Source organism: Neopelma chrysocephalum, unplaced genomic scaffold (assembly GCF_003984885.1).
Source record: "Neopelma chrysocephalum unplaced genomic scaffold, ASM398488v2 Primary Assembly neopelma1_64, whole genome shotgun sequence".
Classification (NCBI taxonomy): domain Eukaryota; kingdom Metazoa; phylum Chordata; class Aves; order Passeriformes; family Pipridae; genus Neopelma; species Neopelma chrysocephalum.
Genome location: NW_020897721.1, coordinates 1909515 through 2053693, shown reverse-complemented (window position 1 = coordinate 2053693; position 144179 = coordinate 1909515). Strand labels below are relative to the sequence as shown.

Here is a 144179-nt window from a genome sequence, read left to right as displayed (position 1 = left end):
ACTCTGTAGACTCTGCCATTCCCTCATTCTGTATTTTCTCTTGCTGTAAAGAGATTAAATTATAGGAGAATTGATTAGAAACAGGAGGGAACTTGGCTTTAATGATCTGTACTCTGCTCACAAAATAACTCACAAACCATTCACTGATACCTTTTGATTTGCAGACCTTCCTTCCAGGCTCTGAGTCAAATCAGTGATCCAGGAGAGCTCAAAAAGGAGACATTTTTCCCCACTCAAAACAGTGATATTGGAAAAAGATGTGGCCCTCTGCAGATGTCATGGCCTTTGATATCCAGCTACATGTTGTTTCCATATTGCATAGTGAACTGTGAGACCAGATGATCTCCATAAATAATGCAGTCTTGTGATTTCCTCAATTACCATTCCAACAGCAACTTCCAAAGGGTTAATGCACGTGGGGTCATTCATGAGCACATAGGGACACCCAAACTTTCAGAGTACTTGTGAGCATGAATGAGAGATGTCCCGTTGTGAGAGGCAATCTAGACACAAGCATCCAATCCTGCCCAGGGCTTTGACACTTGCAAATAAACCTAGAACAATTTTGCATGATGGAAGAGTCTACTCCTGGGCATGAGAGTTCTCGATGACTAGTGTTGTCAAGTTGGTTCTTTTTTTCTCACCCAATCTGTTTTACATGTAAGGTTTCATTCTCAACATGATAAATTGTGGATATTGACTGTGAAGATTCCTTTATTACCACCTCCTACAAATTCTTTCAGACCTCTTTCCAGAAAATTCCCATGTGGAGCTTTTTTCTATTGTGATGTCACTGCTGTTCTAACAGAAATTTGTTAGATATTTTTCCACTATGTGAGAAAGGCCCTAAGAAGTCCCTTTCCCAAAGATCACTCAATAAGAAATCTTCCTCCACCAAGATATTGACCACAGGAGTGAGAAGCACATATGACTTCCTATCGTCTTTAAACTAAATAAAATTAAATATAGTAAATTTCCCTTTCCCCATCACAAATTTACACCTTTGTGCTTCCTGTACCAGTGGCTGTAAATTAATTTCCAACAGGCAGACTTGTCTAGTCTCCAAATATTCCCTTTCCAATGAAAGACTACATAATCTCTAAGCAGAAGAGTAACTGAAGGCATCCTTGAAAGACTGAGCCTTCTGAAAGGACCTAACAGGGTGTAGTGAATGGTGATGTTTTTAGAGAAACAGCAGAGCAGGATGTTAAGGCAGACAGCACTGGCAGAGCTGAGCAGATGGGAAGGTGAGCTGAAACAGGTCAGTTATTCACTCAGACCCTGGCTGAAAGCTGATTATACGGAGAGGTGTGTGAAGTATTTATAGTCCAGCCTCAAAATTCAAAATCTTTTCCAAGTAAGATAGTTTACATAGTCAAATGAATTGCCATTAATTTAGTACTAAGATGCTTTGATTAGGTTTGAGGGGGACAGTTGCTTTTTGGTTTTCTTTGTTGTGTTTGTTCTTTTTTAAATCTGCTAATGACTCTCAAACAACATCATCCTCTGAAATGTTCTTACTGCAAGATAAAAGATATGAGAATTCCCACCTAACTGGGAACAGATTTATGTCTAAATTCAGCCCCTAGTCTTGCCTCCCACAGGCAGTTCCCAACAGAAGAAGTAGTTGGATTTCCTTCTTTCCATTTGTGAACCCGAGATACCACATGCACATGGGTTCTTGTTCATAGTTATGCCTTTAATCTGAGGCATGACATGAGAACATGTGGTACCATAAAACCCACTAAACACAGCAACTTGGCTGCAGAAATCACAGAGGGCCTGGAAAGCTCAGTGGTGACAATTGTGAGAACCTGTACGACATATCACTGAAGGGTAGGTGGGTCTTAGAACAAGACACAAATTCATGGACACCCTTTCTAACATTTCTGTGTACGTGCATGTGCCCAAAATAGACATTACATTCAAAATCATCTTTTGTAGCCTGGTATTACAACTGCATTAAAAGCAGCCTGGGAACATCATAAAAGAGTGACATGTCAGATCTCTTTGTCATACCCTTTCTGAAGAGTTTTCACACTGATGCTTTTCAGTCGTGTTTTGCCTGATGTGTGCATATATTCACACACTGAGGCATATCTGTGTGAGCACACAAATATTTCTTTAGAGAGGATATATTTCTTCTATATTTTGTTTCTTTCTAACACTCTGATTGCCAGGGTCCTGGTCCATACCTTCCCATGTTTGATTCTTCTATGCAGATAAACACATTGGAATAATTCCCCTAATTTCTTACTGCCTAGAGTCAAATTTATAATGGTTTAAAATGAGAGGACAGTGCCTTTTTCTTACTGTGGGTTTTGTTAAACTTTCAGGAAGAACTTTGCTGCCATGTGACCTGAGACAGAGAAAATGTTGATACCAATAAAATCTTAGCAGAACATGCCAAGAAAATCAGCATTTATTTTACCTAGCATATCCCAGAGGAAACATACAGTTAATACTGAAGTTTAAAATATCTTAGCCTTGGAATCTTAAAACTCCATCAGCACTGGAAGAGGGGGAAGAAAGAGTAACAAAAAATCCTGTAGCAACAAGGAGGTTAAGTACACACATATGCAAAATGTAGCACAACTCAATGGATCACTTTTAGCAGCTATGGATTTTGTCTGACATGAGTTTTGCTCTTGATCTCCTCACATTTGTAGCACACAAAAAAAATTAATAAAACCTTCCCCTTTCTGAGAGTACCTTATAATGAAAACAAGAATATTTTGAAAGGAAAAAATAGGAAATGTTGACTGGGGGGTCCTGCTGCTTTCTAAGTAGTCCAGCTCCCAAGATTTATGTCAAAAGCAACAGAAGGCTGGAAATGAAAGAATGCCCTTGAAGTTACGCTCTGTAACTCAGCCAAGCGAGATGGATTTTCATTTACCTTGTCGAAAACCCAACATGAAAAAAAAAAGTTGTAGATAAAAATCTTACACCATTACTCGAGATTTACAAACGATGTGACAAAATAAACATGTGTTCCACTCATGAGGAAAAGTGTTCCATTCAATGATCTGATGGCTCCTGGGCTCAAGATTGGTGGTTCTTAGTTTTGAATCTGCGGAGCATTGGCTTGAGTTGCTTAAGTTGTGCCCTTCTGGTCCCAAGTAATCCTCCTACACGGACTGTCAGTATGGATGGGGATCTGGCACAGTCCTGCAGGCCTACAGAGGCAACTGAGTTCTTCCTTTGCTGCCCCTGGTGCTCACAGATCTTACAGCATTATTTACCTGCTCCATGTTTGAATCCAACATCATCCTGAATGTGATCATCATTTTTGAATATGAGAGCAGGTAGTGGTAGGGTTGGTGCTGTGGGATTAAACAGCCAATAAGAGACAGCAATAGAAGTTAAGCAAGTAAAAGGTAACCAGGCAACTGTGGGAAGAGCTTGTTATTGCCTCAGAGAAGTCTCATTTGTACAAGGGGGGACACGTCTCCACTGCACATTTCAGATTTTGACACATGGTACCTTTAAATCAGTGGTATGAAAGGGCTCCCCTTGGCTTCAGCTGTTTTTGGATACAGCATTGGCTTTAGCTATGTTTTTTTCTTGACAACAGCAGGGTCCAAAAGTCATTGTGCTGAGGAGTTAATGATTTCTCTTTATCCAATTGGTTCAGCAAACCCACTAAAACCTGGAATCAGCTTTCTTTCCTTGGGAACTTGGGCCTCCAAGCCTTGATCAGGCACACAAGGCAGCCCACATTCCAGATGCAGCATGAGGCAGGTTGTGTTAATACCTGAAATAAGAAGAACATGGTCTTAATGGATCAATAGCTTGAAGTTGATTGTTGAGTGAAGGCTGTGCCACATGCACAAGATGGGCACTTACAGCAGGCTGAAATGTGCAGTGTGCAATTCAGCTGCCCATCTTCAAACTCATGATTATTTTTTCTCTTTCTTAAGATATCAGTTCCTCAGCCTACCCATGTATGGTAACAATACCTAGATAGGTAGTCACCAGAAAGGGCTGCCAGGATTGTAGACTTTTGCAGAGCACAGGTGAGGAAATGAAACACAATTTCCACCTTTAACTTCAGTTTGAGCTGTCCCATGCATGAGAGAACACTTTGTTCTCCAAGAAGTAACAACTGAACTGACTTAATGCATATGTAATTTACAGTGAAATATATATAGGTATTAATTCAGGACAATAGTCTATCTATTTTAGATACCTAGAACTTAGCATTTCAGCCATATCAAAAATCTCATCTTCTGTTTATAGTGTAATCCAAACCTTGAGAGTAGACACTTAAGGGTCTTCTGCCAGTGTAAAGTGGCAAATCCCTCTCTGCACCTGCAGAGATCCAGCTCCCTCCTTACAGGTTCTTTTACAGAAGAAGACCAACATGCTATAAAGACATATCTCCATTCAGGATGCATTTGTTAAGGCTTCTTTTCACAAAGATTCCTGATCAGGGCTGGTTCTTGTTAAAAAACAGAGTGGTAACAATCTTGTGGCCAGAACATTTGTCCCAGAGGATGGATACAGGTTCTAGGGTTACCTTCAGGAAATCTGAACTACCACTGCAGGGAAGTTCTTTAACCAATACACATCATCCTATTAAAATGAGTTTGTTGTGCTTAAGACTAATATTAATGGCTCATGAGTCTCTAAGGCTTTAGGTAGCTGTGTCTTTGTAGCTGCTGCCAGATCACAGCAGAGTTCTAGGTGGGAGATAGATACATTTCCATAGACAAAATACTTCTGAGTTGTGTTGTCACCTAACTCCAGACTCTGGAAAACTTTCAGGCCAATGAAGATGGTAATTAAGGGCTAGACACTAATGGATTTGCAATTTCTGAAGAGCAGATGAATTACCCAGTGGATTTTACTGTGTACATTTGACAGCCAAATCCCAATTTTAGAGAGTTGGAGGCAGAATGATTCTTAACTTCACATCTTTCTTCCCAGCTACCTGATTAGCATTTTGTTGTCTTCAATGTCACAGGATCTAAATACCTGTTACTTTAGATTCAATCAATGAAGCTGTTGTATGGGTTGTATGATTTCAGTGATTCCTATAAATAAAGAAATGAGAGGCTAAACAATGCCCTGAAAACACATCCAGCCATGTAAAAGGCAGAGAATAGATATGAATTCCAGTTTATTTCCTCACTTCTTCGTCTGTAATGGGTCAAGCCAAAAGCCTTCAATCCAAACAGCCCTGAACTGTGAGGAAGTTCAGATCCAAACTCTTACAAGCCAGGCCATTTCTAATTATTTTTATTGCCTCATTAAATTTATTGTGTTGAACCATTTCTAGTGACCTCATTAACTCTCTTTAAAGAGTTTGTCACGTACAATCCTTAACAGATGTCTGATTTCAGGCATTGCAAAGTCAGTCATCTGGCCTTTCCCCGGCATGCACAGACCCTTAGCTCTCCAATCCTGTGCTCTACTCTCTTTCAAGAAGGATTTCATTTTGACGATATTGCATTACTGGGAAATTTGCTGCAATCCTGCTTGGGCCAGTTTTTATGCCTTCATCCTCTAGCTATGTCCCATATATTTCTTCTCATCTGCCTTGTTTCCTTCTGCAGTGATCCAGATGGGTTTTATACCAGAACTGCACTCTCTCCTGTGGAGAATATCTTCTGGCTTCTTAAGTCAACCAGGGTTTGCAATGCCCCATTGGGGTTAGGCTGTAAAACCCCTCTATTATGTGTGCAGCTGGGCTCAGAGAGCAGATTTCACTTTGTTCTTTCTTCATCCATGATTTAAATGGCTTGGATAGCATGATAATTAAATGCTGGGGTTCTGGGCCACAGCCTTGAAGGATTGTCAAAAGGATTTTGAGTCACTCTGCAGCTGAGAGCAGGATGTGGGACTGACAGGATCAAGAAGGAAGGAAGGAAGGAAGCTACCCTGTGAACCTGAGACTCGGCCAGGTCTCCTACAACCGGCTTGCTGGATAGGCAACATGCAATGCCAGACATCTGGGGATGAACACAAGTCAAGAGTCTTTTTTGGAAAAACATGTGGATTCTGCAGTCATACCCGTTCCCAGATCAGGAGATGCAGACATTGCCCCAGCAGGCTCCATCCCATGTACTGACACAAGAACAACTGTGTGCAGGTGGGCCAATGGTCCATCCCTCTGTTCAGCCTACATCAAATGTCCAGGATAATGATCCAGGGAGCAGATTTACACAGAATACCCCTCAGGCTTTGGCATGGCATGGTTCAGGTGACTTCCTGTGCTGAAGCATTTAACATTTCTTGGTAGATTTGGGCTTCTTTCCCCAAAATCAGTTTTTGAGCTCTCGCAAACCTTTACTTTCCACAATCTCTTGTGACAAGGATTTCCACAGCTTAACTACATACATGCTCTTTGAAGAACCACTTTTCTCGTGGGTTTTTTGGCTTTTTTGGTTTATTTTTTGTTTGGTTTTTTTTTAACTATCTTCAGCTTTCCAGTTTGTTTTATTCCTTCCTGTTCTTATGTTGGAAGACTGTGAATAATTTTACACTTTTCATCTTCTGCAAATTAATCATGACTTTACAGACAACTATTTCTCCCCTTCTCAGTCATCTCTTTTCATGTTGCTTGTGTATCAGTTTCATATCTTACTTCTGGTAGGTTAAGAACTGTAACAGTCTGAGGATCAGCAAAAATTTTCTGTAGTATTGGAGAGAAGGAGAAACAGGAGTTGAGGAGGAACCTGTACAGCAGTGATTAGATTACAAGTATTGTTGTGAAGGTGCTGCAGCTTTTTCCTGAAAGAATAGCTATTTTTCTAACTTGGATTTGCTAAGTTTCAGAAGCTGTAAGCATATAAAAAGGGGAGGACAAGAACTTAAGCAAACCTTCAATTTCCACATAAAACTAAAGCCCATTTCTCCTCTTGCCTTTTATAAAAGTTGGTCTGTAATGTGGTGCTAACTTGAATTACTACAGGGATTAGAAGGTGAGATGGGTCCAGTTCTTAGTTCGTCTCGCTTCTTGGTTTTATAGAGGTGCAGCCCTCCTGGGTTTATATCTGATTTACACCAGGACAGATGGGAGGAAAGTCAGGCCTATTGTTTTTGCACTCTGCTTTTGACAGTGCTGAGAATCTTCATGCTATAAAAGTGTCTGCACTGTGCCGTCTTCCATCTGTATTGCATATATTGTATCTGTCATGCTGTTTGGGAAGAGCTGATATTTTTGGCAATCTTTCCTTCTTGTACAACTCCACATATAGCATCACAGCATAAAAAATAGCAATGGATGGGAAAAAAATATCTGACTCATGGGAAATTCACATACTTGTTTTATCCCATGTCAGAGCAGAAGAGGAGAGTACCAATGTTTCCCCCAGTAGAATAAAAGGGTGTTATCAGATTTCAGTTATTTCTCAAAATGTAAGGAGTATCCTGAGACACTGGGACACTTCAGGCATAGGAGGCTGAGATTAATTTCTTATAGCTGTAGTTGTCTAAAATGTCTTCCAAAATGAGAGGGATGAGCCAGTCTGGAGTGCAAGTCTTTTCATTCTGAACACCACAGCTCACATACAACAGATCACTGCGTGTTTGCAGGTACTTTGCTGACTGTACTGGCTACATAAGGAACCCAGACATGCCACTGACTAACTGCTTGCCCTTCAAAGTTTTGGGGGGTGATGGTATTCAGACAAGGAGAAGACAAGGTCATGACAAGCTCAGAACTGCATCTTCCGTGAGGAACACGTTGGCTGATACAGAGTGCAATACTGATGGGAAATATTTTATCTTCATTTTCCTGGCAAAAAAAAAAAAAGCCCTCTAAAAATCAAACATTTCCTAAGGAAGACTTCTGAATGCCTTTTCATGGGAAAATTTTTCACTCAAAAATTAAGAAACAGCTCCAGGATGTTAAAAAAAGAGTAGAAAGTTGTTTGCTAATGAAGCATACAAATGACAGCTGATAGATTGAAAGCCATAATATTCTTGGCTTCCACAGCCAAGATTTATGAGGGCCTTTGCTTTCACACTGGCAGTGACTTTACCCATGCAAAATTTAGACATCCAATCTAAGTAGTGTTTGATCTCCTTCCATGCTCAATATAGAGACACAGGCACCTATAGAGAAAGACTCATCTCATTGGTTTTATAAGTGTGTTAAAATTTGAGAAAATTGTATGGCTCTGAGTAAGGATGATGCATCTAACAATGTATTTGCACCATTTTAACTCCATCATCATTTTATAGAGATCCTATGAATGGATAAACTACTTAGCCCAAGATATGTTTCCCACCCTCAGAAGAGGCAGGGAACACAAATCCCCAAAGATTTTCCCAAAAGTTAAGAGGTCTAGGGAGAGGCAGAACGAGAGAGACTAAACAACTTCTTGATTAAATGCCCTAACTGCAGCTGATAGAAATGTCCTTAAATATGATTAATCAACATTGCTATGTTGAAAACCAGATTCTAGCTCCAGACATGGTGCAATCTTTAATTTCCTGAGATCAAATTTGGGTGGATTTTGATTGATTTTGCTTTTCATAGCAGCACTGATGCCAGCATCCTCATGGCTAGAGGTTGGAACAATGTCTAGAGGTTGGAACAATGCTTCTTGGTGGCTGCAGAGTTTCACTGCTCCTACAAACCATCCTCTGTGTCTAAAGCATCCTAGCATGAGGTAAAGGGAGGAGGCAGGGAGGGATGCTGCAAACTTGTCAACTCGTTTGTAATATGACAATGGAGAGAACAGCAGTGAGGTAGAAATTTGGGAAAATAAGCAGTAAGGCAGTCTGGCATTTGCCCCGAAACAGTGTGTCTGCTTCATGGTGTCAGAAGCAGAAACAGATAAAAGAGAGGCCCCCAGATCACTGCTGATCCCTAGAAGGGGTTGGTGTGTGCCACACTGTGTGCCCCCATTTATTAGCAGGCTGAGGGACATGAGGGAGCTTGTGTCCTTGCAAGATGAGTTTCCAGTAAACACTGATTGCTACCCTGAGATTGAGTTTTCACCCCCAGTGACCCATAAACACGTGCCCTGGGATCTTTCCCCAGAGTATTTCAAATGACTTTACCGACCAACTTAGGTAAAAAAGCAAAGAGGCCTTATGCCTTCAAAGCTGTGAGTATATTTTTCAGCCAAAGCAGAAAGTTCAGGCACTGTTTATCCTGTTCTTCCCAGGGCTTGCTCTTTTTGTTTTGCACTGAATTTCTTTCCTGCTAGACATTGTTCTCGAGCCGAAGTTTTCTTTGGAACGGCAAATAGGAAAGGACCACCTGGGTTATGAATTCCTGTCTTCTGGAATTGCAGGCTGTTGTGCCAGTTTCATCATTTTTTTCTGAGAAAAGAAAAATGTAGTGCTGGCTGGGAATGTGTAGAGATGCTCTTCTCTTTTGCTACTACTTGCGGATGGACACAGAGAATAACCTCCTTCTAAAATAGGATGTATCCTACTGTAATGACCAAGGTCTTCCTATGCCTACCAGTATCAGAAGGTGGTAATAAATACAGTAACAGTACATGCACATTGTCATGGAAAGGTTAGGAGGTAAGCTCTACCAAAGGCAACAGTCTGGTATTCAACTACAGCCCTCTGTAATTCCAAGGAAAGAAGGTAGGAATGAGGGAGGAGCAGGATTAGGCCTACAGCACTGTGTCATCCTGAGGACCACTCCTGCTGGGTGCATGGAGAAGGAGCAAGATGCCCATGTGAGCTGCCATGGTCATGCCTGTGTCCTGTCAGAGCCAAGGAGTGAGGCCACAGCACAGGCATGTCAAACACATTGTCAGAAGGCGCTGAAGTGGCTGGGTTTATTTTAATCTGGAAATGTGGCCCTTGCTGCCTTTTATGACGTGCCAGTCTAAGCTGCCTCTGGCAGCTGTGAGAATATTGGTTTTGGCAGACAGCTGCAAGGAGCAGCAGACTGGAAGGAGTCAGCAACAAATGTGATAAAAGGGGAAAGTTGCTGACGCCAGGAGGAAAAGCACAAGGTCCTGCTGATTACCAGGAACCCTTCAGGAGCTGTGAGGAAGAGGAGGTCTCCTCTGACATTGGGATGGATGAACAGATAATGACTAGTCCTCTCCCCTTGACTTCAGTTGATTTGCCCCACTCCACATGTGAAATGTCCCACTGCTGCAGAGGAAGGGTGCTCCAAAGGAAAAGGACAGAACTCATGGTGATGCCAGGGAAAGTTTTCTCTCTACCTGGCATTTGATTGAATTGATCCTCTGATAAAAAACACTGGGTACTGGCCACCAGTAAAACATAGGTATTTGGAGCTGAATATGTCCAAACTAAAGGCTAAAACTCTGTGTGTAACCCAATCAGTGCTATATTAACAGGTCCAGTATTTCCCAGCACTAATTTTATTGCAAAAAACCCCCAACCCTGTCTCTGTCTTACAATTCCAACCCTCCTTCCCTGTGGTTTCAGGGATGGGCTTTTTTGTTTGTTTGTTTTGCCAGCTAGATAACAAGCTCTGTGAGACCATGATTTTTTAATGTGTTCTGTGCTCACAAAGAGAGTGGGATCTGCGAAAGGTCCCAAGCCCTTGTTAATGTTAAACACTGATGATAGCAACATGAATGTCAGCGACATTCCCACAGTTCCTTTGCTAACCAGCTGGTTGTGTTGAGAAGGTTCATCAGAGATGATTTCTGAGAGTGGATCCCTGGAAGGAGGAACAGTTTAGATGTCAATTTGAGGGTATAATCTGTGTTTTATCATTGCTGTTTTCAGTTACATTCAGAAATGAAAGAAGCTGGTTTTTCAGTCATGATACAGCTCAGATCACCTCAGGACAGGAGGTTTTGATGCAGCAGGTACAGTGCACAAGGCTACCATCAGAAAAGGGATATTCCCAGGCAGCATTGCCAGTGATGCAATGAGAGGGAACACAACATCCATGAGGCAAGACAGGATTCTTCTGAAAACAAACTTAAAGGGCTGGGTTGGTTTGTTTGCCTTTTTCCCAAGGCCCGAGATGTCCTTTTTCCAACAGTATTTATTTTTAGTGTAAACATGGAAAACTTCATTTTAAGAGCCATACCCAGCAAAGCAAGATGCTAAGGCAAAGGACTGATTACTCTGTGACTGCCTGCGTTGTGCTGCAGTGCCCAATGTCTGGATGAACACAACCATGGGTTGCAACTGCCCACAGCCTGCCCTGAGCACACCAGTGCTCTGGACTTTTTGAAACTACAGTAGTTGGTGGAAAAGGTGAACTGGTCAATATTTTAGCATTATTAAAAAATAAACAAAGAACAGAATCTCCTTTGCTTTCAGCATGTCCCACAGAGGGGCAGGGAAATGCAGAGATTGTCACAGTGACCCTGCTGTGTGTGATATCCTACACAACTCAGCTTAAACCAAGTTTCTCCTGGACCCCAGTCACTTGGGTTTCAGTAAAGAAGGTCCATTGGGATAATTTGCCCATAACTCCATGTGTTCCCTTTTAATATCCAGTGGCTCAATTTTGCTTTCTCTTGCATTTCCTGTGTTTAAACAGGGCCAGTGAAAGACAGTGCTGGAGGAATAATCTCAAACACTGTTCTTCTAATTTCAGTGCAAGGAAAAGTAGAAAAAAAATCAGGTATAGAAGCTCTTTGTCAAGATACTTGTAGCTCACTTTTGCAAATTGAAGACCTTTAGGGGAGACAGATAAGTCTCTGAAGCTTTTATACCTTATCTGAAACAAAAGCACACTCTGAACCTATCTGAGATAGAGATATGCCTGTGACTAGCTTTCAGAGAGGAATTTACAGCCTGGAACATTTTACAGAGACAGCTTTCCAAGAAATAAGTATGGGAATAAATATTTACCTCCTTTCTCCAAATCTCCGTACTAAGACTTGTGCTGAAATAATTATCTTCCCTTTTAAGTTGTATTTATTCAAAGATCTCTATGGCACGAAAAACAGCCCAGATTTATGTAATAGACACCTTGTGTTCTGGTGTACAAGGGAACACCATAAATGTTAGTCACCTCTGGCGTGTTAGATCTGTCACTTCGTGGTGATTCTGGGGAGTATTTTTAGGAATAGAATAGATGTGATAAAGTTTGTTGCTCTAGATACTAGATCAGAGTAGTTTGCTGAAATGTTTGCTAGTGACACAGATGGAAATAGCATGCATACCACAACTTAAAGACCTGGTCGGTGGTTTTCATATACTTAGGCATACTTGCCAGGCATTCTTTTTTTCCCCAGCAATTTCAGATTTTCAAACAGTTGATTTTAATAAAATGAAAATCCCTATTTTGACCTGAAAAGAAAACTATGCCTCCCAATATTTTCAAAGGCAACCAACTTCCTGAGAAGTTTTGCTTATAGACCTCATTCTAACACTTTTTCATTAGAATTCTTCTTTGAAAATAAAGAAAAAAAGAGAAGAAAGAGAAAACCAAAGCAGAGAAAAGCAAAGAAGCCTTTCATGCCACTGAGCAGTTTGAGCTCACTATTGGTATTTAATCTCTCCATATTTCCACGTAGAGCCCTGATGTCTATGGCTGAGTTGATGCCATATCAGTAACTTCTGGGAATGTGGTTTGTGACATGCTGCTGTTATTTACTGGGGCATAACAGCAATGCCACACCATGGCAAGTTTGAATTATGCCAAGTGGTACATGTGCACCTGGAGAAAAATCATTCCCACTGCAAAGATAAAACCAAGAAGGGGGCAAAAAGAGGATGGTGGCTACAAAAACAGAGAAACCAGCGGAAAATGATAAAGAAGATGAGAAGGACTGAAAATAGAACTTCTGTGAAAAAGATTGACAGAACTTGGATTGTTTAGTCTAGGAAAAAGACAACTGTGAGACAGTCATGATAACAGTCTTCAAATATGTTAAAGACTGCTGCGAAGAGGGAGGTAATGAACTCTTCTCTGTATCCACTGGGGATAAGGCAAGAAATAATGGGCTTAAATTGCAGTAGCAGTGGTTTGGGTTAGACAGGAGGAAAACCTCGTTAAGGGGATGGAAAAAACACCACAGGGATAGATTGCCTGGGAAGGGTTTGGAGTCTCTGCCACTGTAGATCCTTAAAAGCAGGATGGAGGGAGATTTGGTTGGTAACATCTCTCAAGGTCTTTAGGATTTTCCCGGTAGAGAATGTAAGCACAGAACATGGAAGGGACCTGCTGACAGCACAATGGGTAACACAGAGCAGGAGTAGAAATCAAATACCTCGGGTTTATTGGCTTACTGAGCAAAAAAGTAACACTCTTAGGGAATAATATTAAAAATAATTAATTAACCAACAGTGTGATAGCAAATAGAAAACAGAATAGAGCCAAATGTTTACGTCTTACGTAGATGTTTTGCTCATATGTCCTTTTAATTAGAAACTTACCAAACCACCAAAATTTCCAGTCTGCAAAGGATTCCAATATTTCGAAATGTCTTTATTCAGAATCAACTTCGAGATAATGCGTTCCATTCGATGCTGAAACATAATGTTAAGTATGGAAGGATGCACACATTAATGTACTGTAATGACTGATGTATATTCGTGTTCAAACAGCAAATCAGAACACTATCACTGGCACATATATTTTAGCATCTGAAGAACAAAAGGAAAGAAATCAAAATGATTAATTGTAGTTTCTCTCATGCCAAAAATGTAGTTGTTACAATCAGGATGCTTTACTGAGCCAGGATGGATCCAAATTTGTCTATTTCAAACACGAAACTATGCACTGATGTTTTTTGAGCAGCTCTGTCAATGTATTTTTCATTGTTACAGTTTCTCTCTCTGCTAGAACAAATTCAGAATGGCCAGGAAAAAAAACACACAAGGAAAAGGTCCTCTAAGTGGAAGCTGTGTTACCTGATATAACCCCGAAGGACCTGCTCTTTTCACATTTCCAATCAGCGAAATTACTGATTTGCCATCTGTTTATTTTTGTATCACCATGTTCAATACAATGGAGTCAGCTTCCCTCACTGAAAAGGCAAAGAACTGTGCTGGTATCCACTTAACATTCACTTTTTAGAACACGTGCAGGAAACACGATAAGATGAGCAGACATGTCTGTGTGTGGATGGCTCTCTCATATCGGGGTGGGTGTCCTGCTGCCCGTGTCTGTGGTGTCATGTCCTTCACTGACAACCACAGAAAAGCTGATGCACTGTAGGAGTAGCATTTTATCTCAATGCCTTTTATCTGTCCACCTCTTTCAACTAGATGTGACAGTTGGCCTTTAAAAGCCCGATTTAAGAGAGATGCTTTGAGTCATGTACCGAGGAGTGATAAATGCTGGGGTCAGTAAAAAAGATCCAGAGCTTCCCAGTGTGTGCAGAGCCAAGCACTCCAGCAGAGAGGATAAGAGTGGGAGACCCTGAGGACCAAAACTAGAGAGTTCCTGCCTGAATTGAGACTGAGGAACTCCTTCACTGACTTTGCTTGTGCAGTAGCTATTTTTCAGAATAATTGAATTGCTCAACTGGCACCTTCCCCAGCCGTTAAATTCCACTTGGGAATGGTCCCACTGGAGACATGTACCACACATGTGGCACAAAATGTACAACACGTACGAGTCTGATGTTGCTATTATTGCTCTGAGGGTCTGACTGGCATATTGTCAAACATTTTACAATCTAACTAGTTGCCAAATACCTTCTAATTAAACAAACCGTTCCTTGCATAATGCCAAACAATTAAACAGGTTTATAGTTTTTAATCTAAACCTGCATCTGGTTTAAAGGTCTGTTTTAAATATCAAAGTCTTCTGATCATCCAATGGCAGCTGACAGCTGATGATGGGGCATTTCATCCTTCCATATGGCAGTATCTGGAGAATTCATGTTTCTACTACCTTTTTCCTCCCTCAGTGTTTTCATAAACATAAAAACCTTTTATTGATGTGGCTATGTTTGGGGAAGCACCTCTGACACCCAAGATAGATTAGGGTTTGTCAAGTCACTAATTTGAACAAGAGCATGGACCCCTGGCCAGTTTAATGACCAGATCAGAGAGTCTGATAGCAACTAGGTAAGGTTTGAAAGGGCTTTCAGTGTACAAGGAGATCCACCTCAATGTCCAAGGTGGTCCATCTCATTCCCACACTCCACCACATCACTATTTGCAACACCTGGGCCAGACCCCATCAGAGAGTAAAAGAGGAGTTGCTGAAGCTCTCTGGAGAGCTGATGTGAGGAGGGAGAATCTGATCCTGGGTTAAAGCTGAAGATTATGGCTTGCAGCTGAACTATAAACAGAGATGTTCAACCAGAGGTCAGACACACAGTGGTCAGTAAAATTTGAAGCCTATTGACGCTGGAACAAAAATTTATAGTAAATTTCACAATAGACAGTGAAGGAACCCAAACAAGTTGTTTTTCACTTCTATGGCAACCAAAGGGTCATGTTTGGCAGCATATTAATTCAGTGAAACTTCTCTTTGCTGTGGTGTATAGCTCCAGCAAGGTCTTTACAGCATATTGTTACTTTCTATCGTTACTTGTCTATCTTTTCACAAAGGTACTCACTCAGGTAAGATGTTTAATTCACTGTGGAAGGCACGCCAGCACACCAAGCCATAAAGAAAACCATGGCTGGTATAACAGCTGGGCATGTAACTGGAAGAGACAATGCCTGCACAACCAGCCAGGCCCAGCTCTATTTATGCAGGTGTAAAACGGCTCCTGCCATTGGAAATAGTGTGCAGTCATTGTATTACACATTCTTTCCTCTGTCGGCATCCTGTTTAAACAGACTGAGTGCAAAGGGGTGTCTGCTATTCATTTGCGGATGCCTTGTGATGATATGAAACATAATTGTATAATTTATGCTGAATAAACCAAGAAATGGCTGCTGTTCAAGGGAACTAGCAAGCCCCCAAAGCACTTGAAATATTGGAGCAGGCAGAAAAGATAACAAAGCCTGATCTTTTTGCTGTTCCTCATGTTAGGGCTGCTTTTGTACAGGGGGAGAGGAAACGGTTAGCAGAAGAATGTGATTCAGATGTGCTTGGACACTGCTGGAAGTGAGAGAGGCACAATGGATCAGCAAACCTATTGAGTAACTCCACCAAAGCCAACGTACTTGCCTGGGAACAAATACTGGCCCCTGGACTCTTCTTTCTGTGCAGTGCAGCTCTTCAAATGTTTGTCAAAATGAATGTGCAATTGTTTGTTTGTTTATTTAGAGCCAACAATGTCAGGCTGCATGTTATAGCCCTGTTGCGTTTTTGGCTTGTTCGTGGCTTCTCTGCCTGAAATAATTTTATTTTTATGTAGCTGCAGCAGAGAGGAGGATGCTGGGGACTTTGTTTTATCTTGTAATACAGGATTCAAGCATTGAATGTTAAATTTGGGGCTTGGCTCAAAGGCAGGTCAAAAGAGAATAGCTTGGAATAAACTGCTGATGTAGAGCCTTGCTTTCTACGTAATGGCAGGATGTTTTCATGCTATGAAGCTATGAAAAAGTCCTCTAGAATTATTGCAATCTTACCCTCCAAAGAGATTTTCTGGCTTAAAACTAAGACCTCCTGATTTTGACTTCCTGAGCAGGAATGCTAGTGCTACATCAAGGTAATAAACTCCCAGGCTTTTCATGTCAGTATTCCAATTTGGTTTACAAGAAATTTTAAGCTGGCAGAAAATAGTGAGAAATTAACATGTGAAAAGCAAAGTGTTTCAAACTGCAGTTGATATGGTGCAGTTCTGTCCCTCTGGCTCAGTTTCTGTAAGACAAAACATAGTTTTTCTTATTGTTCAGAAGCTTCCTTTAGAAAATCTGACCCACACAAGTGTTTTCTGGTTAACTGATTTCAACATAATCAGTGTTCGATTCTTGTACCAAAACAATGTTTGTTCAAGAAGCAACCCTGAGCTGAGCAGGACACGAGGGGTTTAAGAAAGGTGCACCCAGCAACCCCATTAGAGAGGGGCAAAGAGAGAGGTGTGAAAATGCACCCAAACCCACCATTTCATCAGCTGTTTCACTACAGTTCCAGCGTGATCCTATCTTCTGCTTGAAGTGGGATTTGTTCAATGTGTGTGAAGGAGATTCTGAGGATATTCACTGGGTCAAAGTGAACCTTTACCTTAGTGTCCTGAAATTTGTGGGGTTTTTTGGTGGTTTGTTTTTTTTTTTTCAGGTGAAGATAAATGGCTGCTTTTTAAAGAGCTCCTTTGGTACTTTTCAGGAAATCTAAACCTCATGCCCTTGGCCCGGCCAGTCTCCCTTTTCCTGAATGTGCAGCTGTGTAGGTGTGCACTGTAGGGTTTGTTCTGATTTATGAACAAAAAAAAAACTTTTCTTTTTAATTCAGTATTTACATCCTCTAAGAGTTTAAGTATTTTTTTCTCTCTTTGACCCCAGTGGAGGCTGAAATCCAAATGTCAAAATAATGACATTTACTGCAGGAAGAGAGATGGCCTTTTCCAATCAGCTATATTAATGAATCTCGTCAGAATGTGGTGTTACTTGGCAAAATAAACCCCTATGTCCTTGCTCTGAGAAATATATACATGCTGAGACATAATCAAAAGCTGACATTTTCAGAAGACCATAGAAATGGCATTTGGACTGTTTTGCAATCGTAAGAAATACTGATGCTAAAAGTGCCCAAGTTTTCATTATGGAAATATAGTCACCCTAAATAATAATTTTCTTTTGGCTGTTGTCTCAGAAGGATCTCAAAACAGTCATTGCTCAGCATCTCAGAGATGTGGAAAAATGTCTTGCTAGGACAAAATCTGTTACATTATCAGCATTGCCAGATGTGCCTGCAGTTACACAGTGTATTGAGGATGCAGCCATAGACCAGACTGAACACTTTGGATCTGTCTGCCCCAACTGGTGGCATTTTGATCTGAACATTCTTTCTGTTTTTAAATTGGACAGTTCAGCTAAACCTAGGCTGAGTGAAGGATCTTTGTATGTTTGGTCAGAGCAGGGAACAAGACAGATCAGAATTATGTATTCCATAGATTGCCGTAGTGTAATTTAGGTTGGAAGGGAACTCTGGAGCTTCTGGTCCAAAACCCCTTTGAAAAGTCACTCAGGGTCCTGTTGAGTCAGGTGTCAAATAGCTCCAAGAATGGAGATTTCAAGGCCTCTTTGGCCCTCTTTCATTCTTTGACTACCCTCCTAATTACTTTTTCCTAATTCTTATCATACCAAAATTTCCTTTTCTCCACCTTGTGCCATTGGCCTCTCATCCTGTTGAGCACCTCTGAAAAGAGTCTGTCTCGTTCTTCCCTTTAGATCAATCAAAAGCTAGTGGAAGACAGGAATAAGATCCCCTAATTTCTTACTCTTCCTAAGACTGCACAAATCAATCTCCAAATTCTTCCGGGAAAATATCACTAAACCTTTGCCCCGTTTTTATTTCCCCTCCCATAAATTTAATGTCAGGTCTGCTGGGGAATGAATGACAGCCTTACCCACTATTGCATTTGTGTATCCTTAGGAAAGACATACATACCTTGACTGAAATCCCTAAGACCTTTCTGTGAGCCACAAGTTTGTGATTAAAAGTAAGCAAGAACATTTAACTTGTAGTGATTGTTTTAGGTGTTTAAAATTTCCTAATGTTTGAAAGTCAGTGAAGTGCAGAAGCTTGTAGTATCAGGTGTTTTGCAGATCGAATTGCTCTGACATCTGCAAAGTGATTTGCCTCTCAGTGTCTGTTTCAAATTCAATAAAATTTACAGTAGCCATATCTGACCACAAAGTGCTCCTATCAACTGCTGTGCTCTCCTGAAGTAAAAACCATGGCTCCCTGTTTTTACTTTCTCAGAAAAGCATTCAGCACATGACACAAGGTTATGGAACAGTATTGTAAGATGTCAGAAAACAAATGCAACTGAAAGAGAGAGAGAAATCATGGCATGCCTTTTCTGTTACCAACTTCTTGCATTCTGCAGGTGAGATAAGGGTTGGAAAGAGGGCTTCATTACAGCAGCTCTGTAGATATTCTGGAGGGGATTTGCTTGGTGCAGCACTACACTTTGCTTGAAAAACTGAAACATGAGTCTTGCAAGGTGTCTGCCTGTTCAACGGATTAAACAGCAGCAGGGAACTTCTTCGCTTCAATCAGCCAAGCCCTCTCCCTCTATCTCCCTCTCCTCTCTTTTTGATCAAATAGGAAATTCCAGCCAGACAACACTGACTAAAATAAACAAACAGAAGTACCTGTAAAAAGGATGTATTTGTGTAGTAAACTCCAGAGCATTTCAGCCTGATTTTTGTAGAGTTAGGCTGGTTTCTGGCATGTTCATTTCCACAAAGCTCTTGTCATGAAACACTAGGAAAACTCTTCAGATTTGGGATTTGACCTTTCACATTCAAAGATGAGCAGATCACTGAGGTAGCCGGAAGAAGGAGAGCAAGAGGAGGTGGTTACAGGATGAGTTGCTTGATCACGTTGTCTGACAGTCAAAGTTGGGTCTGCTTCTGGAAAACATTTTGGCACAGAGCAATTTGCAGCACTGTTATAAAATATCATGTACCATTTTTACCTTGTCATCCATGTATATATGTATGCAGGCTTAAGAGGCATTTATTGTCAGGTAGCATTTCTTCTGAGCTGCTTCTTCAGGCCTCAAGAGATCTGGCTGTATGCCACTGGTTTATTGGGTGATGTTGGGCAAGTCCCTGCCTTTCCTTGTCCTTCATTTTTCCCCCTCTGTAAAAAAAGACCCTGATTTTCTTTGAGACGTACAGAGAGGAATTACTGCTTATCAGGCTGATGGTTATTATTAGCAGCCAGAAATAAGAAATGATAGCAGCAAGTGAAACAGGGAAAGGGCAAATGTCCCAAATAATTTCCACCGACTGCTCCCACTAAGCCTGGAGAGAAGCTGTTGCTCTGCAGCGTTTCTCCATTACACCAACACCAGCAGGTGCTTTCTGTGGAATCAGCCCTGAAATGGAAGGAGGAAAGTTATTGTTGTTCCCTTCATAATGAGGTGTATCACATTCAGAGCAACGACTCCTGCCAATAGCAGGAAAGGTTTGATCAAAGGTGTCAACCTTTGTGGCTTCACCTCCAAACCTCTCAGTATTCAGGCAGGAAACCGGAGAACATGTTATTGCAGTTGAATTTCAGCCTGATCACCAAACAGCCCAGCAATTTTGTGAAAATTGCCCAGCCCTCCCACATGAAAAATATATCCTCTCTCAGCATTAACGACTGTAAAGGGTCAGCAATTTTTAATATCCGGTAGTTCCTTTTCTCTCTGCACTCTTCTCTCTCCACCATGCATCTCCTGCACATTGCAGTGCTGGACTGGAGCAGGGATGACTGCTGAGGACACTTGACACCATATAATTCACCCAGAACAAAAGGGAGGGACAGCAAGGGAAGGTCAGGAGTTGAAGAAAAGCCCTTTGTAAGAAAATGCTCAAGCACTTACAAGTGTCTTCTCTTGAGGGAGGGGAAAGTGGGGAAGGGAAAAGGAAAATCCTTCTCAATTCTGGACTCTCACACGTGAATTTTGTGTCAGAGATGAACAGAAAGCAGGTGAAGCAATAGATGTAGTGAGAACAGAAAGCATATGGGTAAGGAAAGCTCAGCACCTTTCTCACAAATCTTTTTCCCAGGGGAATGAGCTGCTGCTGATTTTGGCTGTCAGCAGTGTTGGGATTTACAAGGTGCTGCTGGGCTTTCTCGTCCTAAGTCAAAGTGCAGGAGGCAACAGCATGCCATCATCCTTGTCATGGCCTAATGAAAGGGCTGGCTAATTGCCTGATGTGGGTATTGGTGAAAAAGTGTTTGTTGCCTTTATGGTTTGTATTCTTTCAAGACACAAAATGCTCACCTGACTTAGGTGGTGGTGGAGAACGGAGAAACTTGCATTAAATCTTTTCTCTTTAGGGAAAAAAAAAAAAAGCTAGACAGCAATTCGGCCAGACTTGGCTTACTGGGGTTTCCCTCCACTTCTTTCTCAGCTTAATTCAGCTGTGATATTTCTATTCCTCTCAGATCCGACTCGTTAGCAAAATGCCTGCAGTGTTATTTTCACTGGCGAAGAAGTGGATGCTGTGTGTGTTTATTTATGAAGAATGACCATATTGCTGTGTTTTCCCAAGCACAGCTGAAAACAAGAAGATGAAAACCAGCAGCAGAAGATGGTTTCTTTGCACATGGTGCTAAACCCCTTCTGCCTGCAAAGCCTCTGCTTTTTCTCCCCTTAGTATGATGCTACTAACTCTCCCCTGGCAGTCTCTGGTGCTTTTCTCATGTCTCCTCTGAGAGTTCCTGGGGCTGTTCTGCCACTTCACTCTCAGATCCACCCCCTGCCCTTGTAGCACATCACCTTCCTTTGGAAATGCCTCCTGCTGCTCCGTGCCCCAGCCTCCGTGCAGCTGCATGCTTGGAAGGTGGTTTTCCCTTGTCTCAGTTATCCCTAAGCACAGATACAGATTTAAGATTGATTACTTTTAGCTAGGATGGAAGGTGGCTTTCATGTCCTGCAGCCTCACTCAGGCGATAGGCAGCAGGGAGCAGACTGATGGGGTTCATCTCTGTTAAGAGATTTTCGGAGCCAAAAATGGGGAGTGGTCTGCTGATCAAGCTCAGAGGAGACATCAGTGAAAGGAGACATTAGAGAGGGTGTGCTGCAAGGAAAGACAAAGTAGTTCAAAGGTGCTGAGATGCCATGGAGAGGAGACAGTAGGAGGTGACACACCAGACTTGGGCAGCAGAAAGGCTGGAAAGTGTTTTGAGTGCATTGAAGCAGAAATGATATGCCAGTTGTTTTCAGTTCCCCAGATGTGAGAGGCTTCATGAATTGATTCAGAGAACATACAAGTAAAAGACATGACTGTACTCTTGTGCTGTTGAGCAAATTGTGCCCCTTCTCTCTCCCTGCCTTTGTTCAGCTGAGCATGTTGGGTTGGGACTGATTTTCAGTATGTGGATACCCTCTACCTCACACCCCAGGATCCTCCTCAAAGTGCTGGTGAGAGAAATAACAGCTTGTGTGGAAGGGGAAATGGTCTGGGGAATGGCTGGGGCACAGCTGAAGGGGTAGCTGTGATGTCCAGTGAGGGTGCAACAATATGCACCAACTCTTTCAATGCCTCCCCTTTGAAAAGGAGAGGAGAAAAAAGCCCCCCCAAAACCCATGAGGCACAAACATGTTATTTTTCCTTTCTTGAAAACAAACGGTCTTTTCAATTAGACTGATTTGTCCCTGAAACAATCAATCTGAGGTTTATAAAAGCAAACACTCGAGTAATTAGTTCTATCCGGGAAGAATATTAACTCTGTTTGTCTTTGTGTAATTAATCACTGACCCTGCCAGCCCTACAAAGCCTCCTTTGCACAGATGGGGCAGTGAAGGAGGCGAGCAGAGGGCAGGGGCGAGGTGAGTAACATGAGATATACAAGGAGAGGGTGTCAGGATTCTGTAACATACATCTCCCCCCACACACCTAAACAAGTGCCCATGTAAATTCTGTGAAACCATATCCCACAGCCATGGGGCTCTGAAGGGCTGCTACTTGAAGAAACAATAAATAACATTTTAAAATACAGTTATTTATATTAACCTTTTAACTGTGGGGACACTCAGCTCTCTGTGGTTCATGTGCCTAATTGATAAAGCATTTGCAGTGTTTTCCATGCAGCACTGCTGTAACCAGGGCCCCAGCCACCAGCAGGTGAATTGGCACTGAAATGCCTTCAGCCAGAGGAATCACAGCCGCTGGTCTGGCTGGATTGAACATTGCCAAGTGCCACCCCAGAGCTGGCTCGGTGTCAGTGGCTGGTGTTCCAAGTGAGCTGTGGTTTACTCTGATCTCAAGTCTGCAGGGAATGAAGCAACTTCAAGTCTCTTCCTCCATCCCTGACCTCCAGTTTAACTTTGAGGAAATGTTTGGATTTATTCAAGTGTTTTTCAACAGCTTGAAGTAAGGTCAAGGTTTGTTTCCTTCTTCGCTTACGCCTGGTATGACTGCACAGACCATGTCTCTTATGCTGCATCAGGAAGATTTTTCTGTTGATTTCACAGTAGCAGCTGAAAACACTGGAATGAAATAAAAGGTGCCAAATATGAAACACTCTGTGAACATGTAACTGAGGAAAGTCAGGCAAATACAGCAGGCACGTGCAGCATGCAGATGGGAAGAGAAGCAATAAGATGAACGGAACTGATGGGCATCTTGCCTTGACTGAGGTTAGAGAAAAGCAGACTCCTGAGTGTAAAGAACAGTCTCAATTTCTGCCCAAAGTCCCTTAACACTTCTGTGTGTCCTGGATATAAGATGGGAAGATGAGATGCAGCTCTCCAGACCCTTGACAGAGCCCAGGGGGATGGGGGACTTGATTTGTGTGTGAAGGCCTTGGTGAAGCTGCTCATGGCCACTGCCGTGGCCGATCACATGCGTGTAAAATGGACATGCAAGGCTGGCTGGGGGGAGTGAGTGGGTTTTGCTCCTCCACACCTCCAAAATGCTTCCACCTGTGAAAACAGAGGACATTTTTGCACTCATCCCAGTGCTTCTCCTGGTAGTATTTTGCTCTGACATGCAAAACAGAGTGATTTGCATGGAGCTCATTGCTGCTGCTGGCAGCTGGTGAAAAACCCCAGGATAAGCTTTTCCATTAAGGAAATAAAAAAGGGTCTCCTCCTTTTCTCACCCCTTTATGCTGAGCTACCTTGCTATCTCAGCCACTCTTGGTTGCATCCAAAGAAGTTGAACTCCAGGTCAGAGGAAATCTGATCATCCTCTCCCACCTCCTACCCCGAGTTGCTGTTCATTAAGGTGAGGTATAGCTTTACCTTCACAGGACACTCCTTTTGCTCTTTATCAGCCCTGCTGAATGTTAAGCAGGTCACATATGGCCTCTGTCAGCTACACTGCAAATCTTTTGTATCTTTTAATGAAAACATTGCCAGTGTTTTCCTTCTGTCGCTGTTGGAACCCAGCCGCATCTTGGTGATAAATGGTGCCTATTGATGAAGGAACGCTTCAGCCAGAGCCACAGCTCTGCAAGGACACTCTGCTGATCCCAAACTGCAGCCAGAGGTTGTCTCCACCAGCCCTGGAGTTTCAGTCCCTCCCTGCAGGTGGGGCAATTAAAACCTCTGCCTATTTCTTTTTTCCACCAAGCATCATGAAGGCTGAATTTCTGTATTGAATCATATTGTTGTGATAGCTACTAAATTATGAGATTGTCCATCATCAGCTTCAAAACACAAGCTGAACAGGGTTTTTTTACAAAAATATCCCAATTTCCAAATGCCAGAGAGCTTGTTTCAGTTTGATAATGGGCTGTACTTGAAAGACTCAGTGGAAGAGTGAGGGTTTATGGCAATCCAGGGAATGGCTCTGCATCTGTGTCACATAAAACCAGACACCAAGAAGTGAAAGCAAGGGATGAGAAAGAGATCTATGGGAACCCAAGGGCCAGCTTCTGTGTGTTCATCCACATGAACCAACTGCTGCTCTAAGGAGACAGATCTGAGCTCCTTCTGCTGCTCCTTCTGAGCTCCTATCTGGATCAGGTGGGTGGGTGATGAGTGCCATTCCTTGGTTTGGTAGTTCTGTACCATGCAGATAATGACCTGATTTGAGGCTCACAGATCTCCAGTGCTTTTCCATGGTCCATTCCTGAGACCCATGAGGAAATAATGGTTCTTCCACAGTTCACCAAGTTCACCTTGCTGATGCCAGTGCAGGCATTTACTCCTGTGACCTTCCTGTGGTGACAACCACATAACCTTCCAGTTATGGAAGACTCAGTCCTCTTCTTTGATCCAGCTTTCAGCCACCCTAACAAGAAGACATTTGCAATTTTGGATTTTTCTTTTTAGACAGATCACCAAACAGACTGAACTCCCCATGCAGCTCTGTGGAGCTGGACCACATGGTCAAGAGCTGGAGAAAGGTGAGTGCTTGTGGCTTAGTCACTTCAGAGCAGCCATTAATTCTCTCCCTTTAAAGAGTTGTGATTTCAGTGTTGGATAATCTCAGGTCAAGTCCAAGTGGCTGTCAAGGTGGGTGGTCATCTCAATAAAATATAGGATATCGTGATGCAACTCAATTTAGCAAGTAATCTGCCAAAGTCAGTGACCCCGTAATTAATGTCTTAAGGGAAGGAAAAGAAAATCTTTTCTTACAGGAAGGGAAAGACATTTTAATGTCTTCTGGGGGTTACACAACAGAGCAGTGCTGTCTAAGAATGGTAGCTGGGGAAAGGAATCGCTCTCAATTTCCAATTTCAATACTTCACTCACAGATGCAGGAGATTTGAGAAGTCAAGCAGGCCTAACGATCATGGGTTCAAGCACATTTTTTTCTATTCAGTCTGAATGGGCTTCTCTGACCTTATGGGGAATTTGTCACAAGAGATCACACAGAGACGCATCACCAGCCCTTGATATTTTTCGTTTCTGTTTCTCTCTTTTGTTTCAAAAATACGATGACTTTTCCAAAGCCACGGTGACTGCAAATCAAAATTCCACTCGCACACTGCCTTGGACACCCAACACTTCAGTGCTTGTGTCTGCAGCCTTCGCTGTAAAGTGTTTCTGGGAGACTCAGGAAGAAGGGTGAAATAATGCATCTGTGTTTTTCTTCAAAGCAAGGCAGCTGAATAGGGGACAGATGAACCAGATAGTCACGTTTCTGCCTTTGGTTTAAAACAGCTCTTGCACTGCTTGGGGCACACTCAGCAGGCTTCTGCCCTGGGACACCCTCCGTGTCGTGAAAGTGTTCTTGAACGTGTCCTGCACAGCTGGTTCCACACTCTTCCGTGAAATAGGCAGAGCTGCATGGCAGTGATCCGTGGATGAGTGCCAGGCCCAAGGGGAGAAGAGGAGGTGGCAGGAGCAGGATGAGAGGGCGAGTGGTAAAGAGAAGCGGAGGGAGGCCATTTCTGTAGAAGAATCTGTTTTTCCCTTGCTCAGCTACAAAAAGAGTTTCCTCATACCTGATACCACTGACAGGGCAGAGCAAGGAGCTTGTGCAACCTACTCATTTCTCACTTGTGTCCATCAGATGCAAACCACCACTTTTGGAGGCGTCTGCCCTTTAAAGTTCTTCACTAGACTAGGGAGGAACTTTCATGGTTCTTTGACCTCTTCTGCACACAACTGATGCAGGGCTAGCAACATCACCTGCCCAGCATGTAATATCTGCAAATTATGGCAAGACTTACCAGAACTTTGGCTGTCCTGGCAAGACACAATTGCAATAACAGAAAAAAAATCCATGAGCAGCACTGGGTGTTCCGAGCTGGCCTTTGAGGCCACAATGACATTGTGCAAAGAGATGAGCTATTTCTCTTTGCTAGCGAATTTTGGAAGGTGAATAAAAAGGGGATTTATCAAGTGGTTTAAGGAAATTTTGAGGGGGCTGGGAAAGAAGAGCATGCCTGTGTGAGGAGTCATGGCTGTTCCCACAGAACAGAGGAGAAAACCGCTTCTGCCCCCAGTCTGCTGCCCCATTACCCGACTGCCTGTGCACGGGCTGCTGTGTGACTGAGACAAATCTGACCTTCAGAAAGAAGCAGCAAAATGTTACTTTTTATTCTACACACAGCCTTTGGGTAAATGCCTTGGTGGTCTGATACACACTGGCACAAAGGAGCCATTAATGGCGCAGGGAGTCTCAAGGAAGCAGCCGTGCCACCTAGGAAGGCACTGCGGTCATAATTCTCCCAGAGGCCCTTTGCTTTCTTTCCCACCTGCCCCAGATCAAAGGCATCAAGGAAAATGGATTTCAGGAGGTGGAGGGGTTAGCTGTTGTGAGCGTTTGCTTGTGTGTTTTACTGCCATATCCCAGTGGTTGTGCAGCCCCGGTGAAAACCGGAGCTCTATTATTAATTCTCTTGTATCAGTAGAAAGGAGCAGGGCAGAGGGGTCAAGGGAACTGAAAGAGGCCTTGCAAGGCAAGCAAAAGAAAGCATTGAGGGGAAAGTAGCACTATCAACTCTTGTGATGTGATAGCAACTTTCACCATCCTTGACCTCTTTCTGAAAAACTGTGCCTATCAGAGGTAAATGACTGTGCTGGGAAAGCTTAGAAATTGGACTGGAGAGCAATTCAGAAGGTTTTTTAAAAGCACTGGGGGAAAAAAGAGTGACTACATGTTTTCTATAAAAAGTATAAGTTGATGATAGTGTTAGTTATGCTTTTCAAACAAGAAATTAAACCTCTGGTCATTAATGGTATTAAAATTAAATAATGCAAAGTAATCACAGCCTAAAATGGAACAGTCTAAGGATTTACAAAGATGATCAAAGCTGTTTGTGTACATATGCTATCATGAGAAAGTATATATTTTTTATATTTAACTATTGCCTGTAGACTTATTTAGGTTTTGTCTTAGGTATAACACTGTGTAATACAAGCTGAAGAGTAGTTTTTTGTAAAACACATTGTTTAAGGCCATTTCCCTGACTGTGAGACAGGTGAGTTCTGATGGCAGCTGAAGCTCACAGGTGGCAGCCAGTGTGAAGCTCTGCTGCCCGTGGTGTGGAGCTCCAGAATCAACAGAGATTCTGGGACACACCGCCTTGATTTCACTTTGAAATGCTAAAGAAAGAAGATAATGACTCAAAGTCACAATTGCAGTGGAGAAGAAGAAAGAAATGCACCAGAGCAGCCTTGCCTGGACCCACCACCCCTTGCCGTGTAAGCAACAGGCCTGTGGAAAGCAGCAAGGTGTTATTTATTTTCCTTTCTGCTTTGCTACAAAAAACCAAAACAACAACCAAAAAAAAACAAATCCAGAGAGAGCATAGTTTGGATGCTGGTTTACATCCAATGAGATTCCCACACCTTGGACTTACTTGCGCAGTCACTTGAGCAAACGCTGAAATCTTCATTACAGAAGGTCACCTGTGCAAGTATTTTCCAACTGTGAAATGTTTCATTCCCTGCACAGGTTTTTAGGATTACTGTTAGACTCGGTGCTTTCTCTGGGGGAGGAAGGGAGAGAGGAAGCGATCTGTTTATCCAGTTCTCTGTGAAATTGCTATTAACCTGTGACACAATGCAAGGCTTGCTGGCTCTACCTGCTGGCTGGAGGGGAAACCACACTCCTCTCGCTAGGATGTCCTTAAAACATTAACAAACCATTTCATGAGACAGTGGGTTTAGAGATAAGAGAAGAAATCAAAAAGCAGCTGCTACCTGATCATTTTCAAGCTGTCAGGTATGCCAGCAGAGAAAGACTGATGGTCTGGAGCAGAGGGAATTGATAACATTTCTCTGCTTTCTCTCAGGCTCTCAATAACTGAGAGATGAGAAACATCCGCCTGGAAACCAGTCCCACAGCAGCAGTTTCATCTGTGTGAAGATTGAAGCTCAGACCATCAGATGTCCTGCTGCAGTTTGGAGAACTGGGGATCGACTCCATTCCACTTCAATCTCATTCTGGTCTAGGGCACTGCAAAGCCATGGGCTGCAAGGAAGGTTTTCATTACCGAGTTTTAGCTCCGTGGTCTGAGGTCTGATGGAAAAAATGAACAGCTACAAAAGCAAAAAGGGGCTTGTCTGTGGTTTAGCTGATCCCTTTCTATTTGGTGTATCTGCAGGAATGAAGTGAATGGCCTCTTCTCTCAGCTTTTTCTCCAAAAAGTGATTGCCTCCAAACAGTGATTCTTACGCAACCAGCATTGCAATCTTGACATTGTAATCCTTTCCTGAACACATTTTCAAAGCCGAGAGTAAAGAATAGAGTGTTTTTTCCTTCCTAACTGCCATCCCAGCCTGGCTCTTCATGTCAGCTTGAGCTCTCCTGTTCATATCTTGTCACAGGCAATCCAAGGTATGCCTCTCCAGGAGCCTTAGGGAGCTTGCATGCCAAGCCCGGAGATGAAAATCAGTGGGTTTCCTGTGGAAAAAATGCTCAGAAATCTTATCAGCCCAATAATGTTCATTTCCAGACATGTCTAATCCTGAGGGACTTGCCACTGGATTTACATCTGGATTGTATAAGTTTCACTGAAACACCTGCATCAGGCTCCCTCTCCAGCCCGTGGAAAAGATCAGCGGGGTTGACAGAGTCCTCCTGGAGGGACTCAGCTGGGATGTAGGTTATAGCAGGAGCATGGGGTGATGAGTCTCCTCACACTTGGACACCACAACAAAGGACAGAAAGCAACAAGGATACACTGGAGCTGTAGCGAATAACTTTTTTTTTGAGTTATCAGACTGGAACACAGCTCCAGTCTTTCCAGAGCAAACCCTGCATAATCTGGTTTTATCCCTCAGAGGAGCAGCTGAACATCAGCACACAAAAGGCCTGTGGTCTCTGGAGAAAGAAGAGGTCACTTTTAAGGCAGAACTTCTCACCAAGAGAAGAATCTTCAGCAACCTCAGCCCCATATTTGCTAAACTTTGCTCCCCCTGGGGTCAGGACTCAGCAGTTAGACCACCCTAGGCGGCCTTTGAAAACCTCTGCTATTCAGGAGATGTACCTATGGGATTTGCCTAGCACAGATCACAAAGTTTTTCTTTTTGTCTCTCACTTAATCCCTCAAACTATTGTCCCACGCACATTGACAGTGACTTGAAGAGCTGATGTCCTCCCTGAGAGACGTGCTCTTCTCCCATAAGCAAGAAACTCAGAGTGGGAGTGCTCAGATGGGCTTTTATGGTCCCCTCTGGGTACAAACTGGATAGACATATTGCAGCTGTGCTGTCCAGCTACAAACAAATTGGAACCCAAATTCCTTGCCCAAAATTTACTACCACCACCAAGCACAGAAAGCAAGTACATCAAAACCTCACAGATCGAGAATGATCTGTCCACTGTTCTGGTGGAGATAAACCATAGTCCTTTTGCTGCTATGTAGGGTGAATTCTGAGCAATTTTCCACTGGGAGATGAAATCCATCTGTGAGATTTCTAAAAGGTGTTTTGAAGCTTAGCTTTTCAGCTTTGTGAAAGAGCAACAGAGATGACTAGGAATAGTTGCTGCCTTTTTAATACATGCCTGCCACACCGATTGCACACTATGTGGCCAGAAAATTGGCAAAACTCCCCTAAAAAACACCCCTCTGAAGAGCATGATTGTATGCATTACTTGCATTACCTTCCAAAAGCTGCTTTGGACAAAGTGATCTCAAAATGCCCTAAATAAATACTGTGTTCACAATGGTTCTATTAAGACAAGGATCCCCTTGTGCCTAGTACTGTCACAACACCAGCTAAGGTTACCCTTACCCCGAAGTATTTATGTTCTTAAGCTGAGAAAATAGGAAAATTCGTTTTGTTCACTTTACAGGTGGAAAAGAATAAGTGATTCACCCACGGTCACACAGGAAGTCTATAAAAGAGGCAGAAACACAACCCAGTTTTGCTGAGCCATATTCTGGAGCTGTAACCATAAGACCATCCCTCCTCTCCCAAAGCAGAAATTGGTTCTGGCTGTAACAGCTTCTCAAGGAGGGGATTTAACCATGGTTTGGGTCTCCGTCATGGGTGGGTGGAGCTGAGACAAGACCTCACCATCAAGCCGGTGATGGTGTTCACAGAACCGACCCTGTGGATGTCCCCAGTGCCCGGAAGAAATTCATTATGCAAATGACCCTCAAAAAATCAGCCCATCATTTCAAGCTGCTAATGGAAAACAACACTCCCTAAACTGCATATCCAAAACATTTCCTCCAAGCAGCAGACTTTAAAATGCATACATGCGCATATACATTTTTTATTTAATCGTTGGTGTAGTTCTCTGACAGATCGGTCCAGAATGCGGAGGGAAGGGAGAAGCCACTGGAATGTGGTCTAAATTAATAGTGAATTGTGACACAATCCAGAGCACTCATAATAATCAAGCTAGTATGTTTTACATTTTCTCTCAATGTGTTTTGCATTTTTGCTGCATTGGGAAGGAGGCTTTAGATATTGAAACAACATAATGTTAAACTTAAAAAATGACAATTCAAACATCGGCTGCTTTAAATAGTTTATACCTTGATAGTCTAATGCTCTGTGCAATGTACACATGGCTTTGTTAGGGACCCCTCAAATAAATATAGATTATTTATGGTTAATGGATGAATGCTATTATAGATTGAAAAAACTTGTGACTGCTGCCTGGCTGGCCATTCAGCAATGCTTTTTTCACACATGGGCAGCAACTAAACTGTGGTAAGGAAATGAATGAGCATTTGCTGAGATTGTTCCTGACCTCTACCTGAGACTTTTCCCAGGGCATGGAGGATATGTCCCCATGGTCCCTGCAATCCTATTTAGTGGTACCAAAGAGATAATGTTTCTGCCTTTCCCAGCACCACATCCCACTTCCTTCTGTTTTCTCTTCCCAGCTATGTTAAACATTACCCTACATTCATCCTATGACCTTGAGGAACAGCTGCCACAGGGGCTCAGGCAGCAGGGTTATTCAGTGGGTCTGTTTTAGGAGTCAGGTAATTTGACCTTTAATTCTGCAGTGAAAGGGTGAAATTTGTTTCCTTAACTTTGGTCTTTTAAACAACAGGTATCTCATTTAAGGTCATTGCACAATATCTCTTTCATTAATCTCAGCTATCTTGGACATGATAGATGAATCCCAGCTGAAGATGCCCATCACTCTCTGTTCCAGCAATGGGATTTTCCATTAATGGCGTAGTCCAGAAACCAAACTTTGACATGACTACAATTAGATGAAAGGAATCCTACCAGGAACTGTCCCATAATGAGAGAGTCACACCATAGGCATCATAGATAGCACAGCTGTGAAACTCAGCTCAGCAACAGGCAACTGAGGCTGACTGGGGTGGGAGATGAGGGTCCTTGGGCAGGAAGCAGAGAGCAGCTGCTGTGCTCCTGAAAGTAACAACCCACAGTGTAGGGTTAGCACATGACTCTAGGTCACTTGTCATCTCTTTGCTTTGAAAATTCTTGGTATTTGTCTTCTTTCATGTGCTCTGTTTGGACATCCTCCATGGCAGCAGGAGCCTCCTGCTCGGGGTTTATGTGGTTGCTTGGATCACAGAGTTGCTTGGACTTTAATAAGGGTGGTTTCTCCTGTAATAAAGTTCTCTCCTTAGTCCACGTTCAGTCAGGGAAATGTGGAACAGGAGACAGAACAACTTGCTTTCTACTCTGATTATGCATCCCAAGGTACATAATGTCTAATCAAGTCAGTTTGACTATTGATTGACCTAAACAAGCCTTGGGTAGCTGATACCTACTTTTACTCTCTTCTGTTTTTGTATTGTACCTCACAACAGCAGTGTCTCGAGAGCAACATGGCAATTATATGCATTTTTAGTTCATTTATGCAAAGCGGCATTTAAAAGACTTCTAAGGGAGTCTCATTTTTTGTGCCATTCTGTATTAAGTATTTTCCTTTCCAGGACAGATAAATAATAAGCAATTCCCACTGGCCTCATGATTAATTGTACATTTTAATGGTAATACCAAAAGGCAGTTTTTAGTGTTCTTCCTTGTATGTGTACTGCTGACTGGACATTCAGGTTAGACCTTCCTCATAATTTGAAATAGATATATTAATTATGTCTCAGATTATATTGATTTCTAAGTCAGAATTCAAGACCACATTGATTGTCTAAATGACAAATGACTTAGGTCAATAAATGGTTCTTGGAGAAAGGAAGAAAATTTAAATAAATTGTCACAGGAAAAAAAAGCTGTAATATGTGCATGACTTGGATTAAAAGAACTGAAAATCAGCTCATATGTGTCATCTTTACTTAATTTTTGAAAGACTATTTACACCCTGTGGTGATGGCTTTGGTGCCTAAATGAGATTCTCAGAACGAGAATGACACAGTTAAGCTGGTCCATTATGTACAATAAACAGTCTTAACTGTAAACTTGTTTTTTTGTACTAGACTTGTGTAGTTTGAGGGCCCCCCCACCACCATGCTGAGTGTTAGCCATGCCTACAGGCAGACTGAAATGTCAGTGCCAAAGATCTTCCAGCTAAACAGAGCAGGCTGGAAGGGTAAGGAGACCTACCCAGCATCACACAGCAAGTCTCTGGAGGAGAATAGAGCAGTTGGCACCTGATGATGGCCAAATACCCAAACCAACACCCAACCAAGTTCACACTCTAATTAATATCTAACTCAAAGAGACTTGAGAAGAATATTTAAGACAAACCTATTTTTCAATGTCCCTTGTCACATTACCCCAATTAATTCAAGACATTAACAGGAAGGAAATAAACCGTGAAAAATACAAGGTGACACAAGGTCTGACCATGATTCCCATGTCTTCTCTAGAGTGCCAAAAATAAATAAATAAACAAGACCAAGGAGGACTGATGCTGCTATTTTCTTGTTTAAGAAAGAAGTCACCATCTAAACATTTTCTAGTCATTCAGTGGGACATTAGAAGGTGTCTATTCCTAGGAACATCCTGAAGTCAGTTTTCCCAATAAAGAAAGAAGGACATCTCATTTATGCACCTAACCCACAGACCTGGGTTTTCCTGGACTCACTGTGCCCCTGCTCTTCACAAATCAGCTTTCTTAACAATTGACCAAAGACTGCTTGCTTTGGTCTGCCACAGATTAGCAAAAAGGGACATAATACAGGAATTGTCACAAACATGCAGTATTTTATAACTTGAGCTACTGCACACCTTCCAGATTCAGGTTTGCTTATCTATGATGCACACCAAACAAACTCAGCCTTCTTGAGTCCCTGTGAGCTGTTTTACAGTCTGGATTTACTTAATCCTTTTTAGTTTGATTTTGCAAGCAGTTCAGCATATACAAAATATTCGACTGTCCATAGCCTGGTAGAAGGTTATTACCAAGAACAAAAAGTTCTGGGTTATTGTGATGGGGAGAGAAATTGAAAAAAACCCCCACAATACCACACAGGGCATCTCCATTAGCTTTGCCACTCACAGAAATACTTCTTTATTATTGAATGCTCCCACAAAATCCTTTCTTACTCACATCTAGTCACCAAATACTAATTTTTAGCATTGTTTGTTACCTTCAATCTGCTCATACCAGGTATTCACTGATCTTTGCACATGACTGGTTATTTATTTTGTCCAGTATCCCTCTCTGTGTCCTTACTCAATTCCTAATGCTTTCTGACTTCATAATGGTATAATATGACTCATAAGAAGGAAATAATGAAGAGCAATTAACTATTGAAGTCCTAGCAGCACAGTCATTACCTACAGTCTGGGCTTCATGGTCCATCAATAAGTCTCCAGACACTTTCAGCAAGCAAGTAACATGATGCCAGTACTCAGAAAAATGTTTGCCACTTGTATTCACAAAACATTGTTCCCAAATCAAAATATTATGGTACAATGTTTTGGAACCTTCTTTTCAGCACTAAGAGTTCTGGTGAAATTGCTGGCTGATGGATTTGTTAGCAAAAGGGAGAGCTGCAGCTTTGTAGGTTGGTGCATGTGCTACTGGTGCTGCCCTAGGATGTGTGCCATTGTAAGACTGATCCAAATTGTTTTATGTGACAAATGGTTTCTCTCGTTTGATGTGAATCACTGAAGGTTGAGAAAAGATACTATTGACTGATGTAAACTAAAATAAAATTTTTGTCAGAAGGAAGTGGACCATATTATGAGAGTTATGTGTTCTGTGGTCAAAGAGCTCATGGAGACCCAAGGTAGAAACATATCTGGTGGTAAATATATGTGGGAAAGAAAAGCTATTTAAACTAAATGACAATGTTGGCATAGGGAAAAGGACATGAAGAACAGGATAAAATTTGTCTGTCTATATAAATTGGCCATGAATAAGTTCAGGCTGAAACCTGGGAAGAAGGGAAACGCAGTCTTGTAACACTCTGCAACAAGAGGAGGGAGTACAAAGAAATAAACAGCAGACTGTGGCAAGTTCCAAGGTGGAATTTAAAGAAGTTATGTTTTGGATGTAGGTCCAGGAGGTCCTTCCAGGCCTATATCATGTCTCAAAGGAGTCCTCCACCAGCATGAAAAAGAGTTCAATAATGTGAAAATAACCTTTAACTGGAGAAATTTGGGGAACATAGAAAGCCAATCCCAGTTTACGGTGTTGTGCTTCTGGTATCTGTCATTGTTACATTAAAATCACAGTCTACTTTCTGTTAGGGAATACGTATGGAAGTTATCCTGATGCAAAACCAGCCCCAGCAGCAGATCTCCACAGTGGCAAGTTACTCCTGTGTGTGTAAAATGTGGCTGGAAAACTGTACATACACTTTGTTACTTGTCACGGCAGTTTATTTCTTTTCTTTCTTCTTTAAATCAATCATTTGACTCCCCTCAAATATCAACCTTTAGACGCAGAAGGCATTTATGCAGGCAGGCTATTACTGTGTCCACCCAGACCTCCACGCTGATTGTGCAGATTATATAAACCTTTTGGTTACATTAGCACCTGAATATGATTTATGAGGGCAGGCGGGAGATGGTGATTGACCCGCTTTCATGAAAGCAGCCTGTTTGCTGTGAAATAGCTTCCAGCATAAATCATTTTAGACATGCTTTTACACCAGGACTAAATAAACACTCACTTACCCCTGGTACCTGCTAATATGTTAACAAGTAATGTCCTCAAACAGCCTCATTATTTGATTACATCCGAGATTGGGGACTTTGTGCTGTTGCTTTCTCCGCCTGCCGGGATCTCTCAAGCCCAGACACATTAACTCACTTGAATACAGAGAGAAAGTGGGAGTTTTATCAGCCTCCATTATCAACCCAGCATAACAAAATAGAGCACAAGGGCAGTTATGATCTCATGGCTGAGGTATTATAACGCAAATGTCTTAATCCCTGAAGTTCTCAACAGTGCTGTTGCCATGTCTTTGGGTCAATGACATGGTGCAGGGTTAATTAAGAAAGACAAATACAGTGGAACCAAGGGAAGCTGGGGGGGGGTGCCTGCATCCCATCCCTGACTGCACTTGTGACCAGTGGGTTCCTGGCCTGTGGAAGATGTGCCCTCCTGCTGCACTCTGTGCTACACACCCCTCTTCAGCCACACTTACCAAAGTGGACCGTGGCTGAACCTGTGTCCCTCAAGACAGAGGCATGCAATCACCTAACATGGAGGAGAAGCAAAGACACACTCACACATACAAGACAGTTTTTACCTCTGCTGAAGATTTCAGTTACTGGCTTTGCTGCTAAAGTAGTGCTGACCACCAGCTCAAGGTGAACTTACCCAAACCACTGCATCTCTGCAGGTAACCATCCGTGTGTGCATGAAAATGCAAAGCCAGGCAGTGAAGCTGAGCCTGCACAAACCACAGTTATCCTAAGTTATATCACTTTTCTCCTTTCGTGGCTCAAGAGTGTCAACAACGACAGCTGGACTCATTTATTCTATGCAATATCATTATTTTGATTTTTCTCTGACATGTTAACGGGCCTCACAAGCCACTTTGAGACCAGACCTTTTGTTAGCATGAGAGTATTTCCAGCATCACTGTTTCTAGGTGTTTTTCTGGGCACTGAAGGATGTTGTAGAAAGTGCAGGAGCTCAGCTTATACAGAACAGAAGGAGAGAAAAAAAGATCCATGAAATAAGAGAGGGAAACAGCATTCTGGGAGATACATAAGCTTTATGTCTAAAATATGGTGGTGACCACCTCTTGGTAGCATCAGCCACCAGAAGCACCTTCAGTGATTTCAACAATAAAAATGAAGATACTTTGTCAGTTCACTGCCACAGAAGCTGGGAGCTTACATGGAGTTATTCACTGCCCTTTCAGGGAAATAAATGCACTTTTTGTAGTTCATTAAATGGCACTTCTGGGCAGTTATCTTGGGCAAGTGAGAGTGTAGGTCTCCATATGGCTCATTTGGGTTCCCCCAGTGGAGGGGAGGGGATGATGGAGTGGGTGACTCCATCTCATTCAGGAGTTCAAGCGAGGGGCCAGGTTTCACCTCAAAGCTGAATCTCCTACTAATATAAACCTGAAGTTAACCTCGTGTAGAAAAATCCCACCCCCAGGCTTTGAGGACATCCTGGCATTATGGAACAGTCCCTCTTGAAAGAAAGGGCAGAATCCATCTTTATGTTAATATCTGGGCAGATATCAAGGAAAGTTAACTCAAAACTATTGACACAAAAGGATGCAAGTTGCTACAGGAAGAAAATCAGGCCTGTAATGCCAGGAAATTGTCCCCATTTTTAACATAGTTATCTGAGCTCAGAAGTTTAAGAAATCCCTTAAAGTTATCAGTAACAAAAGCTTTAAACTTTTGTTTCCTCAAACCTGATGGAGCTGTGCCGTATTTTACAACAACATGAAGTTATTCCTTGTGAAACCTACAGTAGATTTAACAGAGTTCAGACCCCAACTCAGGAAAGCTTCCCACCATAGGGAAATGTCAGAAGTACATATGAGTCCCATTGCAGTGAACAGAACAAAAACACATCATGGAACTCAAATGCAGGTTTGGATGTTTTGATGAATCAGGCCCTAAATACAACCTTCACAAGCACATTGAACTCCAGATACTCCTTTACCTAGGACTAAATTTTCCCCACATCTTTGCTAAGAAAGCTTAGCAAAACTGATAAAGGTGAACACTGAACAGAGACTATTTTTATTTTATTAGATTTACTTTGCACCTCACATTTATCGTGGCTGTCCTAGCAGTGATGCTGTCCTAGCCATGATGTAATCTGCAATTAACTAGTCTCCTTTTGTCAGCCTACATCATCAAAGCCTGTTTTTATGGAGTGTTAAGTCTAATATTTACAGTGTTAAATACTTGGACAATATTTAAATTGGTTTCATCACATACTATATTTAGTTGGAGTGATATTGTCTGGTTAACAGCAATGAAAACAATTCTGTTCTTTTGGGTTTTATATTTTGAGTGGGTATTAGGTAACTGGAAAATATGGTCATTATATTTGTCTAACATTTCTACAAGTTGTAACATGGCATTTCAATTTGGGCTTTAACTCATGAATTATCCGTAGGCAAAACTTTTGAGAAGTTTCCAGGTTCAACATCCAAACAAGCACAGAGTTCAGTGGCATGTCTGAAAGGAAGGCAGTTTAATATTTATACACATATACAGAAAAGTATGAAGACATTTTTCAGGACATTTTCTTTCCAGCAATGATGCTGTTACACAAAGCCTGCTCCAAAGGCATTTTTAATGTCAAACAAAAATCACAATTAATGTGTGATCTAATCCCAGTCTGACAGAGACAGACATCACTACATTTCTGGGTATTGCTCCTTGGAGTTTTTATTTGTCCATGTGATTCATGTTTGTCCCTGTTTGTAGCTTATATGGGCAATCTTGCCCATACTCTCTGAGTAATTTTGTCCTTTGAATCAAAAGCCTTGCAGCTGTGCTGACTTCTCATCTCCAGCAGCAAGAAATCCCGTCAAACGATGAAGCTGTCTCCATTCTTCAAAGTAGAGATCTTTTCAGGTTTTTTCTGATGTTCATGCATTACAGCAACTGCTGTAAGATTTTTTTTTTTTCAACTGAAGGGAATACCTTTTGCACTCTTTTATGTCTTTGGCTTCTCTTTCTTTTCCTAGTGTTGGTGTCAAGACATCTTCCCACCTCAGCTATGTGACTTCCAGCTATCTCACTGAGTTAGTCATTCCTCTCCTGGATGATCACAGCCACGGTTTCTGGACCAGAGCAATGCTTGTGCCATGTGTTGGCTCTTGTCCACCAGAAATTTCTGCTCCAGAATTGTCTATAGTTTCTATAGTTCTATGCAAGAGGCAGAACCATGAAGGAGAAGGATTTTCTCCAGATTCTTAGAAAGAATTCTGCTCGCAAAACCATGACTCTGACTCAGCTTTGTTGAGCTAGGTCTCCATGAAGAGGATCTTATTAACAAGAAAGAGCTGTAATGCCTTCAGACAGCCCTTTGAACTTCCCAGGAGCTCTTTGACAAATCCTGACACAACTTCTGAAACACTGGAAACTTTTAATCATCCATTTTAGTTGGTTTTAGCAGATAAAAGTAAGAGATTCTGAAGAAAACTACAATCAGGCTGCAGAAAAGTAATTTCGTTATCATACAAACTCTTTCTTCTTTTGGTAAGTCACAGGCTTCTGAGATTTGAAATCAGCATGTTGTTTAAAAATAGCTTGGGTGTCTCCAGCTTTCAGAGTGTTTCACTGAAAGGAAAGCTTTCTCATCCAATAAATGGATGAGCAAAACCATCAATAACCAAATACAGTATGTTTGAATTCACCATCCCTGGCAGATCACGTGGGTAAGGCTGCAGTCCCGGCTCCCTTGGGTTCCCTCACTATCTGTGTTCCTGAAGGAAGCATGTCAAACAGGCAGTCTTGTCTTTGGCTTGCCCATGCCAAGCTGTCCAGGGCCAACAGAGCACCTGCACAGCCACTTCCAGTGTGTGGAAAGCCTCAACAGTATTTATCTGTTTTCTTTTCTATGTGGTTGTGAACCATCCCCTCCTGCAGAGGTGGACACCTCAGTGAGACATTTCATTTTCTACAAAGGACGTGCTGAACACTTGTTCCTCAAAAACTGATCTTGTTGTTTAAAATGTGCTTCAGGCTCTTAATAAAGGTTTAATTGGCCAAAGTTGAAATTTTTTTTCTTGTCCTTCATTCTGTCGTTGCTTTTGTGGGTTGGACCTCAATATTCAGTGCCTGGCAAATGGATTCTTCAACTGAGGTGTGGAAATCCCTGGTGAAGAAGTCGCAGGATGCTGTAGTTATGGGAAGGATAAAGACCTTGGAACCAGTGTCTTTGTATCTTATTTCCTATTTTCCTCATGGTGTCATACCATTTTTGTATAAATTACTTTTTATAAATTATATGAAATGTAGCATTTTGCAGCATTCACTATGTAAGACTTCCGCATTTTCTCTTAGGGAAAACCTCCTTTCCCCAGTAATCTTCAGGACAATTTGCAAAACTTTCATACTATGGTTGTTTGTACAAAACCAGGGTTTATTTCAGGCTTTTCTAAAGCATTGGGCTGGTTTGGTAAAATGAAAGGGAAAGGGTTACTCATATTCCTTAATGAAACTGTGTTTTAATTTAAAGATGTCACAAAATTTTATGGCAGTCTTTATTTACTTTCACTTAGCCCCTAAAAAACAAGTATGACTTCCAGATTTGCTACAAAGTGAGTACAAAAGCAGCAAATGTAAACCAAACTGTGACTAAGAGCCTGATTCTGCTGATTAAAATCACTAGCCAAACACTCTCTGACTCCAGAGATCAGATCTGAACCTTTACTGCGCTGGACCTGCTCCAAAACCCACTAAAGTCAATAGGAGTTTTTCTTTTGAGCCCAGTCACTGGGTGTCTGTCTGCCTTTTTCTCTCTTGAATTATAAATCACCATGAGGAGTTTAATCTCACAGTTTTCAGTGCCAGTGTGACATTTATTTTAAGTTTGGCTGTTGACAAAGCACCCCGCATCCTGCATTTCCCTTCTGGCAATCACATGTCTATTCTAACTCACATGTAACGTTCTGTCAGGGAATTTATTTTATTTGTTCTCTGCTTATTGCCATCCGCTTCTCCAACCCTCCCTTTTCATCTGCCCATCACATTTGGCAGCAAGAAACATGGATCTATTTTGCAATACCAATTTCGGTGCCACTTGCCAGTCCAAATAAGGGTTGTGTATCTAACGCACCGTACAGGGGCTCAGTTTCTGGATTTTGTCACAAGAGCTGTATTTTCTCAGCAGCTTATTAACAGCGTGTGTTTGGGGTGAAAATTAAGCAAATGGAAAAAGGATGTCACAGCAAGGAGCTGTGTTGCAACACTTAGGTTATTATATTGCATTAAGTTAAACAAAGAGTGTTTAGCCATGTTATGACTATGATTCTCATTCATTCCAGTCCCTTAAGAAAATGTATTTGAAAAGAGGCAACTTTGCTCAGTCAATTTCCCCTTGGCCAAAATGCTCCCAGGTGCCACTCCTGTGAATTTGACAGGGGAAAAAAAAAGTGAACAGGGAGTAGAGCTCGGGAAGGGGGGCAAAGGGGGAGATTGCCATAACTCTGCTGATGCCAAAAATAAGAAGAATAATGGGAACCACTACAGATCGGAAACTTTCTTTTGGTCATTTATCAAGCCCATATTATTTTCTCATCTTTCACTGTCTTTGGAGCACATGTGTCAGGTGAACAAAAATGCTGCAGAAAATCTTGAATTGTACTCTGCTTTCCCCCAAAAATGTGCTGACCATCCAGTGTGTGCCTGAGGTAAACCATGAAGCTTTTAAACAGTCTCTAGATCCATAAATAGCCCTTGGATAAGGCTGCCAGTCAGCTGAGAAGGCTTTGAATTCCTCATTCAATAAAGGGGTGACAAAGCACCAACCCTTTGACTGGCTCTTTACCACATCTGGCCAATGACTTTGTTGCCTAAATGGGAGCTGAGCAATTCCGGAAATTGGACTCTAAGTAGAAAACATTCCCACTTCTGCTGCATCCCTCTTCTTGGTGGGGAAATAAAGCAGTGTGATGCTTTTACCATATGTGGATTTGAGAATAATTTCTAAATCCCCCATGCCTGAGCCATAGCTTGCCGAACAATCCCCATCAACTACTATTCCTGATAAGGGTAGAAATGATGCAGGTGGCTTTGATAAGATGAACTTCTTGAGTGACCTAATTTAAACACAGCTATTCTACCTTACCAAGGCCCAGCCACTTGGTGGGCTTTAGCCTGAAAGCTGTCAGTCCTCAGATGAAAGGAACAACTGTATCTTCTAGGTCAGTCTCACTGATCTCCAGAGAGAAATCAGTTCTCTCATGTGTGGCAACGATGGATGCTTTGTCCTTTCTCCCTGTAGGACTTCCCACTTTAAGGTCTTGCTTACAAGTCTGTGCATACAAATCACTTCTTCTTTTCCTATTCCCTCTCAAAAACTTTGTCCATAATGCAGACAGCACCATGTGACCTGTTAACAACCAGGCAGGTGAGGAGCTGTGCCTTGGCTCCTGAAACACAACCGTGCTTGTGGCCTACTGATAATTGCCCATCTGATCACAACAGTTATTTCAGACTCCATCCACCCATCCATTCTGATGTGTGAGCTGGATCCGGGGCTGATCTTGAGTGGCATCCAACAGAGAACACTCACCCAGCTTCAGGGCATGAAAAAATGGGCAACCCTAAACAATACGTGTTGTTAAGCTGTGAAACTGCTTGCCACAGGAAACCGTGGATACAAAGAGACTTAGAATTAGCTAGGTAAATTCCTGGAAGCAAAACTCACCAGGGGCTATTAAATACAAAGACACTATGTCTGGCTCCGGAAATCCCAGCACCACAAATCACTGGCCCTGAGCCATGATCTGCATGCCCTGTTTTGATATTGTGCCTCAAGTACCTACTACGGCTGACTGCCACAGACAGGAAATTGGGATGGATGGACCTCTGGTCCTGACCAGCTCAGCCATTCCTCTGTTTCTGCATTAATAGATGAACTGGGACCGAATATCACATTCGGCACTAATGTTTCTGCATTCACCCAGCAGCACTTCTATCAATAGCACTCTCCAAGCAGCTTCTGCCACGCCATCTGGACATCACGTAGCACCTGAATCACATTAAGCTTTTTCAGCAGGTAATAAACCCCTGGACAGTGCACGGCAGGCGAGCTCCAGTCTCTAAGTACCCATCACGGACATTGCTTTCTCCAGCAATTGCTGCAGCCTGGTTTAGATTAAATTGCTTCAGACCAGCAACTGCAGAAGGGCAAGGATGGAAAAGGAAGTCCCTTGTTTTGTTTGGGCTCTTATATTCCTGCTGATTGGTTGTTTGGGGCTTGTTTGTTTTTTGACAAATTATTTAAAGGACAAATATAAGGCCAGGCAGCTGAATGCATCGAGAAGGTCAGCCAATTTCTCAGGCTACAGGCTTTTTCCAGCTGTTCAAGACAAGAAAAAGGATCCTTTTTCTCATCCAGGCAGGGCTGGATCTCCCTGGTTGCTTTCCACAATGTCAAGTAGACTTCTTTGATATAAAGCAAGGGATTAGGGAGATTAGAGGATGCTGGGGTGGTGGTGCCACACAGGATACCAGCAAGACCCCTCTCTTTATTGGCCAACCACTCTTTTCAGAGCCATTCCCAGTGTCCTATGTCCTGACTACTGTCCATTAGAGTCCTGAAACAGCTGTGCTGTTCAGCTTTGAGTCTGGGACCAATATGAACTTAGAGCCACCCTTCAGCATCTGAATTCCCAAACTTCACATTATTATAGGGAGGTCTGGGCCACAGCAGTGGAAAACTCCTTGTGAGACATGGGCTGTGTCAGTCTGTCCCCTGCAGCCCTATCTCTGGAGGTACCTTGCACAGGTTGCCCAGTTCTACCAGTGTGTGGCCAGGTATATGAGAACAAATGCACCTGATCCCCATGAAGAGGGGATGGTGAAGCACAGCAACCTTTTTGCACATCAGATAGGGAGGACAGAGTTGGCCTCTGAGGGAAGAGACACCTCCAGTTCAGCTGGGTCTCCCAGAGATTTCCCTGGGAATCCTGTTGTCTGGAAGTAGGGCAGCTTAGCCTGGAAAGGGTTTCATCAAGCAACCTGATATATGAAGGAGAGAAGAGAGGAAGGGAAGTGAGAAGGGAAGGAATGAGGGTGGAAAGAAAGAAAGAAAGAAAGAAAGAGAAAAAAAGAAAGAAAGAAGGAAAGAAAAAAGAAAGAGAAAGAAGAAAATTAAAAGGAAATGGAAAAGGAAAAAATGAAGAAAATGAAAGAGAAAAGAGCAAGTATGCATTTCTGATGACAGCTGCACAAATGTGCCTTATTCTGGCAGATGTCTCAATTAAAATCAAGCCACCCTAATTTAAGGGGAAAATAAACACAGGCCTTATGTTATGTGCTTTGCTTTCAAAAGGAATCAGCCTGAGGAGAGGCAGCAGGGCTGGGGAGGTTGTAAGGGGGAGGCAGATCCTGCTGCCCCAGCTGCTCTCCCTGATGCTGAGCTGCAGTTGGGCAGCAGTTCAGGGGCTGGGGTAGAAGAGCCCCCACCCTGCAGTGGCTCTGGGGATGGGGGGAGATGGCTGTCTCAGGTAGGTCTGGGGCAGACAGCTCAGTGCAGTGACCCTGCTCCTTTTCAGCATGATCTGGATCAGCCAGAGGCCTCAAGGGAGAGGTTGGACAGTCTCTGCCCTGACACTGTCCCTTAGGGTGAAGAATTAGGAAGTTCAAGGCAGAACCATGTATTCTCATGTTTTTCTTCTCCCACACTTCCAACTACAAATGAGGACACTTCCTTTGCACATAGCTATTCTAAAACTACTGGAGAACAACATGAGCGGCTGCTTTTTGAGCAAGCAGGCTGAGTGCCATTCACATGGAATACACAGTTACTTCCATGCTCTGGCTCTACTGTAGTGCTTCTGCACTCTCCAGGATGGGAAAGATGAGTCCTCCCATAACTACATGATGGCTACTTCTCTACCTGGGAATAGCAAAACTTTCTGCAAAACCCCTGTTTGTCCTACTGCTGTTGTCTTTTTTCCTCTTCTCGCTGTATTCATGACGAAATAAAGAATCACCACCCACCTTTGGATAAATATAGCTGCAATCAAATGAGTTAACACACAGAATTGAGTTCCCACTGTGTCTCCCATGTTTGTCTGAGGAATTTATTTATGGAACAGTAGACACTCTCTGTGCCATGTAGGAATCAGATACCATGGCATAGGCAAACCTCTCTGAGTATTCCTGGGGCTCTTGCAGACCTCACCAAGCCAGGTCAGCCTGCACGTGGTAACTGCTGCTGTATTGGGATGGAAGAAATGAGAAACCAGCAGCACAGGGGTGCAAATGTCCAAGGGTCTGAGGAACTGTCAAAGGGTCACTTGCCCAGGCTGGACATCTAAAATGCTCATTTTCTGCGCAGAAGAAATCTGTGCAGGGGAGAAGCAAAGGAAGAATTTAAAGACTGTAACAAAAGGAAAAAAGTGGAAACTCTTCAGCATAAGCTATCATGGATTTGGGTCTGGTAGTAGAGGTTCAAGAGATCAAAGCAGTAGCAACCAGAAGGGGCAAACCAGAGGCAGCCCACAGATAAGAGAAGAGATGAAAGCCAAAGCAAGCTTGGACAGGAGGCTGACATTGGTAAATGAGGAACTGGGGCTGGATTAAATAGGTAGTGCTTGATGTGTTGTCCAGTTCCTTTTTTAGCTTCATTGGTTTCTGCAGAACTTAAGCTTTGAGGGTTGGGGGTGGGATGGGAAATAAAAAATACTTCTTGCATTTTTTGTCCTTGCCAAGAAAAGCTTCTGTGTGTGAGTAATCTCTGTGCTGCCTGTGCAAGGAGCTGGGACAAGAAGTTCTTTTACGCCCTCCTGGGCATAAAAACTGCTTAGGGGTTCAGTGGACCCCACACTGGGCTGTGGAATAGGCTGCCCAAAAGTCACCCTGGTGGGACACAGCTTTGTCCTACATGTTTGGGGGCCCAGATGATGCACAGTGCTTCCTTATAACTCAGGGCCAGATGTGGATCAGGCCCTTGGACAACGGGGAACCTTTTTAAGCTGATGGGGGTACCTTTGTTAATTTAGTATACTTTTAATATAAAGCATTCCTATTGCCTGGCCTGAAAGGGTAACCCAAGCAGGTGCATTAGCAGAGCCCATCATGGCCTCTTGACAAGGAATCAATTATTCAATCAATGTATCAGGGACTGGGTGGATCCTCTCACTTCTGCAGCTCCTCCAAGCCAGCTCCTCTGGGTGAGCAGGTGAGGATGGTTCCTTCCCACAGCTGTCTTCTGTGAGCTGGGGTTGCATCTCTCCTTTCTCTGAGACAGCCCACCTAGGCCTTCAGCTGGGAGGAGGAAGAAGAATAGAGTGAAGAAGAGCAAGAAGGACGTCTCAGGAGAGGCTGTGGAGCTGGAGCAGGAGTTGTGCATGGAGCAGTGAGCAAATCCTGTGGCAGGACCGACTGGGGTGGAGGGAGGGACTTTTCTGAGCAGTGGGACCTGAAAAGGAAAGGGAAAAGCAATAATAACAGACCAATGCTTGCTTCTGGGGGATTTCTGCAGCCCAGCAGTGTGATATGGAGGGAGAACAGGGGTTGCTCTGAGTTACTCTGCCTAAAATGCGTTTGAGGGCTGGCTGAGACCTGCATGAGCAAGTCGGGGGTGGGATCAGGTTGGAAAATGACATCTAAATGATTCTGTAGTTTGAGAGGTTGAGCTTGGGGTGGAGAGAGGAGAGATGTGACCTGTGAATTTGTAGTTTTCCCCCCTCTTCTACTTCCTATGTTGGAAAGGATAACCACGGTGTCTTTCCCAGCCTCTTCTCTCTGTCCTTGCTGGGGCTCCTGGTGTATCCCCCACCCTGCTTGGGGTGAAAAGCGGGAAGGTCACGTCCCCGCTGGGTGGTGAGGCCATGCCCGTGCCAAGGTCACCCAGGATTTACGGGCTGCACTTACAAGAACAGAGAACACCCAAATTTCCCTCCGCGATCTCCAGCTGCCATCTGCTGGTAACTGCGTCTGCAGAGCCGGGAGCCGGCGCATCACTGCTGGGCACCGTCCCGGGATGATGCCAGGTCTGGGTGGGCATCCCTGGGGACCGGGACCAACTTCCCGCACCAGCTGGGGCAAAGCAGGGCACAGGAGGTGGCAAAGAGCCGTCTGAGCTAAAGGGACCTCGCCTCAAGGTCTGCAGGGGTGAATCAATCCCATTCTAACAGAGCACTGAAGGACAAGAAGGGTTTAAGTGCTGCAGTAAACTTGATGATTTATGGGAGACTAATTTTTTTTTTCTGGAGAGATATTAAACCTACCTTATTAAACCTTGGGCACAGAAAGGCAAGTTAGCAAAAAGTGAAAGAGGTTTTCGAGAGCTTGTGTCTTTGACTAGTGGGGTGTGGGAGTTTTTTGTTTTGTTTGTTTTTAATTGAATTGAGCAACTTCAGAGCTGTTCTGCTGCATATTTGCCAAAAAAAGACACGAGTCAAACAGCTCCCATGAATACTGAGTGGGAGCTGTAGGTTCATAGTGCTGTTTGCACCCCTGGCTGGGTTGGAAACCCCCTCTCTTCCCCTGCCCACAGCCTGCACTGCCACTGCTCCTCTTCCCTGGGACCTTGTCAGGTCTGTCACGTAACACAGTGGCCAGGCCTCTTGTATGACCTGCCAGCAGTGATCTGTCCCCTCTGCAGACAGCCCAACATGTCGCCCCTTCTGCTTTGGGTTATAGCACGAGGCTAATAGGTGTGTACATGGCTCTGTGACACCATTCCTGCCTTCCCTGCATGCAGGACTCTTGTAGGTGGGAGGAGAAAAGCCACAGATACTGCCAGGAGTGATCTGAGGAATTTGTTTGCCTGGACTTGGAAGGGGAATTTCCTGGGGTGATCACAGGGAGGAGGTGGTGAGGGTGTGTTGGCCCTTGTGAGCATCACGTCCCACAGGGTGCATTGGTTGACTAAATTTGGTAGAGAACTAATAGCTGTGAATACGGAGTCTTTACAAGATTTATGAAGATAAATGATGGATCAGAAGAGAAAGAATCTATCAGTCCTACCAGAAAGGAAAAACTGAAGTATGAGGTTAACCCCCATAGTCAGTAGGGAATCCAGAGCAGCAGTGTGCTCTGACCCTCAGAATGGGTGTGTGAGACCTCACACCTTCCTCTGACACCGCAGCCTCCTACACCAGGATGTACATCTAAAAAAAAAAAAAAAAAAAGCTGTTTTCATCAGTTTAATTGCTCTCTGAAGAGCTTTTTTCTGGGGGCCCTCTTGGAAACCCGTCCTTGGAGCTGCAGCTTGGAAGGCTGCACATTTCAGAGCAGAGGCTGTGCCAGGAGAGTGTGGGAGTGTAAGAGTGGAGAGGGGCCTCAGCTGAGCACCAGCATTGGCAAATTCTCCTGTGCAACTGGTGAGGTTTATTGTTTTCCCTAAAGTCCCAGTTTCTGGAGCCATGGGACTGCAGTAAACTTCCCAAATTTCATGCAAATATGAGACTTGCTGTTAGAATTCATTATGGTGGAGAAGAGTATAAAAATGCATCCACTGGGAACAGAAACCAGAAAGAGCAAAAAGACTTCTCTGCTGAAAAAGAAGTCCTCATGATATCTAAGCCAATATCATTCAATTTTGGCCCCCAGCTCAAGAATTTTTAAGGCTTGGAACTGGCAGTAACAAAGCTTTGCTGATGCTTTGGCAAAGAACGAGGGCATTATTTCTTGTGTCCTGGCCAGTGTCCCAAACTGGATGATTCCCCTTCCATATACTCAAAGCCCTCCCTGGAAATCCAGCTCCACATGGGGGAGTCTTTATCTCATTTTGTCCTCAGCTTCTCCAGGGCATCACGAAACATCAGCATCCTCCCACGCTAAGTCTCATCACACTGTGTGAGTTGATGGTAGTAGTTTATCAAGCCTGATGTATTCCTCAGAATATGAGCTGCTCAACTACGGTATTGGAATGATATAAGTCATTGTTATTATTGTTATTATTATCACAGTGAAGATTAGCATTGGGGATGTTGCTGGAGAATGTCATAGTCTTTCTATCTCTTTATAATTTATTTTTTTTTTGGTAGTGCAGCTAGGTTTGAAACTGGACCAAAGAGGCTTTTTATTTTGGTTTTGTTTTAAGAAATCTCAGCCCTGGAGGGAGCTGTCATTTTGGGATGCTGATTACTTGTGCAAGTTGACAGGGAGCAAGGCGCCTCTCTGTGTAGTGATCCCAAGTCCTTTTGCCTAATCAAGCCAACACTGCAGGCTGTGTGTGGAGGATGTGTAACCCTATCTCACTGCCTGACAACTCCTTCAGTTCCAGACTTTGTTTCCTCAGTCCCCACAAACTGTAGCAAGCCATTAAGTTTGATTTTATTATTTTTTCCTGCTTCCCCCCCACCCCCCTTCCCCTTCTTTCTTTCTTTCTTTCAGTAACCATTTTGTCTCAGCCTTCCTTTCTGGTTCTTTTCCTTAGGGATAGTAACTCTGAAGACTGTACTCTCTTCATATATATCCTTGACCTTCAGAGCTTTTTGACACCCATTTTATTGACTAGTCAAAGAAAATTCAGCATCAATTCAAAAATTCTCTTTTCTACCAAAAAAAAGTATCTTATCTGTCCCGTTTGCTTTGAAATGTGTTTCAATTAGAAATGGATCAACAGGCTTTACAGCAAGCTCTTGCTGAAGCTAAAGAGAGGATCTTGCAGCTATAGGGTTTGACTCAAAGGCATGAACTTTTTTTCCACTCCCATGAGTCCATAACACAGCGACTACAGGGAAATGACAGTGAAATATAGTTGTCTTTCATTGAGCCTGGATGTGAAAAGACCACTCACTAGAGCAAGAGTAGCTGCTGCCCCAGACACTCAAGGCTGCATTCAAGGGAGGGTCAGCAGCTGAACTGTGCTGGCAGAGACACTTTCCTTGGCACCCTGATGCAGAGGTGGGAAACAGACACTGAATGAGGGAGCTGAACGTGAGGAGGGAAAAAAGGAGAACAGAAGATCGTGGGGGAAACCTTGTAACTTTAATAAAAGCTCTGCAGAGCTCTGGGACAAAGTTCCAGCTGGGAAGAATCCTTTCCTTCATTCTTCTATTGGACTTTATTATTTCTAGACGAGTGGCTTTGTACCAGACCTCACCTCCTGGTGAGGGCAACCTCCAAACCCCCAAACACTGACTGATCTGTCACAAGGGAGAATGCCCTTGTTCTGCCTCCTAACTCTAAAACTGATGGATCTAATTCTTACCTGCTGTTTTTCTCCTTACATGAAGGAGAAGGATTTTTTTAAATAGTCACCAAGCGGAGATGGATCAAGCTGCTGATACCTGTCTGAATTCACAGTTCCAAAACATCCAGGCTGTTGACATCTGTGTTTTAGTCATGGGGCATTTTCTCTTGAAATGGACCACATAGTGAAAATGTAAATGCCTTGGATCACTTTTTAGTTGTGTTTAGGGAGTGCTTTTTCAGTTTTTCACAAAGCACAGGTCAGAATCATTTAGCAAGAACTGTTTTCTTCCCCACTGCTTGATTTGTGAAAGGACTGTGCAAGGTCATACTGGGAAACAGAGACAGGCATTCTATTCCCTGCCCTGCAGGAGCTTTCCAGGTGATCATGCACCACCTCCAGTTTTACCAGTCTTGGTCTAAGTTCCATGTGATTCTCAGACAATGGATTGTATCAAGGGAATCCAGTTGTTCCTGTACTACCTACAAAACATGTGTTTTGCAGGGTCTGTGAAACATTACCATACCTGCCTTGCTTTGGAGCATCACTGTCCCAGGTAGCACGAGTTGCCTCCCCCTGCCCTCCCCCATGGCTGGCTGTCATCTTCAGAGGGACCCAGAGAGGATCAAACAAAGTGGACACGTTATTACTGCAGCTCCTCCATCTCTTCTGCTCTGTTCATTTGTTATTACTGAATCTCCATCTCTCTGGTGGTAGCTGATGGTCACAGCTCATAACACCTTTATTGTGGGGCATCACCAGGAACATGCTAATTTACAGCTCAGATGTGGATTTCACTTCCTTGCTGTTTCTCAGGCTCACTTCATTTGTACTCCAAACTCGAGACATCTTTCCAGAAAAGCAATACCCAGAGTCCTAATACAAACTACGACTACATCTCTTCGTGTCTTAAATTCGTTAAAAATGCTCTTACATAAAGATTTCTTTCCAGGGTTTTTACTCAGACTTCTGCATGGAGCTGGCAAAGACATTTTGTAATAGCTAAATCTTCATTAGTTATATCTGTTTGCTTTGTGCCTTCATGACAATGATGAAAGCTGTAAATAAGTATATTGTCCCATCTTAACAAGGATAGCGTATCCATCAATAAGGACACTTACTCTGCTGAGATCTTTGCAAGGCTGTACAGGGGAGTAAATTAAAGAGAGAACAACATTCTTCATCTAAAGTGTCCTTGTTCTGTCACTTAATGTTTTACCCTTGCTAATATTTTTCAAAGTCTGGCTGTTAGTCAAAAAAGTCACTCAGTAGATGTGACATATTTTATCCAGCCTAAGTCTACTTGGTCCTAGAATGATTTTTCTAGGCAGCCATGGCTGGAAGTGTGACCTGAAACTCCTTCTGTGACTTCTCACCTTAATTTCCCAGCAGTCAGAGAAGTTTCCCAGTGAGATGTGTGGGGATGGAAGGGGCAACCAGAAGAGGTTGCTTAGCTGAACAGGGAGGCACAAGCCCTTGTTCGGGGCAGGAAATGAGTTGTCTGGACAAAGGCAGCTGGGATGAGGCTCCACTCTCAGTAATGTTCACTTCAGCCAAGAGTGACTGGTTGGTAACACCTCTCCTCTCACTAAACTCCCTTAACTGTCCTAATTAGGTGAAGCAAAAGCTGTGTGGTAACTTGGAACTGTCCTGTGTGTCAAGGCTGTCCTTAGTTTACGTGCAGATGACAGGGTTATGGGTTCACAGTGCTCAGGGAGCAGCTACAGGAGGTCTTTGGGAGGGAGTGAGGAGGGGGCAAGTGATGGTCAGTGCCACTTGCTGGGAGAGGTCCATGCTTGCAGCTCCCTGACCAGAGGAAAGGCCAAATGAAGCACCTCCCATGTGAGCCCACCTGACTCTGCACCAGCACTGCATGGCTGAAACTGAGCACAAACATCCTGCACAGGGACCTCTCCCTGTCCCCAGGAATGGGACAGCAGCAGTTTCCAGCCCATGGAGGTGGGAGCTTTCCCCTGGTGTGATGGGGCACAAAGCATCCTGACCAGGTACCGAGGTTCCCACTGAAACCAGCACATTCCCTCACTCCTCTGCATGGCATTTTATCACTGCCTCAGCACAGGAATCCCTGACTCACCCAGGTTAAACAAACAAAAATAATACAGGGAGTCTTGAAGTCATGGTCTTGCTCCAGGTTTATGGGACGATCCAGGAGTGAAAATCAGAGTGTGGCCTGCAGAGGGAAGAAAAGAGCTGTGGTAGCACCACTGCACTTCCCGGGGGTCTGCTCTGCTTCCTGCTGCTCCTCTGGCACCGGCTCCGAGCTGAATAGCTGCCTTTAAACGTTAAATACATTCAAAGCCCATTCATATCAAACCAAAATTAAACTGCTGGATTTCATTCAAGAGTCATTCCCTCTGAGAAAGGGCTGAGAAGAAAATAACAGTTAGCTGAATGCCTCACCCATCCAGCACGCAGGAAACCCCCCCTAGGAGGCAAGGTGGGAAGCGAGGCTGGGCTATCGCCTCACCTCATTGCATCGGTATCTGTGTGTAAGCCAGTTTCTCAATCCATTTAGAAATTTGCTAATTGTCATTGGAGCTATTTGCTGACGACTGTGAAGTAGCCTGATAATGAAGAGGAAGTCCATTTATTCGTTAGCATTTGCGAAAATAATTGCCTGTCACTTCACCGAGCATCCTTTGCCCTAAAAACACTTGCTCTTCAGCACCTTTTTATTTTTTTGTTTGAGCTGCACACTTTGAAACGCCACTTACAATTTCCAGTCCCTGAAGGGCTCATTCTCAGCCGCTGTGACAGGAGTGAGGGCTCACACTCCACAAGAGGACACTAAACGTCCTGTCACTTCTGCTGCAAGGAGAGGAGAGCGTATTAACAGTGCTGCAGGCTGACTGCAGCTCCCAGGTACTGCTTAAACTGTGGGGCTTACAGGGCTCTGCAACCTGCCCCACACCTCTGCCAGGCATCATGGCACGGCTGGGAGAAGCTGTGGATGCAGGGCTCAGTGCCAAGAAGACAAGGTAGCCCCAGCCCCACCATCTGAGCTTCAGGGGCTGCCTTCTGCCCCCTGATTGCTATACCTGCTCTCAGCCCCCACAAAGACAACAAAAAGACTGCATGAAGCCAGGTATGCACCAGGAAGTGAGTCCTGAAGGGAGGAGGAAAGGTTCTTTGGAAGTTAGAAGAGTGATGTCTCAGAAGGGGGAAGGGGAGAAGAGGGAGATCTGTGTTCCTAAGCTCAACCCTCTATGCCAGTTACCCCCTTGAGTACAGCCAACACTTCTACCAGTGCCTGTTCCTGCCATGGGTGACACCCCACAACATCTTTGTGCCCTGTGCTCACTGGCTCACCCCTCTCCATTATGCCTGGTACTTCCTCTGCCGCCACCACCTCTCCCACCAACATGGGCAACATAAACCAAATTGTCCTTTTGCTTTGGACAAGAAAAACGCAGCCTTGCCTACAAGACCAAGGGGCTCTGAGCCCTCTGCCTTCTGAGGAAGGTGGGTTTGCCATGGCAGGTAACCACATTCCAGGTGCCTCACCAGGCCCCTGGAGATAAGTGGGAGAGACAGTGTGTGCCACCCTCTGAATCAACAGAGATCTACCTGCTTGCACCCGCTGGGTTTATGCTGCTGTCTTATCTCTCACTCCGAGGGCCGCTTGTTTGTCAGCTGTGCTGAATTTTTATTGTTTCCTGGGTTTGCGAATTCCCACATCTCCTGGAGGTGGATGGCCACCAGTGTTGACTTAGCAGTGCATGGAGCGGGAGATAAACACTGTCCTGCCGCCGGGACCCTACGGAGCCGTGCACCCTGCCCTGTGCTCTGTGCTTCTTGCCCGGGGCTCCTGCGGCAGGGCCAGGAGCCAGGGTGAGTGTCACACAACACTGGAATGTGTCATCCCCTTGGATGTGGGCAGGGACTCAGTCACAGCCCCACAGAAAACCCCGAAAGGAGCACACCTCTGCAGCTCATCCCAGGAGCGGGGAGCGGAGCAGCTCCTGCCTGGACAGGACCAAGGAGCTGCGAAGGAGGGGACAGCCACAGGAGCACTCAAGGTACCGTCTGCGCTCAAGGTGCAGCCCCTGCAATCCCACCCAGTTGCACCAGCAGTGGGGTTGGCCACTAAGGTTTGGGATGATCCAGTCAGTGAAGCAACATCCTGCCACCACAAGCCAGTGCCATGCTACTGGGTCCAATGGACTCATGATAGCTCACAGCTGTCGGGAATGGCTTGTTAGATGCATTTACTGCTCAGGGTGCAAGCTTGCAAGTGTTTGCGAGGGTTAGTTGGTGCTGGTATAGCACCTTGGGAAGGTGGGGTGAAGGGCTGGGTCAGGCAGGTGCTGTGAGTTGGGCTTGCCATGTGGAGGAGGATTCCTGGTTTGGGCAGACTGGAGATACTGGCTGTGTTTGCTTCTTGAGCAGGTATTTGATGCATTTCAGGATTAGGCAACTGTCTTTTTCAGGTGCTGTGGTGTTAAGAGGGAGAAGTGTGTGGGTGAGTGTAAATCAGCTCTGTGCAGGGAGAGCTGCCTGTTTACACCTGGGGATTTAGGCTTCCAGATATTTAATTTCTGGTAACTGTACTTCAGCTTGTTGAAACATTTCAGTCTTGAAAAGCCTCTTGTGGATAATGAGACTATGGGGAGGCACCGCTCCCAGGGAGCCTGAGACTGGGGAGCAGGGGTGGATGTGGGCCTCATGTTAGCAGTGCAATTAATGAGCAAGTAGGTAGCCAGCATTTGCGAGAAAACTCTAGGAGAGAGGGGGATAAAGCAAAATGAGAGAAAGGTTTTGTTGCCTCCCTTGAAACCAAGAACAAGCAAAGCTCACTGAAGTTTAAAATGTCCTCTGTGGTATGTCATGTGGTGAGGGACCGTGGGGGAGGTAGGAGATGGTTCTGCTTTGAGATCTGGGGTCTGCCTGGAGAAGGCTGTGTCCCACAGCCAGCTCTGGAATGACTCTGCCAGCCGGGTGATCCTCCCCAAGCTGTCCCAACAAAGGACAGAGGGGCTGTGTGACCCACATCCTGTGTCCTGGTTCAGGGGGGTCCTCCCGCCTTGTCTCAAACCAGACAGAGAAATGTCTCTGCTGCACTGGGAGCTGGTGGGACAGTGAGAACGACCTGTGGTTCACACTTTGTTCTGTGACAGGGGCCAACCCCCTCATACCTGCCCATGCCCCAGGATAGCTGCTGCTCCTGCTGCCACTGCAGCTTCCCCGACTCATGTAGGTGACCCGGCTTGGGCTCTGCTTGTCACACAATCTGTTTAACTCCTTCTCTGCTGGCCACGTGCACGCTGGAGAGCCTTCCAAGGAAACTCAGCTGCCTCCTACCTGCACTTCCCCTGTTGCTCTCTGTCTGCTGTCTGCCCACTGTGGCTGCAGGTCTCTGCAGCACAGACCATCCCTGAGCTGCAGCACAGGATGGGGAATGAGGCAGCACATGGAGTGAAGAAAGGGGACACCAGTGCACTCACCTGCAGCTGGTCCTGTCCCTGGGATGTGGGTGCTGGTGCTGACCCAGCCTGCAGAGAACAACATCCTTACCACCCCCACTAGGAAGAAAGACCAACTCCCTTCTAGGCAGCTCCTCTTAGGAGGAACTTTCCCCTATAGGATGCTGCAGGGAGAGTGATGTGAAACTGGGGTGGGGCAATGTGACCTTTGCCTGTTTGCTATCTCAGTGGATGTCACCAATGAGGAATCCTCACACCACAGATCCTCACTGATGAACCATGGAGACCAAGCCCTTGCTGGAAAATGTTAGCCACAGCCCTGCCTGGCTCCCACTCCCACCTTCTTCACCTTGTTAATTATTACAGGGGAAATGATGAAGGCCAGTGTGCAGCAAAGTCCAGTCTGAGGGAGAAGATCAGCAGTTTGCTCAGAGCCATGACCCAGCCGATCCCAGCCAGCACGGAGCCGCCGGCACTGCCAGGGCACACGGCAGCAGCCTTTGGAGTGGCAGACATCACCGTCCTGGTTCTGTACTTTGTCTTCGTCCTCGCCGTCGGGATATGGGTGAGTCCCCAAGGGGACTGGGTTTGGGTCTACCTGAGGCAGAGACACTTAGATCCTCCCTGGACCCCTCCTGGGTACAAAGATGTTTGTACCCAATGGCATCCTCTGCCCTCACTGTTATCCCAGAGCCTGTTGAGCAAGTTTGGGGGTGACAGTGACCCTCCTGTGAGCCCTCACTCCCAGCCCACATGGGGACAACCAAGGGATCATTCCCAGGAGATCATTCTGGGAGTGATGCTTACCTCCTGTGCTGCAGAGCAATCTAATATCAGGGTGTGGGTGGGCAGGAGGCAAAAGAAAAGCCAGGGTTGGGGTGGAGAAGATTGAAATGGGACTTCAAAATCTTTGGAAAGATTGTTGCTAAATATTGTTCATGTTGTTTGGTGAAGGCCTGGTAAAGGTCACAGAGACCTACAGTGTTCTAGCTGGCTGAACTGCTTTTTCTTTCCCAATTGGTACATTCAAGGAGAAGTTATTAAACAGGTATTAAGCAGCTTCTTTCCAAAGAAGTTTGACTATGAGAAACCTGGACAAGGATCAGTGGAAGCAGTGGGCAAAACCTTGTGTATTTAACAGATCCACAAAGAAACTTTTGGAGCTGATGCTGACACCAAGCATTAAGGATTCTCCTGGCTTGGTCTGACTCGAGGGTGGGTGAATGGGGAAAAACACTTTTCTTTTTCCTGTGCTTCCAGTCATCGATACGAGCAAGCCGGGGGACCATTGGAGGCTATTTCCTAGCTGGACGATCCATGACTTGGTGGCCTGTGAGTGAAACACATCCCTCTGTTTCTCATGGTTTGAAAGCAATTCCAGATGCAAGGAGGGCAGGTCTGGTGAGGAGACCCAGTCCTTACATGTTTTGACTGTATTCTTGAGTTGAAGAGGACAAATGAAGGATCCGTCAGGGATCATCCTATTCAGCTTTGCTAATGGGCTGCCAGGCTGAAAGGGTAGCTCAGCATCTTCACATTTTTCCAACTCTCAATTTCTCTGCTAAAGACACCAATGAAATTGTCCCCACTGATGGAAGTGAGGGACTGCTGACAGTCTAGTTGGGTTTGAAACTCTTCAGCCCCAACTCACCCCAGATAGTTGTACCCAAGTCAAGAGAGCATTAGGTAATCTAGGAATGTGCTATCCAGTAAAAAAGCATTTAGAGACTGAAGAAAAAATGATCCCAAAGCCCAGGACTTTCTGAGCCCTTGCTCTTTAGAGCAAAGTTGAGTTTATCGACTAACAATGTAGGGGATATAAACTTCAAACCACTGAAGTATAAATCTTCACTATGAAGAAAAAAATAATAGATTGAAGGCACCTCTTCTTGGGAGTGAAAGGTACATACAAAGATAATTTAAAGTTTGAAAGGAATAAAAACACCACAGGAATAAAGATTCTTCTCAGCCAACGCCAGACTCTGTATAACCCATATATCTCTCCAGTGAGTCGTGGGTAACAGGATGCACTTCTCAACCAAAACACTGGTTTATTTTCTTTTTTTTAACTTTGGCTGTGCATTGCCCATAAATTCACTAGGCTAGATTTTCAGCCTGCTCCATCAGAGACACATGCACCTCTCTAAAATCTGTCATTTCTTAAATGTTCTTTATACTACTGTTTCGGCCAAGTGACATTTAATTGAAAATACTTAGCTTGATGGTTTTCTCTAATTAGGAGGGGGAAAATTAAAAGATACTAAAATGAAACATTTTTTCCTCAATTTTGTTCTTTTTTCTTCTTTCCCCCCCCCCTTCTATTAAAAAAGCCCCAAAACAAACCCAAAAACATTCTTACTGCTTTTGGCTCCAGGCACAGGTGGCCACAGAGACTGTTGGGTACAGGTCAGTTCTTGGCTCTTTGCAACCATTTTAGGTTCAAAGCAACCTCTAATGCTGTTCCCTTTCCAGTTTTGTTTGTCAGAGCTGATTCTACCTCTGCAGCACTCCTGCAGGCTCAGCTCCTTGTGGCCTCCACCTTGAGTTCAAGGCTGGCTTACATGTATTTTATTACTTTTTTTTATGGGAGGGACAGGTTTCAGCTATGAATTAAACAACCTCAACTAAACCCTGATATTAAATTGCTGCTCCTCTGCAATGTATCTTCTCTATTTCTGTGTGTGATCTGCATATCAGGAAAACTGGTTGCATTTCTTGAGAGCACCAGTTGCTAATTCATGTTGCAGCAACCAGCTCTCTAATCAAGAGTTTTCCTAGACAAGGAGGCAGAGCTGTCAGCAGGAGTCAGTGTGGGTGTTGATGTCATATTAATGTTTTACCTTGCTCAAAGGTGAGAAGCAGATCAACTTCTATCATCCCTTATTTCACATGTAGCAATACTAAGGAGAGAAAAGCTCCTCGTTGGCGATGTGCCTAAAAGCAAACTTTAGGACAAAAGGTCTTGGCTTGTCCTTTTGGTAACTCATTTGACCCTGAGAGAGACTTGATGCTGGCATAAAGAAAGGAGGTGAGGCTTTGTGCCAATTAAAATAGTAGTTTAGTCAGATAGCCTTTGCCCTGTTTAAGGAGCCTTAGAGCTGGCATTCTCCCAATTAGGGTGTCAATGAGCCATGGTAGGGACAGCCTGCCGTGCCCACAGCCTGCAGTTGAAGTTAACCTGAGGCCATTAGCATTTTCCAGCCTGCTGCAGAGCTGGATCGCTTCAAACACACACGCTGAACACAAATAACCTGCATGTTTCTAACACTGTCCGTGCCACGGTTCAGGGATCTCCTCCCTTAGGAGGAGCTTCAAGGAAGTGCTCTTGTCACTGTCTCTGTGTGAACCACCACCACCCATGTTCAGTGCAAAACTTAAAAAGGGGCTGTCAGCAAGACAGGGGGAGGTAGAGCAAGGGTCAGCAAGGTCGGAGCAGGCATGTTGCTGTCTGACTAACAAGGGAATGGGGAAATCCATCACATTTCATGGACACTGAGGTATCTCTGGCTGACACCAGACCTCCCTCACCCTGCTGTTCTCCCCACAAGGAGCCTGTGTCTCAGGAGAACCACTGACAAAGTGAACCCTGATTCTGAGGTTAAGCTTTGCATTGGGGTGGGGGCAGTGGAAGGGAGGAGGCACACATACTTTAAGATACAAAAAGGTAGAGTATTTTTTAGAAGGTGAAAGAAAACTCAACTGTCCATCAACATCCAGCTACCTAACTACAAGGAGATGAAGTCCTGGGAAAAGGGCAAAATGCTTGGGCTGATATAGAAGTTCCTCAGGGTGACTTTGTGGGCTTTGTCTCTGTGCCATGTGTTTCAGATTGGGGCATCCCTGATGTCAAGCAACGTGGGCAGTGGTTTATTCATCGGCCTGGCAGGCACTGGAGCAGCTGGGGGCCTTGCTGTTGGGGCCTTTGAGTGGAACGTAAGTCAGTTTTGCTGTCAACTAAGATGTCGCTGTTTACAAATGGACTGTGGGTTTGCTTCCAAAATCAGGTGCTTAACAGTATCAGCAGCAACAAGTGCTCAAGCCTCATGAGAGAAGCCTCCAGGTATTCCGAGAGCCTTGAAAACACGAGATCTTTGTTTTAGTTTAAGTGGAATCCATTAGAGTTATTAGCTCTTTGACCTTCTCAGAAGCACGTGGCCATAATTTTAAGCTTTAGTCTGCACTCATGAAGATTAAAATAAAAGATAACGAATGCTGGAAAGGTACTTGGATAATCACAGGATTCTGGGTACAGGGAGTTTAAAAAAAAAAGCACCATGTTCTCCTAAATTCAGTGTAAATCCATGAGAATCAGCAACACTGCCTTCACCTGTCAGCTGCCAACATGTGGCATCTCTGGGGAGAACATCTGGGTGTGAAGGCAGGTCTGATTCTGCCCTGTGGAGGTGGCCTGGAAAATTGCCACTGACACCGCACAAAGCATGAAAACCGGGCCCTTTGTGTGCGATGCTAATGAAATTTCTCAGCTGCAGTGATGAAGAGTGAGATTAGTGCCAGCCTCACAATAAACATAACTCATCTAACTCTGAATCTCTTGTCTACATCAGCAGAGAGTGCTAATGGTGCTGGGTACTTGCCACAGCACAGGCAGGGCCCACCGAGAGCTCTTTCCTGGGATATCTATTCACTGGACTGGGTTTTTTTCTGGACCATTAAGATCACCTTTAAGTCCTTTGTGAAGAAACCAGAGACTGTGTTCAGCCTGGTACACATAGGACATACCAATATTGCTGTAATTTAGGAAATCTATTCAAGTCACTTTAGAAGCCCATGAAGACAAGATTGTATGTCAGGGCAAATCTAACTTCATGAGTTTAGATTAATTTCTTTCAGAGTGGAAAGGCACCTTAGATATGCCATTATTCTCTCCCTTTATCGTGGGACATCACTCAGCCAGAGGGATCATATGAGCATCTTTCACCTCAGCCAGTCTCTGTCACTGCAGGAGCCATGGCTGTTCTCCTCAATCAGTCACAATCTCTGCTCACAGGGATCAGTTTCTTTTCTGAAAACTTAAATAACTGATTGAAATAAAATCTGGACTAATGTAAGGTACTTGGATGAAAGGTAATGGCCCAAGACAGCCAGGGGGTGAGGTTTGATAATCCAATGGCTTTTTTTTACCTTCAAGTTCTCCTGTGTGGGCTTTTGCTGGGAATCAGAGAAGAAATACATGGTAGGAGATGCCCTTACACCTTCCAAAAGACTCTTCACCTGTGGCAGAGCAACTGAACTGCCCCTTTATCTACCAGTGACAGAAGCACATCTGTGTCAGCCTGCAAGGAGAATATCCCAGCAGAGTCTTGCTGTTGCTTATTTTTATGCTCCACAGGGACAGTCTGCTGCCTCAGCCTCATCACTTGCTAATCAAGCAATAAACAGATGCTCCCATCCTGCTCTGAATCACTTAACTCTTCACTGCCACAGCATCAGTGGCCTCAAAGGCCACCAAATACAGCATCATCTTTCAGAGAGCCACAGCAAACAGACACACCACCTTGACCGAAAGATCAGGAGATGGAACAGGATGTGCCACCCGTGACAGAGAGACACAGGGCTTAGGAGAAGAACTTCAGAAGCTTCTAACTGAATTGTAATAATTCCTCCAGTGGTTGTCTCATCTTCTGAGCAGGAAGAAAAAGTTGGACTGCTTCTCCAATACATTGCATGGCACTGTACCTTTCTGCTTTCTTAGGGAAAAGCTGTTCCCATGTGTTGAATCATGTGCCTTTATGTTCTGTCTCTTTAACAGGCCACCTGGGCACTTCTGGCCCTCGGCTGGATCTTTGTGCCTGTTTACATCGCAGCAGGAGTAGTCACCATGCCCGAGTACCTGCAGAAGAGATTTGGAGGGCAGAGGATACAAATCTACATGTCCATACTGTCCCTGATTCTCTACATATTCACCAAGATATCCGTATGTATCCAGTTGAACACAAACCCTTGTGTCTAGGGCGGGGGTAGGTCATCCTGGTACAACTCAGGGCTGCTCATGGAGAACTCAGATGTCCTTGAAAGGACCAGCTCAGCTCCCAGAAACAATAGCAGTGTGTTTGTGCTGCTCTGCTCAGGCAAACACTTGCCTCTGTATTGATCACGGAGACCTATCCTAAGAGAGAGAGCCCTCATTAAACAGCAACACACAGTGAGAACTTTACAGGGATGTGCAGCTAATTACTAAACAGTATAAGTACCACGAGCTGTCTGCCTGCTTTTCCTCTTCTATCAGATCAAACCTTAGGCAACAGAGACAGAGGAAGGGCAGCATTACCCCATCTGAGAATCTGGCTGGCTGCATCTTGTAGAGGTGAAATTCTATTAAATTATCATAAACCTGCTGCTGTTCTTGTAGCTGAGTTTTCAGCATTAGGTACGTTATGGCTATTTCTTTCTCTTTCTATCACTTATGTTGTACGAAAAGGGTACAGTGAAAGGGAGGTATGTTCTGGCTTAAGACAAAGCTCAGCATCTTTTCTGGATTGCTTGTAGCATTGTACCCTGCCGGTAACCAAAAAGCAGTGTAAGCTGCAGAGTATTTCCCCTTTTAAATGCCATTCATACAGAAGCAGAATTTATGCTCAGATACTAAGAACTACCTATGCCCTTGGAGGGAGAGGATGGTATTTCAGAGTTTATTATAGGAATTATTAAGGATGTCAGTCCTTTGTCTCCAGCTCATTGTCCCAAGGCCAGTACAAGTCAGTTTTCACTAGACCCTACTGCAGTATTTAGTTGCCAAATTGCCTTGGGAAGCAGTGACTGGAGATTTGCAGCTGGTTTCAGAGTCCTTCTCCCAGGCTTATCATGTCTCAGGTCCTGGGAGGGACATGAAGGGGAGTTCCAGGCGGGAAGGGTGGGATAGATTTGCTCCTCTAACGGGCAGCTCTTGGTCACGTCACCCATTGCTGTCACCACTGCCACCAGGAGCTTTGCTCTGTGGGTCTGGAGCATTGCCCTGGGTGAAGTCTTGCCAAGAGGCATTTGAAGCCTCCTTACCCATCAGGGGGTGAATGGAAGACCTCTCCTGCCACAGCCCACAGTGTGCACAGCCACACAGCCGTGTGGCAAAAAACAGAGCTGCCTTTCAGAATGACCTTCAGCAGAGCAGAATTTGCCAGTGCTTTTCAGAGCAGGACCCTGGCCCCCGTCAGTGCTGTTTCATCTCAGTGGTTTCTCCTCCGTGCAGCCAATTCACTCGTGGCTGATGGATGTGGCTGGTGGAGTTTATGGGCATGACAGGTGCTTTCTATTAAGGGGTGCTATTGTTTGTGCAGAGCTCATTTAGCGGCTGGCTGGACAGCAGGCAGTTGGTTACAAGAAGGATTTTTCTCCCTGTGCTTTCTGCCCAAACATAGGTTAACAACTAGGGCATTGCAGAGTCTTCTTGGCTCGCAAAGAAAACAGAGATCTCAATAAGCAATGTTGTCAGAGAACTGATCCTGCATGGCTACAGAGGTGTTTGTGTTTCCTGCTGGGAAGTGAAACCCCAGAAGGCACCGTGATTCCTGTGGTGTACTGACTGTGCTAGTCCTGTCTCAGGTTTGCAGAGGGCAGGGGTTGCACTGGTCCTTGATTTTAAGGTGCTAATTTCAGGCACAGTAAATGGAATTCTTGCCCCATCCCTCCTGTCTCCCTTGGCAAATGTCTCTTCACCTGTATCTCACTCCATTCCAGATTTACAGGTGTCCTTCCAACTGATTTCCCAACACAAACATCTCCCATATCACCTTCTGCAATTTTGAATGATGTTATCTGTGTAATTCTGGGTTTCACCCAGTTTCTGGTGCCACTCTCTCTGCCAAAAGGTCCAAACAAAACACAGCCAATGGGGGTTTCTGTATTCCTAGTGAGCTCCTCAGCAGGTAAAACCTGTTTTTTTGGAGTCATTCTGGTAGGATGAACTGCATGACCAGAAAAGCAAGCTGTTGACCTTTTCAGATAAATAAATCATGGTGTAAGACACCAGTAATTCTGTAGGGGTGTCTCCTGGGCACTAGCCCACCAAGAGGTAGTCCTGGGAAGAATGTGGTCTCTGCTTTCTATCCTATGTCTGCCTGTGGATACATGGGCTCTACTGCCCATGAATGTCTTCACAGTCAGCAAAAGGAGTGACAATTTCCACCAGTGCTTGTCTGTCCCACTGAGGATTCTGTGACATGAAGATCATCTCTATTTTGATGATATTTTAGTCCCTTGGCATAGGACCTTGATTTTTACCCTCATGCTCCCCCCAGCTCCCAGATCCCGAGAGCTCTGAGCTAAAGGAAAGTTTTTCCTTTTATTCAGAACAAGGTTCACAGCCAACAGCCCCAAAAGTTCTGTCCTCCTCTTCACCTTCGTGGTGTCCTCCCTCGTCAACGCTTTCAGCCGCAGAGGGCTGCAAGCTGCTTTATTAGATTTCACTCGCACGAAGTACTACTAATGCCAGACTGCCCTTGGGTTTTTTTATTCCAGACAGACATTTTTTCTGGAGCATTGTTCATCCAAATCTCTTTGGGCTGGAACCTCTACTTGTCCACTGTGGTCTTGCTAGCAGTGACTGCTGTCTACACCATAGCTGGTAAATAGCTGATTTTTAAAGGAAACTTTATAAACTGGAGCCTCGGATATAAGTTTTTCATTTCCTACAGAGGGGAAAGTATTCAGGTCCTGGTCTGAGGGAGAGATTGCCCTGGTTGCTGGTAGTACCTGCCCTATCACTCCCAGCTGTTGGAGACCTCTGGCTATTCCCTTCTCCCCTCCTGGCCCAAGGGAAACTGGAATGGGGGAAACATCGCTGTTTTCTAGAGGATTTCCTAACACTTCACAAGGCTCTCAGATCCCACTGCCCGTATTCACCATTTTTTTCTCGTTCTGCAAAATTACCACCTTTAGGTATTAGGATGCTAACGTGCCTCTGAGTTCTCTCATAAATGTGGAAAAGCCCTTCAGGCTATTCCTCCTGGGAGGGTTTCTGACAGCTGTGGGCTCCTGGGGACCAGCTCAGTGCCAGCTTCTCCCAGTGGGTCTGTCCTGAAATCACAGAGTTGGGGCCGAGGACAACATTTTCCAGGTGAAGTACCTGTTTCCCTGTACGTGGTGACACACTCTGCCTGTTGTCTCTGGTTCTCCTGACAGGTGGTTTAACAGCTGTGATTTACACGGACGTGCTGCAGACCGTGATCATGGTGCTGGGAGCTTTGGTCCTCATGTTCATAGGTAAGGGTTTAATGGTCCCAAGGCCATCAGACCTTAGCAGGGTGCCTCACCCTTTCATGTGTGGTGCAGAAATGAGTTTTAACCACGCACAGAAGTGGTGCCAGCACAGCTCTTATCCTCCGAGTCATCAGGCTTGCTTCATCCTTTGCACTAACGGTATGGAGGTGAGGCTCTGGATAACTTCACCTCACTGGAGTTGCCAAAGAGCTTTGAAACATCACATTCTCAGAGCCAAATTCAGCTCTCATTAAGCTCATGTCAGTTCAGAGTAATCCTGCTGACTTTCACTGTTGACTTTGGGAGTTACTGTGGATTCATGTGGGCGTAACTGAGCACTGTAAAAAAATAAAGAGCAACAAGGGACTGACCATCATCAGTCTTTGCTTTAAACCTCCTTGGCAATCAGAAACATAGGTATATCTTTTTTCATGTCATACCTTGCTGCTCTAGCTCTTAGACGGTGTCTGAGTGCAGACTAGATGCTGAGAACATTGTGAGGATTAGGATCATGGAGATTTTCCAGCATTGATCCTCTTCCAGGATGCACTATTTAAACCACAAGGACTCTGGGCAAAATCCAACTGACTTCTGTAGAAACCTTGACTGCCAAAAGCAAGGGTGGAATGAAAAGAAAGGAGATAAGAGGAAGATAAGAGAAAAGTAATCACGAGACTCAGATAAGATAATAACTTTGCAGGATGTACCAGCCCTTAAATCACTGGCATTTTCTTTTCAGGATTTGAGAAAGTTGGCTGGTATGAAGGACTTCAGGAGAAATACAGCACAGCAATACCAAAGATCACAGTCCCAAACACGACCTGTCACCTCCCACGTGCAGATGCCTTTCATTTGTTCAGGGATCCCATCACAGGAGACATTCCTTGGCCAGGCCTTATATTTGGTCTCTCTGTGCTGGCTCTTTGGTGCTGGTGCACTGACCAGGTAAGGAAAGTCTTTCCCTTAGCAGATGAACCACCATGCTGTTACTGTCAGCCCAGTCCTCAGTTTGTGGATCTGTGAGCTGAAAAATTACCTGTGTCTCATTGAGCAGGAGTTAGTACCATTTTACTGGTCTAGACCAGAATACCTCCCTCCTTCCGCCTTCTCAGCAAGCTGCTAACTTTGTGCACTTCTTAATGCAGTGAGAACAGGTTATTTTCTCCTGTCTTTATCCCACTGTGGTCTGGTGAGTACTGGGAGTCTTCATGCAGTTAGCATGACAAGGGTATAAAAATGTGGGTCTGGAACTGGCTCTGCAGTGACCTTGTGTAGACCTCCAGACAAGCCATTCATATTCCCAGATGTCTCATGTCTCTTATTCCTTTTCAAGCCACAAACAAGGAAATCTGTACGTGTTTCTCAAGACACACTGCTTCTGTACTTCAGGATGGGATAATTATGAAACCCCACCACTGAGCTTTCACCAAATCACCTACAGTCTGCTTCATTCCGTGTCTCTTGCTGCTATACAGCTGCTGTCTCCAGCCCTCAAGGTGGCTTCATTTCAGTCAAGGGCAAAATTATTCCTGTAAAGGAAATTTCCACGCTGCCCTCTCCTGTAGCCTGTGCTCTGAGCTTGGAGCAGTGGCAGCAGGCTGCAGTCAACTGAGGTGGGAAAGTTGCCATTGGCATGCGAAACATCCTGGGATCCTGTCGGATGAAAGTCATCCATGAGAAGGAGAGACGGAGAGAGGATGGATCCTGCTCTCTCTCTGTTGTGCTTCCTTTTTACTCTCTGTTCCATTTCTGCACTGATTGCAGGTGATAGTCCAGAGGTCTCTCTCTGCCAAGAACCTTTCCCATGCCAAAGGTGGATCGGTGTTGGGAGGATATCTGAAAATCTTCCCTATGTTCTTCCTTGTCATGCCAGGAATGATCAGCAGAGCTCTTTACCCAGGTAAGTCTTCCCGTGTTCCTTGCCACAGGGGTTCATATCTACCAGGACCACTAATCCCACACAGGTCTGCCAGCACTTTTACATCTTAGGAACTGCTGTCCTGCAGATGTGCTCATATAGATTCCTGTTGTACCCTAGTGTTCCCACGCCCTTCCTCCGCCTCCAGTTCTCCCACAGTGGCAGAAGTCTTTGGGAGTATCCATATGGGGCATATTTTCCATTGGGGCCATATAGCTCCATCCCTGTGGACCTTGCATCCATCTGTCTGAGGAAATCAGTGAAATGAAATGAAATACATGGAGCACTGAGGGCTGTCCTTCAGGTCCTATGGAAATACATTCATTAGGTATTTTGGAGAGTTTTAACAATCTACCACACAGATTCATTCAATTCCTTGTGGATTATACAAAAGAGTGCTCTTGTCTCCCAAGGAACTCTCATTGCTGGTTTCTCCAGAGCATGCCTATTCCCAGGAAGAATACCTTGGTTAGGAGGACCAGTCTTGGAGGAAAGTGCTTATCTCCCAGGTTTCCTGAATAGGATTTAGTCAGCCTGCAACATCCCTGGGAACCCAGCTGACAGGTTCATGGAAACAATCCAGTTCCCACAAATGACAAATCATGAAGGATTACAATTATGCAACATCCAGGAGAGTTTTATCTGTGCCCTGAACAGAATTGCAAAATGTCATCTCAAAGCTTTGCCTTTATTATAGGATGTAAAATATTGTTCAGCTCCCCTCATTGTAGCTGCATTCCAGCTGCACTTCTGAATTTATATGAAACCATTCAAAGCATTTAGATTTGTTCCCTTTAACTAAACAACCTGTAGCTCAGTGGGGTTTACACTGACTTCTTGTTGTTTCCCTGTCTTCTACAGATGAAGTGGGCTGCGTGGACCCAGACATCTGTAAAAGGGTTTGTGGAGCTGCAGTGGGTTGTTCCAACATTGCCTACCCCAAACTGGTGATTGAACTCATGCCTGATGGTAAGAAACACACCTGGGGAGGTGGCCATGAGCTTTGCACGAGGGGACCAGACTGCCCTTATCAATCCCAAGGATGTGGAAATCTTACTGCAGTTGCCAGACATTGGGATGAAAAAACCAGTGCTCAGGGGCCCACGGTCTAGTGCTGATTTTCCTTCCCTCGTTTGCTCCCCCAGGGCTCCGAGGTTTGATGATTGCAGTGATGATGGCAGCCTTGATGAGTTCCCTCACCTCCATTTTCAACAGCAGCAGCACTCTCTTCGTTATAGACATCTGGCAGCGGATCCGCAGACAGGCTTCAGAGCAGGAGCTGATGATTGTGGGCAGGTCCTTACATTTATTTATGTCTCGTTCCTCTCATCATCTGTTTTGAGTGCAGCATTTAAATTCTTCAGGCTGGACTCACTGAGAAAAATCTGGTGCCTATAATACAGAGCGGGAACACAGCTTGGGAAAGAGCGTTATGCTTTCCAGGTTCATCTTGGATAGACCTGGTCAGAGAGAAACACTGAGTGTATCACTGAGCTGGGTAGACCATTAGCTCTGTCTTCTCTAAACTTATTATAAATACTGCTTTAAATGTAGCTTTTAGAAAAGCCAAAGGTGCTCTGGGGTCATTAACACCAGACGTCTTTAATAGCATACTATTTTTGCATCAGACAGGAGTGATACATTGCAATTACTCCTGTTTTGTTTTGGGTTTTTTTTCAGGGAAAAGTGCAAAGCTGATTCTCCCAGCTCTATCTCTTGTTCAGCAATATGGATAAACCTCTGTAACATACAGTGCAAAGGTGAAAGTGTTATAATATGCACCTGAGACCCAAACCCAATTTTAATAACAAGAGACTGAGCATATTAACTGCTTGGAAAGGTGGCAGAAAGATTGTTTCCACAAGCTTCCAGCTCCTTATCTCTGTCTCATCCAAGAGCGAGGTCACTGAAGATCATTTCTCACTCTAGCACACACCAGGCTGAAGGTCTGGTTGTGGATCCACTGCTGTTGTGGATCTCTCCTGCATGTCGACTGGCAGGTCTTAGCACAGCTCACTCTCAAGACTGTGAAGTTACCTTTGGGAATGAGTTGAATTACTTTCTAGAAGAGAACAATTTTCTCTTTTCCTGTGTACACAAGGAAAGGTTCCTGAGAGTGACCTTTGGGTTTTTTCTTAGGAAATCCTGAGAATAACTGGGAGTCTGTTTTGCTGCAAAACTTCATTTTCAGGTGGACTCCACCACCTGCAGAGCTAACACAGTTTTATCATCATCTTTCAGAGTGTTTATCCTCATTCTTGTGGTCATCAGTATTCTCTGGATCCCAATCATTCAATCAGCCAACAGTGGAAAGCTCTTTGACTACATTCAGTCCATAACCAGCTATCTGGCCCCACCCATCACAGCTCTCTTCATCCTGGCAATCTTCTGCAAGAGGATTAATGAGCCTGTAAGTGAAATGTCAACAACCAATTGATATGTGTATTTAATTTGATAAAATAAGTAAATATCTCTCCTCTCAGCACTTAGCCTTTGAGACTCTTTAAACTCAGAGCCAGTCCTGCTAAAGTGTGACAATGAGGCAGCCTTTCCCTGGCTGGTGTGTTAGTGAATCTTAGCCCAGACTCTAGTGTGTGTGTGTTTGCTTCCAAGAAGTCACTGCAAGTGGCACTTCTTGGCAGTCTCATTTGAAAGCATGAAAAAGAGGTTGTTCTGCAATTTAGGGATGATGTGTTAAAGTCTAGTTAGAGAAATAGTTAGGAGGAGATTCTTGCACTGTTCGTGCTCTATCTGTCCCACATTCAAACACAGAGAGAGAAAATGAGGATTTTTAACTGAAAAAAAATCCCCCTTTGCTGCATGTCAGTGTGGATTTCCACCAGGCATGAAAAATCTTAGGAGAGGAGAAGGAAAACTACAACCAAAGGTAACATGCAGTGACTTTTTCTTTGTGCTTGCTTTTCTCAGGGTGCTTTCTGGGGCCTCATGGTTGGGCTGGCTGTTGGTCTGGTTCGGATGATCATCGAGTTTATTTATAGCACACCGTCCTGTGGTGAGGAGGACAGAAGACCAGCTGTGCTAAAGGACTTGCACTACCTCTACTTTGCCCTCATCCTCTGTGTCCTCTCTGCGATTGTCATCGTCCTTATTAGTGTCTGCACCCCACCGATCCCTGAAGAAAAGGTAAGTGACTTGCAGTGACACCCTTTTCTCAGAGCCCCCCTTTGGTTACCAAAAATCTCTGAAATCTGCCCTTTTCTTTTCCTCCCATGGTTAAGAAATGGTGTGTAATGCATATGCTGCCAAGAAGCCCTTGCTCCTCAGCTTTCTATTCCCCAGGTCGCATAGTGTTAATGCTTCTGGGGCACTGAGTGCTTCAAATTGAGTGTGAGTTCCCATGCTGTGCCTGGAGCTGGGCAGACACCACAGCCCATCATAACTGGAATAGAAAGAAAAGAAGAAAGGGAAGGAGATGAAATTATATTACAGAGCACTGCTGAGGAGGAATTAAATATATCTAATTGTAGCATCTAGCCTGTTTCAGCAGAGCCAGCATCAATCATGCAGGCAAACAAGATTAATATCTTTTGCAACATGGGCATTTAGGAAAATAACATTTTGTCCCAATGTGATCTCAATTAAATTTAATAACTTTGAGTGAAGCATAACTTTCTTTTACTTAGCACATTAAAATGGTGCAGAGTTGGGAGGTTTTATATAATAAGACCTTAAAGCAACTCTTTCCAGTCCCAAGTTTTAAAGCAGCTGCCAATATAACAAAACTGCCATCCACTTCTAAGCAAAGGTTACTGGATCGATTTAAAAGACCTATTTTTTCCTGTCTAACTGCATGCATTTTCTATCTGTTGCTTCCTCATAACCTGTAAAGCATTAACCAGTTCCATCAATGTTTGATGGGAATGTTAGTGGTGTCAAAGACACCCCTCTCCTAAAGATTACATGAAAGCAGGTGCTCAGATAGAGGAGACGAGGGGAGAGAGAGAGTCTTTGTGTCTGCTTCGAGATAAACTCTCAGCTTTTATTAGCTATCAGAGGATCCACATGGGAGAGAGAAATACTGGCAAGGAGGCAGCATTAGTTCTGCCGCTTATGTTGTTCACTACTGCTCAGGGGTGGCCAGATGGTTGCCAGCAATTAATTACTGTGGTTTAATGAGTTCCCACTCATCATCTGACCTGTGATAACTAAACATGTGCAGTGCTCCCTGCCCACAGCAATAGCAAGATAAGATGCATTAACACAGCACTGGCGAATAGGGAGCATCACACTGACAGTCTGGGAAATGAAGAAACTGGCCACAGCACCTACAGGATTTTTGCTGTGACCTCAGAGGTATGAAAACATTTACAGCATCTTTCAGGAGGGGCAGTTCAGGATGAAGGCCTACTATAATAGAATTAGGGAAAGAGAGGTTATGATCATAAGAGATTCCTCGGCAGATGTTTTCAGTGGTATTTCTACTGAAATGTGAGTTTACAGGTGCTGGATATGAGGCACCTTATTTGAAATATCCTTCAAAGAATCAAAAAGGTCAGGGAGGACAGGATTTTGTCTGAAATGGCTGTGTGCAGCCATCCCAGAGGAACAAAGGATGAGAGGGGTGGTGGCTGGCCTCCCAGGCACATCTGGAGAGCCAGGGGGAGAGGAGAGCTTGCTAAAGAGAACAGTCAAAGTGAAGGTGTGGGGTTTAAGCTGAGGTAGGAGACAGTGTTACTGCCTGTCTGGCAGGAATCTGAGTGGCTAGCACTAAGATCAGCTTTTTTTATTTTTCTCAGTCAGACTCACCCCAGACATGAGTGCAGGTGTAGGTTTGGACTGTCACTACTGGTGGGGTGGTTTCTCATGGTGCCCTGCAAGCAGGGCTTGTCTCCTCATCTCCAGTGAGTCTGTGGCTGTGCTGAGGTGGCTCAAGGACAGAAGGAAAGGCAGGAGGTAGAAATCAGAGTGGACGTGTCCAGCTCCAACTCTCTGGATAGAAACTGTCACTGGCCTTCGTGTTTGGCCATTATTTTCCTCGAGTTGCTGGGGTTTGGCATGGAAGTGGGCAATCCTTTGGGGAAGAGCCTGTATGTCCCCCTGATGGGCTGGTAGTGGGTGTCCTGGGTGAGGATATCTGAAGTGCCAGTGCTTCCCAGTCCCCTGTGTTAGCCAGTTCCCTTTGTGAGCCTCGGATATTTCTCCCATAAGGATCGCACAGGGCTAGTCCTGCTAGTTCTTAACCGCAGTGCTTTGAGATGGAATGATGGAAGACATGGTATAGGAGCTAGGAATTGTGTCATTTGTTTTGTCAAGCAAAAAGAAAAGAAAAACAAGCCAAAAAGACAAAGCCAAGGAAATACAGTGATAGATCATACCTCAGCAGATGTAAATCAGCACAGCTCCATTGCCTTCAAAGAACGGGAACAGCTGTTGAGCACAGTTATGTCGCTTTACACCGGCTGAGGATCTACACTGGACAACTTTAAATATTGAATCTCAATGCTTTTGAGATGGTAAATGGGCAAAAGGAGAAAAGAGATTTGTATCTGATGTTTTAGTGGTACAGCTAATGTTCCTGGCTTTAAATGAATTACAATCTGAGAACTGCAAGCTGTAGCATTTTCTCCTGCTGTTTTGGACGTTCTCCCATCCCTGTGGTGATTGATACTGTGCTGGAAAACAAGTATGCAAGGAATTTGTTTGGTATGCTCCAGAGTTCATATGTCTTCATTGTAGGTAGTCCATATTGTGTCACGCTGTCCTTGAAAACCCTGCAAAAGAGCTTACAATTAAATTTGAGACTGTGAAGCTGAAACACAACTGTCAGGTGCCAGATGGCATTTTGGAACAGAAGGATTTATTCTAGTTTACAAACAACAAAAGAAAAACTTTGCTGAGTTCTTGCAAACTCCTTTATCCAAGGAGACTGTGAGGGTGAAAAGGAACAGCCCACAAAGCACAAATGCCAGACCAGCAGGTCAACTCCCCAGGTGTCAGGGCTCACCCAGACAGGCTGATGGATTGGCAATTCCACCTGATGTACTCTGGGGTTGGATTGTTTTCCCTGTGTCTTGAGGTCTGGCTTCAGTAGCTCCTTTTGGTGCATAGCTGAGGAGGAGCACCAAGCCCCCTTTGGCTGGCTTGACCTCACCCTGTGCACTCTGAGGTGCTGCAGCTGAAGCTCCCACAGCATCATTTAGTGCCACTGAGAGCCAAACTCACTCAGCTCCTGTGGGAACCAGGTACTCACAGAGCAGCAAACTAAGGAGGGGACACAGGGCTTCCCAGGCAGTGTCCACACAAGGCTCTGCAGTTGGGAGCAGAGCCACAGGGCTCCCCAGGACCCACCAAGCTGCTCCTTCCCACTCCCCTGCCCTTGGGCATGGTGGCCTCAGGCAGCATTTCCAAGGTCCAAGCCAGTTATGCTGACACAGCTCCCCTCTCAGCAATTCTTACTTATGCTTTTGCTTGCTTTCTTCAGGCACGCAAAACACCATCATCTGACTCCCCCATCCCATCCCTTTGGAAGTCTGTGCCAGGGAAGCACAGCCAGCCCTGTGGAGGCCTCCATGGCCACACAGACCTGCTGCTCTGCCCTGCACGTGTCCTTCTAGCAGTGGCAAAGAGGAGAAAGAGGGATCTCAAGGAATATCAGTCAGCCAAAACCCACCACAAGGGAGCTTAAAGCTGGAGTGTTGATGAGGTGCTTCACCAGGGAGCTCTCTAAGGTGGTGGTTTGCTTTGTTTGGCCATAATCGATGCACCAGCTCCTGGGTGGGTCAGTGGGATGATGTGTCATGAGGTTACCTGTGTGCCTATGCTGATTTCCCTTAAGAATTGCTTCCATCTGGTGGAGTCTGAGCCCCAAGTACACCCCAGCCCTGCCAGATTTTGCTGCAGTGTAAAGGGAGAGCAATTCAGTGATGTGAGGGAAGAGAAGAGAAAAGAAAAAGTTTTGGAAATCCTTTAGTACCCTGAAACTTTGCAATGTTCCAGTGACATTTCCCAAGTGATTAAAAAAAAAAAATCCCTGAGAAAGATGAGGATCATCAAATCAAAGCAATTTAGCACATCATGACAAGAAAGATTAGCCCTGCCCAGTGCTCATCTTGGTTGAAAATGATTTAAATAAAGCTATAAATCTTCTGGAAATTATGCAACATTTTGTGTCAGCTGGAAACTCCTGCCTAGATCTGTGTGTGTAAAATTCAAAGATTAAACTCACGCTGCTTTGGAAGTGACCCATTTGAGACGTTCATTTCCATGTGGGCAGGGCAGGGAGGCAGCTGCTGCTCAGGCACACGTGTGACTTTGCCTGACCCGTTGTCACCACTGCCCCAGTGCCATCCTGCACCTCTCTGCCAGGCAGCTGTGGGTGGAACAGGAGGACAGGCCCGTGGGCAGCTGTGTTTGAGAGGGATTGATGAGCGTGGTCCTTACTGCCTGGCCTGGCCAGAGCAGGCAGGGGTTGGGAAGTGCTGATGCCCCCAACCTCCTTGGTGTGCTGTGGTGAGCCAAAGCAGCCACAGGCCTGGCTTAAATCCAAAGTCCTGAGCCCCTGGGGCGGGTAACTCCACCCCACAGCTGCTAGAGGACCAGTGAGAGGTTTGCAAAATTGATGCCTCCTGTGCACTCCCTGCGTGCACTCCTGGGGAGGAGAATACTTTCAGACTTGCTCTGGGATGAGAGTTTCAGACCTTTTTGCATTTGTAAAGCAGAGGAGGTTGCAGCCACAGCAGCCTGCCCAGGACTGATTGTCCTCTGTGGCTTTGGATGGTTCTTTCACTGAAAGACTTCAGAGAGAGGTAATATCTTGTATTGGCCCAATTCTAGAAGTCTAGAATTGAAAACAAAATCTTCTAATGGTACAACTGCTGTCTGTGACTGTTACCAGAGAGATATCTTGGCTTATTTTTTTAATTGTTATTTGATTGATTTTTACCCCTTCCCACTGGAGGGCTGCCATTCAGGATGCAGATCATCATTATTTCATGTCAATCATGTGAGACTAATAAAGAGGAAGCTGCTTCTTCAATGTCTACTAAAAGGTTACTCCTGATAGAGACAGGGATGGAACAGGTTATTTAAAAAAATAGAAGGAAAGAAACTAGATTAATTCACACTTTTCCTCGGCTTTTTCATTCTGTTTGGATGGCACCACCTGTGCAGAAGGGAGGTGAGGGACAGTGGGAGATCACCCCAAACAGTTCTCTCAGCACCATCTTGGACCTGTGCTCCCCAAAGAGGGAGGTGACTGTCGTGACACTTTGGGACTGACAGGCAATAACTTGTTTGTTCTCTGTCCCACTTTGCAGCTCTCATGCCTGACCTGGTGGACCAGACACAGAAAAGCACCTGCCATTGACCTGAAAAACTGCAAGAGTGAGGCAGCACAGATCAATTCAGCCAATGGAGAGAGCGACTTGGTCGACAGTGCAGAGTCAGGCAACAAGGAGGAGACAGGTAGGGTGATTGTCTGTGAACAGACACGCTCATGTGCATGTGAGGGCACAGCCAGGACCTCATGCAAGTCCCTAAAGCTCATGAGAGGCCACCTGTTGCATTTACTGGAGTCTGGGCTTGTATTTACAGGTACACCAGTTATAAGAATGTGACAAATGAAAATGTTGTGGTTCTTGGTCCTCCCAACATCACTTTGTGTTACAATTCTCTAAATGGTTCAGAAGAGCTGCCGAAAAAAAAAAAAGAAAACCCACCACTCAGTGAAGTGCTTTCCCTCCTCCTCCCTAGAACAAATGCAAACTACCCTGGTCCAGTTCTGCCCAAGTCACAGGCTGATTTTAGCACTTCAGGCCTGGACACTCAGTTGTTTGCTGGACTCCTTAGATGAGTTTAATGGGCACTTGGGAACATCCCTTGGGAGGGTGGAGGTCTGTGCTGCAGGGACGCTGCCCCTCAGCCCACTGACACTGGGGCTTTGTGCCATGACACTGCATCAATTTGTGTGCTTCACCAAGATGCCCCTGAGCTCCACAGCACCACTGCAGCCTTAGCCAAAGCAAGCAGCTGCCACCAGCGCTATGGAAGTCGTGGCAGGCTCTGTAATTGCAACTTTCAGCATGTGAAAGTGGCATCCCTTCCTGTCCTCGTCATTGCTAGGACCAAACTTACCCAGTGATGCTGCCACAAACTGTGTCAAAATAACACAGGGGACTGTGAGACCCAGGGAGCAGACCTGTGCACTTTGTGGACGTTTACAAGCCTCAGTTCTCTCTTTTACATAATGCCAACAGTATCTTTCATCTTCTTTTAGGATATGAGGCATGGTTAAAACTCAGAGCTTAAATAGCTGTGTGTCCTGCCAAGGGTATCTAATAAAAAAGAAAGTGAAGGGTCAAATGAACTTAAGGAGTTGTCAGGAGATAGAACAGTAGCAGCAGATGCTACATAGGCAAGTTCTTTTCAGAGTGGACAGAGCTTTATTCTGTGAATCTATTAAAAAATGCAGCTTTCTGGTTTTCAGCTTAACCTTCAAAGGTTACAGAGCAGAAACCTCAGAATAAAGGCACACACGAGATTTCTTCACTCCTTCCTTTTGCTGGTCAGTCCAAAGGACACTGGTACCAATTACAGTCAAGCCAAACAGAAGAGTACAACTAAAGAAATCTCTTAATTTTTTTTTTTTACCAGTAGAATAAGTTTTGAGTTGACTGCAGTCATTCAGCATTATTTATTAGTTCTTATCAATTCCTATTTCACTTAACTAGCTCAGATTTTTATAAACAAGTGTCTTGGTATTTTGGTAATTAGTAATGATGGGGAAGGAAATGCGAAATACAGCAGTTGACAGTTTAATGAGTTTTTTTTCAGGGTAACACCTTTTTTCAAGGCCCTATGACATCCTGCATTTCAAAAAAAGGTTATATTTGGAAAGAACAGCCACTGAAATACACACAGCACCGGGCTGACAATTAAAACACACACTTCACTTGGCATGCCATGTGTAATAAACAAGCCAGGATATCTCTAAATGGACCATCATGCTGTCAGGAATTTTTGAAAGTGGATGGAAGCTGGGCTGGGGAGGAGGGGGAAGAAGTCTCTTAATTAACTAATGAGTGATTGGTGTTGCAATCAACTGACTGTAATCAGGCTGTGCTGTACATGGTTGAGGGATAAGTTTCCCTTTCCCTTTCCCATTCCCATCATGATATTACATGTCCTACCCCAGGTGCCTCTCAAACCCCACCGCAGATTGGCTAATGCACCTCCAAACTAGTGGGAAAAGGGAGGGAAAGTTCCAGTAGGTTCTAACACCCATTTTTTGGTCTATCTCTCGCAGCAGCCAAGCCTCCCTGCTGGAAAATGTTGTATTTGTGGTTCTGTGGTCTGTCCACCAGCCCCACGCCCACCCTGTCCCAGGAGGAGAGAGCTGCCCTGGAGCAGAGACTCACCAGCATTGAGGAAAAGCCCCTGTGGAAGACTGTTTGCAATGCCAATGCTGTTCTCCTGCTGGCCATTAATGTCTTCCTGTGGGCATATTTTGGCTGAGGTGGGGTCAGGAAACATGTGGCTTTGGTTTCTCTCACCTCCCTGTCTAAGCTGGAAGCATCAGATGACAGAGTCCCTGGTGATGGTCCCTGGAGGCACCCACTGGCACTCTTTGCCTTCCCTGGAGGCACTGCTTGGTGGGAATGACTGCGGGGCTCAGTTTTCCCATAGGGTGAGACAAAGACTCAACATCAGTCACGTCTGGGATGTGGGCCAAGTCTGGAGGTCTGGGGTCAAGTTGAAAGGTGCAAAGTCAAGCCCAGCAAGGAGCAAAGGCTTTGGAAAGCCCAGCTATGGCTGGGTTCTCTCTCAGGGCTGACTTTGCACCGATGCATTTAGGGGAAGGACTTCTGGTTTACCCTGGTGTGCAGAAGGAGACTTAAACACACTCTGCAGCTTTTTTATATGGGTAAAATTCAAATAGGGTCAGTGGGGACCACTGGATTAGCTCAGCAGTGTCAACCTTGGCTCCCCAGCCACCCCAGGATCTGTGTTGGACCCCTTCCACCCCACCCCTCCTGCCTTGCTGGCATCAGCAGTGGGAACAGGGAGCTTCTTCCTGCTTCCCGAGCCCCCTATCCTCCCCACTCTGCTGTGTGACAGTGGGTCTCACAACAGCCCCAGCCTGTTTGCTCATCAGGCTGATGCTGCCCCTTGACAGCATTACCAGCAATAAAGGTGCCTTAGTAACCAAGCCAATCCTGACTTTGGGTTATTGTGGTGATCTGTCCTGCACTGACACACAAAGGGCTCCCTGGGACCGCGGTGACCCGGCTGTCTCAGGGAAAAGAAATATCCTTCCCTGGGACCTGATCCAGGGCCTCGCTTTCTTGAGCAAGTCCAGGCTTCTGTGACCCATCCTGGTGCCACACGTGGCATGTGGCACAGCCATAATCTTTTAAACCATGGAGAGACAGCAATAACCCCTGTTAATATCTGTGCCTGGTAGTTAGGGTGCTCACCTGGAGAAGGCTAAAAATGCCCACAGGCATGTGATCCTGCAATCCAGCATCCGAGGGACACATCCAGGTCACCAGGCATGGGCTGTGCAGGGAGGAGAAAATGAGTCATGATTCATCAAGGAGAGAAGAAAGAAGGCTCTGTTTCCACCTGGCTCAGGAAGCCCAGGTCATGGTTCCACGGCTTGTCCTCAGTTTGGATGGAGGAGACTGAACTGGCCATGCAGGATGAGGTCTGTGCTGGCTTTATGCAGGTCAGTATAAGCATTTGCTCATTCTAAGAGGAAAAAGTAGATTTCCCTTGAACAAGGGAGATCTCAGCCCCATCGGTTGCCCACCCATCCCTGGGTAAGAGGAATACAACACAGAATTTGTTCTGCCTTTCCATTCTTCGGTTTCAAGCAGGTAGTGCCCGGATCAGAGGGGGCCTCAAAACATTTAGAGGAAATCAAGTTACCAGCTGTGATTAAGAGCTGGTAAATGTCTAATAATAACAGGTACGTTTTTAGTGCATTTAGAAATATCGGGGCTCTCCCCTCCTTGCCTAGAGCCACGAGGTGCCGAGTGCTCCTGAGCCACAGAGACCCTCAGTAGCACTTGGCTCCATGGCCTTATTGGCTTTTTTTGGCCACACATCTGCTAAAGCCATGGGGAAAGCAATGCAGGACAGGATGAGCAAAACTGGGGCATTTTTTTTAAACACTTGAGATTATTTTTTTTCCCCCAAGTTCAGTTTTGCAGAGAATAGAACTGAATTTGACTAAGTTTTTTGGGGTTTTTTGGTGTGGGTTTTTTTTTTAATGGCACAAACATTTTTGATCTTTGGTTATATGATGTTGATTTCTTCCCTTCCCCATCTCACCTCCTGGGCCCTGGAAGATGAAGTTTCCTTTAAAATGCTGATGTCTATGTCAGTTAAAGTAATGTTGCCTGAGAGCTGTGACTGCATCTCTGAGCTTGGCCCTGAGAAGGAATGGAGACATCCGCACTGCCAGATGCAGCCAGCTGTGCACCCCACAGGAGGAACACATTTCATTGGTAAGTTTATTTGACTTACTGCTCTGCTTTGAACCACTGAAGTGAAACAAAAGGAAAAAGAATGATTGGGGAGGGGGAGTCTGAAATGTTTCACTGAAATAAACCAAAGCTGTCTCAAAAACGTCCTGACCTTTCCTTGTATTTTCAAGGAAAACAACGTAATTAGCTGAAAAAAAAATTTAAAACGAAATAAAAAAGGCCTATAAAAGAAAAAAATATTTTTCCTCCTGGTTGAATATTGAGGATGGGATGAGTTTCCTTCTCGTGTTATTCTTCATTTCAGCCTCTCTGCTCTTCCAGAGCCGGGGCTTCGGCGATGGCGGGCTCATCCGACGGCGGATGCGGCGTCGGCATTGGGATCCCAGTGAGGCTTTCCTGGGGAGCAGGCTGTCATCGCCCCGGGAGCACCGAGCAGCTCCTCACAGCACGGGATGAATTGCAGCAGCCTAACAAGAACACATCGCTCTCAGGGCTGCAACCAATATACGAGTCCATTGGCAGCAGATGTTATTAATGACGCCAATACATATTTTCTTATTAATCTTCCATACTAGGCTCGTGTCTATCTGCAAATGATTATCATTCATTTTCCTGACAAATCTATCAAGATCATTTATTACTGTTCGGCAAAGGATCTTCTTTTAAACAAAGATTAATAACATTGCACTTTATCTGGCTGGCTGAGCCAAAGGAAATGAAATTAACAATGAACCCTACAAACATGTCATCACTTTAATTTACCGGAAAATATTTTAAAATGTTATTTAAAACAATATACGCTGTGGTAGGCACAGTTTATTACAAAGGAAAGAAGTGAAACCACATGCATTTTAGCAGGGTGGAGAGTAAACAAACAGGGCACTATGTTTTCTCTGGTTCCTCGCACTCGAGTTCTGGGCCAAGGAAGGAGCAGCACCCACAGGCTTCCTGCCATGCACAGATGGGCACCTGCCCGGGTGAATTGCAGCTGGAAGTCACTGTTTCTTGGCTAAAGTGGCTCCTAACCAGGATCACAAGCTCTCATCCCTGCAGGGAGCACTGCCCTCCCTGCGTTCCTAAAAAGGGGAACTTCATCAGGGTAAAGCTGGTGGGGAGAGGAGGGCACATGTGGGCTGACAGAGTACCAGCACCCTTCTGCATTTTTGGTCCCTTAGGAGGAAAAGAAACAAACTCATTAAATTTACATGTTTTAGTTACCTTTCTTCTTCACTCTCTTCTTACTGTCCCTTCCCTTCATTTGAGCATAGTAGTAGTAATAATAATAATAATAATAATAATAATAATACCAAAGAACCTATCAGAATCCCTTTCCTAGTTTTACTGCAAATAGTAATGCAAAAAGTTAATATCAGCTTTGCTTTTGCATTACTTTATTTATACCCATGAAGTTATATTCTGAGCCCTATTTTTGTGCAGATACTCACCACTGTCTCTCCACAGGCCTTTTCCCATATGCCTGGCTCTGGGCTGTGTCACCTCTGGCAATGGGAAATTACTGCTCTTCCCTGCCATGGGAGAAGGAGAAGGTTGCTTAAAACTATTTTGAATTACGTAGCCAAGAAGCATTTCTCCTAGAGGTGAAAAAGTCAACTTCCTACCTTCATTGGACTCATTTTATCTTACCCAGATACCAGGTTGGGAGCAGTGTTTCTAAACCCCAGACAAAGAAAAATAACCCTGCTAACCTCACACTGGAGAAGTTTCAAAATGCTGATATATCAGCAAGGGGATTTCCAAGTGTGCATTTGTGTATTTCTGCAGAGCAGCAAAACCACATGTACTAAACTGGCTGGTTTAACCACATATTTCATTGCTACATAACAAAGTATCCTGGATTTCTTTTGTAATTAAAAAGTCATCAGTGTAGCACAGGTCTTGAAAAATTTATGACAAATAAGACAAACCTGAATATACCCCAAAGCAGGGTTTGGCTTCTCTGCAGATTAAAAGGAAATGAGTTAATAAGAGAAGAGGGATGCCCCTCTGTTAAAACTGGAGCTGTATCTCCAGTGACTTTGGGGACACTCTGTAGTTTGATTTGAGAGATCAGGCTGCACATGTCCAGGCCATACATACCAAAGCAGAACCAGACTCCAAACTTCTAAAAGGTCTAATCTGCTACTTTTACCTGGCATTTACTGGTAGAATTCGTGATGTTTGACTGAGCTATAACTACAGTGCACGTGGCAGAACATCTCTGCCTCTTTCTTTATTAAGTTACCAGTTCAGCCACCTCCTTTTTAGCATCATTGTAAATCCTGGTACAAAGACTGCAAGCTAAGAAGAAATGAGTTTCTGGCTAAGGTGTCCTAAAAGCTAAATACTCATTACATGAAAGAAAAAAGGATCTGCACCTTACTTCTGCTGTGACTGCATTCTGCTCCAGCTTTCAGCTGCTGGATTTCATCAAGCCCCTTCTGTTCATGAAGCACTTGTCTGTTATGAACTTAACACCACATAAATAAAAATCACAGACAGTGCATGCAGAGAAATAGGGCTTTATAATCATGGAAAGGCAAAAAAGGGGATAAAGCCAAAAGGAAGTGGCAAAGGACAAAATGGAGTGAATGCAAAAACCAAATTCAAGCCTCTCCTCTCACAGTCCTCTACATACATTTAATGAGGTACATTTATTTTCCTCATTTCAGACTAATGCCAGCATAATGTGGGAGGTCCCATCCAACCTCCAGGATTCCCCAAAGTCAGGGGAACATTCTTTCTTTTATTTTCCTTGAAGAGTAAGAGCAATATACAGCGTGCTGTGAGGGCAACACAAGGAGCAAGAGATGAAAGTGATTTTTTTTCAGCACAGGTATAATGTTGGTATCACAGCAATTTGAGATTTCTGTACAACCTCCTCTGAAGCAGCTGAACATGAGAGAAGAGGCCAGTTGCTGAGCTCCTGCCCTGACACTGTGTTGGCACTGTGTTGGCACTGGGCACTCTTCGGAGTCTGGTCAGGTCTGAAGTCCTTCAAGGGGAGCAGGGAGGACTGTGGACATCCAATGGCTCTTTGATTCCTGACCTGGGATCCCATATCATTCCTGAAGCCACCTTCTCCCTTTGTCTCAAAAGCAATTTCCAACACCCCTGTGTGTCCATCTCCATCACAGCACAGGGGGGATGTGATTTAAGCACGTGCCATCTGGCCACAGGCAGGCATCGAGGTATCTGTGTGCCATTCCAGCACAGCCCAAGATTCCATCAGCAAAAGCTGGAATACCATGCAGTGCAGTATTACAGATCAGCTGTCCAAGCAGGACCAGATGGCACCACCATGCCAAGGACAACAAACAGTTATTAAGTTGTCAGACTCTGAACCAAAGTCAGCCTGAGCTGCCGAGTTCGTGCCATTTCTGTGCACGATTCCCAGGAACAAGTTGTCCCAAAAGACACTGCAGAAAGGCTCCTGGAGAGGACACTTGAACAACTCTCTGTGGGCCACAGGGTGTCCCTCGAGGAGCCCCAGCGCCACAGGAGCTGGGCTGACAGCACTTGGGATTTTATACTGGGATGGGGATCACCAGGGACAATTCCCCTGCCACTCTGATTTAGAGGAACCCAGGAGGCTTTATTGCTGAGTGTGTGTGGGAAGGACCAGCGTAACCATTTTAAGAAACCTGTAATTATTGCTGCATTTGTTCAAAACAGGAATGTTGTTCAGAACATTCAGCTGTGACTCGCTCCTGTAGTTCCACAAATGCAGCATTCAGTTTAATATGTGAGACTCATAACCAGCTCACACAGTGCAATAGTTCACTTCGGTTTGAAGAAAAAAAAATTCTGCTGGAAGCACAGGCAAGTAGCAGTGTCAATTTTTCATTAACCTACAGCCACTGTCTCTGTAGACTTACAGCTATAAGTAAGATTACTGTTATAAATTCTTCTGGTCCCTAAGGGGGGAGACAAAAAACTTCTCAAAACTTTTAAGGTCATTAAAAAAAATCCACCTTTAAATTGGAGGTAGTTTCAGTTTACTTTCATATTTTAAAATCAAATCTTAGCTTCAGCCTCACATCAAAGCAGAAATGTCAGTCGCTTTGTTTCTACATCTCCTGTGAAAGAAGTTCCAGCTTATACATGAGCTGAATGCCAAGTAAATAGATTTTCCTTGGGAACAAAGGCACCTTTTTTTTTTTTTGGTTTGTTTTAAACATATGTAAATAGAGTCCCAGAAGCTGAGCTGCCTGTCACTTCAACCAGGTTTACACTCATGTCACTCCAGCTGGTTATTTCTGACTGCCCTTAGGTCAGGACTGCAGAAGTTTCCCTCCCCACTCCTCCACAGTCATCTCCAGCAGCCACTCATGCCCTTTCCTTCCAGTCTCACACCTCAGCAAAGGGGAAACAGATTAATATGGATCCCTTTTTTGCTAGTTCCTTATTCTTTCGGGTTTTTTTGTGGTTTTTTGGTTTCTGTTTTTAAGCTCCAGTTACAGAATCCCAGAAATGCTTTGGCCCTGTGAATACTTTGGGCCTCTGTCACAGACACTGAGATGGTTCTGAGATCTCTTGGCAGAGCAGAGCAGGTACCTGGATACCACCAGTGACCAGTCTGGGCTGTGCCTACACACCAGGCATTTATTAAAGACTGATGGCACCTATTGGTTCATGGTCAAGATTTTGGGGGCAGGGAAGAAACAGGAATGGATTGGTAGGAAAATGACTTTTCGTTGTTTTGGGGTTTTTTTTACAGGAGGGCACCATCAGCCTTGAGATTTCTCTTTTCAGTACTAGACATTTAAAGAGTACAGAGTTATTTTCCTCAAAGCCAGAGGACACCAAAGAGGAGTATGATCCCTTCACACGCCCTTCTAGTACTCTTTTTTCTTTTTTTAATTTAAACTAGCAGATCAATGCAAAATTGAGCACTTAGTGCTTGTCATTTCCAAATGGTTTGGGTTATATCTTTATCTTGAGCACTTGTTTTGGGTGTAATACTGGGTAGCACCAAGGGATGCATCACTTTATAGGCTCTGCATAAGCCGCAATTAAGGAAAATCCTCAAGCACACGAGAAACCTCAATTTTGATTGGCCACGTTCCCATAACTTATTGATAATTCAAATCACTCGAGTATTATTCAGTGTTTTCCTTCTCCCTGCTTTTTTTTATCTCTTGACAAGTTTACAAAGAGAAGAATGGAGCTGAGCTGAGCTGCATTACATCCAATATGCTGCCTACACAAATGCCAGAGAAGCTAAATGAACCCCAGAACATATGGCACTCTGCTGACAGAGCTCCGAAACTGGTTCTGCATGAGCAACAAGGAACATCTTGAAACGCACAAGACATATGTGTTTTAGGAAGAAGATTGAAGTGTTTCATAATAAAACAGGACAAAGTGAAATACAAGTGCTGTATAAAATTTTAATTAAAAACTGGTTTTACCCCTCAACGTGAATATACAATATGTTTCCCAGATGGATTTCATATTTAAGTATTATCCAAACCAAAAACATAAATGAGACAAATAAAGCCTTCAGAAATGGCACAGAGGCTAAAATGTATGTAAACACTAGATGACTGTGGTGAAAACAAGGCAGGCAGGGAAAGCAACCTATTAGCAAGTGTTTACTACTGGAGTACTGAATGAAACAGTTCCTACAACTATAGTCTTAGTACAACACAATTAGCTAAACATTCAAAAATTCAAGTCAGTGAAACAATACAAATACAAGCACTAGAATCCACCACCGTTCAGTGACGTAAATGGTGCTTTTGTTACTCATGAGTTTCACAGGTTATTTTCTACACTGATAATTCATGGTATAGAAATGCATAATTCATGGCATACCAAGCATCAAACACTCTCAGCATCTCCCCTGCTCTCAGCCTCCCACCCCACTCTGTGTGAAGCTCTGTTCACTCCATGGCATCAGCTCTACAGGGTTACCCAAACACCTTTCTGTGCTGTATCCTCAGGATCAGTAAATTCTTAGGAACCAAGAGGGGGGATGTTTTGCAATAGCAAACTTCTTTCCTTGAAGAGGTGAGAAGGTGGCTCAGATCACCACTTCTCTGCTAGGTCAGAAGCAATCACCCAGAATTGAAGGGAAATACACATGAAGAAATAGCACAATCTCCACATAGATCAAGCAAAGAGAAAGATTACAGTTCCTTTATGTTGCCATCCAGACAAATTATCACCACACTTCAGAGAATTTCTCACTGAAGACAAACTGGGAACAAACTGCATGTCTTTGGCAAGCCAACACTGATAAAAGGAGCTACAGCCACATCTTTTACGGGCTTTGGTTAATGTTGTTTTGAATTCCATGGGGAAAGCAGCAGAAACCAATGCAATCAAGGAGGCTTGTGCCTAATAGTTCACTGTGTAATAGAAACAGGAATATCAGGTGTTCTCAATCACTTCTCACAATGCTGGTTTATTTGTTGAAACTGAAAGGAACTGGGCAAAGACCAGTTCTCTGCTGCTACCAGACCATCATTTAAGCCAGACATCCCTCCTGTCAGTGAGGTAGCTCATCAAGATCAGCCACAGAAGTGCTGTTCTCTCTTAGCTTCAAGTGCTTTCACTGGAACCAAGAGGCTAAATTTCATTGATTCAAAAGTTTCCTCAAATTCCTTGATTACTAAACAAATCTCTTGAGATATTTTCAGCATCCTGATAATGAACATCCCCCAACCACTGAAGTAATAACACTGTGACCTTTCCTATGACCCAGAGATTCTACATCACCCAATTTATATAGTAAGTGACCATTGCTAAATGGCTGAGAATTTCGTTGCATAGTTCAGTGTTTCAGAAAACATTTCAAGCTTAAAAATTAGGAAGAGAAGAATTATATACTAAGTTATTCGTTGCACATGGACTGAAAAGGCAGAGATTCCTTCCAACTTACTTTCTCTGACAAACCTATAGCACAACACACAAAATTTTCCACTGACACGTTGCTCACACCATTGCATCCCTTGTTCCTGGGTAGAGGATGAGAACAAATCCTCATGTTAACAGAGAGATGTTAATAGTGCTGGTTAGTACACAAAGCAAACAGCACTAAGATATCAGGATGAGATAAATAATTTATAGTTAACCCCTCCTCCATACCATAAGAGCAATCAGTATGAGTATATGAACCCAGATCATGCAGGAGACAGAAGCTGAGCAAGATACCAACTGTAAAGATTAGCTCCTAAAAGCACAGGTAGTAAAGCAGTTCATTATCTTTTTCGGCCCTCTGATCAGGATAGAAATCTATTAAATCTGATTAAGACTTGTTTAATAATTGTCTGATTAAAACATAATAAACCTGGGAAAATTAAAATAAAGCCTTTTTAGTAACCTGGAGATGAGATGGGACTTCTCAGCCAGGCTTCCATAAAATAATTTCTTTAACATTCACCTCAGGATCCCAAAGCACTTCACAGTCATTTAATTAAGCTTCAACAGAGCACAAACTCCCTATTTTACAGCTGAGGTAACAATGAGAGGGAGTTTGGAAAAAGACTATTTAATACTGAGCAGAGCTAAATGTTCTGTTATTTTACCCCAAAAATAGATTCCCAACACCTACAGGTAGATTTCTTTCTCCTCCCACAGTTTTGTCAGCATCTGAAGTAATAGTAAAATTCAAACATGTGATGCACAATCTAAAGAACAGCCCTTGTCACTTCCCAAGCTGCTCAGCTTTGGAGTATACACACTGTTTCCCATCTATCTTACAAAGCTGTTCCCGCTACTCCAGCCATCCCTATGTCTCTTGTCCCCAGTGGACCAATTTAAGCTTCTCTTCTTTTAAGTTGAAAACTTAGATAAGGCAAATCACTAAAGTGTTTGACATTTCTGCCTTTAATCCACAACAGGTCAATGACTGAGTGATTTCCAAAGCAACTATTACTCAGCAAAGGATTTGCATTTCTACTGAATGCAGGCAAGTAGTTTCCCTAAAGCCACCCCAAGATCCTAAACTATACCAAGTCAGTCACAGGAGAGATGGAAGGGAACAAGTAGAAAGCAGGCTCTGACTTATTAAAATGACAGTGATAAAATTTTGCACTGGTTGCATCCTGCAAGCATCACTGTATGCTGAACAGCATTTGGTGAGAATGCTCATGGGTTATTATAACTTGGGGAGGGCAAGAGAAAGACACAGACTCTACAGAAAAACACTAATTCGCTCTTAATCTAGCCCATTATTTCTAGATTTGAGTAGGCAGCTTTCCTTTAGGAGGCAAAATGACAGGGGTGGAATTCTGCCATCCCACTGTCACTAACAACTTTGTGGATGGCAAAAGATAAGGAACGAGCATAGAAAATGCTATTTAAAGCTCCACTTAGGAACCTAGAAATTTGCATTTGATAGGAGGGATTTAAATTGTATTAGAAGGCAAGGTGCACTAAACAATTACAGTTTATTACTGTGTTGGTTCACTGCCTGAACCTTCACTTATCACATGCTGCAGTAGCACAGGAACAGCCGTGCTCGTGTGTGTATTAATGGCAGGGTTAGCTCAGCAAACAGGGAAGGGGCCAAGTGCTTCTGAAAACAAAGTGGCTTGCAGATTTTACGGACAGATTGGAGTAATTTGGGTCTTAAGTCACATTTCAGGGAAAAGTTTTCCATCAACCAAACTGGATTTCCAGCACAGCGCTTGGAAGAGAACACTCTTTGCTGTATCACGGCGTATAAGCTGTGGAATGACTCTGACCCAAGAGAGAAACATATCCTGCAGCAGCTGATTCAGAGAGACATTATACACACCATCTCCCCTCACAGCTGGACCAGGGCCAAACACAGAGTCTGTCTGCTTCATTTGTTGTTATGTTGCATAAGAAGGCTACCCTGAGAATATTCCTACTGGTCAAAATTCAATAGATGACACTATTTTCTCCCATCCAGTTTTCAACTTTGCTGAAAATGTTTTCATCTTTGATGAAAACTGAAAGTTGACATATTACCATATGCTTCCTTTTTTTAGTTAGGGGAATTAAACAGATACACCTCAGATATTCCTATGGACCCCTTGAGAACACTACTCTGCTTTTTCACAGTGGCCTCCAACTTTCCTCATCTCCTCCTTTTGTCTTGAATTGATGGCAACCTGTGTCTTTACTCATCCATACAAAAACCCCCAAAAACAAAGCTTCAGCATTCAGGTTTTCTCACACATCGAACAAACAGGGGCTAAAATCTGCTGGATTACTGGGGAGGGAAAAATCAAACAGGTTTTCTATGTCACAGAACCAGATTAGTCCAAAGGGGAGCAGCCAATCTTCAGAAGTAACTTCTACTTGACTGTGAGACTGGGAAGGGAATACACAGAAAATATTGAATGAAAACTGCAGGATACCATAAGAATAACACTGAGTATTATAGCTCAAACACAAACAGGAAACTGCAACAACCTTTAGATTTCAATAGATTACTTTTAAACCAAAAGCTTGGAAAGTATCTCTCAGAATCTGCACTAGCTGTTTAGGATCCATTTCAATATACCTTTCCTGAACAGCAAGAAAACTATTCCTTTATGGACCAATAGGGGATCACAGGAATAGGCCCATGAACACCAGGTACTGGTAGAACAACACTCCATGGCCACCAAGCCTTCAGGGGCACAGCTTGGGGAAGTTTTACTTTTCACTTCATGGAATGACTCCACACTTCTCCATAGCATAAGACTGTGCAACTAATGCCCTTTGAAAGCACTAATGTGCTAGGTGGCATCAGGGACAGGAAGTTATCAGTGTTAATCCACTTCAACTGCTTTAACAGTTACAAGGAATAGAAATGTCTATATGTGAGACACTTCCTCTGAGAGTCCCCTTTCCTGAAACAGAAGCACACAGCCTTTCAACGTGCTTTCCCACCAGCATAATTGCTCACCAACTGCTTTCTCAAATCAATTATGTTGTCTCAGCATTAAAGGATGGAAGGCAGAGTAGACCAACTTTTTGTTTATCTAGGCATGCTGGCAGGTTACAGTCATATGTTCTGCCATCTGTACTCCCAGCTCTATCCTTTATCCAATCAAACAGGTAAAATGGCATCGGTGTAACTGAATCTGTTCGCTCAGACAGGGAAGGAGCCAGAACAGGCATTTGTTTTTTCCCCCATTCTGAAAGGAAGCGGGAGATGGACACTCTTGCCCTTTTAAAACATTCTGCTTTTCAAGAGATGGGCAATTTGCCCTGGTCTGCTAATGTGGGATCTGCTCAACGCAAGGCTGAAAAGGTTCCATCCCCGGGGAGAGCATCGAACTGCTGATGAACATTTGGTGGCCTTTAGCAAAAACGAAGCGATTTCTGCCAACAGGATCCCAGCAGACTGGGAAGGACAGGCTCCAAATTAGGTGGGATTGTGATGCAGGAATTTCAGAAGGCCTGTGCAGAACACAAGTAGCTTGTTCACTAGCTCTAGTCTTTCCCCCTGCACACTGCTTTGTTATTCATAATTTTTAAAATTACAGGTAAATTGGCAAATGTCACGGCTGCATTCAGGAGAACCTGGAATCTTTCAAATGCAAAGGGTGTGTGAACATGACCTTTCATCTGATACAAAGACTGCTGGGTTGGGTGGGTTTCTTTTAAAATTTCACAGTATTAGAATATTTGTTGCTAAAGGTGCTTGAAACCACTTCAAAAACACGCCTATAGGTCCTACAGTACAAGCATTTCTGCCCTTCTCCAAAATAAACAATTCAAAGGCAATTTTCTAGAAAACAATTCCCTTTGTCCCACATGGGTCGCTTTTAAAACACCCCTCACATTCACCCTCCCCTTTAGACCCCCTCTCTGACCACTAGCATTGGTTGTTTCTTCAACCAATTCTGTTTATGTTACTAAATAGTTTTATTTATTTAATAAGAACTGGCTGCAGCTGAAACCTGAGTTGATGTCAGAGAGGAATGTCCAGCAGACCTATTAATCTTCAAATGACTCTATTTTCATAGTCTCAAAGGAACAATACCATCTTGCTTAACCATGGAGGGGCTTGATGTTGGGGATTTTTTGTTCCTTTGTTTTGGGGGGTGGATGTTTATGTCAACACAGTCCAAAACCCCATTTTTCCAAAACCTTGCCCAACCATAATGGCACCTTAAAAATAGAGTAAAAATATTCTTATATAAAAATAGGTTTAGTTACAAATATGAACACTGTGTACTGTGCATTTTCAGGTGAGTTGCTATCAGGAATGTGTTTTTTGGTCTGAAACAGTGCCAGCAACTTTTTGGTACATGTTTTTGTATATTTTTCCGAGGCTCTCTTCAAAGATCGCTCTGTGAGGCTTCTCTTTGTACACAGCTGCACGACTGGACCGATATTCACCATCATCCAAGGGAACAGGATCGTTCTGCTGCACTGGTGAACTGTCAAAGGAAAGAAGATAAGAAACAAGACATGGAAGAGGAATCAGAGGCACAAACCCAGCAGAAATACAAATGCAGAGCTGCTAAGCACATATTACCTTGTACAAACTGAAACAAAAACTGCACTGCAGCTACTTCTAAGAAATGGGAACCACAACTTATTCATTCACACAAATTCTCCCCCACTTACCTGACTACGCTTTATAAAGCCTCCCAAACAGAAAGAGAATTAATTTTCTGAGAACATGCAGTAATTTTGCTCTATTTTTGTAGGCTGTGTGACTAGGCAAGAGCAACACAGTAGGATTTTTGTGTCCTTTGAAGGTTAAATTGTAACCACAAGGAGCTATTTCAATATGAAGACAATCTATCAGGGGTATATTAAATTACTGTGGTTGCAGCTGTAAAGTGCTCTATCGGAAGCGTCTTGGAATAAGTATTCTACCAAATACATTATGATATAGTGGCAATCAAGTGTTCCTTCCACACCCCATCTTCTGTGTCACTGTTTTAATACTAAACACAAATACAGGCTCATCCTTCAGTTGCTTTGAGAAATTATTTCCTAGACCCATGAAGTGAAATTTATACTCTGAAAATCATTACAAAACACTGACAACTCTGAGGCGTTCATATCTAAACATCATGACTATTTGCCTCCTCTTGATACTTTCAAAACAAAGGACTGTGTCATATAATTAAATGAGCAATTTCCTTGTAATAAAGCATGAAACAAGTAGCTCAAAATTCATCAGCAAAAAATGACTACTGAGGTGACGTTTTTCATGTCTGCTCAGAGATTTAGGCACTGAAGACACTTAAAAATTGGGACTGAGTTATCTTCAGCCTTTTGCGAATGTTCTCAGTTTGGGAAATGAAATTGGAAGTGCGAAGCTTATAGTGACCATCTTCACTTAGGAAATGGATTACATTTTACAGGGAAGCTTTACAGTTTCTTATATACATATAATTTATTAATGATAGTGTCTTTTATGATCAAAGCAGTACTTAAAACTTCGTCCTCAAGTTAATATCAGCCAACATATAAAATTGAAAGAAACCTTATGCCAAAGGACCCATGAACACACTTGTACCTCACTGCATCAAAACACAAAGTTTTCACTTCAAGAATGGAAAACAGTGAGGGAAGAAGAGGAAAATATCAGATCAGTTTTCTAAATTCACATCCCTGACCTTCCACTGTCCCATGGAAAACAAAAGAAGGAACAGCTTTTGCTTTTAGATTTCTTACATTCAAATAGTAGGGTGATGCCAACCTACACCAATGAAAACAACAAGACCTGTGAGTAGTTCCAATATTAAAAAGGGAGAAAGGCCACTTTCACACTTATTCAAAAAAGCTCCAACATTTAAAGTCAGTCAATATCATGAAGCAAATTAAAACTGTTTATCATCCCGAGTGAACTGTGCTTCACAGTTTGGACACAAAGAAACCAACACACCAAACAGTAAAATCAATACAGAAGTTATACAGGCCTATGTGAAATGCAGACAAGTCAATACCCTGGGGACTCATCAACAACTGAAGTTTCACCTCCTCCTTTCTGCAGTTCATGGTACCTCACTTCTGATGGAGAATTCTGAGGCCAACCAGTGAGCACAGCACTAGGAGTGGCACTTGTAACTGTACAACAAACAGCTCTGACACTCTTTTCCTTGGAATCCATTTCCTGCGGGCAGCCTTGTGCTTGCCTTTTCTTCTCCTAAAAGCTGAATGTACCTAGAGACACTAAAACTCCAACCACTGCAGTAAAGGAAAGACTCAAAACCCAACAGTAACTTCCACAAGTTCCTTATTCTGGTACTGACAAAGACTTACAAGAAAACATAAACTTAATTTTCCCTTCTCTTTAGGGAGGGATGTGTTTGTATGTGTTTCCATTAGCCAGTCCCTGTGCATGAGATACCTGGCACTGGTGTGGACAAAGATACAGCCAAGCTAGGGAAGAGTCCTCCTGTCTCAGCTGGAAACCAGCTGACGACCTGAGCTAAGCAATCTGGGAATTACACTCACAAATCATATTAACAGCAGGATTTCTGCACGCAACTCCCTGCTCTGAAATACCTGTCATATGCTTTTGTTCCCTCATACATCTCCTTTAAGAGTCCCAGAAGTTCTTTTCTGAGTGAATCATATACTAAATATTTCACAAAACACAGACCTTTTCCTTACTCCCAGTGGTTTTCAATCATCCATCTACTTTACTGCCAAAATTTGGTCGACAGTACCATGTCCTTCCATGAACTCTGTCTCTGTCCTTGTATCCTGTTTATGAGCACTGTGGCAAAGACTCAGCAATCAGACTGTCCTCGAGGCCTTTTATGTCTCATCCCCAGTGCTGCCGGCCTCTAAACCCAAGGAGCAATCCTTTCCCAACTTGAGTGCCACATTTCATATCCCATCACTTCAGGATTCTGTAGTATTAGGGTTTGTTTTTCATTTTTTCATGGTCTGCAGTTTCAGCATCAATCTCAAAGTCCCAAAGCTGCCTCAAAACAAAAACTTGCACTTTCTCTCTCACAAACACATCCTACACAATTTAATTGCACCAGCTGTCAGGACAAAGGAAAAGGGAGCAAAAAGGCTACACGTAGAATACAGGAGTGAGCACAGGTACAGGGATACACAACTGCAGCAGCAGCTTCACGTGCATATGAAAATCTGAGTAACTAGATCCCTTGCACAGAGGTGATTACAAACCACAGGAACTGCTAAAACAGCCAGCAAGCTATAAATGAACTTTTTGGAGCTTACAAACTGCAAGCAGAAGTTCACTATGATGCCCATATTGAAATACCCTCCTTTCAGTGGTATTACAGTGATGGTTTGGGACGCCTTCATTACAAAACACCGTGTCACATTTAATTACCAAAATAAAACCTTTTCTTTCCTAATGGCAACACCTCTCAAATATAGCACCACAGTTCTAGGATTTCTCTCTTAATATAAAGAAAACCAGAAAAGCCATAGAAGCCCAGAAAAGATTTACATTACTTAGTATCTTTCCTCCAACAAGTACCCAAAACGTTGTACAAAATACTGTGTGCACGAGAACATCAATATTGATAACTTCTGCTACAGAAGTTGTCAAAATCAATTCAGCATTTTATAATATTGAAATGAAACCCTAGTCATGTATGTGAGGAGTACATATAGTAATTAACCTAAACAAACCAGGTTTTTAAGACCTCAGGTTTCCAAGACAGCTTCTGAAATAACATGCTGAATCACTAAACTATGAAATATAAATTTAATGTGTTTTTTGAAAACGCTTTTTTCCACATTTGAGTTTAAAAAAAAAAAAAAGGAACAAACCAATGCAACAGCCTCAAACCATATTAATAAATAAGTTTCAACTTCTTTTTGCACTTCTGTAGTTTAAAAAAAATAACCAAATAACCAGTTGATTATTTTAAAAGTGACATTTGCTCTCCGGTTGATAAAATCCCCAAACTACTGCCCAAGAATCACTTTTATTACCAAGTCCAGTTCCAAAATCAGTGTTTTATGAACACTATATTGGCTTAGGCACTTACAGTGCCAAAACAACATCAGAGGCATAATTATATTTAACTGCATTTTGCTTTTAGGTGAAAAAGCTTGGTATGACTAACTCCTACAGAAGCCTTTTCCTTGTGCAATATATGACAGACTAAAATGGGAAGAGAAATTTTTAGCTACATTTAAAGGGCAATATTGAGTATGACTGTTCTGTCTTGGTCAGAGAAAAACTCCATACCTGCTCTGCAGTTCACTCATGGATAAAGGCGCATTATGTGAAGATTCTCTTGTCTTAGTCACGTCTCCTTTTGATGAGTTACTCTCATCCTAAAAAAACAAACAAACCAAAAACATAAAAACCCAGAAATCAAATTCTCATTACCTTGGTTTCTGATTACAATGATCTCATTTCAAAAATACTTTCTTTCCATTTAGAAGACTATTAAAGTAACTTATATTTCTTGGGGGAGAAAGGGACAAAGTGTAATGAGCCAAATGCCATTTGTGAATGCTTTTAATTAAGTTCAGTACAATTCAGCCAATAATTTTAAGGTAATAAACTGGAAAGAATTTCTAGACAGTGTAGATCTAGAGTATTATGCAGACAGCACAAGCTTCAATAACCCCCAACAAACATGTTGATAAAATGTTATGAAACCTACTGCCCACTGCTTTACTTTCATTTCTTGCAGAAAAGGGGAAAAAGAACCTAAAACTTATTATGATTCATAATGATCTCTCATTATCCATTTCATGCATTTCACCAGACAGAAGCATTTTACACATCTGAATACTTTGATTCCATATAGAGGACTGAGTACACACCTATTCAACTTCAAAAAATATCTGATACCCTTAATGACCCTTCAGTGCTATTCTTAGGAGTTGTTAGAATGCAGTCTTACCTTCCAAATGATATCTAGATTAATTAACCCAGATTTGCCCTCTTAAGTAAGTAAGAAACAAAACACCTCACATGGAGGGAGCCAGCTGCTCACCCGAGATGGGATGGTAGAAATTCTGCCACACACAACCACGTTCACTCTACTCTGAAGAGCAAAGACCCTACTTAAGAGGTGATACCAAGTGATGCTTTCAGCAGAAGCCAATTGCTGTAAGGATTAGTAAACAAAGTCATCTTTCATGCTATAGGAGAAATAATTGGAAAAAAGACTGCACAGTAAAAATAATCACACTTGTTGGTAACACAGAACCGGGAGAAAAGACAATAAATATAGCGGTAGATGGCAATAAGATGCAGAATAAGCTGAACAGCAGGTGTATGGATGAGGAAAAACCTAAGAGAATTTATTGTGGTGAAATACAAGGTAATAAGTGTGTTTATAAACAGGAAAGTTCTCTTCCTTCAGCAGTCACAGACTACAAAGCACTGAAGAGGAAATGGGGTACAGTGGTAAATAAAACTCTGCAGCATTTGCCAGAGGCAAATTATGTTCAGGAAAGCAAAAAAAGATGGAAACATTACGATACTGTCAGAATGTCACAGCAGAAGGCTACAGTGGACACCCTAAGGAATCTGCAGCAGAGCTCTAGTCACACTATTTTTACAGAACACTATGAAAATGAAAGTTCGGAAGACACAGCTGGGTGCTTTTGGGGAATGGCGATTTAGCATTAGGATCTTTGGAATGAAACAGAATAAGAGATACTTTCTAACCTTCCAAAGTTTGGAAAAGGCTCTATATTGGAGCCAAACTCTGCTCACCACTTTGTGAGCACACTTGCTTTACTATTCCCTCACTTTAAAAATGACCCATTTACCTCATCCACCCACTGTGCACCAACACAGCCTAGATTTTGGGCCATCTGGGAAGTACAACCAATCCTGGTGTATTTTACAGTACTCACTGCAAGGAGAACTGATTTTTTTTTTCTATTTTTTTTAATCAGGTCAGCCGCTGTTAGCACAGCATTCACAAGTCAGCTGTACACAACTATCAAACACCACAAGACTTCTCTGTAGCATCCTTTTGCTCAGTGGAAGAAAATGGAGTGAGATAAACGGTCCTTTACCAGCATTGCTCTGACTAAATTGGTAATTAAAGACCCAATACCCTAACAGCTGGATTTTTAGGGCAGAAACCAACACAATGTTTGCAAAGTCGTGTGCATTTGTGCAGTACTGCAGTAACAAGTGAATTGCTGCATAAGTCACTCTAGAGTGGAACTTTTAAAGGATATAAGCAAAAAAAGTAAATAGGAAAAAATGATTGAATTCCTTTACCCATTATTATATTTCACAGTCTTTTTAAGTGTATGGAGAGACCGTGTAACCAACCATCCAACTCTCATAACAAACTAGTAAATCTTTTATCGTAAAGTCATGGTCTGCTGTTCAAGGGAAGTAGTCAAGGACCACTGGAGATAGTTCAGGCTGTGCAAACTTTCATTAAATGTAGGTGCTGCACTGTCATGAAATCCAATTTGTTATCTTAAGTTCATTGAAACATCAAAGAAGCATTTTACATGATTTGTACCTATTCTGAAATGTGATGGGCATCTTCTGTTTGAGAGGCAGCAGCTCACAAAATCACAACATTCATATACAAACTCAGGGAGGTACAGCAAGAACTAGATCAAAGTCTTAGTATGCATGAGAAAAGGTTTTTCTGAGTTTAAAACAAAACCCACAACTAAGCTAAAAATGAAGATTGGACAGAAATGAGAAAATAATCAGATTAGACAAAAATGAGGTGAGACAAGGAGCTGCCCAACATGGCTGAATCTGGGGACATGATAATTTCACCAGAGCTTCTAATCCTAATCTTACCTACCTCTCATTCTTACATCCTTTTCATCTTACCTTTCTTTTACCTCACCTCACACTGAAGACCCTAAATTCCCTGCAGATGAACAATGTTGTTACTCAGTTGGTACAATGCGTTGGCTTGTGCTGTGCCACAACCGTGCTTCTCAAAATCACAACAGGAAAAGTTTTTGTCTGTTTTAAACCACACTTCAAAATTTCATCAAGGGCAAAATATTCTGATCCCAGGCATAATCTCATTAGATAAAGAGCTCTGTTCATTGAAAGCCAGGTAATTAGGGAAAAAAACACACATCTGAAGAATAATATTAGCTCTATAAACAGCTGGATACAAGCAGCTGCTGATGTGCAGCTGCACAACATGTTTAACCTTGATGTTCTAGACATCAGTAACATATTTTTTGCTTAGATTGGAAGTGGAGAACCAGATATAAAAAAAATAAAACCAAATGTAATTGACCTCAATAATCCATGAGAGGTACCAGTTGCCCATAAAGGCTACACATAACGAGGCTACTGAAATCAGTGTGAAACAGTTCAGCTCACACACTGAATCCATATTTCTACAATCAAGGCTGTCTCAAAGGACAGCACTATAACAAATCCAAGACCGTAGGCACAGTTTTCTTCCTCAGCCATTTTGGAGAAAAGAAAGGATTGAGTTTGCAGTCTTACTTACAAATATTAGGCGCTGCCTAGCACTGTGTGTCCTTAAAATATTTTTCACTCTTTTATGGATCTCATCTCCATTTGCTGGTGAAGGCCAACCAGAGCTAAACCTGCAAGAAGAAAAACAAAGAGAAGAAATATTTTCTTGTTGAAAAGCTCAAACATGCTTTCAGCTCAGATTTCCTTTTTTTTTTTTGTAATTATGAAGCATGTATTACTTCCTTCTATTTGGAACATGCACAGTGTTTAGATTTGATTCTTTTTCTCCTCTGGGGTACAAGTAAAGAAACATTTCAAAGCATTGCATAAACAGTATGCAGCCACAACACCAACAGAAGATGCAAAACATGGAAAATGTTGATCATTTTGTAACTTGAGTATTGTCCCTACAGAATAGAAAAGCCATACTATTCCCAGTGATCAGGTTTCATTTTCCTCTCTTTAAAGGAAGTATTGCACACACGGAATTATTTTCACTGGAAAAAATCAACAGGAAGATAACCCCAGTGTGTGCAAATTGGAAAACACATGGAGTTAGAGCACTGCAAATTCAACGTCTTTTATTTCATAAGAGGGACTGCATTTTAAGTTGCTTTTTTACATTAAAAACCAGGTTGCTTGCTTGGTATGAGTAACTCGAAACTAATAGCTACTTTTAGATTTTACCCTTTTACGTTTTGGATCACATTTTTTTGCCATCTTACTAAAAAAAAACCCCTCATCCTTCTCAAGAAGTCCAGAAGCTGCCAGAAATTTCATATCAATAGTTATTCTCAGTCCGTTAAGGGAGGTAAATAAGATTTTAAGAACAGAATCATTTACACACCAATCACGTGTTAGTACATTAAAAAATGTATTTTTAAAAAAAAGGACATCAATATAAGGAAAGAATTATTGGGGAAAAGTTATTAAATGCTTACTTACTCAATCTCATCACAATGGATAGAAACTAGGTGCCAAATGAAGATTGTGCACCTTCATTTCAGTGTTTCCTCACTTAAATTTGCACCAAGAAAATAAAAACTCATGATATGGTATCATCACATGAACAGGGGTCACTGGGCAAGCTGTGAGCTGGCAAAGCCGTGCCACTGCAATCCCAGCTCATGGAACAGCAGCCAACAGCAGGGCAGAGCTGCCATACCCTGAGTGGATCAGGAGCACCAGGAACAGCAACAATACTTTGACAGCTGCCTTCACAAATTTACTGCAGTGGAGAAACATCATGACCCTGAACCCTGAGATTCCACAGTGGGCTCTGAGCAGGTTTGTGGGATTGGGACTGCAAGTCCTCCTGCCCTCTTCTCTCCAGTTTATCACATTCCCTGTGTTATCCAGTCTATCACTCTCAAATCCCCAGTCTGATCGTGCCTGGCTTAGTTCACCTTCACCAAACCTCCAGAAATTTCAACACAGCTAAAGAACTGTACAGCTCCTTCCAAAAAGAACAAACCAAGTATACACATAGAAAGATTCAATACAAAACAGTAGCCTTGCAGTGTTAAAATTAATGGAAGCAGGATCCTGAAAATGGGCAGTGCCAGGCTGCCTTGAAGGTTACAGGAAGGGCACAGAATTCTTTGCAATCCTTTGGATCAGCCCTTCTATTATGAGAGAGACAGATTGAAATATTAGTAGAAAGTGACCAGTTCTCTGCTTTTGAGTAACTTTCTTCTATTTTCTTTTATCTAATCAACTTATTTAGGTGCACTTTTTGTTGCTTATCTTTCCAAAATATCTCTCTTGGTTCTAAACAGCCCCAGTATTTTCAGCTTATCTATGAATTTCCTTAAATCAAATCATCTATTTGTGAATGTTGCTATTTTTCTTCAAGAATGGGTGCCAAGAAATGACACAATATTGAAAGGATAAAACATATAATCCATTGGGGGAGGTATTTCCATATTTCTAATGATTTTAACAGTTATCTTGGGACCATTACAGGCAAGAATCTTCACAAGACTGGCCATAACACTCGTATTGGCATCCTGAGCATTTACAATTAATTTCAAGCCCAGGAGTATGTATGGCAAATCCACACTGCACAGTTGTTTTGCACACTAGAATCCAGTGATTTGTTGCACTGAAAGACCTCACATAACTTCTTCTAAATGAAAGTAAAATGGTTTGTGGATTTTGTTAAGAGGAGAAAAGCATGGCCTTTAAAAAAACAGAAGTGTGAGTCCCTTAAGTAGGCAGGAACATTCATTTCCCCAATGCAGTCAAACCCAGTTTGATGTACTGCATTACAATGCATGTGCTCTATCACCACCTGTGCTTTGGTAAAAAAAAAACAACTTTCTTTTTCCTTTTTTTTTTTTTTAAAAGAACAGAGGTAAAGGAAAGGGGCAGGAGTGGTATTATCATCTTATGACTTCCCATTAGGATTTACAACATTTACTGATATTAAAGGACTTCTGAAATGCATGTTTAAAAATCTGCATCCTAGATGCAGTAAGAGTGAGTCATTTCCCATTTGACAAATAAAAGATAGACCCATGAAGTCATGGCATTTTCTCTTATTTATACAGCAGCTGCTCTTCTTCCAACATTCAGGTTGCTGGCTCTGAGAAGTTGGAATATATTGCCTTTGGGAAATAAATTTTATGAAATTCTTATGTAAGATTTCAGATCATTGTTATTAACCTTAAATTTACAAATATCCTTGGAGGTAAATGTATTTACCTGTAATGTAAAAGAAAACCCAGCTAGCTATTGTATTCACTTAGAAAATACATGGCCATGTCTGCAAGAAGAAGAAGATTTAAGTACTTAATTCATGAACTAATAAATTTCTTTCTCCAGGTGATTTTATTGATCAATCCACTAGTGTGCGCTGTGGTATAACAAACGCTGGCCACTCACACAGACCCCAAACTTCATTTACCAAAAAAAAAATAAAATCAAAAGCTTAAGTGTGATTAAAAACGGTATCAGCTCCTTTTTAATTAGCTTTTCTAGTATTTTTATTGTCTAATTTTAGTAACAACTATAGAGTCTAATCCACGTTTAAAGTATAATGTTAATATTTACACCAACCGAAACGCAAACTGAAATAAAATCATGCCTAAAATGTAACAACTATAATCTGAAGTGAACCCTTTTTATGATATTCTAACTCTCCTATTGGAAATACTTTATAAAACAGGCTTTATAGCACAGCTTCTTGGAGTATAAATAAAGGGATTCCATTTGCCCAAAATCACCAGTAACGACTCTTTAAAATGACTAGCTACTTATTTATGTGATTAAGGTGTCACTACCATATTGCAGTGCTGAAAGGAAAGTCATTTCATTTCAATGACTGTTTGTCCTGATAAACGAAATAAACTTCTACAGCTGTATTCTTTGTCATACTTTTAATTTTCCCTGGGACTTGCAAACATTCTGCAGTTACATCAGTTTAAATTGTTTATTGATTCCAATAGATTGTATAAACACTTTGGAAATATAGCTCAGTGACCTAGAAAAAGCCAGATCAATCAGAGAACTTTTCAAGATTAATTTCAAAGATGTTGTGTTGAATCTGATCAAGGAAACAGAACCATTTTCCCTTGTAATGTGACTAAAGGCATTTATTTTCTTTTATGAGATAAGGATTTTTTTTTTAAGGTCATACAGACAACATCTACCATGATGAAAAAAAGAAAAGAAACGAGGCAGACAGTGTAGATTTTGTGCTAAAGATTATTTTCATGTATAATTTTATCCATTAGGATGAAATACTCCATTAGAAATACAAACAGGATACATCCACCCATGTACTCTACTCAAACAGCAGCTTGCAAACTCGAGAGCTGTAATAAATAGGAACTTTTAAATGTCAGACAATCCAATCATCCACTTGCACACAGCAAAAACATTAATATCACATTTCAGCAGGAGATACTAATACATTTCATATCAGCAGAATTAATGCAAAATCCTGCTGCAGAATATTTGCAATGCCTGTCGTGACCCCTTCCCCCACCATGGCACCTCCTCGCCCTGTGAACAATTCGGTGCATGTGGCCTCCACGAAGAATTCATCAACTTCAAAGACACAGACTTCATGCTGAGCAAAACCACACACAAGGACAAACTATCAGAGGATGGAAATCAATGAAGTCCTGTAGTACCAGATTCACAAATGGAGAGAACGCTACTGTAATTGGGGGGAAGAGGGAGAAAGAGCTCTTAAAGCTCCTGAAAAAATCTGCAACAACTTATACATGGAACAGGAGAGAGTCTCAACAAAACCAAATATATTTAATTCTGAAATTAAAAAAAAAACCCTCTCCCAGATATTGTATCTATGCAGGTATTTATTCAGCATTCACAGTAAAGAAAGAAGTTGCTTTATTCTCATTTAAGAGGACATGAAGTGGTAATTCAGTATGATGGACTTAGTTTGCAGTGTATACTAGTCTGTATGGAGGCACAATAGAAAAGCTGGGCTACATTTAAAGAGTTTTTCTGGGCAGTTTAGTCAAGGACACAGTTTTGCTTTTTCTAAAAATGACCAATGGCTATAAAACTTAGTGCAGATGCAGCTCTGAAGTGTTTTAGAGACTATCTTGGTATATACCAGCCTGAACTGTAATGAAGTTATACCAACACAAACCCCCCCCCCCGACCTTCTCACAATATTTGCAGTGGAGGAGGGAGGCTGCTTTCACAAGGGCACAATACTACTATGGAGCAGAAACAACTACACACAGCCAAGGCCTTAAATCAAAGCACAGAAGCCTAAATATTTGGAAGCAGAAGCTGACAGCTTAGCTGTGTACCAATTTGCTCTCCCTCTTAAATAAGAAATGAAAAAAGGTAAAAATTTCCCATGTTTTCTATGTAGTTTTTCTTACTTTCAAAAGCCCTGTTTACAATTGGGCCTTGAAGCCTAGTGACACATTCAGTGCTGAGTTCTTAAATTAGTAAATGCTTTCTTTTCTCTCCTTTTCATATCCAGCCCTTATACATCATCCTCATGGAAAAAGTGAAACTTAAATGGCAGACAGCTTCCGAGATTTCAATGAAAGTCAATACTCCAGCTGAGCAGTTGCCCCCAAAAGGTTGAAGCCATTCAGGTACTAAATCATTAGCATGTCACAAATTGGCTGCACCTCCTTATGCTCTTTGGAAGCTTTTCCATTACCTTCTATCTTCTCTGAATTTATTAATTTATACACAAAATGGCTTTGACAGCAATCAATTTTAAATTTACTTACTGCTGCAGCAAAACCAACCAATGAAGATGACAAATAGTACAGATGTTGGTCAAAAATAAGAAACAAGGCTCAGGTACTGCTCAGTTTTGCAGAATATAGTATGAAATAACTTATTTTCAAGTGCTGATTCCAGAAGCTAACTTAAAGAATACAAAATAAGTAAACTTTCCCAAGAGGTGAGATTGATAAACCCAAACCATACAAGGACAACCTTCCTACCAAACTGAATTCCAAAAATCAGAAATAATTACTTTTAAATGGCTAGAAATAGACAGGAAGCCTAGTTTGCAGCCTCTCCCCAGAGCAAGCTTTTTTTCTAAAAAGTCTGCAATATTTTTCAGTGTTCTACTTTGTAGTAGAAAGTTCTCAGCAGTTAAAACATACACTCTCACAGAAGCAAACCCTGTCTTAGGATGCATGCCAGTCTATAAAGGTGAACTACCTGTGTCTAGATTTTGCTGTGCAACAAAACTAATCCCCAAGATCCTGGCCTGACACATTTCAAGATCACTGAACAAAAGATTCTGATAACTGGAATTTTCAAGGACTTCATGTAGGATCCAGTATTTCATTAATATCTATTATCTATCATTACATCTATCATTAGCAATATCTAACTTCATGCTGCTCTTTCCCTACTACTTGGAAAAAGATAATATAAAAATATGGTAGTTAAACAATAGAGGAATATTACAGAAGGGCATCTGATCCAGACAGTTAACCTCTCTCTCACTTCAAAGAGAACTTAGGTTTTTGTTAGATTTTATAGTAGGTAAGATCACATAGCAGCAGCATAACCAGGAGAACATGAAAAAAGACATCAAGCTGCACTTCACTCTGGAAACAAAAGCAAAAGCATGCTCTTTTCAGAGCAGGAAAAAGAATCCTTTGATCCCAAATGCATGAGAAGTAGCTTTGCCTCTCACATAACAGAAATAGTCAAATACTCCTATGATTGTTGTGGTCTCTTGAGAAAAGGACTTCTCTTGTGCCAGCACACAGCTCTGCTCAAAGGACTTCTTGACCTTACAGAATCCATCTCACTATTTCTCCTTTCCTTTATGAAAGGTACTTTGCTGCAGGTTTCAGTGCTGCAGGGAAGGCTTAGCTTGTAAGTCCCCAAGAAAAACATCATCTTCTAGGAGTGCATGTGGAGGGATGTGCACGACGAAAGCAACGACTGGACTCGAATGTTGCTCTTCTGAAGCAGCACTGAGATAACAGAGTACTAATGCTCTTTCCCAAGGCATTCAGGATGCTCACCTCTGCACAAGAGGCCACTGATCTCTGCACAACCAACCAGACTGGGGGGGCAAAGTCACCTGCCTTGACACGCTGCTGGTACACACCAAGGGCAGGAACTCCAGGGTGTGTATGTGCCACTGGTCTGCACAGGAGCTACAACCCAAAAATCACAGAATCACAGAATATTTGGGGTTGGAAAGGACCTCTGGTTGTATGGCCACATCATTCTGTTGAGTGTCAGCTTTCAGCATCAGCAAATGGTTTCCTTAAGTGATGTAAATAATGAAAAATGTAAAAATAAAGTATGAAAAATAAATATGCAAAAGTTTGCTGTCTTATTCAACAGTAAATCAGTTCTGCTTCCGTCTCAAACCCAGTGGGGAAAAGGGAAGAGGATTGATTTGTGGTGTCTCTGGCAGGCTCACAGAAAGGGACTGGAAACTGCCAGAAAGGATACAAAGGGGCTCAGGGGACCATATGGAAGACCACAATTTCTGTACCACGAAAAAGTATTGCAGTGGCTTAACAACTACACAGCAGGGCTCTGGGAAGTACTCCTAAGGCAGATATCGCTTCACACTACTTTTTAGAAAAAGAAAGGGGAAAGAGGGAACTAAAGGTCAAGGTGGGGAGTCAAGTTTCATATTGACTGTGGATTGACTAGCATTAAAAAAATAGCCTGGATATGCTAAGCAATTTGTCTTTGTAATTCAAAATAAAACTGAGGAAATAAACACCAAATGCTGTGAGATAAGGCTCCATATTCTTTCAATTACACTAACACTGATACACTTTCAGTACTGCTGATTTTTCCTGTATTTCTATGATCTGAACAGCAGTGTTTGCATGCATTTCCAAACATTGACCTTTGAACCATGTTTGTCATTCCAAGTATAACTCTCAATACACAACCAGCTAAAACCATTGTTATCTCAGCAGCATGAAACAGACATCAAAATTTTTAGACTATGCCCTTTATTTCTCATTTTGAATTTTTTTCTGATGACAGAAGTAAATGGTTACATCTTTTACATAAAGAGATGTTACAGCTCAGAAGAGCTGAGAACATTTGTTCTAATAAGAAGAAAAAACATAATTTCACAAGATCAGAAATCTCTTCCGGAGAGGGGCTCATAAAGAGAAAAAGCAAGAACATTCAGACAAGTTCAAGATTAACTTGCAGATGACTAAATTACTATGCATGTAACAGCAGCTCATAACGCACAAGGCTTTCCTGCTATCAACAGAAGGCACCCATCAGCTTTAAATAAAATGTGTATATAATTTAGCCCCAACCCCTCCAAAAGGAGTCCAGCTGAAAAAAAGGATAAAAAAGTCACCATGACAGTATCTCTTCCCCAGATATGGGTAACTAATGCACAAACATTGTCAGAAGAGAGTGGGGAGGCAGACAAGATGACAAAGGAACCTCCTCCAAACCCCAGATACATCCTAATCTCCGCAAAACACTTCTCAAGACACACTATTACACAGAACAACTAACAAACAAGTTTTCAAGCAGAGGAAGATGTTAAAACACCATCTTGATCTTTGTGAGTATTAAAAATTCAGTCCCCACCTGCCATCTGTCATTTTTCTTTTTAAAGAAAAAACTGAGACAGTTTTTCTATTTTGAAAACAAGCATTAGGCTGTGTGTAGGCTGTAAAATGCACCCTGCAAGCATTGGCTACCTGGGGTACCAACGGCAACAGGGATCAAACAGAGAATGAACCAGCCACCAAAGTACATCTTCAGCATTTAGGACAAGACATCAGTTTAATCTGTAGTTTCTCACAATTATTTTATGTATTTGCTTACTCAGGCCCAGCTTTGTACAAAGTTTTTCTGCTTCCACAAAGCAAAACCTGTAACTTACTCACTGAATGTACAAGAGAAGCACCAAGTACACCTTCTACTCAGCAGGAGGTAGGGAGTGCTCTCCTTGAAGGACTGGAGGGCTGAAGCATTAAACCATCTGTTGCTTTCTGATAATTCTTCCATTCCACCCTCATAGGACACTGAAGCTGTGAAGTGTGCCCAAAATATTAATCCAGGGATGGAAATCCACTGAACTAAGGGCTATTGGAAACTGTCTCCAACCCAACCCCATTGGGGTCAGTGGAGACTACTAAGAAAACTAATTTAAATATAGCAATTAATGTACACACAATTGCTGCAGAGGCCCACGCTTCAATTCAAACAAAACAAAATCTTAGGATGTCAATAAAGCAAAAAGATTGGAATATAATACACTGAGTAGATTAAAGCTGCCCAAGCATGCTATGCACACTAGTCACACTCTGAGTACAGCACAGCCACGAGCACGTGCTTACAAACACTAGTCCTAAGTCAGAAGGGAAAAAGGTTTCCAAGTACCTCCTGTAAAACCTACTTGACATGTATCTGTATTAACATTCCTGAGATTCTAATTGCCTCTGAAACACTGATAATTTGAGTATTCTCTGTTTCAGATGGACATTGGCAGCATGAAATCTGGGGTGTCATTGTTACAGAGATTTTCACTGCCACATTATTAGGATTGTAATCATTAGGCAGAGAGGTGATGGCAAACACAGCACCTGAGGAAAAGTCAAACAACATCATTATTGCAGATGATTTTTCAGTCCCTTCAGCCCACACACCTCCACACATGCAAACTATAGTCATGCAAGTACTGTTATCATCTGTTCACATTAATAATTCCAGAATTTCATAAACAAAACCAGATCATTACCTTTCCCTTAGAGAAGACCGATGCAGCACAGAACTCGGGGAATGCTCCTGAAATGCAGGAGGTGCTGAACGCTCTAATGAACCAGCAGAATGGGACTGTCTGTTGGGTGGGCCTGAGAGCTCATCCTCATTGCAAACAACACAACTGTCCAAGTCTTTTCTACGAGCAGATTTTGCCTGAAAAATACCCCACCAAGCTAAAATTTATTATGAATACCAAAATGTACGGTTTTTGTGTTTTTATTTCTCAACCCAAAAGGTTAAAGGTTGTACATACATTCAGGAATATCTGTCTGCTGGCGAAAGAACAAGGACCCTCATTTCGTACAAAGAGCCCTGGTCTAAAGTAATCAACAAGTGTCAGAGGAATCTGTTGGTAACTAACACACCGTCTTATGGCAAAGTCTACTGTAACAGCCCTTTTATCACCTTTTCTGACTGCAGAGTTTAAAGGCTTACCCTTCCCAGGAATCACAGCCTCAGAATAATGCCTGAGAGTCTGAACAACCCAAACCTTAGACTCTTTCTCACTCTGAGATCTCTCGTTCTTAAGACTTTTTTTTTCTCAGAATTTGCTGTTCCTGAAGGGAAGACTCAGGCCCATCTACTCATCTTCTACTCACTCTTCACTATACTAGTTAATCCTTTCATAGTTCCTCTTAACCTGAAACACATCACTAAAATGTTGCCACGGATTACCCCCCTTTTCCCTGGCATGGGGACTTTTACAGGAGCACTTTCCCAAAGCTGAGGAAAAAACCAAAACCAGACAATAATAAGGTTATTCATTTGCTCTTTCCAGGCTGCAGGGCTCTTTTTCCTCAACTTTGGGAAACAGCTCCTCTAAAACAAAGCTATATTATATTTCTGTCAAGAGAAAGATACATTCTCTTCAAACCTGGTTTTGTGAGAATCACAAGTGATTGGTGGCATCAAGAACATGATGAATTAACCTGTAGCTCAGCTATCTTCTGCATTCTCCAATGACTGCTCCTACAATCTACTTTCCCACTGGATGGCAAAGGAGGTGGGGAGGGGCAGAGGGATGGGGGTGATAATGTGACCTTAAAATAAAAAAAGGAAGAGATATTAAGCATATTTAGTAGAAATTCTCTATTTTCTTTACTGTTTCTCATTTTCAGCCATGGAACAATCCAGAAGTGGCACAATATATTAGACTCACATGGTACACAAAACTTGGTAATCCTTGGTAATAAAAGTTTAGAGTCTGACAAAAGTGCATTTAACATATATCAAGATTTATCCTTATAATTCCCCTTCTTTCCTCCTTCCTGTTATCACCAGTTTTCCCAGTCATTAGGAAATCTATTAGGGCACACATAATTAAATGCCTAAATCCACAATTTCTACAGTACTTCAGGAACACAGGCAAAAAACAACTAAAGGAGGATGTAAAGAATAAAGCCCACCAAAACCCAAAACAACCTTGGTATGCATTAATCTTCAGATCCTTTTAATATACAAAGAAGCTAAAATCTGAAAAAGAAAGGATGCAAAATAACACGACTGGCTTGCCAGTTCTACCAGTGCTACCTTTCCATACAATTCCAGAAGGAAGAATACTCTCAGAATGACTGGGAAGGCAAATGCAAAGTGCATTTGAAGACTCTTCTATGGCCTTGTTGCAAGCCTAATGCCAAGGAAAACCAAGATCTGTACCTGCAGGCATTAGCATCTTTACAGAGTGCTAAGTTTCCCTTTACTGTTTGTAAGTAACCTATCGACAGGCCTTAACTGGGTTAGATCAGTTTAAAATGTCCTTTTTCTTGCTTTTGATACTGAAATAGATAAAGTTTCAAAAATATCTATGTGAGACAATCCAAGGAGGATTAGGAAGCTCAGAGCTTCCCAAAAAACCAATGTGTTACCAATAGCACTTCATAGTACTCACTTCAGCTTTCTTGGGTCTGTAGCTGCCGAGAAGAGAAGGATCTGGAGAAAGAAAAAAGGTGCATGTCAGAAGAAATTAAAAAGAAATTTGAATGTCCTAAATGTTATGAAAAGCTTTTACAAAGCATCTTACCTCTCCTCTCAAACAGAACTAAAGCAATTTATTATTATTATACCTTGTGAAATTCTAAACAGTCTCCTCAGTATCTTTCAGGAAATCACCTTCTTTAGCTGAAAACCATGACTTCACATTTAATGGAATACAACGTTTATAATAATGAATCAGGGTATGCACCATTTTTTGCATAGACAGAAGTGGCACATTTTGTTATGCTACTCATTGCCTAAATCAATATCAAATCAAGCTCTACCATTCCCCAAAATTCTGATGTACATTACTCTACCTTACTAATCCTCTCTGAACAAGTTTCCTTGTGACCAACTCTCCCTCCTCCTATCACCTTTTCATTCCTTCCCTCATCACTGACCCACAGACACGAGTATGAAGCCCATGGAAACTTATACTGGGACACTCTTAGGTCCATACTGGGTTAGGATTTTTCACCAGTGTCAATATACACCTCAACCCTGGGGGACTGACATTAAATTATGTCTGCCTTCTTCATCTGCTATATCAGTTTGTATTGAACAACCCTCACACTGTGACCCAGGAAAATCAAAAAAGGACTAAACTGTACTGTCTGTTAAGATTTCTAATCCCAGGAATCTGTTTTTTTCAGAAGTTACAGATAAGCCTCAAGACGCAGGCAGGTGACCAGTAAATCCTCTGGATATTGAGGTAGATTTCAGCCTCCTAACTACTGGCCAGAAACCACCAACTCAGTTTGTAAGTATGCAACGGTATCAGATGATAATAGATCTGTTATATTACCCAGAGATCGCAGACTGGTGAGCCTGTTCCCAAAAGGAATGTGAAACCTTTACAATCCAGCACTCACTGCTACCACACAGAACAAATGTAAAATAACCTGTTCATAATGATTTGATGTAAACAATTTATAATTAGTAAGGAAATGCAATAAAAATGAGGCAGAGCAAACATAAACAAATACTGATGAGACTCATTAAAATTCTCAAATTGTCAGACACATGCAATAAAATCAAGTTTTAGGGCACTTTCTTAAATTTCTGGTCCCACACTTTTTATTAAACCCTCACTTACCCATACCAAAGAATGCTGAAGCAGATATTGGAGCGCATCCTGGATGCTCATTAATAATGGTAAGTCACTGATCTCACTACTCACAAATACTGCTGAAATAAACAGTATCCATTTTTGAAGAATCAGAGCCCTTGAACTTCAAAACAATCAGTACTCCAAGTCTGGTCAACACACCCACAAACCGTGGTGCTGATTTGCTCCACCATCCACTCAACAAAACAAGTGGAGTGAAACAGAGCACTCGCCTGTTTGGCTTTGGTATTCTCTACTCCTGTTTTCACATCATGAAGAACTTTGTTCCAAGTTTCAGGAGGTAAAGGATTATTCAAGGGCACCCTTTGAAGCAGTAGTTTATTCAGTATTTTTCCTATTCCTAGGAAGAACAGCTTTTTGTCCACTACAGACTGACTTTTTTATAAATAAAACCCCAACATTATAACAAATCCCACCCAAACAAAGTAACCTACTGCAGAAGTTAAAAGCACTAGTGAGATCTACAGTAGCAAATACTGACCATGGTCTGCCTTGGCCCAGGCTCCTGCTGCGCTTTCTCGCATGGAACACCAGGTATGAAGTTTAACACCAGGACTTGTTTGTTCAACCTGAAGCAAAAATACTGTCAAAATACTCAGTATCAAATGTATCAATTCCTATTTTTTCTGGTTTGGCTCATAAGATCACATCTAGTACTTTCTAAAATATTTTATTCTTCTTTAAGTACTATTTAAAATTATTTTCATAACACTTTGCTAGTGTGTATTATTAGCATTGCTGTTCATAAACCAAAACAGTGCTAGAAAGGTCTAGAAAACTCTGAATATCCTATTGTCCAAAAAAAAAAAAAAAGAAAATGCAGATAGTTTATCCTTCATCTGTAATGTCTGCAGTCTTTTTAAACAATTCTTGGTGTCTCATATTTATTCTAAACAGCTTAGATCTCACCAAGACAGATCTGAATCTCTTCCTAATTAAAAAAGTTACATTTGACATAATCCAATTTTAATCTTCATGTAACACAAAGTCTCCAGGCCAAAAGAGTCCTCAACAGTAAAGATGCCCTAAAAAGAGCATTCTCAGTCTAGAAAGGCCATGACAGTCAGGATATGCTAAATTAAGAGAGAAGCTTTTTCATTTTTTGTACATAGTCAAGCATTGAAAATCAATAATCAGTGTTAACGATGCTATAATTAAACTGTGAACTTCAGCTACAGACCAAAAACCAGAAGAACTGAATAAAAGGAGTTGAAAGAAAAATATCTGAGAGAGAGAAACAGTTGATTAATGAATGACTAATGACTTATTAAGGCTATTCTGAATTTCTAAAAGGTACCTATAAGTAGAATAAAACTCGGAAAAGAATTCTGAAATTTGACAAGATATTATTAATTAACTTGTACAGATACTGAAAAAAAATAAAGTGAGAAGCAAACAACTGGGACAATGTCCAAAACTGTAGAGAAATCATAATGTCATAGCACAGAATAAGAACAATCCCATTTCTACCCCTACACATTCAAAGTGGTTTACTAAAACCAAAGGATTGTTGCAATCAGAAGAAAAATTAAGAGGGGAAAAAAATAAATATAAGTATATAATCCTCCAAGTGGCTGGGAGATGTAGCCCCTTCATTTTAAATCTCTTACACACCATTTCTTTAAGTAAGTACCTAATTTCAGAACAATTTTTCATGTATGGCAAAAAGTCCTTGTGTTATGAACTCTAAGTCAGAGTGTTTGAGATGTAGCTCTGAGCAAGGGAAGTGCTTCAAAGATCACAGGATGCCAACATAAAAAAAAGTTGAAAGAGAGGAAGTGTATGTGTTCATAATGTGACTAGACACCCTTTCTTTAAAGTCTTATTCAGGAATTTTTAATACTAATATCAATTACTTCCAAGCTGAATTTATACACCTATTATCCTGTCTAGTGTGCTGGAAGAAAAGAAATGGGGCCTCAGAGAATTTAACCTTCATGAAAGAATTTGATCTTTGTCTGTTACTAAAGCAGATAAAAGAAATTTTATTTTAGTTAATTTTACATTTAAATCACTATGTGACAGAGTGCTAAGGAGAGAAAAATTATTCATCTAAACTAAGAGCTGAATGAATTTTTGGAGCGGTATTTAGCGAAAGAACAATATTTGATCTGAGCTTAAGCTGGGAGCACTTTGGAGCCAATACAAACCCGTCTAACTACGAACGGAGGTTTATCGGTTTCTCTTCTGAACTCGTGAGGACCCAGGTTTAGATGGGCCAGGCGCTGCCTGGCTTCTTCTGAGAGCTCACACATCCGTCTTTTGGTGTACGGGGATGGAGAGCGTGATTTTGAAGCTATTGTGGGCTGCTCATAGTTCTTTGATGCCAAGCTGTGCCTGCTTTTCTCAGGTGAGAGAGTGTTTTTCTTCAGCACCTTTGTGTGCAGTTTTCCATTTGGGGTTGAACGATGTACCCCATTCAGACCAGCCTGAAGTGAAGAAGAGAAATGATTTGATTTGACAGCACTGTAGAACAAAGATCACTGAACATAATGCAAACAAGGAACTAATAATTTAACAGAAATAGATGCCATGTCATCTGAAGTTCCCCTCACAGAACTATAATCAAACAGCAATTTAAAAAACAACATGTTTACCATTATCTCTGAAACCAGAAGGTTAAAGCACACATTACTACACGTTAGATGTTAAGGTTAAGTGATACTTACTCAATTAGCTTTCTTACACAGTTAGTGTACAAAGACTGTAAAAAATTAAACTTAATTTTGTCACAAACAGTTCAAACTCACTTAAGTGTCTTTGCATGCAACCCTTCCTGACAACCATTCCATTTTAATGATGCTGCACTATTTTTCAATAATATGGCAAAAAAAGGAGGATGTAAGAGTAACTTTACATGACAGCTTGTGCCAGGAAACCAAACCAAAATTCCAATCTGTGAGACCAGAGAAGAGTGCTTCTTCACCTTTAACTTCACTTGTTGCAGAAGCAGCATTTCCAAATTAAAATACGTGATAGCCTTTTCAAAAAAACAATCTTCATTTCCATGACTGTTAATGATATCGTTATGGAAAACAATTAAATTAATTGGTTTGGTTTTAATAATGTACCTTGTCTGACTTCACCTAGTTTTCATTGTCCTTAATTTTAAGTGTCTGTAACAAATGGTGAGAAGGCATCTTCCCACCTACAAATACACCAGGGACTGACACTTCAGCTGATCACAGAACACAGCAGCTGATAATTGTTTCAGATTCAAGGAACTCTCAGCATTTACTGTCATGCACCAAACTCACTCTTTACTCATACTTGATTAAAAATTTAATCAAGTTGTCAAGCACCCATGATAACTGCTTTAACCACAACAGAAGAATGAGAAAAGTTTGAAGTGAGCAGCACATGCAAAAATTGGAAGCAAGGCTATCAATATTAAATCTGGAAATTAAATTGCAAACAATTAAATTATGCTAACCTGTATGTGACTCCTTCCTGAGCTTAACAGACTTTCTGTAATAAGGGAGATTGTAGAAAATCTCAATTTTGGTGCAATTCCCTAGAAGAGAGACAATAATTGAACATCAAGCTCCAACTGAAGATAAATGGTATCAAAGAGGTAAATGTCACCTAATGTAACAAACTATTCCTAATTTTCAGACATTTCCTTTGTTAATTTCAGCCTTTAATAAAGATAATTAGAAAAGACAGAACAGCAATGGTAAATGTCAAGATGCTAACATTTGCATTTCTGACAATTCAATTACAGATGATTATACTTCTTTTGTACAACAATTAAGGTCTGACTTTTATTTCAGTACATTTTTTTTGTCAAAAGCATTTTTAAAGATTTTTCATGCCACGCTATATAGCATCAATAAAAATTTTAGTCATGCTCTAGGAGTTTCAATGATGCTAACTTTGTAAACTTATTTATGAATAGTCTCAGTTGTGCCACCTTTTCTTTTGTAAAAACATTTTGTTTAATTAGTCAATCACACTGCAAATAACTATTCATTTGCAACAGTAGGACTAAGAATACCCTTCATTCTGTAATCACTAGAGCAGTCTGATTTCTGTGGATTGTCTCCCTCGGTCTGTAACCATGTTCCATCTCTTCTCAATCCCTTCTTGCCCAGGTGGCAGCCTGATTTTGACCAGCTTGGAATCAGTGGGGTCCAACTGTGCCTCCTGGTCAACCACAGCACACACAGACTCATGGCCAGCAGGTACCTCCCTTTTTATGTGGCCAACACTTTCTATTCCACTCACCTTGTTTAACTGCAGCCATGGCTAGGAACATAGTACCTCGGAGGCTCTATTTCCTGTTAAATTCACATAGAATTGGGCAATGTATACAAAATTTACTGGGTGTGAAGGGCAGGGATTATGACACACAGGCATTATTCCCCAAAGCAGCGGCATTAAAAAAGGCATAAAAGAACTAAATGACACATATGCTATAAACAAGTGGGAATCATATATGGGCATGCTGCTCTGCAGAAGCAAAGAGAGAATCAAGTGCCCCTAGAAATTTCCACTCTATTTTCTTTCAACATGGACAGAGTTTGCTGCCTGAGGCATCTGTGTGCATGGCATTTGTGCACATGAACACACAAAATCACTGAGACGTGAAAAGGAGCTGGTCTGTTCGTGACACTGTCCCACATTCCTAAGAATTAGCAGGAACTTCATGAGTGAAGTCTTATTGCTGAACCAAACAATCCTCCACCACCCGCCTAAGCACATACTGATTTCCCACCAGGGAATATGGTCCAGCCACAGGTTACATTATGGAAATGAAATGACAAAAATGCCAAGAAAGCTCAGTCATAGCAATTAACAGAGTCCAGGATTCAATCAAGTCAAGTTATGGCATATAAAAGAGGTTTTAAACTGATCATCTTTAATCAACTCATTTTTATCACTAATGAATTGTCAAGTGCTATCAACAACGTAAGAAAAGACACATCAGAATTAGAAAGTCTACTATAAAATGCAACAATAGAGCACCTACTGCTTTTACAGAGACTAAAAATGATTACAAAATTGTTAAATGCTCATAGCTAAAAAAAAAAAAGGCACAAATCCATAGTTTCTTCAAAGAAATAGTTTGTGGAGAGGGAATAAGGGATGGCACTTGCATACACAGGCATGGATATGCCAAAAGTAACTTACAAGTCAGAAGCTATCAGAGGAGTTCTTCTGGTTTCCACAGTTCCCAAACTCAGGATTGCTGAAGGATATTCAATAGAGTGTTATGTAAAGACTCTTGTATAGCCCCAAAGACATCTGGAAATGAAAATCCAGCCAGAAAGTTTTTGGGATCTATTCTTCTGCCTCTGGCTTAGTGATGTCTGCAGCCCTGAGTAGGCTTGCCAGTACTGCTGTACCAGTCACTAAACAGAAGTGATATGGGCATAACACTAATCTGTGTTATGATCATGGAAAAACTGAAGATATTTAGAAGAAGAAAAGTTCAAACCCACATCTAATATGTGCATTTGACTGTAAGGAGTGTAAGTACAACTTAAAAAAAATGTATGAATGTAACAGAAGGTCTTATACTGGCATGCTAATGAGAGATAGCATAACTAAAAAGAAACTGCTTTAAGAAACATGGCACATACTGCATGAGGGTGGGGAATGCAGATAAGAACATCTGTAAGAAGTCACTACCACAGTCAAGGCATAAACATATTCTGAAAGGCAAGGGTTGCAGAGAAATACAGAAGAGCCAGCAAGAGCCTCAGCTGGGCAACACTGGACCAGGAGAGATAACTCGAGGCACGTCTTGTGTGCGTATTGAGTTTGTAAGCCTCATAAGACATTTAGCCAGAGACATTATCAGCCAAGTGCCAGATTTCTGGAGGAGTTCTGATCCTCTCAACTTGGGATTCCTTCCAACTGGCAGATTAGCAGTGTTAAGCAGACACTGCTTGTCGCTGCCTATCTGAACTCCACAACCGTAACCTCGCTGTTGCTACCTTTACTTTTTTAATAAAAGACAAATTTATGGGGAATCAAAGTGCCACTGAAGCACAGCTGCCAGTCAAAAATATTCAGCATCTCAGCTAGCTATAAATAACTTTTCATGTGGGAAGAACATGGCCTCACTAGCATAAGAATAATGTGAAGGTTCTCACGACCTTGTTTAACATTTCCCTTTTGCTTATCATTCACATTCAGCGCTTCGTGCCGACAAAGTTAGCAGGGGATACTTGCCAGTAAAGCTCAGGGAACACTGGAAGATGGAGGCATTGGAGACTGCATTTCTACTGGAGGTAAAACTCCTCTCACAGTTATCCCATATAGCAAGTAAGGAGAGGAACAAGTTCCTTTTGGGAGCCTCCCTCCAACACCATCAAACACAGCTTCTGCATTATTCCTGAAAAGGGGGTCAAGTATGCCAAAATCCTTTCTCAAACTGTACTTTCTGCAATGGAGCAACAGGTGCTTCTGCAGCCCCTGGTCCAGTGCAGAGATGGATTTAATTTATGCTGTTCCCAAGGATATGGAAGTACATTTGTGTCTTACATCAACCTTTTAAAGCTACTACAGTGCCATCATTCAGCTACCTATCCAAATTACTCTGATCACATCTTCTCACAGCTCACAAATCATGGCACCTTCTCTTTATTGGAAAATACATAATTTTTGTACTAAAGAACTTAGTCCCTCAAAAAACCCCTCAAACTTCTCTAGTGGCTCTGCTTCTACAGAGACTAATTGTATTGTGCTTACAAAATATCTAAAAGCATTTAGCTAATACCACCTCATTTATTACTACCTCCCTCTTATTTCCCAACATCGGGAAAGTACCTATAAGCAGCATGAAAGTAAAACAGTTCCACTCATCTCATGAGCCATCCCTACCATGCGTAGGATGAGCCATCTCAAAGAGGTGCTGTGGCCAAAAAATAATGGCTGTTTTTGCAGGGGCAGTTTAAGCTGCTCCAGAATCATACGTTTTGTAGCACAAAAATCACAGTTTTAATGCATTCAAATGTAACACAGCATTAGACACCAAATTAGCACTTTTAATTGCAAGTGACTGGGCAGTTTCCAGGCTGCCCTTGCAAGGGAAAGATTACACCAGCTAAAAGATACCAGTGACCTTTAATCAGCATTTCCCTCCTGCCATGTGCTTTTAGTCTAATCATAACAGACAGGACAACTGAGTCCCTATCTTCCCAATCCAAATGTCCTGCCAATCCACTAGTAAAACTTAAACAAAATAGGCCACACAAAAACAAATCCCCAAACACACCATCACCACCATCATTAATGAGCCTTCCTGAGTTATTCTGCTGACACTTGATTCAACAGCCAAACTTTATGAAAGGGCAGTGTGAGATGAATTCATTTTCATTTAATAGGTACTTGAGTCCTTATCTCCAGAAAATTAACATTAATTCATTGCACTCATTCTGCCAATTATCTGTTGTTTATCATAGCTTTTTTGAAACTGTAGAGAAGGCAAGTTACTAAATGAGTGTGAATGACCTGAACAGACCTCAACAAACAGGTTTGGGAACATAAAAGCAATTATGCAGCATTAAGCTAAATTTCAGTAACTTACTATTTTATTGGTAACCTTGCACTTCAGGGAGGCCCACAGGTCAGATAGGATAGCACAAAATTTGTAGTGACTGTCATAGTCCAAAACAGTTCCAAAATGGTCTGAAAAATGCTACAGAGACTGAGGAGGAGGGTTACATGGTTTATCTGTTGAGAACCATGCAGTCTATATAACATCTCCCTCTTCTCCTGCATCCCTTCACCACTCCAGCTGCACCACAGATTAAACTGAATGGAGACATGTCATGGTGCCACACTGCAAACCAAGTGGAAACTTACTTTTTCACATTAAATAATTCCTTGAAGCATTTTGAGAAAAGATTATACTTTCACCAAAGTTCAACTGTGGATTTGTACATTCAACACCTAAAATGGCAAAACCTGTCAGAAGTAATCGCTTTTCATTTGAAGCAGTTCAAGGGGTTTCTTCAGTGAAACAGACTGTGTCATAAATACAATCCACAGACATTCACTCACTGTAAAAGAAGAGGATCTCTTCATTAAAATCTCACGCTCTAAACCACGGTGCCCACGGGTAAGCTTAGGGTCAGGGAACAGGAAATCTCTTGTATTTTCTTCATACGTAGCTAGAATTCTTCCAACTAAAAAGAAAATATATATACTTTAATTGGAAAATAGACAAAGCCATATAGCATAGACACCGCACACAGAGCCACACTGAAACCAGGATAAATTTTGCTCTTTACAAATTTTCAGCATGGCTCCAAAACTCCTATCACACCAGGAAATAACCTCATCAAGTTAAATCAGCAGCAGAAATGCGCAGAATCTACTAGGAAACTATGTTTTGATGTTATTGTAAGAAAAACTAAAGAAGATTGTGTTGCCTGTTTTATAAGAGATATATGAGAAGTTTTCTCTAGGCAACTCTTCAGTAGTTTCTTCTTTCTTTCCTTTCCATGCCACAGAAGAAACCAGTATTTTTAAATGGCAACCAATCCCTTATGAAATACTGTATCATTCCATATCACAGTAGTGGCAAGAAAGTAACACAAGTAACATCAAAATAACTACCCCAAGACTTTCTCAATATCCTCGTTTGCTACTTTAAAAAAATAAATGTATTTTGTTTAGACGGAAAGCCTTGAATTTATGTTATAAAAAAATTTAACTTGTGCTATTGCAGTCATCTTGTCAGCCTATGTTGAAGGGCATCACACCCATCTCTGACCCCTGAAAATAAATTCCTTATGCAAGATCTTTTACCCTCCCACACAAAAAAAAATAATCCCCATTCAGTGCATTTCTTCAAGTAAACAGTCTGGTGAGTCACCTGAGAGAAGCGATTGTTTCCTTGAAAGTACTAAGGACAAGTGACTGAGAGTGCTTTTAATACCACAGTTTCCAAATGAGTCCTCTTTAAAACTTGACTTTATTTCCAATAAAATGCAGATTTACATTATTCATGGGAACACTTGAATTTCATTAAAATAGATTTTTATAATCACACAAACCAATAACAGAAGTATGACAAATCGCTATTTATTATCTTCAGATATCCCAAGAGACATGTAATACTTATAGTGAGGATAAGAGTTTTCCCAATGGTCACCATTAAAATGGAAGGAAAAAAAGTGTCATTCTGAGAACAAGATTATGCACTCTGAAATTTCACAGAAAGCCTCTTTGCAAATGAATTGTGATGTAGTTAATAAGTATGCGCTGGATGATTTCAGTTTATTTTTCGTTTTTAAAATATTATCACTTTCCTAAGTCTGACTATGGTACATTTCAATATTCAGTTATTATTCTCTTTCAAGAATGAGATACTCTTGATCTATTAACATTTTATATTCAGAGGACTACTTGTTGAAGAGCTTTCTATGTTGTTTGTGTGTTGGAAAAAGTGATTGTGCTGTAATGGGCAATGTCCTCATGGAAATTCACCTATTAAACTGCATAATTTATGAAGAGACTGATACAATACCTGGAGGAACGAGCTGTATTAGTTCAAGTACTGCTGTGTCAACTAGAAGGGAAAAAAGTTTTTTCATGAGTTAAAAAAAACCAACCCAAACCTAAAAGGAAAAGTATTTCTCATAGTCAAAGCCCAAAAAACCCAGATCCCCGATTTAAGCTTCACAGCACTGTATACATTGCTGTACTATTTCCATCACACCAACAATAACAGAAAATTAAAAGCAGCTTGGATAAATATCAGAGATGAACACAATGGCATTAGCAGCATACAAATGACAACTCTAACTTGATTTAGAACTTGGTAAGTTCTATCTGCTGCCAAGTTTGTCCTCTTTTAAAGATTATGCAAGCTTTGCCCACTTTTCAGATAACTCCCAGTATGAAGGTGCATATTCCTGGAGTTTGAATTCAGGGTCAGTGTTTTCTCACTACAATCCATTACACTCCACATGTGGCAAGACATAATTTTCTGATGAATGAATAATGAAATGAACAATTTTTCAAAAATTGGAGGTTTATGCTTATATAATTTGAAAACTAATCAAATAAATAACTATAAAAAGGAACCCATTACCTATCTGAATAACCAGCTGGATTTCCAATCAATTATGACTTTTTACCTTTTTCCTGTTCTAAATCATGTAGCACACATTTCTAGAGGCATTTTGTTAGATAACAAAATGCTTACCCACTAGCTATTCAGAGAGCAGGCTCCTGATAGAAAAACTACCACATACTTTATATCTCCAAAAAGCCTTTAGAGCCCACACATGCATGACATTAATGGATAGAACATAGTATACATAAAAAGCAGAACCTACATTCCAGTAACTTCACAAGGTCTCCAGGATCAACTGTATTAGCAAATTCCTGAAAAAGAAATTAATAAATAACAACAATGGCACAGTCAAAATAATTAGATGGACCTCTGGAGAAAGAGAAGGAAAAAAAAACCCAAAATCAATATTCTTCCTTGCCAAGATGGTTCTCAAGAGCCCTATCCCTACTGGAAAAATAAAGGATATTGCAATTATCATTTGGAACATGATCAAATTCATTGAAACCCAGCAATTGTTGTTATACGCTTTCCAGCCATTAGGAGTTACCTCTCCATATTTAAATTATGAGGTATTGTAAAGAGTTGAAGACGTAGTGGTAAGTATTGTCTAAGAAAATTTCAAGAGAAAAAGATGAATTGCTTAAAGTACTACAATTCTGGTAGATGAATAATATATTCTTTAATTTATTGGTAATGCTTTAAGCTTAATTTTCATGGAAGTGACTCTTCATGTACAGGCTCCTGTTCAGGGGGTTTTTTTTAACCTGAATCTCACATGAACAGATGCCAAGGAATAGGGAAAGATGTTGCACTGGATATTCAGCAGGTAATAGATTTCTCCCTAATTCTGTATAAAAGTCTCAGCAGAGTGGTGTAAATCACACTGCTATTCAAGGTACTAAACATTAAAAAACAAAAAGTACTGGTCCTCCACAAGTATCTAGACCTAATCAATAGCTATTTGTAAGAAGACAGATATTATTCTCAGCTTTCTTGTTCACCTTCTTTTGTAAGGAAATGGTGTCTTGGAGGTTCCCTAAATTACACTGAAAACAGTATTCAGTACATTTCCCTTAAGTAGTTTGTGGTATGTCTGCCTTTAAAGAATGATGGTCTTTCTTACTTTTCAGTAGCCAGTGGAATTATCACTCTTTCTTTCTTACCCACTTCACCAGAGCATCACTGATGTTTACTCAGCCTGGTTTTCAAAGTGCTGGGGGATGCTTAAAGGAAAAGAACTAGAAAGGGCAAAGTATTATTATTCATAGGTAGTCAAGAAGCCAGATCATATCTGTGAGATACTGTGTTTCATTATCCCTGTGGTACTAATAATGAAGCTAGTAGGGACTCAAATATGTGATAAACAACTATAAATTATAGGGCCAGAGTACCAATCTGGGAATTCTGGTGACAAACCATGAAAAAAGTATCTCAAAGGGAGTAAGATGTCACCAAAAAGGCTTGAGCTGCTATTCTGTCCTTCTACTAAATTGAGTCTCCTATATTATATGGTCTTTGTTCTTCACCTTGCCATAATTTTTAGAACAGCAACATGCAGTTCCTTCCAAAATAGCAAAACAGACGCTGAGAAAGGACAGTTCACAAAAGAAGGAACAAACACCTAAAAGTCTCATCATACATTATAATTTTTAATATGCACGTGGATAATACAGGCACACACCTCCTTCGTGCTGAAGAGAAGCAGTAGTTAAAATACTGTGCCATCCTCAGTGCGACTGCTTGAGCTCATGGGTTTTGCAGATGGTTTTTGTGGAATTTGGGATGGGGTTTATTTGAGTTGTACTAGCTCTTGACACATCTTACCTTTTCAAATACTAGTTTTTCTTGAAAGAAGAGTGGAAACACCGCAGGGACACACTGAGTTTTTTTACACTGCCCAAGTACAAAGACACTGAGATAAAGTTCCTCTTTGTCTTTCAGCAGCACTCCAGGACAAGTTATCTGTAAGAGTAACACACTCATTAAACAAAGTGAACTTTAGATAAAGAAGTAATGGCTGTTTTCAAGATAAAAATGAAACAGTCAGGACTGAAATGGTTGATTTCTGAGAGTCAGATTATAACAGACTAGAGTGAAAAAATTTCTTCTCTAAAGCAATTCTATTTGTACAGAATGATCAGGAAAAATAGTCACCATTTTAAAATAACCAGGACCAAATTCATCTTGCTTAAGTAAACACACTCCATTGTCTTCAACCTAAACTGAAACCCAATAGCCAGGTTAATATAGTTAAAGGCATGCACTGACTATGTAAGAGAGAATAATCTTCTATATGAAGAGTCATGTAGAATGAAGTCTGTGTGATGCCAACACACAAAAACCCATCCAAACTTTGGCCTAACTACAGAATGGAGCTGGTAAATGTACATGCTTAGATATTCATACTCTGTCCAGCCACCAGAAAGGGTAAGTTAATGTGCAAATGTTATAATAACTTTGTGTTCTAATATGTAAACGAGAAAAAAGCAATTGTTGTTCCATTACTACCAGACACACGATTTCTCTGGGAAGTTTGGCCATCTTAGAGGGTACTCAAAGCAGGAAGGCTTCTCATGAGCTGCCAGATACGGCCACTAACCTCTCAACTTTCTCTGCACAATTCTTATTCTTTAAGTAAGAAGTTGGTATGTTTCTAAAGCTCTGATGAACATCAGACATTCTTTCTTATGCTCTAATTGCAAGGATGTACACAACTCATTGCAAAACTATTTGCTATTTTCTCCAAGCAGCGTGGTTTCATTCTATTACCCAGCCCAAAGAATTGACACCTCTCACTTCAGGTCTCCTGCTCGCTTTTTATCTCAGTACTAAAAATATGAGGTAGTCTTTTCCAACATAAGGTTGCTGGAGAAAGTGTTCAGACTTTCAATTGTCAGGTAGGAAGACAAAGGAGGAGAGTGACAGGAATTAAAATAAGTGGCTTGGTTACAGTCTCCTACTCCCAAATGAACGTTTTACTTGAGAAATTCCAACTGGATTTAAAAGAAAACTATATGAACAGCAGAAAAACAGCCTCAGGTGAAAGAAATAATAGAAAATAATGTGTGATAAATTATTATAGATACAGTATAAACTAAAAAAATTGGGTTTCTACTAATAAATATCCAACGAGGAAAAAAGAGGGTTTCCTCTCTGTGTAAATGAGGGCTTCAAATCTGCAAGAAAAGTGCCAGAATAATACATAACTCAATTGAAACAGCCTGTCAAGCATTAAACAGCTTGTATGACACTCAAGCAGTTGCAAGTGTGAATAGGAGTGAGAGAGACAGATTTCATTCATACAAGGCAAGATGCCCCCAAACTCCATAGTACAAGTCCTATTAGCTTTAGTTCTCGCTTTTCTTCTCCACATTTCTGTAGAACTTACAAACATTTTTAGTGGAGCTTTGTGCCTTTCACCTCAGAGAAGGCAACCAATATTTGCCAATTTGTTGAGGTGAAAAGTGAGAGATTTCAAGACGTTGGAGAGGGCAGAACTGCAAACAACAGGTGCCATTTTCTCCTTGCTACCCTGTAAAAGAAAACAAATTCTTACAAATGAGCATGTGGGCCCAGATAGCACATGGGGAAACCTGTGATTCTACTGCCCTGGAGAAAAACTGCACAGTTCATTGCCTGGGCTGGAACAGCACCAAATCTGCATGTCCATGTAACTTTAAACCAGCTCCAAAAAGAGTGACACGTGTATATCTGCATTTGGTGATACCTATTCTGTCATATGCGATGCATGGAGCAGCATAACTCTTGGGAGATAAACTGAAGCTCTTATCTGACTGCAAACTGTTCAGGCAGGATGAGGGACTATTTTAAAGACTGTAATAGTATTATCTGTGGATCAGCTAAGGAAGAGGGATATCAATGCTGCAATTAACTGACCTTACAAGCAACCCAGAGGACTATGAGAACTGTCTAGGACAGCACTACCCTGGACTTCTCTGCTGAAAGTTCCCAGGATGATGGAAAATGTGTACCAGCTCTATTGCTGGGGCATCACAAACAGCCATAAAGAACTCACTGAATTAATCTCATGGAAAGGAACAGAATTCTATTGATCCACAACCCTCTATGTCATTTATTACAGGCAGTCCTAAAACTGTAGCTGTAGATGTGACCAATGAATAAGGCAGGCCTGGAAAAATCCCTTTAATTGCCCATTATGATCAAAACAAGAAGAGTTCTCTATGAAGGGCAATATATTGGTTTCTGCTGAGTGTAAGCTTCCAGACACAACAGCATTTCGGACTCAAGAATTGCAAAAATAATCCTCTCAGTGTGAAGAAATTCCATTTTAGTCTTCTTATCTGGCAGTAATTCACAATTCTATTAATTTATCTTTATGCTTAAAGATTTACCTACCTTCACTGTCACATTTGTGAATTCTCCATGTAGCCATGACACAAAGAATAATGTGAATTTCTTTCTGTTGCTACATGAACAATCTAAATGCCAGCAGCAGAGGTAGACACTAAAGTTAGTCTCAAAACCACAAATAACAGTGAAATCTCATTCTGAGCAATGGTAAATTATTCAATTTCAATTAAAGGCATGATAAACCAAACAAAAAATCTCCCTTAGTTTTTAAGTTAGGCTTTCCATTTCAGAAGAGCAGCCTCTCAGAAAAGAAAACTAGCAGTGAGATAAACCAAAGAGCTGATGGACTCAGATCAGAGGTGGTCTTGGAATGTCATTAAGTCAAAAGGAGCACAACCCATCTATATCCTAAAGCAAGGGAAAAACAAAGAGGACAGAACTTCTGACACAAGTGGATAGGTTTTAAAGAACATTGAGGAACAAGCAGAGCACTGTAAAAGAACAGGAAAATGAATGAGAAATTTGGACAAGACTTAGGTCACAAATACAGCGAAAATGGAGGAAATGAGTGGATGTAGTGTAAATCAACCAAAATGTGAAAACTAACAAATCTATATTCAAAACACAATGGAATATTTTGCCTTGGTTTTAATGATATTTAGCACAGGAGCAAAAAGACAACTTAAAGAATTAAATGATGAAAACAGAAGTCACCCAGTACATACTAGGCCTGGCCCAGAAGCCACAGCGATGCTGCATCATATTCAGCCCAGGTTGTGAAAGAATGTTATTTTATTTCCTGGATCTATACATAACTGAAACCTATGTAATAAAAATAGGGGTGGTACCATCTGCTGAAAAATAATAAACTCAAGGCCCATATGAGGCAGAGAGATCTGAAAGATTATAACCCCATCAACCAGAATATTTAAATATGCAAAAGTAAAAATTAAAGACATGGAGGAAAACATAACTAGAAGAAAGCCCAGCAGCACATGTTCCATAAAAATAGATCAATCAAGCAAAATCCTACATTTATCCAGTCTATTTTCTGGATAAAGGATATAATCTAGTGCCATACGAGAAATTATTACTTATGATGCAAAAGGTAGGACTTAGTATCAAAGGTGGTACAGAATTGGTCAAAGGACAGCATCAATAATGTGCAAAAACTGGGAGGCATCAAGCTGAGGTTACTATTAAAAATGTTACTATTAAAAATTCCTCTCTATGTACTCGGATTCATGTCTTTTAACATTTTTAATGACCCTGACTAATATTAAGGCATATACAATGAATCTCGAACTTTTTTTCCCTACTTCACCTAAGGCAACAGCAAGACCCCATTTGGAATGCAGAGTTCAATCCTGATCCTGTTCAGTGCAAATTCAAAGTGAAAGAGTAGTTCCCATCCCTAAGATGGTGAGAAGACTGGTGAGTCCATCCCACAAAATACTATCATAAGAACGAGGTCTACTTACCTATTGGGAAATGAAAGAATTGCTGCCCAAAGAATACACTGAGAGCAACCATGGAAGACTAAAAAATTATTTAAGTGAAGGGCCAATGTTGATATTTGTGTAAGAGTAGTCCCTTTCCACCCTTATTTGTAGCCTTGAGAGCAGGATGAATAACAAACAGCCCACAAGTGAAGAAGCCTGACCCTGGGGAAATGTCTCCCCTGTACTCTCTCCTGGCACAAAAGTAGTTCACAGCAGTAGGAACAGAAAAGGAAAGCACATCTGGTCCTTTCCAGGAGCCAAGCAGACCTTGGCATTACAGAGACAAACACCAGCTGTTAAGACAGCAGAGCGACACCATGAGAGTGACACCCTCACTATCCAGAGCAGCCATTCAAGCTTGGGAACAAAAGGCAGCTAAGCAACCAGGAACCCCTGGTCAAGTTTCCAGCATATACTTCCTGGGCCTGCACTTGAATTTTGTGGATGGCACCTCGGGTTTTCCTCTCAGCAGCAAGTATTCTGGCAGCACTTGTCCTGTGAGGAAGCCAAACCTCTGGATTACAGTGACCAGGGCGCACGAAGCCATCAACTCCAGGGTAACAGCGTGCCACACTTCTTAAAACTTATCAGAATGAGAGCTTCTTATTTTGTACTCCCAACCTGGATATAAGCAGAAAACTTTGCAAAGTGCAGAAGGCACAGTCCTAATGTGATTAACGTGAAAACCTTTCACTTTCACACCTACCGACCTGACCCCCTCCGACCCAGAGCTACCCAGTGCCACGTGCTGCCCCTCGCAGGGGTGCACTTCAAAGCACAACTGCTCCTTCCCGGGATTTCTTTTGCTCCGTTTTTTTCAAGCGTGCTTTTCCCACGCCGTCCAGCTTCCCAAGAATGAGCGTCTCTTAAAAAAACCCCAACTTTTCCGCAAGAAAATGAGAACTGTGGAGGGGCACGGCCGCTGCCAACACCGGGGCGAGGGGGGCACAGGGGCCGGCTGCCGGGGGATGCACACACCGAAGGGCTGCAGTGACACACGGAGGGCGGACCCTGCTCGCCAGCACGGCCCAGAACAGCCTCCCTTAAGCCCCCTCGGGCCGGCAGGGCGGCAGCCGGGACAGGAAAGCGGGGCGGGAAGCGGCGCCGGAAGAGCAAAGCGCGGCTTGTCCTCCCGCCGAGCCCGGCCGAGGCCGGCGGGGGCGCGGCCCAGGCACTCACCGAGCGCAGCTCCAGCTGCAGGACACAGCGCAGCGCTTTCCGCGGCATGGGCGGGCGGGCGGCGGGGCCCGCCGGGCCCGGGCCGCTGGGGCTCGGCCGACGCCGTTGTCACGGCAACCGGGGCGCGTCCGGCCCGCGGGCACCGCTCCGCCCTGCGCCCGGATCCCGCTCCGCCCTCCCCGGGGGCGGCCTCGCCTCCTTCCCGCACCTCCCTCCTTCCCGCACCGCCCCTGGCCGCCGCCATCGCTTCCGCAATCCCGGGCGCGGCGGTGCAGGACCCTCTGCACACACTCTGGCCGCAGTGCCGGGCTCCGTCCTGTCCCCGTCCCCTCCCAGCCGTGTAGCCCCTCGGTACACCGGCAGGGCCTCCTGCTCTCACAGAATCACGGAATCAATTCGTTTGGAAAAGACCTCTTTGAGATCGCCGAGTCCGACCTATGACCGAGCACCACCATGCCAACCAGACCACGGCACTCAGTGCCACGTCCAGTCTTTCCTTAAACACCTCCTGGGAGAGTGACTCCCCCACCTCCCTGGGCAGCCCATTCCGATGTTTAATCACCTCTTCTGTGAAGAAATGTCTCTGAATGTCCAATCTAAACCTCCCGTTGTGCAGTTTAAGAATATATCCTCCTGTCGCTAATCCTGTCCCTCTTCCCTACTCATCCCACGACCACCTCGGGTGCTCCTGCCTGCCCCATTCCCTCCCCTCACGGGCGGGCCCGTGCTGGCACTGTCCGCAGGGACTGTGGTGCTGATGGGGAACTGCTGGGGTGAATCAAAAGTGATAAATAATAGATAAAATGTAATTTCCAGTTTCTCTGCTTTCTGAAGGGCCAGGCAGTGACAGTGACGGGTGCTGTGTTGGGTGATGGAGAGCTGGTGTGAAAGCTGAAGCATCCAGCGTGGGGCAGGGCACCAGACAGGTCACAGACGAGGACGGCGCTGCCGTGGGGAATCCAGGAGGAGTGTGAAGCTCGGGATGTGTCAGATCCATCCAGCTTCTTGGGCCTCCTGCAGAAAGGAGACAAGAGAGCCTTCCCATCAACAAAGGGGTCACAACCAAGTTTTGTACAGCTCTAGGGCTGAATAGCTAAAAAGCACTAAATTGCCATGCTGCCATGTTTTCTTTATATCTTTTTTATTTCTTTTTTTATTTTTTCTTCTTGTAACACAATTCACCTGCATCCTGTTGTAAGAACATGGGCCCTTTTGACTCGAGTATCCTGTTTTAATGTCCTCTGCGGGCGAGATATGGTGCACGTGGTATATTCTGACTGGTCCCATGTTCAGAGACTTGTCTGCACACTCATATCTGAAACTGTCTGTTCATGCTCATCTTTCCGCTTTCATTACTGCACAAACTCAAATTTATGCCACTGATCTTGATCACCATTTTGATCATATCAAAGATATTCCCCGGTGTCTTTGCTGCTAAGTTGTTTTCAGAGTATTTACAATCACGTACAACACCAAAATAGTCTGACTTTATGTCTTGGCAACTGCAAGTCATTTCAGCCTCAGACTGTGAAGGGATTTAAGCCTTTAAATATTCTTTCCAAATTCACAAGTACAGTTGTAGAGCAGGAAATTTTAATTGCCTCCAAAAGAGAGCAGTGGCTCAAGTCTGTCCTTCGGCTTTCTTTATTTTAATTTTACAATTTCAAAGAAAAATCATGCTAAGTGATCTGGAAAGAAACAGCATTCCCAAAATGTTTTGATTTCTTTTATTTTTTTTATTTAAGGAAACTGCAAAGAACATAATATGCCAGTGCAGACAAAAATGAAATCTATAGATAGATTAAATATCACTACTAGTACTTGATATCAGCCTTTTAAAGTAAATAAATTACTGGAAATGCAGGCCTTGGTTTCAGTAATGTGACTTCTGTAACAGCTGTGAGGGGCTTTTTTGTTTGGTTGGTTTTGGGTTTTATGTGTTTTTGGGGTTTTTTTGTCTGAGCAAAGGATTTTGTATTTAAGGCCTGGAAAAGCCTCATTTTTGAACTGTAGACTTCTAGTACATATATTAAGGAGGAGTTGACACTTGGATAAAATCATTTTCTAAGCATTATCAGTCTCAAGGTTATGAATAGCATTCCAGAGTTAATGAGAAGAAAATTCTCACAGATCCATAGCCTCAGATGGTAGCAGTATTAAAATGGTTTATTGCTTATTTTCAGCTACCTTTCATATACATGCTTTTTGGAGGGATAAATAATGTGTTAAAGATTGTGAAGTATGAGATATTATGGTAAGTGTGGCCATATAAGAACAGAAGATAGATAAATGCTGAAATCAAAAATGGCATCACATTTGTGATGAGAATTTAATATCCATGTGCAGTGCCCTGGAACAGAAGTACTTTATAGCCCTTGAAAAAGGAGCACGAGGCAGGACAAAAAGCTTCTCCGAAGTGATAAGGCAGTGATGAATTTCAGTGCTTTCCCCTGGTAAACCCTCTGGTCTGCAGAGTTTCTGCTACTTCACCTCTCTGGGCCTTGGGAAGAAAGGCAGCTGCTGCAGTGTTTTCCTGTCCAGCCCTTTCTGCAGCAGTGCGAGACCCATCTGGACCTTCTCGTTTTTGTTAAATGCATGTTTTAGGCTTACATTTGCACTGCAGGAAAAATAACGCAGGAATCTGGGGGACAATGAGGGAAAACTCTGACTTTCAGTTAAAATCCATTGCCAATAAGAAAAACTGATAACCAAAGCAGCAAAAAAGGTGCTAGTGTAATAGACCTGAGGTTTTAACTGTTGTAAAGTTCCCCTGCTGTGATAGCACATGAATTCCTTTGCTTTTACAGCAGTAAATCTTCTTGTAACGCTGCTTATACTTAGTTCTGTGTATTAAAAGAGCTTGAATGACAGTTCTGCATTGTGTTAATTTTTTTTGTAATCTCCTCCAATTATAAGCAACATCTTTTCCTGTCCTCTGGGCCCTCCAACATGGCTGCTATGGAAGAACTGTCATGTCATAAAAATATTCAATTTTGCTCTTATTTCTTCTATTACAAACTAGGAGTAACTGTCAGAAGAGTGAGGTTACACTGGTTTAAGATAATTATCATAAGATTTATACTATATTGTTGCAGGGCTCATGATGGTCAGGCTTCAGTGCATTGAAATGTGTTACAAAATAAGTAAAGTGGGAAAACCAGAAAGAGTCAGGTTTGCAAACAGTGGGTATTCCACAGTTCAAAATCTAAAAAATACTGGGGATTAGACAGAATTGGATTAGATAAGGCTGGAGATCAGAGAGCAAGTCTAACATCACCAGTTTTGTCAGAGGCTCACTTTAAGCTAAGAAGCCAGGAATGTTTTTTCCTTAAACTTAGGAAGCATTACGCTGGGTGCAAAGTGGTATTGCACAGTCATTCTGGCAATCAGAATGAAGGAAATAAAGGAGCTTTCCACATTTTTCCACCCTCTACTGCAGTTCTTAGGAGTGTTGTCAGAGATCCATTTTGGCCTACTTTAAGCCCCTGATGTTGACCGAGCAGTTAGAGGAGATGTCTGTCTTAGTGCACATCAAGACCATTATTTAGATATCATCACCAAGCACAATTGACTTGTCATTAATAACTGTAGAGAATTCCAGGAAGACATCTGCTCAAATAACAGCAATAAATTATGAGATATGGTAAGGTTTCCACGTAAGAAAGGCAAACAAACAAAACATTAAGACATTTTACTTTGGAGAGGAGAAAAATGAGATGTAATACAAAGGAGGTACATAAGGGATTGAATGACATGTAGAAATGGGTACTTCTGTTTGCCCATGCCTATTTATCCTTTCAAAGGACACAGGCAATGAAATTAAAAGACAACACAATCAAGGCTGATAGAAGAAAGTACTTTAGATAGTGGAACTCGTTACCACAAGATACATTGAACAGCGTTCAAAGCAGAATTGCAGTGCTTTCGGGACCCCACCGGACAATACCCACATGTGTTACTTGTTTTTATCTTCTGACTCGCTGCTAGGTTAAATGTGCAATTCACAAAAGTCATTCCCTGTGCAAAGAATTGTAGTCAAGGAAAACAGCCAGCAGAAGTTTAGACTAAACAATGCCAGAGCACTATAGAGCAGAGCTGGAAGAATTTTGTAATGTGAGAGATTCTAATAGGATCTAAGGGGACTGAAGTGAATTGCATTACTGCAGACGGTAATGTAATGGGGAGGTAGTGTGTTAGATTATTGATGAAGACAGAGGATGGAGATTACCTGAGGGTGTCAGCACACTCTTCACAAAATACATTTTCATCTAATCTTTCTACTTTAAAGCAGGAAAAAAAAGTTGCCCAGAAGTTAGCATTCATTAATATCTATTGCTTTAGAAAAAGGCCACAATGATTTTGTCGATCCTGTCTTATTGAGCATCTCGCTCTTTCTCGAAGTGCAAAGACACAACTGGGCAGAGCTCTTGGCTTCCTTGATGAATCTACAAGTTGCTACAGGCAAAAGGCCACCTGTTCATGTTGTTACATAGGCAAGGCAGTGACCTTTCTTCCCTGTGCCCTCCCAGTCTCACTAGTACCTGTTGAAGATCATTTTCATTATATATCTGAAAAAACTCAGGGCCTCTCTAATATTTCACCATGGCTCAGACATTGCAGAGCAATTCTTCCACATTGCTGCTAAGTCAATACTCACTTTGGTGGATGTGACCATTAGCTTCCCTCATTTTTGATGTATATCATGCCTGCAACAAAAAAATAGGCAGGCTACCTAAAGACATGGAAGTTTTCATAACATGTAAGCTATTTTCTAGGTCTGCTAAATTCTTTCTTGACTGGCTGTGCTAAAGAAATCAAACCTGATTTGATTACAGCCACTAGAGGAATATTCCAGATCTTGAATTCAGTTGTAGTAATTGGAAACCTGTGTTGTAGAGTAATAATCTAAATTCATATAAGAGATAACTGCTATAAATAGTCTTAAGAATTCAGAAATGGCAAAGATTCAATCAGCCAAAACAGCATTAGCTTTGTACCCCTACCCCTAGAAAGTTCCTAGGCTCTCCCTTACTCGGTTCAAAAGAGGTAACGTTTTTCTTGGTGCTTTACATTTAAAATAAATTGTCTTAGATGGAGACATTGCCCTAGCAAAGTTTTTGCCTGAAACAAAATTCTTCTAACCAAGTTATAAACCTCTGAAAATAGGGCTTTATAATGGGACTGCTGATAGACCCTTAACAATAGCGTTGTGAATGGCGCTGCTATAATTAATGATACTTCAGAAAGATTTATGGTCCTTAGAAAGAGATAAAACAGAAATATCATTGCTTCTTTGCCTCCCATCATTTTATCCTCTATGAAATTTTATGTGAAATAAGTCAAATGAAAAATGTAAGCTCTTAATCTTTTCCCAGAGTCCTGTCTCTCACTTGATGAACACTTTCACAGAATAAATTAGAGCTTTTTATTCCTTATGTATGTACAGCTTTGTATTTAAAAAGCAAAGAAAAGAATATTGTTGGCTTGGCAAAGCAACTCAAAACGATGGTCATGGAGGAAGCAAAAATTACCAACTATTTTTGTCTATTCTTTTGCCATCCCAGAGACAATAACTCTTGTTCTGCAGTAGTTCAGAGCAGCTGGCTTGGAAGTGTACAAAAGTGCACCCATATTCTGCATTGGAGAACCTCTGCTGTTGGAAAGTCAGCCACAATGGCTCTGGCTGCAGCAGCAAGAGCACAGTGGCCTGAGCAGAAAGCCAGAATCTGTGGCTTGATTACAGAAGATAATGTTTGTGTTGAAAAATGCAGGATGCTATATGGATCTTTAATTTCACTGGGAAAGGCATAGCCAGAAGCAGTGGCTGGAAGCTGAAGCTATAAAAAAATTGAATCAGATATTTGGCATTATATTATAACAGAGAAAGGGAGTAACCACTGGAACAGGCTATCAAAGGGAAAGTGAGTTCTCCGTTTTCTGACAATACCAAAGGAAAATGAGGAGCTCACTAAAGAAATGTTTTTGTCAAAACAAAACATATTTTAGACAAACAAAAAGAAGAGTGACAACGGTATTTAATGGTCCGTGATGTACAGGAGGCTGACCTGACTGTCTAACAGTACGCTCTGTCAGTGAACGTTGTGACTCTGTAAAGCATGTTGAAAAATAATGGCAAAGCGCTGCTTACTGAGCAGAGAACAGAGGAGAGGGCTCTGAACAGTTTGCCTTGGAGTTTGTGCACTGCAGCAGCTGGCATTGCCAAAGGAGGTGCTGGGAGGGCAGCAGGGAGTGTTGGCTTCTGAGGCCCGGAGAGCAAAGGCACAACGCGGCTCAGAGCTTGACAGAGTTGTCTTAACTGAGCTGCTTCTGTGTGCAGCAGCAAGCGGGTGTCAGGCAGAGTCTGCAGGGGAAAAGCTTCACCTCTGGGCAGCCAGGATGAGGCAGCAGCTGGATAGGGACTGAGAAATCACAGTTTTGGCATAGGCCACCTGAAATGGCAGTTAAAGCTCAAAATCCATCACATCCAGATAGAGTCCTAGACTGTGGCTTCTGTTGGCCTCATCCAGCTCAGATGGCATCTAGTCCCTTGTTTTTCAAAAGCCTCTGCAGTGTGTCAGGAATTTTGTCCCTCTGCCCATTAAAGCATCAGTGTTTGAGCATCTTCACTATTATTTTGATTGACTGCAGTGAAGTCACTAGAGAACTTCAAGGACTTTCTGGCTGGCTTGTTTCCCTGTTATAAATTTTAACTTTTTGTATTAGAGAACTGAAATGCTTTCTTTAATAACTGAAGTTACAGTTTCTAATAGGGAGCTCTGAGATCTATACTCAAATTCTCCATAAATTATAACATTGCTCCTTTAAAATTTCTCCAATCCATCAGGAACATACAGGGATTCTTTTTTTTTTTTTAAATGACAAGAACTTTTGGTTTTCAATGAAATTCACTTTTGAGGGCAGAACATTTTTTTTTCATTGTAAGAAGATTTGTAAAGGGGCAGGATTGTGGCTATTAATAGAGTCTTCCCTAAAGAAAATCATCAAATCCTTTACAGAGCTAGGCAGATCTGGGCTAGAAAGTATAACAGGATGGTATAGAGCAGCCCAGATAGCAACAGAGAGAAAATGGAGCAGGAAGAAAGAAAAAAAATGGAAACCCAAAATGAAGAGCAGATGCCAATTAGAATTCTTGCAGGCTGCAGCAAGGAGTGAGCATAAGAAGCTGTAGGAAAAGAAAGGATAGAGTGGATTAGTGTTAATCAGAGACATGGGAAAGTAGGAAAGGTTTTAAATGAGCTTTTGAGTTAGCAGCTCGAAAGAGAATTCCAGATCCATCAAGTGTAGAAGCAGAAATAAAATGCAGAATACCAGAAGATACATCTGAGTCCTGAGCAATTAACTTCTACTTCTGAAGTTAATAAGACATTTTTTGGAAATGGAATCTTTTCTCTCTCTCTCTTTCTCTCTCCAGCACTATTTTCCTTATCCCAGTGAAAGAGTGCATTTAGTACGATAAGAAAGGGACTCCTACCTGATTTCTTTTTCACTCTCCTAATGGGATATACATACAGCACCTTGTTAGAGGAAAATTAAGCACTAAGGAACTAGAGCTTACCCAGTCTCTGGCAATAAATTTGCACAAGCACATAGTGCAGGAGAATTGCCTCCTAAGTTGGATAAGTCATACCAAGTAAGAAGCTGGCACAGTGTGGGACAGTGTTTGCATTACAGTCATGAGTTGTCTGAAGATCTTGGGGGTAAAGGTGAGTTCCAAAATCCACTAAAGCCATCATTGAATTTAATAAACATTAGAGTAGGATGGCTGGACTCTGAGAGTGAGAGGAGGGGTTCTCCTTAAAGTTCTGAGATATGAAATATCCCTTAATATTTCTAGGCTGCCAATTTAACTACCTGTAAAATGAGGACAGTAACACTTACTCACTAAAAAAAAAAAAAGGAGAGGGGAAAAAAAAAAGAGGAAAAAAGAGAAACCCCACCGATTTTCAGTTCTTAGAGGTTGTACAATGGTATAATTAACAATCCTATTTCCAGCTTTGGCTTTATCTGCAATCTAAGAAAGAGTACCTCTGTGTTTGTGTTTCTTTTACATATGAATCATCCTTAAAGCTTAATGAGGAAACTAATGCTATATGAGAAGGTTGTTTTCTCATTAGTTAAATATTTACTTTTTAAAAGCTCTATGTATTCCTAGAGTATTATTAATTTATTATTTGCTAAACAAAATCTTATCTAGTCTCTCTTTATTTCTTCACCTGACATAATTTTAAGCAACTGCAGTCAGTGTCTTAGTTCCAGCCATCAGTTCTGGATCTCTGCACCACTGAATTGCCAGCAGAACAAACTTCATCCAAACAAAGCACAGACATGTACATCAAACCAGCCAGAGCTCCTGACATGGAGTTTGTGCCAGCTTAGTGCCTTAACGTTGGCTTTGCACTGGCTGCCAAAGGACAGAGGATGCTGGATCCAGTGTAACATTAGACTAGCACAGAGAGTCAGTCCATGCCTAACGTAGCATAAAACCTGCCAGCACCATGACAAACCTTCCATGTTTTTTTTTTGATCAAATTTAAACCAGCAGAGTGAGCATATATGAGATCAGTGCTTTACATCACATTGCCACAGTAGTTTGGATCCAACTCTAAGGGTCCTAAGGTCACAGCCTGCTCACACCCAAGCATGAAGTCAGTTTTTGCTCTCTAGTTACAAGGTGATAAAACACCATTGAATTCAAACAAAACCTAAAAGTCATGTCCATTTTCGATGCACTGAGATATATTATGGTGATGAAAGCAAGTCTTCTGGCATGGTAGAAAATGAATCCTACATTACAACCTCAAACCAAGCCACCCTGTGTGTGGTGACCGGGGGAAAAGATGAGCTCTCAGGGAACAGAAACCCAAAAGTTTGCTCGAGTTTCTTGCTCCATGCACGTGCCAGCTTTTCCAGTCGGATGTGACTCTCTTTTAATGACCAAAGCTACATAAAAAAAACTACCCTCTGAAAATAGGGCTCTGTGACAGAAACGCCTACACAGCTGTAACAGCCACTTCTCAAATGTGCCACTGCTTATGAACCACAAGAATAATATGGCAAAATGTGCCGACTTTTGCAGTTTTCCCCTCTTTTGTTGAAACTAATGAGTCACGATTAGAGTAATGCTTTTCTGTGACTCCGAAACCATTTTGCTTAATGAGGTACTAAGTCTTTATAATTAGGCCCAGAAGGGAACTGGGACATGGCCCCTTAAGAGCAATAATTATTTCAGTTATTTATGGTAATAAAAAATTGAAAATAGGAATTCTTCCTCAGAATGCAACTATTTATTCTTTTACATATTGCCTAATAGGCAATTACCCTATTAAGGCAACGTTTTGTTGCTAAAGACATTAATTGAAATGTAAATTAAATGTAAATCAGCTAATTAAATTGATATGCAATGAACTTGTCATGCAGGCCTTTGAGATCAGATGCATTTTGCTAATAAACAAGTGTTATACTGGTGCCATTGCTCACTGGAGTTAAGGTTGTTTAACGTGTTGTGCCGATAACACTCTCCTGTCCCAAATTCAAAGGTTTGGATTGTGTTGTTAGAGCCCAGAATGAAGCTGGCACTGAGAGATTCCAGATTTATTCCATCCAATTATTTCCTGATCAACTTCATTGCAAGGCAAGGTGTTCTCCTGATGGTGAGTGCTGCACATCCCATTGGGGTGTGATCCAAGCTCTGTCTGTTCCTTCTGCTCCCCAGAAATGATAAAACACTTTGTAAAACCCCTTCCCAAGACAAATGCTGCTGTATTAGAAGGCTTCTGGAGGGGTTAATGTTATTTCCTTCTCCATGAGCTGTGGCCAGTTCAGCAAAGGTAATGAACCCTCACAGCAGTGGGAGGATAACTCTACACTTTCCTGAAGTAAAAATAAGATGAGAAATGAAGCAATCAGAATTTGCTTGGTGATTATGTTGATGATGTACAAGGTAAACATCAAAGTCAACACCATCAAGTCATTGCAACAACAGGAGAATAAGCCAGAATAACCTGTGCTGGCCGTAACATACAAATAACCTTCATCATTGAAGTGTGGGCTTGTGTCAAACTGTAAATTAAAGGGAAAGAATAGGAAACTATCACTTCTCCTATGAAACAATCCATTTTCCTGCAGCTGCAATTTGAGCCAGACCTACTAAAATTGCTGGCATATATTCAGGTACTGTACTGAAGGTATCTTGGAGGACAGAAGCCCCTCCCCTGCCAGATAAATGGACATACTCACTGCCTCCAATTAAACAACAGTAAAGCAAACATCACACATTTTGCTTTTGAAAAAGCTCAGGTCAGCATCTTATAAAACCTGCCATCTACTTCCATTCACATCATGCAGACATTTTGTGTGCACAGTCACAAAGCTCAAGAATATGTGGCAAAAAGGGCCGTGGAAGCATGAGAATAGAAATGCAGCTTTGAATTGTAGAAATGCTTTTGCAGAAAGTTTTCCTGGATCCATCATGCCATAGTTGTACCTGAGTGTTCATGAATAATTGTTCTGTCTTGACTAAGTCTGATGCTACATTTATAACTTCTTCTACTCAGAGAACCTTCCACCCTGCCATCCTTTGGGGCCTGGGGGTATTTAATAAACATGTCAACTACCACTCTTTAGCTTGAATGCAGCATCTTGTTTTGTCCTACTGAAGAACACTCCAGTTTGAAGTTTACAGAGCAATTAAAGACCCTCATGGGGCCCCTGATATTGTCAGCATATGTAGATTAGTAATTGTCAAGTTTCTCCCTAAGGCTGAAGAGCTCTTAGTCAAATTCCAGAGATCATCAAGTATTCAGATTTCAGTGGGCTTTGTGTCATACACAACATAGTGGAATAATTAAACTACAATGTTTCTTTTCTAATAAACTTTTGGATCTGTCTATGTTTCTATTAATTTTTTTTTAATTAGCTATGATCACAAAATAAAAAAAAGACATCATTCTAAAGCTGCAACTTTGCTGCTTCCGAAAAGACACCCTGGGAGTAGCACTCTCTTCTAAACTGTTGGGGTTTGGGGACCACACTTGCTGCTGTGACTTGCAGAGGCCTGATGGAGCACAAAACTCAGCAGACTGAAGGCACAATCCCTTCTCTGACTTCTTTGCAGTCGACACATGGGCACAGGCCATGATGCTGCCATCTTGATTTGTGTCTTCATTGACCTGTTGGCTTGGATTCTAGCTCAAATTTTAGTCTATTCTTAACTAGTTTTGATGTCTTTGAATGTTGATAAACACAAGGAGGGAGGGAAGGGGAGGGGGGGAAGGAGAGGGGAAGGGAGGAGGTAACAGCTCTAATATGGTAACGCAAGGAAACAAGAACAACTGGATGAAGCTTTCATGCATTAAGACTGACCTGTGCATGCTCTGCCAGCTGGATCCTCTGCCGTGGTTCCCACATCCATTGTGCTGTGGTCACAGGGCTTGGAAGGGGCAAAGTGTTGGTCACTGGCCTGCATCCATCGTTTGAGTCCGGCTCCATTGACCTATGTCTGTTTGTGGACAAAGACTATGGCAAAGAGGAAGTTGTTACAAATCTCTGTGATGCTTTTGACCTACAAACTGAGATTTTAAAGCCACATGAGATCTGAAAGTTTAATTCCTGGTAAAATGAAAAAGAATTGGACTTGGAAATTGTGTAGGCAGCTTTAATATTCTTCATTACAGCATGTTACATAAAAGAGCTAAGTTATTGCTCAGGAGGAGTAGATCTTAATTTCCATGCTGTTCACATTTTCTAGGTAGCAGAGGACAAACTGGTTGTGCTTGGAAATGGACAGAAATCTTATGTTAACCCCAGACTGCCCATGGACACACATGTGTGTTTTGCACAAACTCTCAGACAGATGTGCCCAAATGAGCAATGTTCTCTTCTCAAACTGGTCAAGTGAGTAAGAAATCTTAAAAGTATTTGTGCGTCCAGGAGGAAACTATTTATTACCTCCATCACAGCACTTGAACAGCACTTCTTCCTCTGTAAATCTCATCTTATTTGACACAACTTACCTCAAGTGCTGAATACAGGCAGCTCTGAAGGCTGAGATCTGTCAGTAGGCCCAGAAAAACAGCTGAAGTATCCCCTTCCCGACACAGGGGTAACCTGAAGCCAGTGGGCAGTTTCAGAGTGGTTTTCTGCAGTCTCAAGCTGACTTTGAAGCAAAGCTCTATTATTTTGCCTCCAAATCTTTCAAGTCTCCATGTCCCCAAGCCCCTTTGTGGACTAAATTCTCATTTCATGAAAATCACTTAAATTCTTCCCATTGTTGAGTAACACCCACAGATGAAGTGGCTCTTCTCCACCTGGTCCACTGTGTATGGGCAGAATATAATGCTGCTTTCTGCCTGTTTTTATGCTAGGCTATGAAAACTGGATCCAAACAGCACGAACAAAATTGGGCCTTAAATAGTAGCCCAAAAGGAGATCTCAAGAGTCCCAATAAAAAGAAGATAAAAAATTTCCTCACATTTTTCCTACAATGATACATCTCAAAATTATTAATTTTGCTTGCCCTGTATCATTTCTTAGGCCAAGCTGCTTTTCCCGACTGAATTGCAACGTGGCGTTTGGTTCAGTGGGTTTAACTGAAGCGTGGCTATCTGGAAAAGGCAGTGCTATCTGTAATAAAGTAACTCCTTCAAATTTACTTTCTTGATCTTGTACTTTGGTTGGCCAGCCAGGGACTTAATGCCTGGAAAAGTATCTGTCACCCAGGGCCCTCATTTTAAAGGACCGCAGGTTTTTAGGGGCAGGATGGCGTCATCTCTCTGAATGGATTTTGTCAATGTATTCCTGTGAATGAGCCGGCCTGAGCCGTGTGCTAATTTCCCATCTCCTCTTTGGCTGATGACAGTCCCTGGCTCAGCGAGATTTCAGTTTTGCTCACTGGACTCTTTTTTCCCTGCCCTCCCTGAGATATATTTTCTAAGCACCAATTTCACTCCAAAATTAAAGATGAAATTTAAAGATTAGGAACTGCAGGTTTTTTTCCCAAAGGCACTTTCGGTGTCTCATACTCATTGATTGAGTTAGGTATCTAAATCATCCAGAGCAATCTGGCCCTCATCCCAAATTATGTGATGTAAAAGGCCTATTTGACTTTTAAAGCGCTCTCCAATTTAATCACCTGCTGTGCGATTAGTGCCACGTGTAATAAACACATTGTGTCCGGCACGTGCAGGGCAGGTGTGGGGTGATGTAATGGATCCCACCGACTGAATATAAATATATGGAATATAAATGCCAGAAATATCAAATACTGTGTGCACTGGTCTTAGTTCCAGTCAATTCTAATTACTTTAGTGGACTGACTCCAAATTCAGATGTACCGTGGTGTAACTGAGGTCAGGGTACAGTACATGATTCTTATCTTAATACCACTGTAGTGCTGGAAAGGTCAAACTGAGCATCATTCAAGGAGAAGAGGTAAGGACTCTGTTAATTATTCTCTCCACTCCTTGAACAAAGGATTGAAGATTGTGTCTCTGCTGAAGAGCATTCTGACGTTCTGCATATTTAAGTTAAAAAACAAGAAAGAGTGGAGGAACCATTCCTGCAATAATCCTGAGCCTTTCTGAACTCTACGTGAAATCTTACAGCAGTTGCTCTGCCAATTTTTCGAGCTACAACTGCACCAGAATCAAAGGCCAGGGAGGGCAGCATTCCCTCTCCAGGCAGGGGTAGTTTCCAGCTCTGACCATTAAGAAAAGCCAGTTTTGTCTCCCAAGTAACACATTCAGAAAACATTAAACCTCCATGTTTATTTGTAGACATTCCTGATATGGGAGAAATCACTGACTCCTTTGGGCACAGGACTGAGCTTCCCTTTTCACTTGCTTAACTCTATCGCGCTTGAGCAGCTGGTAAGCACCTCCAGATAGGAATGTTCCCTGCATGCCAGTCATAGCATTTTGTTCCATGTTTTGCATTAGTTTTAATAACTGTTAGGCAGAGAGAGTGCAAATCTGGATTCAGAGGTGATTGTAGTTGATCACTGTTCTACTGACTGTTATGTGGTGTTATCACCTGCCCCTGTTTCCAACTTAACTTCCCAGGAGCCCACACTCATGAGACAATATTTTGTTCCTTCTCCAAAGGCAATAAGCAAAGTCATTGCAAAGACCAGAGTGTGATCCCAATCCATAGTATTCTGTTAATTTAATTTCAGATATCTCTAAAAGTGTTAACTGCTGAAAGCAGAAACATGAAAACCCGCCATAGTGAGAGCTGATTAGAATTCAGCCCACGGTATCACCCATAAATAGGAAATAAAGAATATATGGCTGTGATTAATCGTCCATAAACGGCCACTGCCCATTTCCTCTACTCCATACAAACACAGTCCACATATTTTTTCAGCTCACCAAATGAGTAACAAGAAGATCAGTCCTATTTGTTAGGACCTGGGATTTAAGCAAGTACTTAAAGGGGGGACTCTGTGCTTGTATGTCTGTAGACATGCACACACATCTGCTCTTCTGTCTGGCTTTCAATATGCATGAGAAAAATAAGAATTTTTTTTTTTAAAAAAGGTGTACTTGTCAATAGATCAATTGAGATGCAAAATCACAGCAATATCAGCTTTAGTTAAGGAATTTTTATGATATTAGAAACATCAGTGTCTAAGCATTTATAATAATTATACTATTAAGAAAGAATGTTTTTGTTGGTATGCATTGCAACTTGGCCAAATCTGAGGCCAGAACACTGGGGGGAAAAAATATCATGTGACACACAGAAACCTGACCTGTAGCTCAAAGTACTGGTGGGTAAAGACTGTTTTTACCAGCTGTGAATACGCCTCCATTAAAGCACCAGCTTCCCTGGTTCAGCTGAGCTCAGCAGAGCAGAGCTGCCTGCGCCACTGTCTCCTTGGCAAAACACAGAAGCATCTTTCCTTTGCTGTGATTTGCAGTCCAAGGACTGCATCTGTGAACAGAGTGCTGCATCCAACACCTTTGGTCTCTGCTGTCCCTGGGTGCTACGTTCACCAGGCATCTCTCTTGAAATACCACGTGCACAAGTGGTACAGGGGCAGTAGTGGTCCAGCAACGGGAGGTGACACTTAGGAAATTTGGTCCCTCTGCCCCTGCCTTCCTGAATGTCTTTGAGCAAATCCCTTGGTTTCTGACTGGCACAGTTCCCGTAACTGTTAAACAGGGATGATGAACTACAACCTTCATTAAAAGTACTGAAGATCAAGGAGGGAAAAATGCTGCACAAGAGCTAAATTTTGATATTACTACACTGCAAAATGGGGTAATTTCTGCAAAATGGTCAGTAAATTTGTCAAAATCAGGTATAAGAAACAGGAAACAGACTCACAGAATGGATGATGTTGGAAAGGGTCTTGAGTTCATCTCGTCCGTCTCTTCTGCTCACGCTGAGTTACCTACAGCAGATTGCTCAGGGCTATGTCTGGCTGGGTTTTGAATATCTACAGGAATGGAGACTCCACAGGCCCTCTCAGCACACTGTTCCAGTGTTTGAACACCCTCACAGTTAAAAAGTATTTTCTTGTGTTCAGATGGAACTTCACGTATTTGTTTTAATTTGTGCCCATTGGCTCTTGTGCAGCCTGTGGTCCCCACACACCCCCGGGGGACCAGTGAGGCCCAGACAGGGGCTGCACATGACCAGTTGTGATCTGAATTTGTCTGATCACCTTTTAAATCCCAGTTTCATTCCTTTTTTCCCCTCTTGATCTTTCTCAATGTGTGATTTACCTACTTTTGCTTGGAGACCACTATTGGGTTGTTGAACCAGTGGGTTAACAGCCTCACATCTCCTGGAGATGCTCTGGCACCATCCTAGGACCCAACACTCCTAGGAAGTTAGAAGAGATTACCAAGCAATAGGGAGCCTTTTGCAGGCCAGCCTGTCGAGCTGTTAACAGTGATTATCACCACCACCACCACAAGACTGTTCTTTCAGGGGAAAAAAAACCCTCCTGCCTAAAGATGTTATCATGCATAATTCAGGGAAGAAATCCATACTGCATTTAAAAGATTACATCTTATCATCCAGGGTACTTATTAGCTTGATGATTTAAAAGTAGATGGGGATAGAGTCTTTCCTACTGTTCTGCAGTAGTGCCTTGGTTTGGGACTGAACTGATTTTCTGATGCCTTACCTGGTCCAGATGAGATGGGACACTCCCGATTCCTGGTGAACAGCCCTGTCCCTGCCCGGGTGCATGATCCCTGTGGGTTACACACCAGACCACCATCCAAAACACAGAAGCATCTTTCTGTTATGCCAAGGTTGGTTACACCAGGGACCACTTCCTTCTTCCTGTTGGGTTTGGTTCTGTTTGTGGCAGGCAGTAACAAGGGATTAGTGGTGTTTAGCTCCGCTGATTAATCCCCTTTCTAGGAACACACAGCACTCCCATTGTCAGAAGGGCACAAGAAAATGCTTTGGGGCAGGTAAGGGCAGACACCTGGATGCTGAAATAGGAGGTTGGAACAAAATTCAGGCAGATTTACCCTGGACAGCACCAGTTACTCTGATGACCCTTGGTGATTTCCAAATAAATATTCCCCTTCCCAGAACGTGCCCTTCTTTTAACCTGGCATGTCCCAGGCTGCATGGCACCTATCTCAGAACAGGGCTGGGTTTCCACATGGGTGTTCCTAGGGTTCTTCTCTGTGTTGCTTTCCACACAACCTCTCTCATCTCACAGATCTCCCAGTTGTATCATGGGCACAGAACTAACTGATGACCTGGGGACTCTGATGTTTACAGCCATGTCAGGCAGAAATCCTCAGATGAAAAGTTTGGGAAGTCTCAGTGTGGCTGAACGACATCTCAGTTCAGGAACAGGGTGTACTGAACATGAAGTGTAAGAGTGACAGAAAAGGAAGTATTTTGCAAAAATCTTTCTTCCCCGTTTCAAGGTTGAGATGTGTGAAATGTTGGTATTTATCAGCCCTTATTAATTACTGTTTAGTCTCTGCCAACACTGCCTTGGGAGCATCTGTGATGATTCAGCCAAGCACCCATGGCCATCGCTCAGCTGGCTGCTGTGGCTCAGCCATGGAGTCTCATTCACTTCCCTTGTTGGCTCAGTGACCCACTTCTCTCCTGCTTCATCTCACTTCATCTGCTTGAGTCTCAGGCCACCATGTGAGAAATGGGTGCTTCCTCACATGGAAAAAAATTTATATAAAGCAACATTAGTGTGAGGCAGAAGTCATGGGGGTTTGGATGGCAGAGATGAATCACAGAAATAAATATTCCTCCCCTTATCCTAAATCTTGCAATATTTGATCCATAGAAGAACTGAGAGTTGCAGTCAAGCTTTCCAGGATGAAGTCCTGGCTTTATTACAAATAACAGAATGCTTCTTCACCTAAAAAGACCAAAGGTTTCTTTCACCTACCCCTCAGTGCTGAACCACAAGCTCTGATAGACCTATGCTCCCACACTAAAAAGGGAGAAGAGTGGGGGGATTCAAGACTCCCATCCTAAAGAGCACCTCTATGCTTTAACTAGCTTCCTGAACTAAAGTTGTGCTTCTTCACCTTTTTTTCTCCCCTCTTCTTCCTACTTCTTAGTCAAGCCTCCTCAGACATACTCTGTATTTCCCACTTCATGACTCAGGATCAGCTGCTCAGACTCTTTGGGAGTGTGACAGGACTATGACCAACTGAGAGGGAAGAGAAATCTGCCTTAGGGGACACAGAAATTATTAAGTGCTAAGTACAACATGAATTTGCCAGAAAACAACATCCCCACCAAGAGCCTGCTGTCTCCCTGCAGGGCTGTGCTCAGCCTTCAGCCTTACCACCACCAGCAAGTGGATTTAGTGTTCATGGCAGCGTGGCTCTGGAAAGAGCATCACACAACATGGATAACACTCAGGGCCTAAAAAAAATCCTCATTAATCTTAGTGGTACATACAAGGAGCAACACCAAAAAATAGCCC

At 42.4% G+C, this 144179-nt stretch overlaps 2 protein-coding genes across 8 annotated transcripts; one reads left to right on the top strand and one right to left on the bottom strand.

The window, feature by feature from the left end:
- The first annotated feature begins 55355 nt into the window (after positions 1-55355).
- Positions 55356-78973, top strand: SLC5A9 (solute carrier family 5 member 9). 3 transcript variants are annotated; one of them, XR_003534188.1, is made up of 16 exons: positions 55356-55518; positions 56214-56285; positions 58782-58886; positions 60724-60888; positions 63426-63531; positions 64089-64169; positions 64906-65111; positions 65931-66066; positions 66946-67053; positions 67230-67380; positions 68326-68494; positions 69013-69228; positions 74361-74508; positions 76352-77770; positions 78396-78554; positions 78855-78973. XR_003534188.1 is itself a non-coding variant. In XM_027683064.1 (14 exons), the coding sequence occupies exons 1-14, from the start codon at positions 55390-55392 to the stop codon at positions 76555-76557; spliced, it is 2001 nt and encodes a 666-aa protein (XP_027538865.1). In that variant the 3' UTR covers positions 76558-78001. The 3 variants fall into 3 exon arrangements, 1 of the variants encoding a protein (XP_027538865.1); XR_003534187.1 differs by having other exon boundaries at positions 76349-77770; XM_027683064.1 differs by lacking the exons at positions 78396-78554; positions 78855-78973 and having other exon boundaries at positions 55390-55518; positions 76349-78001.
- An 8451-nt stretch (positions 78974-87424) lies between these two features.
- SPATA6 (spermatogenesis associated 6) lies at positions 87425-126445 on the bottom strand. Of its 5 annotated transcripts, none has more exons than XM_027683068.1 (14): positions 126227-126443; positions 121038-121175; positions 119476-119524; positions 118662-118703; positions 117191-117312; positions 112611-112691; positions 111328-111606; positions 109659-109746; positions 107963-108003; positions 107004-107114; positions 106052-106227; positions 96875-96974; positions 93646-93734; positions 87425-89884 (listed from the first exon to the last, which is right to left on the bottom strand). In XM_027683068.1, exons 1-14 carry the CDS (start codon positions 126272-126274, stop codon positions 89704-89706), a joined length of 1545 nt encoding a protein of 514 aa, XP_027538869.1. In that variant the 5' UTR covers positions 126275-126443; the 3' UTR covers positions 87425-89703. The 5 variants fall into 5 exon arrangements, with proteins under 5 accessions (XP_027538869.1, XP_027538868.1, XP_027538870.1 ...); XM_027683067.1 differs by having other exon boundaries at positions 117191-117315; positions 126227-126327; XM_027683071.1 differs by lacking the exon at positions 87425-89884 and adding an exon at positions 96232-96271 and having other exon boundaries at positions 93656-93734; positions 117191-117315; positions 126227-126444.
- Between the last annotated feature and the right edge of the window lie 17734 nt (positions 126446-144179).

Coding starts and splice junctions, on each gene's coding strand:
- SPATA6 (XM_027683067.1), bottom strand. CDS start 126,274: ATGCCGCGGAAAGCGCTGCGCTGTGTCCTGCAGCTGGAGCTGCGCTCG. Junction 121,176..126,226: donor TGCAGCTGGAGCTGCGCTCG/GTGAGTGCCTGG, acceptor TTACTCTTACAG/ATAACTTGTCCTGGAGTGCT. Junction 112,692..117,190: donor AGAGATCCTCTTCTTTTACA/GTGAGTGAATGT, acceptor TCTCTCTTCTAG/GGAATTGCACCAAAATTGAG.
- SLC5A9 (XM_027683064.1), top strand. CDS start 55,390: ATGACCCAGCCGATCCCAGCCAGCACGGAGCCGCCGGCACTGCCAGGG. Junction 68,495..69,012: donor GCAAGAGGATTAATGAGCCT/GTAAGTGAAATG, acceptor TGCTTTTCTCAG/GGTGCTTTCTGGGGCCTCAT. Junction 69,229..74,360: donor CACCGATCCCTGAAGAAAAG/GTAAGTGACTTG, acceptor CCCACTTTGCAG/CTCTCATGCCTGACCTGGTG.